This window comes from Somniosus microcephalus, chromosome 3 (assembly GCF_052327205.1).
Source record: "Somniosus microcephalus isolate GS21.2 chromosome 3, FLI_Smic_1.0, whole genome shotgun sequence".
Taxonomy (NCBI): domain Eukaryota; kingdom Metazoa; phylum Chordata; class Chondrichthyes; order Squaliformes; family Somniosidae; genus Somniosus; species Somniosus microcephalus.
In genome coordinates, this window is record NC_140989.1 from 347153585 (window position 1) to 347297763 (window position 144179).

Sequence of the window (144179 nt, forward strand, 5' to 3'; positions counted from 1 at the left end):
CCCGGCTGCGGCTGAGTTCTCCGCGATTTATTTATTTTTATCTCTTCCCGCGCCTTACGATCCGGTCGCAGCGCTTCGTGGCCTCAGTCACTGTCTCTGGGCCCGACTTCTGTCCGGCTCCTTTCCCCCTCGACCGTGGTCGAGTGCACCGCCCTTATCCTCCGTTTATTTGTTTCTATTTTCCCTTTACTCACAGTCACCGTGGCCGACTTGCTTCTCGTGTTGATCGGCTCACTCACCACTGTGGCAGAAGGGACAATCCGTGCCTGTTGCTGATGGAAGACTTCGTGTTTGAAATCTTCCTCCTTTCTTGGTCTGTTGACTTGAGTTTTCACTCAGCAAAACGACGAGGGCGGGTGCCTCTTCTCGACGCTCGTTTACTTCTTCAGAAGTATTGTTGCCGTAGGGTAAGATCGAACTCGTCGCCACTGTAAAGTCTGTGGGTTGTATAGCGAAGTAATACACAGACTACAAGAGTAACTTAAACAGGACTTTACTATTCGAAGGTCGGGGCGAATCTGCCCAATAAATCCTGACACAGCACTTATATACTGGTGTGGTCACCGTCGGTATTACAGTATACAGCAGCCAAGATAAAGTAGTGCCACACCTAAAATAGTTCTCTTAAAGGTGAACGGTTACATACGATAGTTCTCTTAAAGGTAGAACAGTTACATACACTACAGAGGGGTCAAGGGTTGTTTTTTTTGACGAGAGGGGTGATGACGGCAGATTTAAAGGAGAGGAGGCCAGTACCTGAGGCAAGAGAACTGTTAACAATATCAGCTAACATGGGGGCCAGGAAGGGAAATTGAGTGGTCAACGGTTTAGTGGGAATAGGATCGAGGGAGCAGGATGTGGGTCTCATGGACAAGATGAGCTCAGAGAGGTCACGAGGGGAGGTCGGAGAGAAACTGTAGAAAGATGCGAGTTCAGGGCTAAGGTAGGGGGTAACCTTAGAGGAAATTTGGCACGGTGGGCTAGGGGAAGGAAGGGAAGTGGCAGAGGCAGCTGATCGGATGGTCTGAATCTTAGAGACAAAGAAGTCCATGAGCTCCTCGCACTTGTTGGAGGTGAAGGTGGAGGAAACCAGGTAGAAGGGCTTAAGAAGATGCAGTAGAGAAAAGAAGCTGGTGTGGCGGTACCACCGGTTGTACCTTACATAAAGACACATAATTCCCTTTAACTTACCTTACTGTATGTTTAACTTACCTTTTGGGGCCGTTGCCCTTTTAACTTACCTGTTGGGGCCATTGCCCCTTTAAGACGCGTCCTAGCGTGCTGACGTCATGTCACGTACGACGTGATGTGCGTGCGGCAGCCGCTGGCCCGACTCGGCCTTCTAGGACGGCCGCCGGCACAGCCCGGCGTAGCATCTTCGGCCTCAACGGCCAGCCGATGGGAGCGACGCGATCTTCCGCTCCCGCGGCAAGCACCGGCACAGCCCGGCCTCGCGACCTCGGCCTCAACGGCCAGCGACATAACGACGCGGTCACGTGACTGCCCCAGGCGCGGGCAAACGTGACGACGCACATCACGTGATGCCCTAAGCGCAGGAAACGCGAACAACGTGATGACGTCACAACACAAACGCGATGACGTCATCACGCTCCCCACAGGACTGCGAACTCAGTCCTCGTGGAGTCCCCGCTGGGGCAAGACCTATACCATGGTGCTCCTACAGTCAGCCATCATACCTGCTATCTTACCTGATGTAATTAGTCTGTTCCTGTAAATAAACAACTTGTTAATAGTTCGTCGAAGTCAAACTCTCTTATTTAGTGGCGATCTACACTGGGGTTTATCTTTGCATTTCAGAATGATCCTGGAATAGTGAGCAGTTTTGGCAGACGAGAGCAGGACCCAATAGTGCTTTATGTGGTCCAGCCAGATTTGACGTGAATGGCTAACCCAGTTGTCTGGCATATCTGTTCAAATCTGCATCCCTTAGACTTAAAGGAGCATAAATGAGGGCCGTACCAGGGGAAACAGCCAGGGTGAGAGAGAGTAATGGTTTTAATAAGGACTAGGGCATCAAAGGTGTTGGTGAGGGTGTGGTTGAGCAGATCGGTAGCTGCAGAAATGTCATGGGGAATGGAGGGCCAAAGTTAGGATTTTGTAAGTGCAGTTGTAAGTGAGTTGGAAGAGAGTTTTTTCCAGGGGCGGACACAGAAGGAAGTAGGGTTGGGAGCGGGAGGGAGATGTGGATGGAGAGCAGTACAATGAAGTGGTCAGAGACGGCCATATCTGTGATTGACACGATGGGAGTAGCAAGGTCAAGGGGGTGGCCGTGAATATGGGTTGGGGAGTTTAGATGGAGGGAGAGATTAAGGGAGGATAGGCGGGCAGTGAACTCAGAGGAGAGAGAGCATGATGAATTGAGATGGAGGTTGAAATCACCGAGGATGAGAAGTTGCTCGGTGCAGAGGCTGAGGGAGGAGAGCAGTGAAGATATCTCAGTGAGAACATTTTTATGGTACTTGGGTGGGCGGTGGAGAACGATGATTTTAAATGAGACGTGAGAGGGGTGGAATAAGGTGAGATGCTCAAAGGAGGAGAAAGTGCCAGAGGAGTAGGGGCTCAGAGCAAGGTGTGATTTGGTGATGAGAGCCACACCGCCACCACAACGGTCTGAGCGGGGCAAGTGGTGGAAGATATAGCCAGGCGGGGAGGCTTCATTTAGGGGGAAGTTGTCATCACCCCTCAGCCAGGTTTCTATCAAGGCCATGGTGTCGATGTAATCATCCACGGTAAGCTCACAGATGGCCAGGGCCTTGTTCACAGTGAACGTACATTCTGGAAGGAGATGCGGAGAGGGCAGTGATAGCTGTTCCGCTGCCAGATTCCAGAGGGTCAGTACTGGGAGGGGTGAGTTGTATGGGGAGAAAATTGGCACGATTAGACCCCAGTGGGCGCGCAGGGTGGGAAGGTCGGCGAGAGAGTAGGATGGGACAGTTGGGGTTGCTGCTCGTGAGGAAGCAGCGATGAGTGCCTCGATGGACCCTTTGGAGGATACCAAGAGAGTCACAGAGGGAAGCTGTAGGCTTATTTAAGAGGCAGTCAGGTCTGGGATGGCGGCAGGAGAAATAGGAAGGTCAAAGAGTAATGAAGGGTTGGGGTAGGGATTTGGGAGGGCAGAGTACCCGAGAGGAGAAATGAAAGGAGGCATGACAACAGGAGTGAGAGGTCAAGGAGGGGTAGAGAGAAAAAAAGGGGGAGAAAAAAGTGGAAATAGAAGTGATCGGCTTGGGCATATCAGACTATCAGGCATGAAAGATGGTGCGTCGGTCACACCACCCACTTGACTTCCTGCCTTTGGACAGAAGATTGTGTGGGCTGCGTAACAAGTGCATTAGCCCCACATCTTATATTCTGGTACGTGCGCTGCACTGCATTGGGAGTGCAAAAGAAGAAATTTTCTCCTTACATAGCTGGGGTTGTCTAAATGCAACGCGTGAGCCCTGTAAATCTGGTCCATCAAGCCCAGGAAACTTAAGTGTATTGGCGTCTAGATTTCTTACTCACTAGTTTGCCCTATTTGAATTCAGTGGGCCGTAACGTCTAGTAAAGGCTGTTCTTAGTGCCGTTGCTTCATTAATGGATAAATCTGAAATCATAACACCAAGACTGGATAGTCTCTAGTCTCTGCAGCTTGAGAAATATACAAATTAATATGAAGATTGTTTTAAACTGTAGTTTTGGCCCTTGAGGTTCCATTGTGTACACCAAGTGACCCATAAAGAGAAATAGCTTTGATACTCTTGCTATACATATAGGGTAGCCTGCAACTTACTGTGCTTTGCAGCTTTATAGAGAACTAGCTGGAGTGCCCGGCGGTGCCGAGGGATTTTTGAGGGCATGTTGTTGTTGGAAGAGAGAGAGAGAGTGACTGGGGGGGAAGAGAGAGAGCGACTGGGGGGGAAGAGAGAGAGCGACTGGGGGGGAAGAGAGAGAGCGACGGGGGGGGAAGAGAGAGAGCGACGGGGGGGGAAGAGAGAGAGCGACGGGGGGGAAGAGAGAGAGCAACGGGGGGAAGAGAGAGAGCAACGGGGGGGAAGAGAGAGACGGGGGGGAAGAGAGAGATGGGGGAAGAGAGAGACGGGGGAGAAGAGAGAGAGAGGGAAGGAGAGAGGGAAGGAAAGAGAGAGAGAGGGAAGGAAAGAGAGAGAGAGGGAAGGAGAGAGAGGGAAGGAGAGAGAGTGAAGGAGAGAGAGAGGGAAGGAGAGAGGGAAGGAAAGAGAGAGAGAGGGAAGGAAGAGAGAGAGAAGGGAAGGAGAGAGAGGGAAGGAGAGAGAGTGAAGGAGAGAGAGAGTGAAGGAGAGAGAGAGTGAAGGAGAGCGAGAGGGAAGGAGAGAGAGAGAGGGAAGGAGAGAGCGAGGGAAGGAGAGAGAGAGGGAAGGAGAGAGAGACGGAAAGCAAAGGAGGGAGAGAGGGACTGAGAGAGATAGAGGGAGACAGAGGGAGGGAGAGAGAGAGACAGAGAGGGAAGGAGAGAAAGGGGAAAGGGGTGGGGGAGCAAAGGGAGGGGGAGCAAGGGGTGGGGAGAAACGGGTGGGGGAGAAACGGGTGGGTGGGGTGGGTGGGGGAGAAGGGTGGGGTGGGTGGGGGAGAAAGGGGTGGGTGGGGTGGGATGGGAGGGTGTGGTGGGAGAAAGGGGTGGGTGGGTGGGGGAGAAAGGGGTGGGTGGGGGGAAGGGGGAGGGAAGGGGGTGTGGGGGGGTGGGAAGGGGGTGTGGGGGGGTTGGGGTGTGGGGGGGAAGGGGGGGTGGGAGTGTGTGGCGGGGATGGGGGTGTGGGGGGATGGGGGTGTGGGAGGGGAAGGGTGGAAAGGGAGGGGGGAGAGGGAGGGGAGGGGGGAAAGGGAGGGGGGAGGGGGGGTTGGGGGTGTGGGGGAAGGAGGGTGGAAAGGGAGGGGGGAGAGGGAGGGGAGGGGGGGAAAGGGAGGGGGGAAGGGGGGGTTGGGGGTGTGGGGGAAGGAGGGGGGAAAGGGAGGCGGGTGAGCCAGCAGACCCTCTCCCAGTGTTGGTCCCTGTCTGGGCCGGAAGCCTGGGACTGGAGTTGTGCTGCTGGCCGTTGGAGAAGCCTAGGCCTCGGGCCCCTGCACTGACATGGCCCAGCCTACCTTTTAATACCTTGAAACATGAAACTTAAAGTACTTATAAAACATTTTTGGTAAATCTTTCTATAACATACACTTTACAACCTCACCAATCTTTTTATTAAAAAAGGGGTCCTCACCTGTCAGTGTGTTGTATCACAAACAATGGCCGCCGCTTGCTTTTCAGTTGGAAAGATTAGGCCCCGCCCACACAGTCGATTGTCTGTCTCGGTCACCAGGACCCGATTGGGAGCACTGAAGCCCCAACCACTCTATGTTCCTGTACTAAGATGGCCGCGCATGCACTCTGTTACACACTGAATCAAAATGGCGTCGCACTGAAACTTTTTGCCCTCCTTGACAAAGATGGCTGCCGTTAACCTGGGGCTGTCAGCAGAAGAAATTTCCTCAGCTGCAAACACAGGATCTTCAGATTATTATTCGGGGCTTGCGGCCTACCCCAGTTACTTATGAAGCCTCCCCACCTACTGACCCCGGGAATGGAGCTGAGGCAGCACACCCTCTCCCCTCTGCCAGTGTTTGCCTCTGTCTAGGCCAGGAGCCTGGGACTGGAGTTGCGCTGCTGGCAGTTGGAGAAGCCTAGGCCCCGGGCCTGGAAAAACAGTGAAAGGTAGGAAAATTATAGAGGTTAGAGAAAAGATTTACAAATTAATTAACTTTTTTTAAAAACAATTTGTGTTTTAAAAGCAACTTTTTCTTTGCTGGAAATGTAGATTTGAAAAGAAACACGCAGAAAGTGGGGAAAAAGAAATGAACAGTTTGGAATCAAGATGGCGGCCACTCACCTCGGTTCAGAACGATAAGGCCCGCCCACACACGCACCGATTGGTTGACCGTCATGTCACCGAAGCGTAGGATTGGTCAATCGTCCTGTCGCTCGACTCTAGGAGGGCCCGCCCGCACGCGCGATGAACCCGCCCTCACCACGCAGCGATTGGTCGACCGTCGGGTCGCTCGACCATACAATTGGTCGACCTTAATGTCACTCTATATGCTAATGAGCGGATAATGAGCAGAATTTTGAACGTTTTTTGGATACCGCGGGCGCAATTTTTGTCTCGCCAAAATGTAAATACGCTTATGACCGTTCCGGAATCGTAAGCTTTCTTTTGATGTAACGCACCTGTAGGTACGCTCTATAACTTTAGAGTGTATAGCCGGACAGACACACCGAAGGACAGACAGACAGACAGACAGACAGAACGATCCTTTTATCTCTATATAGATTTGTTGACAGTGTTAAATAACAGTAATCTTGTGAATATATATATATATCAAGCTAATAACATTGACCTAAAGACCAGTATGCATAAACATATACACACACATATTGCTTATTCTTTAGGTTAATGTTGTTAGCTTAATAACAAACAGTAAGATCAAAGCCATTTGGATGAGGTACTGGAAACAACCGCTGCCTGCATTTATTTTATGTTCAGTGACTCACAGATGCATAAATCCAACTACAACACAAAAGTTTTAATGAATACTGACAATTCTTTTACTCGCTTCTAGTTGGGTACGAGCTTCTCCATCTCAGGTATTTTTATTTGTTCTTGGAATCTGGACAATGCTATTTATTGCCCTACCTTAGTTGCCCTGAGGGAATTAAGAGTGGTTGGAGTCACATGTTGGCCAGACCAAGGTTGCAGGTTCCCTTCCCTGAAGGACATTGGTGAAATGGTTGGGATTTTACAGCAATCCAGCAGCTTTCATGGCCATGTTTTTGTGCTAGCCCACAGATTACTAGATTTACTGAATTCAGTTTCAGAAATTTGAACTAATAACCATTACCATCGCCGAATCCCCCACCATCAACATCCTGGGGGTCACCATTGACCAGAAACTTAACTAGACCAGCCACATAAATACTGTGGCAACAAGAGCAGGTCAGAGGCTGGGTATTCTGTGGCGAGTGTCTCACCTCCTGACTCCCCAAAGCCTTTCCACCATCTACAAGACACAAGTAAGGAGTGTGATGGAATACTCTCCACTTGCCTGGATGAGTGCAGCTCCAACAACACTCAAGAAGCTCGACACCATCCAGGACAAAGCAGCCCGCTTGATTGGTACCCCATCCATCACCTTAAACATTCACTCCCTCCACCACCGGAGTACCGTGGCTGCAGTATGTACCATCTACAAGATGCACTGCAGCATCTCGCCAAGGCTTCTTCGGCAGCACCTCCTAAACCTGCGACCTCTTCCACCTAGAAGGACAAGGGCAGCAGTCGCATGGGAACACCACCACCTTCAAGTTCCCCTCCAAGTCACACACCATCCTGACTTGGAAATGTATCGCCGTTCCTTCATCGTCGCTGGGTCAAAATCCTGGAACTCCCTCCCTAACAGCACTGTGGGAGTACCTTCACCACACGGACTGCAGCGGTTCAAGAAGGCGGCTCACCACCACCTGCTCAAGGGCAATTAGGGAGGGACAATAAATGCTGGCCTTGCCAGCGACGTCCACATCCCAGGAACGAATAACAAAACCCCGCCTACTTATGGTGGGCCCTTCGTGTGCCTTCGAAAAGTGTATGTTTAAAATGGCAACGAAACGCAGCTTTAAGTATGCGACCGCTATTTTATCCACCTGCCCGTTCCCGTCAGAAGGGCCGGTTTACATAGAATTACATAGAATTTGCACTGAAACAGGCCATTCGGCCCAACTGGTCTGTGGCATTGTTATGCTCCACATGAGTCTCCTCCCACCCCTCTTCATCTCACCCTATCTGCATATCCTTCTATTGGATTAAAATTGGGCCTCTAGTTTGCCAAAGTGAAGTTGTCGGCAAGATTCAGCAATTTGCAACTACCAACGGGGAACAGCGCTCACAATTTTCCAAGATGCTTTCCCTGTAAGCACGTTCCCCGCTGGGTAGAAATTGCGGAGCTGCCGGCCACAATCCTCCAATCCTCCTTAGATACAGGTGTGGTGCCAAAGGACTGGAGGATTGCAAATCTTACACCCTTGATCAAAAAAGGGCAGAAGCATAAACTTGGCAATTACAGACCAGTCAGTTTGACGTCGGTGGTGGGGAAGCATTTGAAGCAATAATCCTGGAGAAAATTAACAGCCACTTGGACAAGCGTGGACTAATAAAAGTACTATATATTAGGCTTGTTAGCAAAATTGAAGCCCATGGGATAAAAGGGGCAGGTGCAGCATGGACACAAAATTGGCGAAGGGATAGAAAAGTGTGTTGTGGTGAATGGCTGTTTTTCGGACTGGAGGGAGGTATACAGTGGAGTTCCCCAAGGTTCAGTACTAGGACCACTGATGTTTTGATATACATTAATGACTTGGACTTGGAGGGTCAAGGCACAATTTCGAAATTTGCAGATGACACGAAACTTGGAGGAAACACTGAGGAAGATAATAATAGACTTCAAGAGGACATAGACAGGCTGGTGGAATGGGCGGAAACATGGCAGATGAAATTCAACGCAGAAAAGTGCGAGGTGATACATTTTGGTCGGAAGAATGAGGAGAGACAATACAAGCTAAATGGTACAATTTTAAAGGGGGTGCAAGAACAGAGAGACTGGGGGTGCTTGTACACAAATCTTTGAAGGTGGCAGGACAGGTTAACAAAGCAGTTAATAAAGCATTTGATGCTGAACCCTTATAAAACAGTAGTTTGGCCCCAGCTGGAGTATTGTGTCCAATTCTGGGCACCACACTTTAGGAAGGACGTCAAGGCTTTGGCGAGGGTACAGAAGAGACTTACTAGAATGGTTCCAGGGATGAGGGATTACAGTTACGTGGATAGACTGGAGAAGCTGGGGTTGTTCTCCTTAGAGCAGAGAAGGCTAAGAGGAGATTTGATAGAAGTGTTTAAAATCATGAGGGGTTTACATGAAGAGAAACTGTTTCTAACGGCTGAAGGATCGATAACCAGAGGGCACAGATTTAAGGTGATTGGCAAAAGAACCAGAGCCGACATGAGGAAAAAGCTTTTTATGCAACGAGTGGTTAGGATTTGGAATGCACTGCCTGATAATGTGGTGGATACAGATTCAGTAGTAGCCTTCAAAGGGGAATTGCATAAATACTTGAAGGAGAAAAAATTGCAGGGATATGGAGAAAGAGCGGGGGAGGGGGACTAACTGGATTGCTCTTCGAAAGAGCTGGCGCAGACTCGATGGGCCGAATGGCCTCCTTCTGTGCTGTACTATTCTATGATTCTAAGTACAGACTCACAGACTCTTGCTGGGACAATGACAGTATTTGGTATCTCATCTATGGATGGCATCGTAGCTGGGCCCATTCTAACCTAACATGCACATGTGCACATTGTTAAGCAGGGATAGCAATCAGGGATGGGAGTCCCATTTGATTTTGTTCCTGCTCCCTAGCCCAGGTCACCGAGCCCAATCGCAATGCCCTCTTGCTGTTTCAGCTGAGATCAGGTAATTCAGCACAGGCCGGTGATCAAACCTGGTCCTTTATGATCTGTGGCTCCTTAGTGCTTTACCAGCCACTCACTTTATTCTCTTGTTACAGGAAATGGTGTGGTCAACCTATCATTGTGGGATTAACGTCTCTACACATATTCTGGTACAATCTAACTCTTGGTCAAACTGTTGCTCCTGGAGACTCTTTGATGAGTAAGAATTCAATCAGAGAAAGAACCAGTTGCTGAAATTCTGTGGGTGGAGAGGCACATTCTCGCATAAGTGTCAGGACCTGCCTACTGTTGACATCTAGCACAGCCCTTGCCAGAGTTCAAAGTATCAAGGGGAGGTCACCTAATTTCAATGCCCCTGCGCCATCCAGGATACATGTTGGGTTCCTGTCTTTCCCCAGAGGGCCAAGAATTGTGACTAAAATTGGCTTGGGGAGGGGCCTGGTCTCATGTACTGCCACCAATGAAACACCTCTGAGAGTCGTGACTCGGGAACTCTAGGTGTTGGGGGTCCTCACCTCTGGACCCACCACCTCAAACACCACTGGCCTTTTAAGGGACGGTTGGATGTTCCACCTTACAAGGACAACAGAAACCCTGACGTAAGGATGTGAACCTGCGTATCCAAATCCTGGCCTCGCTTCCGGCCCTTCTGGCAACACCCGCTGGTGTTACAGCGGGAGTGCTGCAGAAAGGCTGCGGACTTTTGCTTCCCCCTCTTTATATGCCTGAATATTCATTAAAAGCAGAGGTTTTGGAGCCACGGTTATTAACAATGATATGCTAAATGTTAAAGTTATTTGGACAAGTACATTTAATTAGTGTTAGTAGGAACTCCCACCATGGTGATGAGTAATTGATGAATCAATTTGCCTGGGGTGATATTGTCATCTCGATAAGTTCCGGTTAGATTTCATATTGCAGAAGTTTGAATAGTGAAAGGCAGAAGTTTGAAAAAGAACAAAGTATGTAACTAAGAATGTAGATTGTTTTCAAGTACAGTTCACAGAGAGTCATATGGCTGTTAAGGAAGTACAGTATAACATGTAACTATGTAGCTGGTGTTCACTTGACATTGGAATAACACTTCTGGTAAATTAGGAAGGAAGACTACATATGGTTTGCTGAAGAATGGTTTGGTGAGAAGGTGAGAATGTGGAACTCGCTACCACAGGGAGTGGTTGAAGGGAATAGTATAGATGTATTTAAGGGGCGGTTAGATAAGCATATGAGGGAGAAGGGAATAGAGGGTTATGGTGATAGAGTTAGATGAGGAAAGACAGGAGGAGGCTCGAGTGGAGCATATCCGCCGGCATGGACTGGTTGGGCCGAATGGCCTGTTTCTGTGCTGTATATCCTATGTAATCCCATGTAAAGATATACCCCAGAGACTGGAACCAGCAGAGAAAGACAGAACTGTTTTAGCTCAGCAGTTAAACCTTAGCAAAGAAGTTTTTTTTAATTATTCGTTTATGGGATCAGGGCGTCGCTGGCAATGCCAGCACTTATTGCCCATCCCTAGTTGCCCTTGAGAAGGTGGTGGTGAGCCGCCTTCTTGAACCGCTGCAGTCCGTGTGGTGATGGTACTCCCACAGTGCTGTTAGGGAGGGAGTTCCAGGATTTTGACCCAGCGACGATGAAGGATCGGCAATATACTTCTAAGTCAGGATGGTGTGTGACTTGGAGGAGAACTTGAAGGTGGTGGTGTTCCCATGCGCCTGCTGCCCTTGTCCTTCTAAGTGGAAGAGGTCGCGGGTTTGGGAGGTGCTGCCGAAAAAGCCTTGGCGAGTTGCTGCAGTGCATCTTGTAGATGGTACACACTGCAGCCACGGTACGCCGGTGGTGGAGGGAGCGAATGTTTAAGGTGGTGGATGGGGTGCCAATCAAGCGGGCTGCTTTGTCTTGGATGGTGTCAAGCTTCTTGAGTGTTGTTGGAACTGCACTCATCCAGGCATCACACTCCTTCGATGGTGGAAAGGCTTTGGGGAGTCAGGAGGTGAGACACTCGCCGCAGAATACCTAGCCTCTGACCTGCTCTTGTTGCCACAGTATTTATGTGGCTGGTCCAGTTAAGTTTCTGGTTAATGGTGACCCCCAGGATGTTGATAGTGGGGGATTCGGTGATGGTAATACCATTGAATGTCAAGTTATATGTTACATTAATACTGTCCAAGATGTAAGCTTAAAGAGGAAGAACACAAATGCTACCTTCTACCTCACTATATAAACCACAATAGGTTAACTTTGCCAAGCATATACTGTAATATTCAAAACAGAATATTAGAGCCCTGATTTTAACCAGGAGCGGGAATCGGGTGGGCGGCAAGGTGAGTGCCAAACCAGGCTGTCTTCGGCAGCATGGGGCCAAGGCTACTTTAAACCAGGCCTCAAATGCCTGTCGCTGGTCAACTGCCTGCTTGAAAAGAGAATACCTTCTCCTCAGGCTCCTAATCTTCGTCTTGCTTGTCTCCTAGCTGTAGGTAGCTGGCTCGTTCCTCCAATGTTATGCCTCTTTAGATAGCCACGTTGTGCAGCATGAAGCACACAATGATGATCCTGGAGACCTTCCAAGGGTTGTATTGTAGGACACAATCAGATCTGTCGAGGCATCTGAAGTGCTGTTTCAAGATGCCTATCATACGTTCAGTGATGATAGTGCTGGCTGCATGAGACTATTTGTTTCTGATGATCTCAGATGTGTCATGAACTAGAACTCAAGAGAATAGCTTTGGTCTCCTCAGAGCCAACTTTTCACACTTCTTTGTGGCTCAAATAATCCTGGCACCATGAACTGCCTTAAAGTTAAGGCATCATGGCTTGGATTTAGAGACATATTCGCAGATGATGCGAAACTAGAAGGGACAGTTGATTTTGAGGAGGTAGCTTGGGTATTTGGGAACTACAGAGTGGGCTGGACAAAATATGTGAGTGGGCAGAACAATGGTGAATGAAATTTAATATGCATAAGTGCAGTGCTGCACATAGGAGAAAAAATGGGCAATATAAGTAGTCCATGAATGGTGTTGAAATAGCTAAGGATGAAGGTCAAAGAAAGCTCGGACATTAGTAGACTCAATGCTCAACATGTCCAATCACTGTGGACCAACAATCAAAATATGTAAATAGAATGTTGAATTATATAGCCAAACCAGTGGATTACAATTCAGAGGAAGTCATGTGTAAATTGTATAGTGCTCTGGTTAGACAATGGCCCAGAAATTCAGGTCGGAGGCTTCCCGCGGGTGCAAGCCTCCGACCTGCACTTACCTACCGCGCCGGCCATTGAGCTGTGGGCACCCATGGAATTGCGATCCTGGGCCTCCTCCAACTGCCGGCGCGCAGTGCTTGCGTATCCCAGGGGTGCAGTTAGTTCGATGCATCCCCTGGGATCACGTGGGCCATGGAGAGCCAATGGTAGCAGGGAATGCTTCATTCATAAGTTTGACAGGAAGATCTGTCAAACCTATAAATACTATAAGCCCCAAAACATCACTAAAACCTCAAATAATTTTATTTTTAATCACATTTTTAAAATAAACTATAAATTACATGAAATAACTATTTTAAACAATAATTTACATTTTTGAAAAAAATAATTACATTTTCTAACGGGGCTAAAAATAAACTTACCTTTCTTTAAAGTATTTAAAAATAATAAACCTGTGGAAAAAATGTTTTAATTTTAATTAATTCACCACTTACCTTGTTAAAAGCAGGCCTTGCGACTGCTTTTTACATGTCTAACTTCTGGAGACTTACCTTCCCGGGAAAACCTGGAAAAAAAACGTAAGTTCAATGCGCTCGCGCAGCCTCTCCCGCACACGCGTTCCACCTCTTAACCCCTTCTTTCAGGGGAACGGGAGTGCTGGTTTCCCGCGCATGCGCAGTGCATGCACGAAACCGGCACTTTCGTTGGGCCTACGCATGAGTACCCCGTGCGTGCTCACGCGTTGGGACTCGAATTTCTGGGCCTATATCTTCAGTAATGCGTCGAGTTTTTTCATACTTCACACTACTATCTCCTGCTGAAACAGACTGTTTGCAGCCTCAGTGTCCTTTCCAACCCTGCACCAAGCTTCAAACCCCATATCCTCTCAGTCGCAAAGAACTCCTAATGTGTTACTGAGACATTAACATTTCCACAGTGACATGTCTGATATGTCCAGCACACAATAGTGGGTTTACTGAAAAGTTTTCTATTTAATGCTTAAACATAATAGACTGAAAAGAAGGGCACAACATGGAAAGAATTGTTACTGAATAACAGGGCAAACTGGAACGGGCCTCCTCCTCTTCATCTGACCTTGCAATGCACAGTGCAGTGTCATGCAGATCAATGCAGTGTTCGGACCAGGTTTAAACTATTCACTGAATTGAATGCCTCGATTTAAAATCCTCATCCTCACGTTTAAATCCCTCCATACCCTCACCCCTCCCTATCTCTGTAGCCTCCTCCAGTCCTGCAAACTGCCCCAATTGTTAGTTCTCCCGGCTCTGGCCACTTGTGCATTTCTCCCTCCGATTTGCCCCAACATTGACTGCTGTCCCTTCAGCTGCCCAGATCCCATTCTCTGGAATTTCCACCCTCTCCTCTTTTAATACCCTCCTTAAAACCCATCTGCTTGTCCAGGCTTTTGGCCGCCCCTCCTAATCTCGCTTTCTTTGGCCGCGTGCCCATGTCTTCACTTCAAGCCTCTACAAATCACCTCGGGACATTGTGTTGTCTGCCTTAAAAGTGCTAAATCAATGCAAGTTGTTGCTGTAGTTTGAATCATGCCCAACATCCCCTGCCCCCTGCAGAATGAAGCCCCCATGAGCTATTTCATGTGACAATTTGTTAGAGGAAAACTAGATCAGTAGCAGCACTAAAATGTCTTTTTTTTTGCTTCTATTTTTTTTACCCTGCTTTCATACTTTGAGGGATAGTTGGAAGAAGAGCTGAATCAAACAGCTGGCAAGCTGGAGATTAGCATATTCAAATAAAACAGCAATTAGCTAAACATTGACCAATAGGATTGCAGTTGTGGTTTCCACTCCCTTTTGATAAAAAAGCGGTGAGTGAAGGCAGATCAGGAGTGTTGGAGTCCCGAATTCAGCATCTGCACTTGATATTACTTCTGGAACCGGATCTTGACCTTGGTAAGTACTTCACTTTCATCGTTAGTAATTTTTTTTGTTACTTATGCTGCATCGCTTTGTGTTTTTTTTCCCCCTTTGGAACGGATAGTTTCACTCAATTTCCTGACAGCTCTTACTTTCCCAAGTGAAAGCTGTTAAATTTAAAAAATACACTGGTTTCTGCAATGGTCGGGAAAGGGTCTGCATCTACATCTGATAAATTAACGACTTCATTTGGGGGAAAGGAGTCATCACCGCTCCCGATTGTTGTGGAGAACATTGCAAACTTCAGACTGCCTTTAACAGCAGTTTGCCCAGATTGTCAGCCGCATCGATTGGAAAATGGCCCCCGTGCTCGCATTTGTGAAATGTCTGAGCGTGAAATGTCTGATGCTCCGCTCCCGTTGTATTTGGAGGGATGGTGAAAGATGTGATTGACTGCATGCAACACAACAGGGAACGAACTTCAGTCATCTCCATTTTGTGTGTGTGTGCTTTAAGAGATCTGGGAAACTTTCTGGAATTGTTCTGGAAGGGGCGCTGATCGCTTGCAAAGTTGTGCTTGCAAGTTCACTGCTTAGTGAAAGCGGATTACGAATAGGAAAGGCGATGGATAGACTGTAACAGACTGTAATCGGTGCAGACACTAACTCGGTGCAGACTGTAATCGGTGCAGACACTAACTCGGTGCAGACTGTAACAGACTGTAATCGGTGCAGACACCAACACGGTGCAGACTGTAACAGACTGTAATCGGTGCAGACACTAACTCGGTGCAGACTAATCGGTGCAGACTGTAATCGGTGCAGACACTAACTCGGTGCAGACTGTAACAGACTGTAATCGGTGCAGACACCAACACGGTGCAGACTGTAACAGACTAATCGGTGCAGACACTAACTCGGTGCAGACTGTAACAGACTGTAATCGGTGTAGACTAACAGACTGTAATCGGTGCAGACACCAACACAGTGCAGACTGTAACAGACTGTATTCGGTGCACACTAACTCGGTGCAGACTGTAATCGGTGCAGACACTAACTCGGTGCAGACTAATCGGTGCAGACACTAACTCGGTGCACACTAACTCGGTGCAGACTGTAATCGGTGCAGACACTAACTCGGTGCAGACTAATCGGTGCAGACACTAACTCGGTGCACACTAACTCGGTGCAGACACCAACACGGCGTAGACTGGGTTCGCTTAATTCACATAAAGTGCGATCGCTGTGTGCCCTGTTCATGTCTAAAGCTGCAGGATGCGGCGGAGAGTTTTTGGGGCTTTTTATTTGCCATGTCAGTGTTGACTGCAAGCTAAAATGGAAAAAAAAATCGCAATTTTTTTCCCCCCTTCACGGAACTAAAAATGTCACAAGAGACTTAAGTGGGTGAGGCTGAGCGGTTAGAGAAAGATTCGATGGGTTAGTTGGAAATTGCGATGAGCTCGGCCAAATGTGCTGAGAGTATTTGGACTAAATCTTAGGATGTTTGACATGAGCAGGATGCGGTGGAGTGGATCCCTTCCGGCTGCAAACCTCCTCCCCTCACTCTGTCAATTCGGGCGCTGCAATTCTCCCATCTTGCGGTAACAGTGCTGGTGCTAAGTGCCATCTCCAGATGCTCTTTGTCCTTTTGTATATATTATAGGCAAGGCCATTGGTTTTTCATTTAAGTCACAGGTTTTCCGTTTTCAAGGAAACATGGAAAGTATTGTGGATTGCAATCAGTAAAAATCTCATGTAATAAAAACACAATTTGACTTATTTCCTCACTAGAACCTAGTAACTCTGCCCACTAGGTAAAGTATATGAAAATTGTTACAGGAGTGTACTCTAAGTATACCAGCCTAAAGCTAGGGTAGATTGCAGTTTCTCCAGGATACGACTGTGCAAACTACATCCCTATCAAAATCTTACTAGTTTATCAATTAATTTGATGAAAGATTTCCAGCTGACTAAATAAACTTATTGTGATGAAATATGTCATTCATCAGACTCTGTATTTAACTACATATATTGTATTGCCTGCTCCTGTGTTTTTACCTTGTATTGTATATAGTGCACTGCCCCCTTTCTCCCCATTGGGTGTGTCGGCTCCGCCCATACCTGGCCCTACTTAAGACAAGCCCAGGCTTGTCTTGCAGCAGAACAGCAGAATGCTAGGTGAAGACACAGGCATCTTTCTTTGCTAATAAAAGCCTAGTTTTATCCAGTTAACTTTGAGCCTTGAAGTTATTGAGGCGCATCACTTATGGTGGCTTTTTATTCGACCTAAAGTGTATGAACTTTAGGTACTTCTTACGAAGCTTCTGTAGAAATGATCCAATATACGAGTTACCTGTTCAGCAACTACAAGAAAGCAATTTGCTCTTTTTAAAAAAATGGGTCTTAACTGAGGGAAACACTGTTTGCACGCTGAAAACAGCAATTGCGCTCAATGGAAATGAGAGTTTGACGTGTTAGCCTGTATGATGATATAAGTTTCTGGGTAGGCGGAGGTGAGCATGCAGTCTTGGGTTAAGTCATGCTCCCTCAAGATTCTGCCAGGTGAATTGCTGTGTCATACTGGTGGGTCTACTAAGTATCCTAGGTCCTGAGCAATGTTCCCTCTTTATTTTTTTTCCGTGCACGGTCCCTTTAACTGGCTACGCGGCCCATTCAGATTTTCCCGCCTGCGCCTTTTCTTCCATATAAAAGCCAGTGAGCGGCCTGCGCGGGACCTCCAGGCCGCTGCACGCAGCTTAGCAAGAACGTTGGTCCTGAGTCATCAGTTGTACTACTCAATTTATTTTCTTCTGCACACATATACGTTCTAGCGCAAAACAGATTTTTTCCCCCCAGAGGTTTCTGTAAAATGCTGGTAAGCTGATCGAGGTGGTGGGGGGACGGGTGGTAAATGTTCCTGAGGTTTTGTATTTGACGTATTTCCAAAGTCAACTTAAAAACAGATTTAAAAATAATTTTAGGAAAAAAATGCATAAGAAGTCTTAGAAATTGCCATTGATTATTTTCTTAAACATGCCAAAGTGCTATCGAGGTTTATTTTTTTTTTTTTAATCCTGTATTTATCAGTAGACAGGGCTCCTGAAACTCCCATCACCATAAGAATTAAGCACAAGCTTGGGTCTTCAGAGCGTTAGCTTTCAAGCAGTTTTCTGAGGGCATTCAGAACCCCACCTTTTATGTGGTTGCCTGCCTTGTAAAGGATGAGCTTTGCAGTGATGTGATGGGCATTAGCCTTTCCCGTATCCTTGCAGGAAAACCATTTGCTTGATCATCTTTGCATCAAATTGGTGCCATTGTGGTACCGCGTTAAAATATTTATTGGACTGTCTGTGCTCGGTCCCATGCTTTCAAGCATTAGAGAACTGAATGAAGTCATTCAACTTGAATTGAAACTTCGGCAGAGGGATGTTGGGTGGGGCAGTTATTTAGGGAATAAATGTAGGTGGTGTACTCCAACTCCTTAAATGATATCACGGGTATAGCTGTTGTTTATCAGATCAGTGTGTAGGTACTCGTATTGTAATACTGTTTTGGAACAACAACAACAACCTATATTTATATAGCACCTTTAACGTAATAAAATGTCCCAAGGCGCTTTACAGGAGTGCTATCAAAAAAAAATTGACACCGAGCCATATAAGGAGATGCTGGGCAGGTGAGCAAAAGCTTGGTTGAAGAGGTAGGTTTTAAGGAGTGACTTAAAGGAGGAAAGAGAAGTGGAGAGGCGGAGAGATTTAGGGAGGGAATTCCAGAGCTTAAGATCTAGGTAGCTGAAGGCACAGCCGCCAATGGTGGAGCATTTAAAATCGGGGATATTCAAAAGGCCAGAAGAGGCGGAGCGCAAAGGTCTAGGGAGATTATAGGGCTGGAGGAGATTACAGAGATAAGGAGGAATCACTAGATACGTGTACTCATTTTAAAATCTAAATACAGGAAACTCTTTGGTATCCGGCACCGACGGGACCGGGATGGTGCTGGCTGATTAAAAATTCCGGATGACGGAGCGGGTTATCTACCGAGGCTATTTTTAACAAACAAAAATTTTTAAATCAAGAAATGTGCAGTATACAGTAATTGGGTTACTCACCTACAGCGCGGGAGAGTCAGACTCCTGCTATTGAGGTGTTCCGACCTCCGACAGCGCCAAGAAGCCGAGTAGTGGCAGTTTGGAGAACTACCCCCACTGACTAACTCGGCCACCGCGGGAGACTCGGACTCGGCAACATTTCCGGTTATTGAGGTGTTTTCGGAGTATGAATTTTGCCGGTTAATAGAGAATTCCGGATATTTAGGTACCGTTTAAACGAGAGTTTCCTGTATTGATTTTTTCTGGAAAAGGTTCTAATTTCTCTTGAACTTTTCAGATTTAGTGCCAAGGTCCCCATCTGTTCTTGGTTAGTTTCTTCCTGTGGGCAAGTTGCAGAAAATGCTGGCTTTTAGTGAGTGCCTGAACTGCACCAGATTGTCCCTCCACCGTAACATGGAGAGCATGGACAGCTACTGCGCTACACCGATGATTCGGTCAGCTGCAAATCTGTCTTGTACCTTGTTAAATTACTGACTTCCCTTTGAAACTGCCACTGTCCGCAGACTGAAAATTTCTGCATCTCAGCATTCCATTTGTTGGTTCTGCTTATCGCTTCTGTCGATCTCCAGTTTATGCAGTGTCCAATTTTTCTCCACAGACAATGGCTTTTCACAAGGCATTTGAAAATGTCGGCAAAAAGCCAGGTCTGACCGTGTGGAGGATCGAGAAAATGAACCCCGTGCCAGTTCCTGAAAAGCTGTATGGGAATTTTTACGTTGGTGACGCCTACCTTGTACTAAACACAGCTCCAGATTTTTCATACAACGCCCACATGTGGCTAGGTATGTCTACATTCATATTTTTATGTGGATTTTCAGACTGCTGTTAATGCAGTACACAATAAAACTTTATTTTTTACTATTTTAGGTTGATCTTTGATAACTATTTTCTTCCAGGAAGCCAGTGCAGCCAAGATGAAGCTGGATCTGCTGCCATTTTTTCCGTTCAGTTGGATGATAGTCTCAATGGCAAACCAGTGCAGCACAGGGAAACACAAGGCAACGAGTCAAACAAGTTCCTGGGCTACTTTAAGAATGGACTTGTGTACAAGGTAATGTAGACGATAAACCGCATCTTTCAAGGAGCTTGGAAGCATTTACAAAATATCAAGTCTCCGAGGTGTCAAATGCTTGTGCGTTCTTGTTACACTTAAGTGTGAACTGCCACTTTTGTCACCAAATGCTGGAGGCACCATTTGTCTGTTTATTGACTAACTGGTGTGTAAAATAAAATGTCTATTTATTTATAAAAGGGGTTGCAGTGATCCTTCCCATGCTCAACAACGACTATAGTAGCTTAATAACAACAGAAAACGCTGGAAAAACTCAGCAGGCCAGGCAGCATCCGTGGAGAGAGAAACAGAGTTAACGTTTCAGGTCAATGACCTTTCGTCTGACTATAGTAGCTTCTTCAGTGTGGATTCTTTATTTCTGGTACATACAAATTCATTCAGTCAGTCTCTAACTTTGGCCTGTTTGTCCTGTTTATGTGCTGGAAGCATTTGAATTTCAGCAGCAGCAGCAGCTTGGAGCTCTGCCTAACTGGCTTTGCACTAAGCAAGAGTTGTTAAAGCGGCTGACTGATGGACTAGGAAGGAGTTCTATTTAAATAAAGCATTTCCCCCTGGAGCAAATTGTTTAATGCCACCCAGGTGTATCGAGTGAAAGGTCACCTTTCTCAGATGGATATTTAAATACACGTGGCTTTGAATTCTCCCCACTTTCATCAAGTAAATTGCGGTATGAGGGAAAAACAATTGAGAAGTGTCCTAATAGAGGTATAAAAGTTAATGAGCAGTATGGAACAGGAAGATCTGGAAAATTGCATCTAACTGAACAGTGAGAGTAGGATAAGAGGACAATGTTCAAACTAGTAATGGGCACATTTAGGACTGATTTTGAAACTTCTGGGTAGAGTAATGGAGGTGAAAACTCGAATCATTTAAACGATTGGATGCTGTGATCGAAGGACTGTAAGGCCTTTCTGGCTGGATGAGATAAGGTGAGCTGAATGGCCTTCCGCTTCCCTATTTATCGTATAAGTTTGTGAATATGCTTCCTTCCACCGCTGGGAGTGGGCTATAATCCCTGAATAGTACCTCACCTGGCCCTTGCCCACACCCATTGATGTAGTCAGCCCTACCGATTTTCTTTATCATTCTCCTTTGTCCTGAGATGAGGTGAAAGTGGTACTGCCATGATTAAACATGTCATCTGTAAGCAAATGGCCACCAAAGAAAACGTTTCAAGGAACAAGACTCTTGATTTCCTATGCACATGGGACAAGCCATGTTCTCAACCTGCAACGTCGTCTCCATAGCTGATACTCTGAGAGGATTGGAAGATCCTCTCCATTTCGTGGCCTAATTAAGAATTGAGGGAGAAAAGGTGAGTTTGGTGTTAGTCAAGGAACCTGAGGGCCATACTGACACCTGAAATCCTAAAGTAACTTTCATGCTGTTAATGTCAGCATGCATTGTGTCATCATGTTTCATTTGTATCCGGCCTTAGTGTTTTAACTATAGTGCTTATGAACAGAAGCTTTAATGGAAGAAATATTGATTTTTTTTTCAGTGGACTCTCTGAATGTTTAAATAATTTACTACAATTTAAGCTTAATGGATTCCGAGAATGGAAGCTTTTGTGAAACCCAAGTCATTTCCTAATGAAGCCTGAGAGATGCATGGTATAATCGGCTTTCCTTTCAGTTGCTCACAGAAAGTGGAAAATCCACATCCAAACTAATACTGTGTTTTTTAAAAAGAAATTGTATTGGTGAAAAATAAATCTGATAAAGGTTCTCTTGTGTGAAAATTATTGCACGCTAGCAGCCTGACCCGAAACTATTGAAACGGGAACTCGCTGGAGTGTAAGGAGGCAGGATACTCTAGCCGTTTCTTTTTCAATATAGGGTAAGTTCTATAAATTAGTGCTCCCAGTGCAGAGCTTTTCCCAACGGGAATGTTCAGTTGGAATGCTGAGTGAGGAGATTCACGGAACACGCAGTTAGATTGGGCAGGCCATGGACTGGGGGAGCTAACCGTGCCTGATATTCTAACTAGTATCACCCTTGCGCGTAGCTACATGGTGGGAGCTATTATTTGTAAAACCTAACCCGTAAGTATTTTTTTTTTTGCTGAATTTTGTTTTTATACAGTGAGGAAAGACCATGCCGGGGATTTAAGCATTTTTCCTCTTTGTACCAAGCGTTGATATCAAGCATTCCTGGGCCTGAAAAGCATGGGTTACATAGAGGATAAAGCTCCCTTTATTGGTCCAGTGTGATATCGCTGTATTCACACCAGCCATCCTTGTGGCATATCTGTGTGAGATTGCCAGTTTGCTCCACATTATAGCCAGTTTTATTTTGCTGTAAATTCATAACTCCTTGGAATTGGAACCAGACTGCTTTCACTCGGGATCCTTAAAGTCATCAATCAGGATTAGAATGTAATCCAGACCCCAGGTTATATCTTGTAATGCACAGAAGAACATAGGACTAGTTCTGGTGCGTTATTTGATGTTTACTTCTGTCATTTTCTTTTATTCATTCACGGAATGTGGGCATCGCTGGTAAGGCCAGCATTTATTGCCCATCCCTAATTGCCCTTGAGTAATTTCTGTAATTTAACCTCGGTTAAATGTTTGAAACCCACAACAATAGGAGTACAAAGGCCTGTAGGATTTGATGAGATATTTTGGTCTTTTCTTTTAAACAACTCACTTTATTGTTGTCTTAATAATTGACATAAATCGTGCCATTTATGTAGAAAGGACTTATGAAATATACTGGGCGGCCTGCTGGTGGTGCTGTCCAGGGAGAGTATAAATACTCGGGCACGGGCCCAGCTTGCTCAGGGACATTTTGTAAACAGGAACTAGTGAAGGATAACTAGACTTCCATGTTGTGAAACAGTCGATTAAAGCCTTGTTTAATACTGGTCAAAGTGCCTAGTAGTTTTCTTACGTCAATAATCTTCTGCAACATTTTCCTTTTTGTGTCTCCTTGGCAGGACGGAGGTGTCGCGTCCGGCTTCGCGCATGTAGTCACCAATGATATCGATGTAAAGAGGCTGTTGCACGTTAAAGGCAGGCGGAATGTGAGAGCCAGTGAAGTGCCTTTCGCGTGGTCCAGCTTTAACAACGGAGACTGCTTCCTTATTGATGCAGGAGCTGTGAGTACAACATGCTAAAGTTTCAAAGGAATGGCAGCAAGCTCAGTTAGACTTTGATCCCTATTCCTTTCCGTACTCCTCTCGCCATGGTTACCTGTGGTTATCATGCTATCCTCCCTGGTTATGAGGGCAAGGACGATCCAGTTCACTGACCCCCACTGAGCCACCGTAAGTCAATCTGCCGCGTGGCTGTCTTGGGTACTTTCTCTCCTCTTAATTATGTTTACCTGTAGTTTTCCTCTCCTAAAGGTCCTGACTCAAATTTGACACCGTTCCACAGGTGCCAGCTAGCATTTGGTAGCTTACCCAAGTGGCTTTTCTGCAATAACAACAGAAAATGCTGGAAAATCTCAGCAGGCCAGGCAACATCTGTGGAGAGAGAAATAGAGTCAACATTTCAGGTCGAAACCCTTTGTCAAGACTCTAGTTATTCAGAGTGTGAATGAAATAAGTCACGGATAGGAATGCTTCGGTGAAAAATCAAACTTGTATTTATTTGGTCTAACATACACTGGCTAAAACATGCACTACTGAACAAAATCACTGTCTCTGTGGAGAATAAAATCCAGATTACAATCAACATACATACAGTACAAAACTGGGGCCTATAACAAGCAGTAATTCCCTTGTTGCTATGGTGGACTATAATTCCACCCCTATCAACGAATTACCCAGTTGCATAAACCCCTTTCACTTGGCTGAACCAAACGAAGCTCCCACCCTTGGAATAGCCCAAAAACTTCACTTCTGAGAGACTGTGCTTACCCCGGTTTCGATCGCTCTGCTCGTCGGCTTTCTCTGGTACTTCTTGTCTTGTTGGAGCAGGAGCGAGAGTCTCTTCTGCATGTGGGAGCCCAGAAGGGAAATGTTGGCAGAAAATTCGGTCATGGGGAAGCCATCACAGTTGAGCATAATTCTGTCCTCCCCACATGTGCATTTTCAAGTAGGGGTTACTGGAGAGTGATCAAGAGTGGAAACCCTTGCTGATTTTCCCCCCATGCAGCCCAAGGATACAGAGGCCCATTGTGGCATCCCATTGCCTTGGCTGAATTCAGCAAACCGAGCATAAACTGGGGGGTCGGGAGGGGAGGGGGTTTAAGTTGTTTTTTCTTTCATACAAAGGACTTGAGCAAGGTTGGAGGACCTCGCCTTCTAAGAAAGAGCTAGCACAGAAATGATGGGCTGAGTGGCCTCCTGTGTTCTATGATTCTATGAAAATACCAAGTTCTTCGCTCTGAGAATCTGATGCTGCGGGTGTTATGTCACATTTGTAGGAAACCCCTTCTTGCTAATATTATTCATTGCTTTATCTTGCTGCAGTTGGCGAGTGAGCAGCCCTACATCCCAGCATCAGTGGTAGCTGCTGGCTGGGTATTCAGGAGTGATGTGCAGAAACAGTGAGGGAGGGGAATGGAAAATAGAGCCAGGTACATGGAGCTGGGAATCTCTCTGAAAGCCTTGGGTCACATGAGGATCTCCTGTGAGTCACGAGTCTGAAAAAAACAACAGCTGGAAACCTTCAAATGGTAGCCTCCCTGAACTACTAGAAGTTACTGCTCTCAACCGTGCATTTAACAGGGGCACGCAGAACATTATAAACTGTTCTATTGACTAATCAGCTTGCAGTACATGTATATCTGCATGTTTGAAGTAAGTATAGAGAAGAATGTCCATTTAGCTCATCAAGTTGTTTCCTCCACGGACCATATACAATCTACCCTATCATTGACTGTACTTAACTTTTTGTAAACTCCTGAAGGAATGTTCTGGACAAATATTCTTTTGATCTTCAATAATCAAGCAAAATTCCAGATAATTTATGCTTCCACACTTATCCAATCCTCATCCTGGTGTGCACAACTGAATGCAGGAACTACCAAGACAACATCTCCCACCCGTCTCTCACCTCCCCCACCCGTCTCCCACCTCCCCCACCCGTCTCTCACCTCCCCCACCCATCACCCGCCTCCCCCACCCGTCTACCACCTTCCCCACCCGTCTACCACCTTCCCCACCTGTCTCCTCACCCGTCTCCCACCTCCCCCACCCGTCTCCAACCTCCCCCACCCATCTCCCACCTCCGCCACCCGTCTCCCACCCCCGCCACCCGTCTCCCACCTCCCCATCCCGTCTCCCACCTCTACCACCCGTCTCCCACCTCCACCACCCGTCTCCCACCTTCCCCACCCGTCTCCCGCCTCCCCCATCCGTCTCCCACCTCCACCACCCGTCTCCCACCTTCCCCACCTGTCTCCCGCCTCCCCCACCCGTCTCCCGCCTCCCCCACCCGTCTACCACCTCCCCCACCCATCTACCACCTCCCCCACCCGTCTCTCACCTCCCCCACCCGTCTCTCACCTCCCCCACCCGTCTCCCACCTCCACCACCCGTCTCTCACCTCCAGCACCCGTCTCCCACCTTCCGCACCTATTTCCCACCCTCCCCATCCGTCTCCCACCTCCCCATCCGTCTCCCACCTCCCCACCCGTCTCCCACCTCCCCCACTCATCTCCCACCCTCCCCACTCGTCTCCCACCTCTCCACCCATCTCCCACCTCCCCCACCCGTCTCCCACTTCCCCTACCTGTCTCCCAGCTCCAGCAGCGTAGACAACACTGTGTGCCCTGAAATATTTGATCAACTCAGTCTAAAACAGCAAGAATGGGGGAAGAGGGGGAGAGTGAGAAAGGAAATGGACAGAGAATGAGGAGAGATGAAAGGAACAGACTGAGGGGGAGCAATGTTGCATTACAGTACATTTTAAGGTTTAAGCTACTGATTACAGTAATAGTACTGTAGCTATTCACGGATGCCCCGTTATACGTAAACTGGCAAGTAATGTACTTAATTAGCATAATGTTTGGTCTCAGTTTCAAATACAGTCTTACAGAATATGAAGTCACAGTTAAACTTTGCAATTGTAGACCATCTATCAGTGGAATGGATCAAAGAGCAACGTTCATGAGCGGATTAAGTGCTGTCAGCTTGCTGCAAGTATCCGTGATGGAGAGAGGATGGGACGTGCCAAAATACAGGTGGTGGACGAAGGAAGCGAGCCCGCAGAGGTTATTAAAGTGAGTATGTGGAGAACACGCGGGTGTTTATTGTAAAGTTTAAATAATGCTGGAGGGATTCCACAAGATTAAATGTTTCCTTCTTTTCTTTAAAAAAAATGGCAGTTACTGGGTTCCAAACCAACCATCCCGCCAGCAACCGTCGAAGATTCTACAGCCGATTCAGTCAGCAAGAAAAAAGCCAAACTCTTCATGGTAACCATTTTTTTGTTAAAGAGTCTTTGATAATGTGTAATTTCATTCCTGACTCTCAGTGCTGCAGTCTTCCCTGCAATCAACTGCAATGCTTGTGTGTCTACCGTGGTTCAGTGGGTAGCACCCTCGCCTCTGAATCAGGTGGTTGTGGGTTCAAGTCCCACTCCAGAGACTTGAGCACAGAAATCTAGGTTGACACTGCAGCGCAGTATTGAGTGAGTGTTACACTGTCGGAGGCGCCGTTCCTCGGGTGAGATGTTAAATCAAGGCGTGGACGTAAAAGCTACAGGAAACTTTTTTTAAATCCGGGACCGGCATGCTGCCGGTTGATCAAAAAATCCGGATTACAGAGAGGTATACTTACTAAGGTACGAGAGCCCCGTACACGGCCACAGATCCAGGCGTCCCTGTTGCATGGCAACAGGTGCAGGAACCCCGGTTACACGGCCACAGATCCAGGCGTCCCTGTTGCATGGCAACAGGTGCTGGAACCCAGGTTACACACCCACAGATCCAGGCGTCCCTGTTGCATGGCAACAGGTGCAGGAACCCCGGTTACACAGCCACAGATCCAGGCGTCCCTGTTGCATGGCAACAGGTGCAGGAACCCCGGTTACACGGCCACAGATCCAGGCGTCCCTGTTGCATGGCAACAGGTGCTGGAACCCAGGTTACACACCCACAGATCCAGGCGTCCCTGTTGCATGGCAACAGGTGCAGGAACCCCGGTTACACAGCCACAGATCCAGGCGTCCCTGTTGCATGGCAACAGGTGCAGGAACCCCGGTTACACGGCCACAGATCCAGGCGTCCCTGTTGCATGGCAACAGGTGCAGGAACCCAGGTTACACCGCCACAGATCCAGGAACCCCAGTTATACGGCTACTAATATGAAGTAAAACTTACCTGAACCTACTCCTGAATTTTGCCGGTTAAGAGAGATTTCCGGTTATTTAGGTGCTGGTAAAAAGAGAGTTTCCTGTATTTCGAAGAAGAGCAGGGGAGTTATCCCCGGTGTCCTGGCCAATATTTATCCCTCAACCAACATCACTAAAACCGATTATCTGGTCGTTATCACATTGCTGTTAGTGCAAATTGGCTGCTGCGTTTCCCACATTACAACAGTGACTCCACTTCAAAAGAGTACTTCATTGGCTGTAAAGCGCTGTGGGCCGTGCGGTGGTCATGAAAGGCGCTATATAAATGCAAGACCTTTTTTTTCACAAAATACCACACAAATAGCAACAAACCTGGATAGTAAACCACTGTAATTTCCCTTAGATTTCTGATGCCAGTGGAGAATTAGCTTTAACAGAGGTGGCTGCTGAGAACCCATTTACCATGGCGACACTTTCAACCAAGGAATGTTATATTCTTGACAATGGGCCATGTGGCCATATATTTATGTGGAAAGGTAAGAACGTCTGTGCACTTCTGTAACACAGTGTGAACTTTACCAGATTTACTATTCATTTTTGTTTAAAGTCCATTTATTTCGATGTTTATAATGATTATTCTTTATTTAAAAACTACTGTGGTTTAATGATTCTCTTCGTACGATTTTCAACATTTCTAAAATGAAGCTTCAAATACTTGTACTCTTATTTTCACAATTTTTTTGGGGGGGGGGCGGGTGGGGGGGCGTCGGGTCAGAACTTCCGAACTAAATCTGACCATTTTGGGGCAGTTTCAGTGTGACAGGAATGGGAAACGTAGCGAGCGGGAGGGAAGCTGCTCAGCTGGCTCCCTTGCTTCCGCCGCTACTTGTGGGATGTTCCACCAAAGGTGAGATGGGACGTTCAGTACGCCCACTCCTACTAGGGCAGGCTTGTGCAAATGGCAGGAATGCATCATCTGATGTACTTCCCATCGTTACTGCATTAGCAACGCTGGTGCCGGACACGCCGTCACGCTCCTGGCAGCCAGCGTTGCTAAGATCAGCGGAGTTGGGAGGGGCCTCAGCCAGTGCAGTGAATCACCGAGCATACCTGATTTCACCTGGGACAGCAGTCGGAATGCTGCAATTGGCGTCGGCCGCAGTGGGGAAAATAAGTTGGAATTTTTATTCATGAACGCTGTTTACTGGAAAGTGCGCACGTGTAAATGTCTGAGGACAGGATTGGCTTTGGCTCTGCTGCTCTAGCTTGTTCAAATAGATGCTCACTAGTGAGGCACTTTGGCTGCCTTATGTACATAGTGAAAGTGTTCTCTATTAAAGCCTGTCTTAACACTGTTGCTCATTGTCCAGTCCATGGGACAGACAGACTCTTGGTCATGCTTGTCTTGTATCACTGCTTCCTGCTGCCTCTTCTCCAGCCTGATAATTAGCAAGGTCCCTTAGTCGGGTGAAGTTGGATAAGAAGCAGCAGACAACAATAATTGTGGGCACCTTTTGCGAGATTGTCCCGTAGTAATCCTCTGATCAGTCCGAGCACCTGACCTTTTGCTTCAGGATGCCGATTTCTGCTTCAACAAGGCCCTGCTCGCACGATAGCAAAATACTGCAGATGTTGGAAATCCGAAATAACAACAGAAAATGCTGGAAAAACTCAGCAAGTCAGGCAACATCCCTGCTCGCACTTCAATGTACTACTCTTCACTGGGTTTCTCAATGGGGTAAGCAGCCATTCAGTGTGACTCTTGGGACTATTACAGACAAAGCTTGTAATCTCCTCTTTAATGCTGTAGACCTCACAAAAAGCAGCTTTTATTCCCCACATAATTTGTTTATGTGTACTGCATTCAGAAAGGCTCAAATCTAGTGAAAGCTCGTTGTGTAGAAGTCTTTCTACAGATAAAGTGAATGTGAAAAGCCTTTTGTTTGCTTAGATGATAAGATACAGGACTTTTTGTTCCCCTCTGAAGTGCAAGTGGAAATGGATACTACAGGTGAGTCTCTTGAGGATTAGGGGCAGGTTTGTGCTGTGGGCTGCTGCCACTCAGAACTTGATGGAAAATTGTGGGCAATGCACCTGTGATTTTCTGATATTTGTGGGCAGGGTCTCAGCCCCAGCTCTTTCCCACCATGTAGTCTCTTGTAGTTGTACAACCAAATATAACCAACAGCAATTGTATGCTCTGTGGTGAGGTTTATAGTATTAAAAGGCTTACAACTTCCGTACTCTGTAAATGCTTGCATGTTGGGTCCATATTGACGTCTTTCCTACATTGATCTAGTTTCATTTCCCCCTGAGATTGGCTAGCTGCGACATCTGTATTTTTTTGTTTTGTTTTTACTGCGAATCCTCCACAATCATAGTTTGTTCCTGCTTCATTTTAGGCATAGGATTACATAGGATATAGGTCACAGAAACAGGCCATTCAGCCCAACCAGTCCATGCCGGCATTCATACACCACTCGAGCCTCCTCCCGTCTTTCCTCATCTAACTCCATCAGCATAACCCTCTATTCCCTTCACCCTCATATGCTTGTCTAGCCTCCCCTTAAATGCATCTATACTATTGGCTTCAACCACTCCCTGTGGTAGCGAGTTCCACATTCTCACCACTCTTTGGGTAAAGAAGATTCTTCTGAATTCAATATTGGATTTCTTGGTGACTATCTTATATTGATGGCCTCTAGTTATGCTCTTCCCTACAAGTGGAAACATTCTCTCTGTATCCACTCTATCAAAACATTTCATAATTTTAAAGACCTCTATTAGGTCATCCCTCAGCCTTTTTTTCAAGAGAAAAGAGACCCAGCCTGTTCATCCTTTCCGGATAGGTATACTCTCGCATTTCTAATATCATCCTTGTAAATCTTCTCTGCCACCCTCTCCAGTGCCTCCAAATCCCTTTTATAATATGGTGACCACAACTGCACGCAGTACTCTTAAGTGTGGTCTAACCAAGGTTCGATACAGGTTTAGCATAACTTCCCTACTTTTCAATTCTATCCCTCTAGAAATAAATCCTAGTGCTTGGTTTGCTTTTTTTATGGCCTTGCTAACCTGTGACGCAACTTTTAGTGATTTGTGTATTTGTACTCCGAGATCCCTTTGTTCCTCTACCCCATCCTCCAAGTGATAAGTGACCTCACTGTTCTTCCTGCCAAAATGTAATACCTCACATTTATCTGTGTTGAACTTCATTTGCCAATTATTTGCCCATTCTGCAAGTTTATTAATGTCCTGTAATTTGCTGTAGTCCGCCTCAGTATGGACTATCCCGCCCCCCCCCAGCCAATTTGGTACCATCCGCAAATTTAGAAATTGTGTTTTTGATTCCAACGTCTAAATCGTTACTGTAAATTGTGAACAGCAGTGGTCCCAGCACTGATCCTTGTGGAACACCACTACCCACCTTCTGCCACTGTGAATAGCTACCCTTTACTCCTACTCTCTGCTTTCTGTCCTGAAGCCAGCCAGCAATCCATTCTGCTACTTGTCCCCTGACTCCGCATTCTCTGACCTTATTCATTAGTCTATTATGGGGTACCTTATCCTTATCTTCTCCTTTTTTCCCCACTGTATCCTGTGCATGTACTTGCACATTTACACGACAGGACGGGTTCTCTGTAGGGCCCGAGAAACCAGCCGAGCGATCGTGTGGCAAGCACAGCGCTCGTCAGTTTTTAGCGACATTAATTTCAAAGCTTTACTCGGGGGGCCAGCCCTGATGACATGTTCATGACAAGCTCTCAACCCATAACTGCATGCAGTTCTTTAAATGACACTGTCGTGCCCTTTCTCCACACCTGCCCTAAATTTTCAAAGCCCTTTGCCCTTGGATTTCTATTGTTGGGACTCATAGCCTTATTTCGCCAGAGCTATGGAATTGAGCTGTGATCTCTGACGGGGCCAGGCTCCTCATATTCCAGTGCGCATACACCCTGCGTCATCACACCTATGCTGCCACATTGGGGTCTTGGGAATTTTAGGGACTTTGTCTGGAAGATTTAACACCATTGTTGTAAACAAAGAAACCGAACCCTTTTTATGATTTCCTTTACTGATCCTTGTCTTGATTATGTTGAAATGCTCTCATTTTCAGTGTTTCAGAAGCATTTGTAGTCATTTTTTAAAGAATTTTCAACATTAACATCTCAGCACACAATGCAATGATGATTTGAATAGTTGGACCTGCTGCCTTCAGCTTGCCAGTGTTACAGCTCGTCTGTTTTATCACATGCCAATAATGTAATATTACAGAGGCTAAGCTGCAACAGTTACAAGACTGTTTTACAATACACAGTTTATGATTTACGGAAGAGCTGTTGGCACTTTACAGATTCCCATTTTAAACATGAAGGAGGCTTTATCTTGAATAATTCTTAAATCAGATCTCCGTGCCTATGGAACAGGTAAATTGTCTCTGGACATCCATTTGAATTTTCAATAAAGTGCGTGCAGTCTACTTTAGAAGTGGCTCGCCACAAGTTTTAAATGACGTCTAATTATAAGATCTAACAGGACACAGCAACAGGAAATACTACCTCCATTAATTTCCACAGGGATTCTCCTGATTTCCTGCCATAACATGGCAGTAATCCTAGTGGAACGGCATAATGGGCTGTGTACAAAACTCTCTCCGGTGTTTCTGCCGACTTTCCGCTCCAGTTACGGCGGGAGATCCGGAAACGCTGCGGAGATTCGACCTCTCTGTCTTTAGATGATTGCGAGTGTATAGGTGATAAGAGGCCTGTAGTAGTTGATTAGCTTCGAGTTAGGATTAAATACCCCACGGCTCAGATATAAACAACTATTCTTTCTTCAGGAAAGTCTTCCAGCAAGACTGAACGGAAGGTTGGATTCGATACGTGCGAGTTCTTTATAAACTCAAAGGGATATTCAAAAAATACTCAGGTAAACAACAACGACTCAACAGCCACTGTCTCGGCTCACCATGGTCACTTGGATGGGGTACCGGAGGGTGGCTGGGACCCCAGCATGTGTCAATCAAACCAGGAGACCATTTACGATTTACAGAAGTCTGTTGACCTCTTGCAGATTCTCAATTTAAACCTAAAAGGAGAGTCCTAACCTTGAATAATTCTTGATCAGATTTCTGCGCCTACAAGTCAGACAACTGGCCATCAGCGACCATTTTAATCTATAATGGAGTACACGGAGTCCATTTTAGGGGTGGGTCACCACTCCTTTTAAATGGCATAATTATAGGATGTCTTAACAGTCTTAACAGGATGCAGCAGCAGGAAATAGTACTTCCTCGGGGGTTGTCCCGCTCACCCGCCATAACTTCAGAGTAGTGCCACGGACTTTACAGGGAAAATAATGTAAATGCCATTTTCCTGAGATTTCCACGGCACTTCCACCGAAGGCATGGTGGCTGATCAGGAGAACCCCTAAGGAAATTCAGCCCCTAAGTCTTTTGATGATTCAGGGTAGACAGGCAACAGGAGGCCTGTACTAGTTCAGTAGCTTCTAGTTAAGATAAAATACCTGTATGCAAGGTTCAAATTTAAGAGGGGATTTGACCTCTCACTTTGCATGCTAATACGTCCTCATCCATATATTCATCACTGTTTAGTTTCAAAATCAGGTAATTGTTTTGTCTCACCTCCTGACTCCCCAAAGCCTTTCCACCATCTACAAGGCACAAGTAAGGAGTGTGATGGAATAATCTTCACTTGTTTGGATGAGTGCAGCTCCAACAACACTCAAGAAACTCGACACCATCCAAAACAAAGCAGCCCGCTTGATTTGCACCCCATCCACCACCATAAACATTCACTCCCTCCACCACCGGCGTACCGTGGCTGCAGTGTGTACCATCTACAAGATGCACTGCAGCAACTCGCCAAGGCTTCTTCAGCAGCACCTCCCAAACCCGCGACCTCTTCCACCTAGAAGGACAAGGGCAGCAGGCGCATGGGAACACCATCACCTCCAAGTTCCCCTCCAAGTCACACACCAACCTGACTTAGAAGTATATCGCCGATCCATCATCGTCGCTGGATCAAATTCCTGGAACTCCCTCCCTAACAGCACTGTGGGAGTACCTTCACCACAACGACTGCAGCACTTCAAGAAGGCGGCTCCCCACCACCTAAGGGCAATTAGGGATGGGCAATAAATGCTGGCCTTGCCAGCGACGCCCACATCCCATTAAAAAAAAAGAATTAAAAAAATCTACTGTCTGCAGCAAATCATGCAGTCTCGATTCTTTTCTGTTAAATTTATTGAAGGAAGTAGTGTATAAGTACATGTTTCTATATTGTTTTCCATTTCCTCTTTTTTGAATTCCACTAAGAAGACAATTCCTCTTTCATTGGAGAGCGCATTACAGTCTGGACTGCAGATAGCTGTGGTCATTGGTTTTCTGTAATTATCTAATGGCATATGGGACAAGACCAATTCAGGCCAATCATCTCAGCCCCAGGACATCGCTGCAGGAGTTCTCAGGGCAGTGTCCTAGGCCCAACCATCTTCAGCTGCTTCATCAATGACCTTCCCTCCATCATAGGGTCAGAAGCGGGGATGTTTGCTGATGACTGCACAGTGTTCAGTGCCATTTGTAACTCCTCAGATAATGAAGCAGTCTATGCCCGCATGCAGTAAGACCTGGACGACATTCAGACTTGGGGTGTTAAGGGGCAAGTAACATTCGCGCCACACAAGTGCCAGGCAGTAACCATCTCCAACAAGAGAGAGTCTAACCACCTCCACTTGACATTCAACGGCATTACCATCGCCGAATCTCCCACCATCAACATCCTGAGGGTCACCATTGACCAGAAACTTAACTGGACCAGTCACATAAATACAGTGGCTACAAGAGCAGGTCAGAGGCTGGGTGTTCTGCGTCGAGTGTCTCATCTCCTGACTTCTGACAAGGCACAAGAAGCTCGACACCATCCAGGACAAAGCAGCCCGCTTGATTGGCCCCATCCACCACCTTAAACATTGACTCCCTCCACCACCGGCATACTGTGGCTGCAGTGTGTACCATCTACAAGATGCACTGCAGCAACTCGCCAAGGCTTCTTCGGCAGCACCTCCCAAACCCGCAACCTCTACCACCTAGAAGGACAAGGGCAGCAGGTGCATGAGAACACCACCACCTCCAAGTTCCCCTCCAGGTCACACACCATCCTGACTTGGAAGTATATCGCCGTTCCTTCATAGTCGTTGGGTCAAAATCCTCGAACTCCCTCCCTCAACACTGTGAGTGTACCTTCACCACACAGACTGCAGCAGTTCAAGAAGGTGGCTCACCACCACCTTTTCAAGGGCAATTAGGGATGGGCAATAAATGCTGGCCTTGCCAGAGATGCCCACATCCCAGGAACAAATAACAAAAAATTCAGTCAGGATGCACAATATTAGACCGCTACACAAACCTTTGATAGTTTCCTTCATTACTGCTGATTCAGTTTTAACATTCAGCTACTGGGCAGGCATGCAAACAAAGGGCGAGAAATTGGGGCGCATTGCGCCTGTTTTTCAGGTGCTAAGCAGCCTACTAAGTCTTCAAAATGGCCGGAAGTGCGCTGCCGGCCATATTTTGTAAGGGCAAACAAGAGTCGTCCTGTAGCCGTGCTTGAAGCAGGCATTAGACCCTTTGCATATGCCTGTGTTGAGGCCATGCTCTCAAATGATTGGTTTGCCCTGAGGCAGCCAGCGCCACCGAGACACTAGCAGCGGCCCGATTTTCCACTAGTCTTCGCGCATCGGCTCCATTATAACAAGGCCCGAGGCCCGATATCTGGGCGCCTCGGACTTCACCATTGTGGCACAGGGTATGTATCCCATGAGTCAAATGCCACCAATACAACCCAGATCTCAGCGCAGTCCTTGTATGATAACATGCAAGCACTCCTCTCCCCAGGATGGCAGGGTCCAAATGATATGATGCACAATTTGGCAGGGCATGGGGAGAAGAGACCCTGAATTTACAGACGCATTTTACTTGTGTTAATAGCAGTTACACATTTACTAACTACTTTTTCTCATTTATCATGTTTTTGTGTTGCACTGTATTAAAAAACAGAAGCCTGAATCTTGCCTTATTTTGTAGATACAAATACTTCCAGAAAATGGTGAGACACCACTGTTCACTCAATTCTTTTCGGACTGGAAGACCAAGGACCAAAGTGAAGGACATGGAAAAGTGTTCAGTGTCGGCACTGTGGCCAAAATCAAATCCGTTCCCTTTGATGTCACAAAGCTTTACAACTCATCCGACATGGCCGCACAATACAACATGGTGGATGATGGGTCGGGCGAAGTCCAGGTAACAAGTCAACAACAATCACCATAGATTTTTTACTTTGCCAAAGCACAGGGACCTGGAGTCAATAATGGGCATGAAAATGTATTCAATGTTTCTCTGCAGATTTGGCGAGTCGAAGAGTTCAAGAAAGAGCCCGTTGCCCCTTCATCGTACGGTCAGTTTTATGGTGGAGACTGTTACATTATTCTGTACTCCTACAAATCGGGCAACAGGCAGAAGCACCTTATTTACACTTGGTAAGCCTCCTCACATACTCATGAAATATAAAAATTGGACGGACTAAGAAAGCTAACTTGCACAGCCACTGGGAGGACGAATAAGAAAGCATGGATTTTTTATGTTTGTTTACTTTTTAAGGCAAGGCAACAAAGCGACAAAAGATGAGCTGGGAGCATCAGCTGGCCTCACGATTAGCCTGGATGATGAGATGCAAGGTTTGCCTGTCCAGGTATGTATTAACCGTCACTAGATTAATCATTCATTTACTGCACTATTTATGTTCACACACTCACACGATCAGACTTTCCATCTAAAGTTCAATGCATTCCTTTCTTGGCAATTTAAAGGGAAAGTGCAAGTTCCAAACAGTTTACATTTTCCACTCGGTGCATGCATGCCTCCAGTATTTAACGTCATTACCTGTTGATGTTTTGCCCTTTTACACAATAAAGGTAAATGGACATTGTGTCTTCTCCTCGTACTGAGAGCTGCCATTGGTAGGACAAATTATTTTGTTGTGGTGCGACAGACCGCAACAAATCCTGGGATTTCCACCTTGCGCTCCAACTTCCCTGGTTTGTTTCCCCCTCTTCGGCACTTTAATTTTATTCAGGAGAATGTTTCAAAGGATTGGTGATCTACCTCTTTCTGCCCACTTAACATGAAGGAAGTTTCCAGTTGCTCCCAGACTCAGGGTTAAACTTGTGACTGTCCAGGTGCGGTGCGGCCAGGTGATGCATGTATCAATTGAGCAAATCTTGGAACCCCAGTCATTTTATAGGCAAGTGCAGAAGCAATCTTGCGTGCCAAAGTCAATAACATTACTATTTATTCTTAACATTCCCAATAAATTAAATAGCAGGATTCACATTATTATTAGAATGGTGTTTGAACCCTACAAGTTAGTTCATTGATAAAATAATATACAGTGGTGTTGACTTACTATTTTCCCACCCACCCTATTGTTCAGACTCTGTGTATTTCCTAAGGTTTCTTTTCACTCCATGTCTGTGGTGCTCTTTCTGGCTTTCCTTTCCCTTGCGCCCTGAGTCTCTCCTACCCCATGTGTTTCCAGTGCAGTCTCTCACGCCAGGCTTTTTCCGAAATAGTCTGGCACAAGAGGCTGCATTGGAGTCTGTTTCTGTTCTCTCTCATGCTGCGATAGCGAGACCAATAACAGGAAGACATGCACGTCACTCACATTAGCGAAATGAGGGGTTTCTGCTAAAGAGGCTCTCAGCCTCCCGGGAGATAGAATGGACGTCAGTGAGTCACCTGATGTGGGCATCACAGTGCCACCTACAGGCACAGTACTGACAGAATATTGTGGCTGCTCATCGGGTCTGAAATATTATAGATACCTTGGGCTCCTGTACTTTGCCCCTAGGCAGAGGGCGTAGCCTATTCAACACTCGCTATCACCAGAAACTGCAGCAGCTGCTTCAGAGATGGTGGAGCTGTGATGTTCTATTCCACAACTGGGATACAGTGGGCTCTTCCTCAGACAGTGGTTTGTATGTTTAGCTCTTTATCTTCAATACAATCGGATGCATGTAGTGCGCATCATCTGGTTTTATTCTCTACTAGCAGTCAAACATAACACTAACATAACAATATCGAGTTCAACAATTTCAGATCATAACCTCGGCCCCTATTATATTTTTATATATTTTTTATCCACACTTTTGGTTTGTGCCTTTTCCTTTTTTCCTCTCTGTCCCACATGGCAACTGTCTCTCACTCTGCCAGCGCATTTCACACTTCATCTAGAGCCATTGTTTGTTTCTTTACCTGTCCTATTACCATCTCGTCTCACCTTGAATATCTCTTAATGTCTCTTCTTTCATCCCCTCCCCCATTTCCCAGCCCCCAAACTGCCTTTTAATCTGTTTCATTTCCTGCCTTTTTTTCTCAGTTCTGTAGAAGGGTTTCGACCCAAAACGCTGACTCTGTTTCTCTCTCCACGGATGTTGCCTGGCCTGCTGAGTTTTTCCAGCGTTTTCTGTTGTTAAGTCAAACATAACACTTTGGTTTCTGTGTGTATTAGTTAGAAGCAGATCCCTTATAAAGGCAATCTTGTAGCAAACAATAACTTTATTGTTATAATCAAAATAACATATCAAATATGCCTGTCAGCATTGCGCAATTATATCTTGGCATTTCGCCACTTCACCTTTTTAAGCGGCTTTTACATCCTTCATCAAACAGCTTAATCTTTGTCATTTTCAGCAATCTCTTTCCTCAGCTGTTTCATTCCTGCCCTTTAACTGACATTTTAATATTAATAAACCACCATGATCCCAGCACAGGTAGCTAGTTAACCTGCAATGACTTCTAACTACGTGGCATGATTGATGGGCTCCTTTACAATGACCGGCTTATGGTGACACTAGGGCTGGAATTTTAATTTGGAGGTGGGTAGGGAGTGGGGGGAGTAGAAAGTGGTCAGGAAACCCGGGAGAACGGGTTTCCCGCAGGCCCTGCCGAATTTAATGGCAGGGCCTGATTAGCATTTTCAATCTCTGTGCCCTGCCCGCAGCCAACCAGATGGAGAGGCTGGCTGACTGTCGGGCGGGTAGGCCTGCGGCACCAGATCGCAGAGAGGAGGAAGGAGGGATGGGGTGGAAGGCTGGAGCGGGATTGGGGGCCCGAGGGAGGAGGTCAGAAGGCGATCGGGAGCCGGAGACGAGAGGTCAGAAGGCCAGAGGGGGTATCGGGGGCTGAGGATCGAAGGCCGGAGGGGAGATCAGAGGCCTCGTGGTGGGGGGGGGGGGGGCGTCGGAGGCCTCGGGGGGGGAGATCGGAAGAGCGAGGGTGGTGTCCGATCATGGGGTGATGGCGAGGCAGGAACACTTGATCCAGCAGGTAAGTGGAAAGGCACTTTCCTCCTGGATCTAGCAGTTCTCGTCTTCCTTTAGCTGGCGGGTTCCCCGAGGCCTGGGATACCCGACCAGCCAGAGTTAAATTTAAAATGGTGGATCGCCATGAGGCATGGAGCCTCATTATAATATTTAAAGTGTCCACCTGCCTCCTGCGAGCGGGTTAGTTGCCCCCCCGCCCGCCTCTGTTAAAACCAGTTGGGGTTGGGATTCAGATTTTTAACCCTTCAGCATCCCACCCGCCCTCAACCCACCCGTTTTGGGGTTAAAATTCCCCCCATGATATTTAAAAGCAAGTGTTTTTAGGAATTCATCCCTGTTTATTGTGGGCTGTGTCTTGACTTGTCCAATTGGGAAGAATGTGCTCGAGAATATAATGGAGAGACTGGAGTAAGGAATGTCATCACTGTCTCTCCTTTCTCTATCTTCTAATACTACTGTGTTCAGTGTTCCCCTGAAATGTCATCTCTTGTTCCTTCTAAAGTCCAAAATCAACATCATGCACACATCCTCCTCCCATATGTTCCCACTGTACTGAAATGAAGACCGGGAATTCCCTCAGATCTGCTCCTGCTCCACCGCACTTCCGATGAAGTTACTGCAATGGAGTGGGATCAGCTCCGAAGACATTCCCAGCCTAAGGCTCATTGCGCAACCTCGTTCTCTAACTCGTTTTTCTCAGGACCACGAGACTGTGGAACTCCTTTGCTTCCCTCCGTCTTTCCGACGTCTTATAATCTTCACCCAAGCTTGGCACCATTACTTCCTCATCAACCTCATCTTCTCTTTTTTTTTTTACCTTTTTGGTCACTGTGGTTCTGAATTAAAAAGATTTTTTTTTAAACATTGGAAATGGGTTACTGTTTGCTTTCTAGGTACGGGTGACACAGGGTCAGGAGCCTCCTCACCTGCTGAGCCTGTTCAAAGATAAGCCACTCATTGTGCACCTCGGCGGGACCTCCAGGAAGGGTGGCCAGACCGCTGCTGCAGCGCTTCGACTTTTCCATATTAGGATAAGCTCAACAGGAGCTACTAGAGCTGTTGAGGTAAGTAAATCCAAAATGTCGCCATTCGGGTTCCGATGATTTGCTGATATTCTCACTCGATATTTACTCCACCAAAGGAAATGCCTAATTAATGTTCACTTTGATTAAAGGGAGTGTGAAAGATTAGCTGTATCTAGCAATAATCCCAAAGGACCTCTTCTATTACAGTTACATTTTAAGTGACTTTTTTCCTCAGGCTAAAAGTATGTACAGGAAACTTTGTTATATCCGGCACCGACGGGACCGAGCTGTTGCCGATCTATCAAAACTGCCGGACATACCAGCGTTAATGTTGAAGCATACGGAGGTTTTCATCTCCGTATCTGACAACAAACACTGTTGCTTAGCAACAGCTTCTAAACAGTCGGCCCGTACCTTAGAAGCGTCTCTGTAGCTTAGCAACAGCTTCAGAGAGACTTTGCACAGCCTGACTGTTGAAAAAAAAGCCACGAGAAGAAAAAAAACCTAACAAAACGGCTCCTGATTTCTGCCGGTAGATCGAGGTTTCCGGACATACAACCTCCGGATAAACCAAAGTTTCCTGTAAGCTGATGTGAAAATGGAAGGAGGCTGAGGAAGCAGACTCCTGGTTTTAATTAAAATAAAAGTAGTGATCGTTTTATATCATTTGCATTTGATGAGTCATTAGCATTAATTTCAGTCTCATTTAATATGTCGGGGCCTATGTATATTTAGGATGTAATACATAATAGGATATCTAAATAGGAGCTGAATCAACAATTCAAAGCCAGGCAGTCCGGCTCTTGTTTACCACTTTAAAGATAAAGATGAAATGTAGAATCATAGAATGATACAGCACAGAAGGAGACCATTCGGCCCATCGTGCCTATGCCATCTCTTTGAAAGAGCTGTCCAATTTTCCATCAGTCCCACTCCCCTTCCCTTTCCCCGTAGCCCTGCAAAGTTTTCCCCGTTAAGTATTTATCCAATTCCCTTTAGAAAGTTACTATTGAATTTGCTTCCACCATCCTTTCAGGTAGTGCATTGCAGATCATAACAACTCGCTGCATTCAAGAAAGAAATTCTCCTCATCTCGCCTCTGGTTCTGTTGCCAGTTTCCCAAAATCTGTGTCCTCTGGTTACCGACCCCTCTGCCACTTGAAACGGTTTCTCCTTATTTACTCTATCAAGACCCTTCATGATTTTGAACACCTCTATCAAATCTCCCCTTAACCTTCTCTGCTCTAAGGAGAACAACTCCAGCTCCCTAGTCACTCCATGAAACTGAAGTCCCTCATCCCTGGTACCATTCTAGTAAATCTCCTCTGCATCCTCTCTAAGGCCTTGACATTGTAAGGATTGGCTTTCCTTCTGCCCATTTCTACCTTCCGTCATGACGTCACATTCGGGGGCGGGAGTAGCGGGATGCCGAGCTTCCCATGAAATCCCACCCGTTCTGCCTACCGTACAAACACTAGCAGGAGTGTTTGCCCCACGGGGCTATAAGTTGAGGCCCACAATGCCATTTCCAATCGACAAGTGGGATTGATTGCTGTTTGTAAACGGGCAGATTAGCCAGGAAGCAAAATTTCTGGCAGGTTTACAACTTTGGTCAGAACCCGGTCTGGTCTCGCCTTCAACAGAGCGGCATGGTTCCCACTCCGAAATCATGCTGTGTCCGGGGGGGCGAGGCTGTTAGTGGTGCAGGCGCCCGTCCCAGTATTCAAATGGCCCTCTCGCTGGGACTTGAGGCAGGGTCAAGGTGAGGGCAAATAGACGACCGCAACTCGCACCCTGCCGCACTTGCAGTAGCACAGTACCGGGACCACAATTTCCGCCCCTTTCAATTGGGTGGTATCAATTCTATGTTTGTTAGAACTTCGATTAATTTTTTTTTTTTTTAATTGTTTAAATCATTACGACTTCTTAGTTTGCGAAGGCATTATAAGGGCCAGCGGTTGGTCACGGTGTGTTTTTGTGCTTTGCAGGTGAATTGTAATGCAGGGTCGCTAAACAGCAATGACGCATTTGTGCTGAAAACACCAGAGGAGACCTACATCTGGAAAGGTGTGGGTGCGAGTGCCGCTGAGCTGAAGACTGCCAAGTACGTGGTCAGTGTTCTTGGGGGAAGTGCAACAGAGGTCCAAGAAGGAAAAGAAACAGGTAGAGCTTTCAATTCTTCTTTTAAATCCAATGGGGAATTCAGGAGAAACTGCTTTACGCAGAGAGTGGTTAAAATGTGGAACTCGCTACCACAGGGAGTAGTTCAGGCGAATAGTATAGATGCATTTAAAGGGGAAGCTAGATAAGCACATGAGGGAGAAAGGAATATGTAGATAGGGTTAGATGAAGTAGGATGGGAGGAGGCTCATGTGGAGCATAAACACCAGTAGAGACCAGTTGGGCCGAATGGCTTGTTTCACAGAATTATACAGCGCAGAAGGAGGCCCATTCGGCCCATCGTGCCTGTGCCGGCTCTTTAGCAGAGCTAGCCAATTAATCCCACTCCCCTGCTCTTTCCCCATAGCCCTGTAAATTTTTCCCTTCAAGTAATGCACAAATTTCCGTGCTGTAAATTCTATGTAATGTAAAGTAAAGTAACGGGATATGGGAACAGGGCGGGGCCACATGGGATTAGGACTACTGCCCGTGTGGAGGACAAACACCAACACGGACCGGTTGGGCCAAACAGCCCATGTTGTAATTGTCTGCAACTCAGCTACTATAGCCACCATTCAAATCTGAAATTTCATTGGTGCGACACGGGCGTCTCTGAACTACCAAGCCACGACCTATCTTGTCCATAACACTAATTCGCTGTAAATAATTACACGCATCAGATAATGGCACTCACCTGCAATTTCTGGCAGTGGTTCCTGCGATCTCCCGCCGTGTCTTTGGCGGAGACTCCGAAGAAACGGTGTGAGCAGCAGCCGACGCCGCCGTTTCCCTGGGATCTCCGGCAAAGTTACGGTGGGAGGTTGGGTGAACCGCCACAGAAATTCCACCCCGCTGCTGCAATTCAGTCTCTGCTTTCTCCCAAATACAGAGAAATTCTGGAAGGCTCTTGGCGGTAAGAAGGAATACCAGTCCTCCAAAGGCCTCAAAAATGAAGTTGCCGCCCACCCGATTCGCTTGTTTGGCTGCTCAAACAAAACAGGAACATTTGTCGTGAGTTGAGGCATTTTAAATCATGGAACATTTAAATCATTTCATGTAGAGATTGATTCCATTTTTAAAGCATTTCTGCTTTGGTTTCATATGATTTCTAAATGAAATTAAAATATTTATTTTTCCACATAGATTGAGGAAGTTTCAGGTGAATTCACACAGAGTGATTTGGCAGTTGATGATGTGATGCTGTTAGATACCTGGGATCAAGTAAGTTGTGGCTCATTTACCTTATTATGTATCTACATGGAGCTTTCCCAATGGCCTTGGTGTAGCACTAAGCAATGCAGACGAGAAAGTTTTTTTTTATTCATTCACGGGATGTGGGCATCGCTGGTAAGACCAGCATTTATTGCCCATCCCTAATTGCCCTTGAGAAGGTGGTGGTGAGCCGCCATTTCTGAGGGCAGTTAAGTGTCAACCACATTGCGGTGGGTCCGGTCACAAATAGGCCAGACCAGGTTAGGACGGCAGATTTCCTTCCATAGAGGACATTAGTGAACCAGATGGGGTTTTTTACAACAATTTCATGGTCACCATTACTGATACTGGCTTTTTTTTTAATTCCAGATTTATTTAATTAACTACATTTGAACTCCCCAGCTGCTGTGGTGGTCAAATTGGTCAAGCTCCGACATATAAGTTACTTTGGGGCCCTGCGGCTAGCTTGAATTGTGATCATTAGGCCCAAGGATAAATTCAGGACAGTCACACACACACACAGAATCACACAGAATCCCCACAGTGCAGATAGAGGCCATTTCGGCCCATCGAGCCTGCACCGACACATATCCCACCCTATCCCTGTAACCCTGTAACCCCACGTATTTAATCCCCTAACACTAAGGGTCAATTTATCATAGCCAAATCAACCTAACCCGCACATCTTTGGACTGTGGGAGGAAACCGGAGCACCCGGAGGAAACCCACGCAGACACAGGGAGAATGTGCAAACTCCACACAGACAGTCGCCCGAGGCCAGATTTGAACCCGGGTCCCTGGCGCTGTGAGGCAACAGTGCTAACCACTATGCACCTCTACGTTCTGGCAGGTCACCGGAATCGCTCTCGGTTTGGGGCACTAATGAATTTAGGCTTCAGTGAAGGGGGAGTTTTAAGGGGGGGGGGCGTGGGGGGGGGAAATGCTGTAACTGGCTGTGCAGATAATGAAGTAGAGTTGTACCCACTATACAGTCAAGAAGTTTAATGTGTTTTTTTTCCACTTTACAATTTTGTAGATCTTTCTTTGGCTTGGCAAGGATGCAAATGAAGTGGAGAAGTCGGAGTCAGTGAAATGCTGTGAGTAGCTGGAGCAGGTGTTAACTTGTAGGAGGAGCAAAAATCAGCAATATATATATATTGCACAAGAACTTGGTATAAAAATATCCATTTATATAATTATTGGCATTTTTGTTAAACTGCTTCTTTCCTCCCTCCCCATTTAAAAAAATATTTTCTTTCCCTTGTAAGGGTTTCTATACCAGCATTACACTGGTCAGCAGGATAGGTAGTGGCCTGCTCCCAGGCCTCGCCCATGCGAACATTGGTTGTTAAGTAGTAGATATGTTAGTTATACCAATACGCCCTCTGATTTGATTTTCTTTCCATTTTTGGGGTGGCTAGGTAAAAGAGAGTTTTGGATCTGTTGGGCGTCTCTCTACCTGACATCAGGAACCCACTCATACATTGAACCCAAATCCACATTGGCCAGCTGACTAACTGTACAGGCTATAATTGTGGGGCGTTAAATAGTTTGGGGATAATTATTGACCATTCACAGTCATAGAGTCATAGAGTTATACAGCACAGAAAGAGGCCCTTCGGCCCATCGTGTCTGCGCCGTCCATCAATCCCTGTCCAGTCTAATCCCATTTTCCAGCATTTGGTCCATAGCCTTGTATGCAGTGGCATTTCAAGTGCTCATCCAAATGCTTCTTGAATGTTGTGAGGGTTCCTGCCTCTACCACCCTTTCAGGCAGTGAGTTCCAGATTCCAACCACCCCCTGGGTGAAAAAGTTCCTCCTCAAATCCCCTCTAAATCTCCTGCCCCTTACCCTGAATCTATGCCCCCTTGTTATTGACCCCCCTACTAAGGGGAAAAGTTCCTCTTTATCTACCCTATCTATGCCCCTCATCATTTTGTACACCTCAATCAGGTCCCCCCTCAGCCTTCTTTGCTCCAAGGAAAACAACCCCAGCCTGTTTAGTCTTCATAGCTGAGGCGCTCCATCCCAGGTAACATCCTGGTGAATCTTCTCTGCACCCTCTCCAAAGCAATCACATCCTTCCTATAGTGAGGCGACCAGAACTGCACACAGTACTCCAGCTGTGGCCTCACCAGCGTTTTGTACAGCTCCATCATAACCTCCCTGCTCTTATATTCTATGCCTCGGCTAATGAAGGCAAGTATCCCATATGCCTTTTTAACCACCTTATCTACCTGTTCCGCTGCCTTCAGGGATCTATGTACATGTACACCAAGGTCCCTCTGACCCTCTGTACTTCCTAGGGTCCTACCACTCATTGTGTATTCCCTTGCCTTATTTGTCCGTCCAAAATGCATCACCTCGCACTTTTCAGGGTTAAATTCCATTTGCCACTTTTCCGCCCATCTGACCAACCCGTTTATATCGTCCTGTAGCCTGAGGCTTTCCTCCTCACAATTTACCACCCCACCAATTTTCGTGTCATCCGCGAACTTACTGATCATACCTTTTACATTCTCATCCAAATCATTTATGTAGATCACAAACAGCAAGGGACCCAGCACCGATCCCTGAGGTACCCCACTGGACACAGGCTTCCAGTCACAAAAGCAACCTTCGACCATCACCCTCTGCCTCCTGCCACTCAGCCAGTTTAGGATCCAACGCGCCAAGGCACCCTGGATCCCATGGGCTCTTACCTTCTTGACCAGTCTCCTATGCGGGACTTTGTCAAAAGCTTTGCTGAAGTCCATGTAAACCACATCCACAGCATTTCCCTCATCCACACACCTAGTCACCCCCTCGAAAAATTCAATCAGATTTGTCAGACATGATTTACCCTTGACAAAGCCATGCTGACTATCCCCGATTAATCCTTGCCTCTCCAAGTGGAGACTAATTTTGTCCCTCAGAATTTTTTCCAATAATTTCCCTACCACAGATGTTAGGCTCACTGGCCTGTAATTCCCTGGTTTATCCCTGCTACCCTTCTTGTATAATGGTACTACGTTAGCTGTTCTCCAGTCCTCTGGTCTCCAGTCCACAGTATGATCTTTGGGGCTAAACTTGCACTGGGATGGATCTGATGGGCAGTAATACAAATTGTTTTAATCTTGGCTTACTGGTCAGGTCACACTTTGAGTATTTTGTGTGGTTTTTAGGCATCCTATCTTCAAAAGAACTTTGATTAATTAAAGAAGATTAAGACAAAAGTGACAGGGATGGTTCCAGGACTTGGAACTTGAATTAGGGAGAAACTCACTCATGCAGTTTTTATTTACAGTGGAGCAAAGAAGATTAATAGGAAACAAAGTCATGCCTTAAAATGCTGAGAGGAATGGATAATGTTGATACAAATAAGTTCTTTTGCTTAGACCCCGAATGAAGGATATTAGCATAAATGAACAAACCTCAGGCAAGACTAAAGATTTTTTTTTGTCATGGAATAGTCCTTGTGTGCAGGAGTCTCCTACATAAAGCAGTTAGAGTGGCGTTGGTTAGCGCCTTTAAAAAGAGGACTATCTTTTCAGAAACTAGGTCGATGGTTACAAGGTCAAGCACAGATGGTGGTGATCTGTTGCTGTGTTGAATGTGATGGCTCCTGTTGGAACCCTTGCAAAACCAGCTATATGTTTGAGCACCAAAACCATTTTTCTCTTGCTGACTGATTTTGGCAGCAACAACATTCAACCGAAAAGATAGTTTTAAAAAAATAATCTGAAAATGAAGAAATCCTGTTCCCCGATCAGTTTTACAGCATTTCCGACAGACACCAAACCTCAGTTCAATTTGGTAATTTAAAAAAAAGTTTTATTCCTTGGCTAGAAAATCATTCAAAACAGATGTAAAACTGAAGGCAAATAAACTGAATTAAGGTCACCGCTTTTATAAAATCTGCCAACTAATATATTCCTTTGCTTTCTTCCAGCAAAAAAATACTTGGAAGCTGACCCATCTGGAAGAGACACGGGGACTCCCGTTGTCATTGTGAAACAAGGAAATGAACCGCCAACATTCACAGGGTGGTTCTTAGCTTGGGATCCCACCATGTGGGATGTGAGCCCTCTGCAAAAAGCTCTCGCCGCTCTCCAGGTGCAGTGACGAGAAGGGATTACACTGGGTCATCTTTCTTTTTTTTTGCATGCCCTAGCTGTAAAGCATCAAAGAGTCGGGTTTTATAGTGCCAGTAGAAATACAGCAACATTTTCCACAGTTTAAAGAATTCTGAGTGAATTAATATTTGTACGCTCAACGCTGCTTTGACACGTCATAAATTATATTGGGAATAAGCGCAGTGATGGGTTTCAAAGTTGCCTCCGCCGCTGGTTCACACTCTCCGTAAACTAGGAAATGTGAACCAGACATCTGTTGGAAAAACTAGTACTGACCTGTGATCTTCCCCTCCAACTCGGTGCCATAGTTCTGGCTTTGTGTTTGACGGGATGGAGTCTGTTTAGGTTGAGCCAGCCAGAAAACCTGGACTGTACAAGGTCATTCATTGTAGATGAACTGTCAAACATAATAACATTATTTGAACAGTTTTGATCACCACTTTTTGATTGTAGTAATAATGGGACTGAATCAAGTGGAAAATGGAAGACATTGTCAGAAGGGAAACTGTGCGATGCTCCCGTAGTCAGTTGCTTGGAAGAGGCTTGTGCAACAACTAATATGTAAACGTTTACGACTTAGAAAAAGAAGAGACGGACTTGTCATGCTCACTTACCACTTAAGATCAATAGTAACCCTGGAAGTGACTCAAATATCGGCGAGTACAGGAAACTCTTTTTTATCCGGCACCAATGGGACCGGCGTGGTGCCGGTTTATCAAAAAGTCCGGATTACAGAGAGGTATAGTTAAAAGGTACGAGAGCTCCGTACACAGCAACAAATCCAGGCTTCCCTGTTGCTTAGCAACAAGTGCAGGAACCCAGGCCACAGACCAAGTGTCCTTGTTGCTTAGCAACAAGTGCAGGAACCCCGATTACACAGCCACAGATCTAGGAACGGCCACTAATATGAAGTAAAACTTACCTGAACCTACTCCTGAATTTTGCCGGTTAACAGAGATTTCTGGCTATTTAGGTGCCGGTAAATTGAGAGTTTCCTGTATTTAGGTGCCGGTTTGAGGATGGCTGGTAGCATGTTAAATATCGAAGTTGGGAGGGGGGCGGAACATGAGGAAACATGCCACACCAAAAATAGTTTCATTTGCAAAAATGAATATCACTTTGCACTGTATCACAAAACTTTAAGGAGTATTCTGAACCTTGGCGGCCTTAAATGTGTTTAAATTGAATTTCTGCCACTTGCTCTGAAGCTGTGCGTGAGCATGCGTGCCGATATTGGATTGTCTGAGCACCAAGGCTGGGCTGCTGACCTTCACTTCGGTGAGTTCCTGTGACTGGCTCTTCAGGTTTTGCTGCATCTCCAGTTTTTGCGGACGGCAAGGGTATTTTAGCAAGGCTTCTGCTAAATTGCTTGGCTCAACCCAAAAACGAATCTTACTTTAAGTGTACCCAGATTCATGGTTTATTCCTATGTTGGTGTCTTAATAAAGTCTTTCCAAATCTATTTCAAGTGTTTTCTCATACTTTTAATGGGCACTTTTCTACACTGTGCTTTCATTCCGTTTTACGGCATTACAATATCGTATTTTAGTAATTGACACTTTAATATTTACGTTTACGTTTTTGCATCATATTCTGGGTGAATGCAGTGTCCGTTTCTTTTTAAGAGCCTCTACAATCTTGCAGGAGTTAACTGCAGACACAGCACCACAGTTTCCAGAGTTGTCCCCAGCTTACATTGCAGTGGTGTTTAATTGGGAGCTGGAAAAGCCAGACATCACCATACTGGCGATGATGTCTGGTTCACGTGGATGTGGAGGAGCCCGCATGATGTGCTGTGCTATAGTTTTATTTATATTTAACTTTTTTCTTTTCCCCATTTTAGAAGTTCTTTTTCTCAACTCTTTAGATCTGACAGGTACCTTCCTACAGCTAAGCAAGCAGATAGCCAGACTTCTAACTAAGGCCGAGATTTTCCAAGGGGTCAGCGGGCGCGATCGGTGGCGGTTCGGGTGGGAAAGTGTTTTTTTCCCCCCCAGCGGGCTCCCCCGCTGTGAACCCGCCACCACGTGCCTTTCCCCGATGTAGGGTCTGTCAGCGCTGAGCAGACCCGACACGCAGCGACGGGTTCACAGCGGGGGACCCAGTTCAGGTAATTAGTGGCTTGTTTAGAGCCACTTAGGAATGAATTGCAGCTCACCTTCTGCATTTGACAGCTTGCCCACGGGGTCCACGCTGGTCGTGGACCACGTCTGTCAAGCTGAGGCGGGAGTTCAGTGGCCATTGAATCAGTTGTTGCGTTGACAGCTTCAAATGTACAGTAAAAGCTACCACCTTACAGAGATATCTTTCTTCAGCCACAAGCTCTTCCTCACTTCATTTTCACCATGCTGTAAGTCTTTACACAAGTCTCCATCCAGTCTGACCTCATTACCTCTCCCACCATTGACAGATCACTTCTGTCATCTCTACTTCCACCTGCCATCTATTCCATCAGCATGGGTGCCCTTTATACTCTCTCACCTTGGTCCTCAGAATCCCACCACGATCAGCCCCAACACCAGCAGCATCAGACACACCAGCAACACCAAAAATGACACCACCAACCTTCTCCGCAATCACCTGATACAGCACAGGACACAGGGCATCAGCACCCGGCCACATTGCTGCCCAGGTGGCCAGGGATGGCCTCACCATGGCTAAATTTATTTCACTTGACGCTGTACACCCTGGCTACCACATGATGTGCCAGGTTGGCACCACCCCACACCAACACCATAAAGCATCCCTACAATGCCCAAGCCATTCCTTTCATATGCATCACCATTACGGGGGGTACCGTTATGTCTCACCATTCACTGCAACTCACTAAGCCACTTTCAAAGGTGCACACAAATCTGTCCAAGAACGCAAAGTGTTGAAAATAAAGATTTCAATGTTTGACACCACATTAACAGAAACTTTACATGAACATTGGATAAAACACCCAAGTGCCTATCCTTGTGTGTTGTTAGTTGGTATGATTGCACTAGGATGAGGGTGAGTGTGAGGGATAGCTAGTGAGATGGGGATGTAATAAAATAGATAGGGATGGGTGGAGGGATGTGCAGGAGTAAGGTAGGGAATGCAGAGTGATGGGGATGTGATGAGAGGTACAGCAGGATGCAGTTGAGTATGGCTTTGTACTAATGTTTCATGATCTACTGGGATCATTGAAAGGTTTGCGGCACTGCACCCAGGTCCTCCTGACCACATCCCTGCTTGTGCCCTCTGCAATGTGCAACCAGGCTGTGTTGATCTCCTGGGGAGGTCTCTTCCGCCCATGGGAAGGGAAGAGGACCTCCCTGCGTACTGTGACTCCCTCCATAAGCATATGGAGGGATTTATGGGAGAGGCTGGATGCAGCCCTGTGCCTTTGTGCAGTGCTTCTCAGTGTTTGCAGCACCTCAATGCTGCAGAACACTGACAGCACAAATGTCAAATTAAAGTTGGCCATGGTCCCTTTAAGGAAACCGGCTGATGATGCGTCATCAAATGATGTCACCAGACCAGCTTCCTCTAATTGGCCGGGAAACGCATTGGGCGGGCTTAACCAGCCCTGTCAAGGGAAAGTTATTCTACACAGCAGGATGGAGCCAACAGCAGGGTCGAGACCCGCCACCGACATCGCCCGCCACGGTTAGTTAAAATCCCGGCCATAGTCTCTGCCTGTGCTGCCTTTTGAGTTGGGTGTTAGAAGATGTGTAACTCATCCATAGACGTCTGCTTCTCTCCCTGTAGAGATGTGTCTAGCCTCCACTTGACACAGACCACATGGCTGACGGGGGATTTTCTGTATGAAGAATTGCAAACGTAGTCGAAGCCTAGCACTCTTGTGGTGCCGCACACAGCTGTACCCATGCACTGTGCCACTGTACCAGTATTTTTCACCTTGTTGGCAGGTGCTATTGGGTGATTTGGTACAGTGTGCCATTTCTTCTGTTTTTATTGACGCTGTGGAGGAGAGCAGGATAAAAATACAAGTTTTGCTACCTCACTTAGAATCTAAAAGCAGTACGAAGCCTGGTGATTGAGAGGAGTTTTCATACAACACTTTAGTCCCAGACGACCAGTGTGAACTGCATCCCACTATTCTACTTCTGTAGGTTTATTCAGACTGCCTCAACAGTAGTTAACGGATCATGTCCTGAAATGAATACTGCTTAGGCTGAACATTTCAACATGTTACAAAATTGATAGCATTCATATGGGACCACCCAGTAAACTTACGTTTGTAGAGATAGATCAGTCATATAATCATAGAAACTTCCAGCACAGAATGAGGGCCTTCAACATGTCGTGTCTGTGCTGGATCTTTGAAAGAGCGATAGTGCTCAGTCCCACACCCCGACTTTTTGTCCGTAACCCTGTAAGTTCCTCATCCTCAAGTACTTGTCCAACTCCCTTTTAAAATGATTTATGGAACCAGCTTCCACCACCTTTTCAGGTCGAGCGTTCCACATCCCGACAGCTCTCTGAGTGAAAATGTTTTATCCTCATCTCCCCTCTAGATATTTTGCCAATGATTTTAAATCTATGACCTCTGATTATTGACCCACTCGCCAGAGGGAATCGTTTTCCTCTCTTTACTCTATCAAAATCTCTCATCATCTTGAAAAACTCTATTAGGTCACCTCTTAACCTTCTCTGTTCCATGGAGAACGGTCCTAACTTTTCCAATCTCTCCTCATAACTGAAGTCCCTCATTCCTGGTAAAACTCCTCCGTACCCTTTCTACACCTTTCCTGAAGTGTGATGCCCAGAATTGTCCACAATACTCCACCTGAGGGGCCTAGCCAGTGATTTATAAAGTTCTCTTCAAAAACCAGGAAGTAATTGAGAGGTCCAAGAAATGGACTCATTATTCCTGTTCATATACCTTTATTAGCCACACCCAAGAAATTAGCATATGGAAATAAATAAATGGTGAATTATCACTTACTTGGCTATAATCAGTAATAGAAGGAGATTCATACAGGCATTTTGATGGTGCCCCGACACACTGAACCTCAAGCTGGTTTGTGCGTTTGTATTTTGGGCCATTGGAGGGACGTTTAGTGGAATTTTAAGTCTTCCCACAGTGAGGGAGGGAAGCAATTCCAGGTTGTTCTCCTACACTTCCAGCAGCCAATTAATAAAGCACTATTTGGCAAAAAAAACTAGAAGCAGCTGAGCTGCCTATCCTAAAGCATCAGTTAGTGCACGGTGTTGGGCAGAAGGGAAAGAGGCTAATGTAATGTAAACAGGGATTTCAAAAAAAAAATCAAAATAAATAGAAAAGAAAAGCTAGATACCTAACTGAGCAACCGTGTGAGCAACTAAATGAACATAGCCTGAGCGTTACAGGTCAGGGTGACAGGGGCATCTGGGAGTCACCTGACCACCCACAGATATCACAAATTACTCGGAAGTGTAAGACAAACCCTGCCCACCATTAACCGTTGTGTTCGTGGCAAGACGCTACACTTAGTTGGACCCGAAAATCGAAGAGAAACTCGCTTCATTTAGCCAAAACAAATAGCTCAATTGGTGTTGAGTGAAACTAAGTAGTTAGTCAAAGGAAGCTAAATATCAGGTAAATATTAATTTCTCAACTCAAATGATTAACACATTCATCAACACCACATCAGAGAATCAACTAAAAGTTCCAGCCAATTAGCCGCTGGATGACTGAACTGGAGGTAAGAGTGACTCGAGATCTCAGGGGATTCTTTTCCTCCGCAATGATCATTTACCAACAATGGGCACCACGTTAGGCACCGGAAAATACGGGCCATTAACTGTTTAAATACAAGTTCATTCTTTTCTGAAAAGCAAAGACGTGTAGACCAAAGAATACATAAAGAATCTTGTGAGAAACTGTGGGCTAAGTCGGGACAGCAAACACTGAATCACCAGGAAATCGTTAGCAAAATACAGTTCCATTTTGCTGACTAGTAGGTACTGGTGCGTGGTCGTATTCCAAGAACAATCACAATTTTTAAAAAGCAGAACAAAACCTTGCCATTCTAGGAACAAACTCAAATTGGTAACAGAAAAAAAGAACTAAATGTTTTCTCAAAGTTAATCAGAAAATGCCTGAACTACTTCTAGATATTTGCAGTGGTGAACTCTGCAGCTTTTAAATTCTGGAGCAGACGTCCTTCAGGTCCTTGTCCTCTGCCGCCTGGCCCGGAGTACAGGCTTATTAATAATACATTCAGTCTCACTAATCTACATTGTGAGGTATTGGAGACAGTGAAGATGGAGTTGCCAGGGACCATCAAGTATAGAGAACTATAACTGAAACTTAACCCGTAAACAACGTAATTTTAAAGGATCTTCTCCCAGATGGTTATTGAAGCATTTTAAAATCTAGCATATGCGGAGTATGTTTGATACAAAGAGTTATATAATGAACCGTTCACTCCATTTTCCTTCCTCCATTCGTCAGAATCATTGAATGTTGATTCAACGTTACTGTCCCATTACCTTATGAAAGTAAGCACAATGAAATATTACCTCAGTGTTGACACTTGATTTTATGTTTGGTTAGTTTATAACAGCTGTGTTGAAACTAATAAATCCATATCTTTGAACAAACATAGCAACCATGCATGTCGGATAATCTGTTTTATTAAAAATGTTTCATTATATCTGAATGAAAGTAAAAGAGCAGAGGCCTTGTATTTGAATGAACCAGAACTAACAGAACATACACAGATCCAAAGCTGTTAACATTGGACTGTTTCTAGGCGTGAGACGCTACAGATGCATTTGCACCGACCAGATTTAGGAACAGCTTCTTTCCCAGGGCTGTCATCCTACTGAACTCCACAAATAAACTCTAAAGCCTGCACATCTGCCAATGCACTTTATTATGGTTATGTTTATGTTAATGTATTACAAGCCAAATGTATGTTGAATGTTTAAATGTCTTAATCTAAATTTACACTCTCGGGAGCCGCAAGCCTACATTTCGTTGTACTGCACTTGTGCACTAACAATGACAATAAAAGTTGACTTGATTTGATTTGATTTTGTTAGTGAGATTTACACTCAAAGCCACATGCTGCAGCAAAGGCATTGTGGGCTGTTGTTCAGTTGTACTATTTTTTCTGGCTAATCAGATTTTTGGGGCTGTGCCAGCTTTTTCGAAGCTGTCGGCTTTTCAGAGTTTTTGCAGTTTGGCAGGTATGAGAAAAGGGCAAATCGTTAGAATAAATCATAGAATCATTCAGCACAGAAGGACGCCATTCGGCCCATCTTGCCTGTGCCGGCTCTTTGAAAGAGATGTCAGATTAGTCCCATTACCCCCACCCACCCCCCCCCACCCTCGCCCTGCAATTTTTTTTCCTTTTCATACATCCAATTCCCTTTTGAAAGTTACTAGTGAATCTGCTTCCACCACCCTTTCAGGCAGATCGCAACAACTCTCTGCATTAAAAAAAATCTCATCTCCACCCCCACCCGCCTGCCCCCCTCCCCCGCCGGGTTATTTTGCCAATTGTCTTAAATCTGTTTCCTCTGGTTACTGATCCTCCAGCCAGTGGAAACAGCTTCTGTCAGCCTGGGCCATTCTCCCACAGCTCCTAGTGTGGGCGTAGATCTGGCAGCGGTTTTCTGACTTTGAGCCAGAAAATGGTGCATTACTCCAAGTCATTGGCTAAATAATTCATATGTATGATTGTAACTTATAGAAATCATAGAAACTTATAGCACAGGAGGAGGCCATTCGGCCCATCGTGCCCATACTGGCTCTTTGAAAGAGTAGTCGTGCTTAGTCCCACAGCCCCGCTTTTTGTCCGTAACCCTGTAAGTTCCTCATCCTCAAGTACCTGTCCAACTCCCTTTTAAAATTATTTATGGAATCAGCTTCCACCACCTTTTCAGGTAGAGCGTTCCAGATCCTGACAGCTCTCTGAGTGAAAAACCTTCTCCTCATCTCCCCTCTAGATCTTTTGCCGAAGATTTAAACCTACGGTCTCTGATTATTGACCCACTCACCAGAGGCAATAGTTTTTTTCTCTATCTACTCTATCAAAACCTCTCATCATCTGGAAAATGTCTATTAGGTCACCTCTTAACCTTCTCTCTTCCAAGGAGAACAGTCCTAACTTTTCCAACCTCTCCTCATAACTGAAGTCTCTCATCCCTGGTAACATCCTGGTAAACCTGCTCTGTACCTTTTCTAAGGCATCACATCTTTCCTGAATTGTCCACAATATTCCAGCTGAGGCCTAACCAGTGATTTATAAAGTTCTAGCATAATCTCTTTGCTTTCATATTCTATTCCTCTATTTATAAATCCAAGTAACCCATATGCTTTTTTAATCACTTTATCATCATGCCCTGCCATCTTTAAGGATTTGTGTATATGGACACCAAGGTCTCTCTGCTCATCGACACTTTTCAAAATGGTGCCATTTATAGTATTCTGTCTTTCCATATTAGTCCTCCCAGGCGGTTAAGAAGGCAAATGGTATGTTGGCTTTCGTAGCGAGAGGGTTCGAGTACAAGAACAAGGATGTCTTGCTGCAGTTGTACAGGGCCTTGGTGAGACCATACCTTGAGTATTGTGTGCAGTTTTGGTTGCCTTATCTGAGGAAGGATGTTCTTGCCATGGGGGGAGTGCAGCAAAGATTCACCAGACTGATACCTGGGATGGCAGGAATGACGTATGAGGAGAGATTGGGTCGATTGGGCTTGTACTCGCTGAAGTTTAGAAGAATGAGAGGGGATCTCATTGAAACTTACAAAATTCTGACAGGACTAGACAGACTGGATGCAGGAAGTATGTTCCCGATGGCCGGGGAGTCCAGAACCAGGGGTCACAGTCTAAGGATAAGGGGCAAGCCATTTAGGACAGAGATAAGGAGGAATTTCTTCACCCAGAGAGTAGTGAACCTGTGGAATTCTCTGCCACAGAAGGCAGTTGAGGCCAATTCATTAAATATATTCAAGAAGGAGTTGGATATATTTCTTAAGGCTAAGGGGATCAAGGGATATGGGGAGAAGGCAGGGACAGGGTACTGAATTTGGATGATCAGCCATGATCTCATTGAATGGTGGAGCAGGCTTGAGGGGCCGAATGGCCTACTCCTGCTCCTATCTTTCTATGTTTCTATGTTTCAGAGCGCATCCCTTCACACCTCTCCGGATTGAACGCCACAAACACTTCATTTATTTTGTTTTACTAGAAAGTTACCTGTAAACTAATATGTATGTAAATTAAAAGTGTGGATGAGGACCCAGAAGTGAGAGTCAGTTGGAAACCCTGTTTTACTAAAATTTAAAACCAGTATAAAGGACGGGGAGGAGGGGAGCCGGGCACGGCGGCCAGAGGTCGGATCGTGAGCGGGAGAAGCAGGCCACCACACGTGGAGCTGGCAACAGTGAGGAGGAGGCCGCGGTGACGAGGAGGACAGAGCGGCTGAGGGACATCTTGCTCCCACTGCCACTGGATGCCATTGTATTGACTCTGAACATGGTGCTGTATGAATAGCTGACGTGTCCCTACGGGGAGTAAGCATTCCATTGTAATTGTACTTGTTCTGGTTACATATGGCAAATAAAATTGAATTGAATTAATATCAGCAGGTTCATATACACGATTAGGAACATAAGAGCGTGGTAACAGGATTAGGTCATTCAACCCAATGAACCTGCTTTCCTATTCTTCTACTTTGTTCCTATGTTGAGGATTTTCCAGAGATTTAAGGGACAATTTTAACCCTACCCCGCCTGACGGAACCCGGGCGGGATGACAGCTAAAATCATCCGGGTGACTTACGCGCCAACGTTCCGCATGGATCTCGTAGCCTGCTCTTGATGGCAAGGACGCCAGCCTGAAGTCGGCGAGGTCCTTCTTGAAATATGCAGATTGAGTTCTGATGACGTCATCGAGCCCCACTGCAATTTTAACTGAGGCCTGAGCGGCGAGGCCAGTGTGGCTTTCCCACCAGGTGAAGACAGAGGGGAGAATATCTGGGCCCAGAAGAGGCCAAAACGGGAATGTTTGTTTACTTTCCTTGTGGGGCCGAGAGGAGCAGGAGCGCTCCTCCAGGCCACACAAGAAAGTTTGGGCCACCCCTGGACTCCCATTCCCTCCTGCGAGACCCTCTCTACTAGTTCAGTAGCTTCTAGTTAAGATAAAATACCCCTATGCAAGGTTCAAATTTAAGAGGGGATTTGACCTCTCACTTTGCATGCTAATACGTCCTCATCCATATATTCATCACTGTTTAGTTTCAAAATCAGGTAATTGTTTTGTCTCACCTCCTGACTCCCCAAACCCTTTCCACCATCTACAAGGCACAAGTCAGGAGTGTGATGGAATGCTCTCCACTTGCCTGGATGAGTGCAGCTCCAACAACACTCAAGAAGCTCGACACCATCCAAGATTGGCATCCCATCCACCACCTTTAACATTCACTCCCTCCACCACCAGCGTACCGTGGCTGCAGTGTGTACAATCTACAAGATGCACTGCAGCAACTTGCCAAGGCTTCTTTGGCAGCGCCTCCCAAACCCACGACCTCTTCCACCTAGAAGGAGCAGCAGGCGCTTGGGAACACCACCACCTCCAAGTTCCCCTCCAAGTCACACACCATCCTGACTTAGAAGTATATCGCCGATCCTTCATCGTCGCTGGGTCAAAATCCAGGAACTCCCTCCCTAACAGCACTGTGGGTGTACCTTCACCACACGGACTGCAGCGGTTCAAGAAGGCAGCTCACCAACATCTTCTCAAGGGCAATTAGGGATGGGCAATAAATGCTGGCCTTGCCAGCGACGCCCACATCCCATAAACAAATGTTTTTAAACTCCCCACCCTGCCCCCACCTCCAAATTTGTGCTTCAGGTTAAAATCGGGGCTTGTCTTTCTGCTGCCTACGTGCTCTACTTACTCTAGTGACACATGTTGACTTTTCACTCTTGCTGAAGTTCAGGCAAAATGCCTTAGGGTTGGGGGAAGTCTAGGGTGTGGTGTATGTGCCTTTAAGAGCCCCTGTGTACTGTAATGCCGGTAGTGGCCACTCGAGCTATATAAGCCTGTATAGTGTCTTGTATCTTTTAGTTCACCTCCAGACTTTGTTCAGTAAACACCTGTTAAACCAACTCCTGCATTCCGTGTCTCCATTAACACACGGATACAACAGTGGTGACGAATTGGAAACGGACTTACCTGCAATTCAGCAGCACCTCAAGGAGATCGATTCCTCAGACGAAGGTCGAAGAAGAAAAAAAAAGAAAAAACTGTGGTTTCACCAGCTAGCCGGGCTGGTGGCAGGTACTGCAATAATCCTTCCTGTGCGGCGGGCTGGGGCTCGATCGGCTGGCTCTGCAGCGGGGCCGAGCAGCGAAGGCGGAGGCAAACAGAGACGGAGGGTGGAGCACTCGGGAGACGGCCAGCGCTGCAAAGCAGGTCGGCGTTCGGACCAAGCAGAGGGAGGGAAAAGTCCCAGAGAGTCCGGCGGGAATGAGTCTCCAACTATTAAAAATATCTGTATAAATAAAAACCGCGGAGAACAGCGTTGTCAGCAGCAGCAGCGGCGGGAAAGCACGGGAGGCGCCATTTTTTCTCGGCAGGGAAGAAAGGAAAGCGCAGAGGCGCCATTTTTTTTTCAGGATGCCTATAACTGGCAATATTACTGCTTTCGATAGTGATGTAGAGGATTGGACCACATATGTGGAAAGAGTGGAGGTATATTGCACAGCGAATGAAATAGAGGATGATAAAAAGGCATCGGTACTTCTAAATCTAATGGGCGCAAGGACATACGGGCTGTTACGAAACTTAATCACTCCAGCCAAACCGATGGACAAGAATTTTAAGGAGATTGTTGATATCCTACAGGAGCACTTAAACCCAACACCGCTGCTGATAGCGGAACGATTCAAATTCTTCAGGAGGAATTAGCACAAGAATGAAAGTAACGCTGATTACCTCACCGAATTAAGGAAGCTGTCAAAGCACTGCCAATTCGGGGCAGGACTGGCAGATTCTCTTCAAGACAAATTCGTCTGTGGTCTCCTAAGTGAAGGAACACAGAAAAGATTACTTTCTGAGAAAGATTTAACACTGGACAAGGCTTTCAGTGTGGCTGTATCATATGAAGCAGCAGCAAAAGGAGCTGCAGAGATACAGCAAAAGCCACAGGACTTCGGCACCCATGAAATGACACAGGGTTCCGAGAGATGTTATCGCTGCGGCAGATCCACCCATGACCAGAGAGACTGCTGGTTCAAGGACAAAGCATGCAGGCAATGCGGAAAGATGGGACACATTGCACGTGTTTGCCGATCTGGAAACAAAAAATCCACTGACAGAAAAAAAATCAATAAGGAAAAGTACAGAAAGGTACAAATGATGACGGACAGTAGCTCCGAAGACCAGAAGAGCGATAGCGACTCCGGAAACAAGAGACTAAGCTGTCTCAAATTACATAATGTAATTGCCAAAGAAGATTACCAGACCATTTGGGTTACCCTCACGATAGCGGGGTCCCCAGTTAAAATGGAGCTAGATACAGGATCAGCTCTGACCGTCATAAGTTGACGGGATTATGAGCGGCTATTTCCGCATATACCTTTGAAAGACACATCCATTATCTTGAAAACATATACGGGGCAGAAAGTATACCCCAAAGGGAAAATAAGGGTGCCTGTTGTATACAACGGCAAGGAAATACAGAAGTTGTATTTATACGTTCTGCAAGATGGTGGTCCACCGCTGTTGGGACGTGAATGGATCAGGAAGATACGTTTAGACTGGCACTCCATTCAGACACTGACGGTGACCAGTAAGAAAAAAAATGAAGATGACGTCATACCTGAACGATTAAAAGACATCTTGGCCAACGCCAAAGAAGTGTTTCAACAGGAACTAGGAACCTTGAAAGGCATCACCGCCTCAATAAAAGTGGAAGATGCGGCAATTCCCAAGTTTTTTAAGGCAAGGCCAGTGCCATACGCAATTCGTCCAGCAGTCGAGGCAGAGCTGGAGAATTTGGAAAAGGCAGGCGTGTTATCCAAGATAGATTGGAGCGAGTGGGCAACACCCATCGTCCCGGTCATGAAGAAAACGTTGAATAATGATAAATCTGAAGAACAGAGAAAAATTTGCATCTGTGGGGACTTCAAGGTGACTGTAAACCCGGTCCTTCACACGGTACAGTATCCTCTTCCGAGGATAGAAGATGTTTTCGCCTCACTATCCGGAGGGAAACGTTTCACCAAAATTGACTTGGCACAGGCATATCTACAGATGGAGGTTGAGGAGGCCTCTAAAAAGTATCTCACGATAAACTCACACAAAGGCCTGTACCAGTACAATCGACTGGTTTTCGGAGTAGCATCAGCTCCAGCTATCTGGCAAAGAGCTATGGAACAAGTCCTGCAAGGGATTCCGGGGACTCCATGCTACCTAGACGACATCCTTGTAACAGGAGAAAACGACAACGAGCACCTTGCCAATTTGGAGCAGGTGCTCACTAGGCTGAGAGAACGGGGCCTACGAGCAAATCGCCCCAAGTGCGAATTTTTCCAGAAACAAATATCATATTGTGGCCACATAATTAACGAAGAAGGGTTGCATAAGTCACCTGAAAAAATTGAAGCGGTCATAAAAGCCCCAGCACCTGAAAATGTCTCACAATTAAGGTCGTTCCTGGGATTGATAAACTACTATCATAAATTTTTACCGAACTTATCAACTGTTCTGCACCCTCTTAACGAACTGCTACAAACGGGTGTGAGGATGCCAGTCGGTTCTTTCTGTAACCTCTAGATGGCACCTTCACTTGTTTCTAGCCCTTTGTTAATTGTTCCTAGTCTTTGTTAATTGTTCCTAGTCTCCTGTGTTAATTCTTAATGGCCTGTTAGCTGTTCATGGGTTTCACCTGGTTTTCTTGGTATATAAGTTCTATGGTTGTTTCACTCCTGGCTCAGTCCTAGCCGGGTAACCGGGGGGACTAGCCCTTGCTCTGTGGCTCCTGGCTTTAACTAGTTGGTTGCCATAGTTCTCTCGAGCTTTGTATTTAAGATGTATTCTCGAGCTTTGTATTTAAGATGTATTCTCGAGTTCTGTATTTAAGATGTAACTAACTTTGTGTCCTTGGTTTCTTAGTCTTGATAAGGTGCTGGGCTGGACTAGCGTGTTGCCATGTTGGAGCTTGTCCTGAGCTTTGTATTGATAAGCAGATTACCCCTGTGGTAGCTTGTCTCGAGTCTCGTCTCGGCAAGCCGGTTGCCCTTGTGGTAGCTTGTCTCAAGCTTAGTGCGGACAAGTGGCTTTCCTCATGGAAGCTGTCCTGAGTTCCTATCTTGACCGTTTTGTAACTTGTCTCTAGTTCTTATGTATGCTTGTTGTGTTTCTGTCTCGAGTTCTCTTGTCTCTAGTTCTTATGTATATTGCTGTGTTCCTTGTGCGAATCTAGTTATGTGTGGCTTACCCCTGTGGTAGCTTGTCTCGAGTCTTGTCTCGGCAAGCCGGTTGCCCTTGTGGTAGCTTGTCTCAAGCTTAGTGTCGTTTTGTAACTTGTCTCTAGTTCTTATGTATATTGCTGTGTTCCTTGTGTTAATCTAGTTATGTGTGAATCTAGTAAAGTTCAAACAAAGTACTGTATATTTGCCTCGCGCCTCGTTTCTGCACTTGGGTCCAGAACCTACATTACCCGGAGAGCACGGTCCCGTGTGAACACGGCCCCGTGGCTCCCCAACCCCGTCACAACGGGAGTAATTTGGAAATGGAGCGAAGACTGTAAACGTGCCTTCCATAAATGCAAAGGCTTGATCACGTCCAAGGAAGTTTTGGCTCATTACAACCCATCACTGCCAATCAGACTGGCGTGCGATGCATCCCCTTACGGCGTAGGAGCGGTATTATCGCATAGATTCCCTGATGGCTCGGAGCGGCCGATAGCTTTTGCGTCACGCTCATTGAACTCAGCTGAGCGTAACTATGCCCAGATCGACAGGGAAGCACTCAGCCTGGTATGGGGAGTGAAGAAATTCAACCATTACCTACACGGACAAAAATTTACCTTGTTGACTGACCATCAACCCCTCGTCTCCATATTCAACCCTAAAAAGGGCGTTCCCATTATGACAGCGCAAAGGCTACAGAGGTGGTCCCTTTTCCTAGGGGCACACCAATATGACATAGAATACAAAGGATCAAAACAGCATGGAAATGCTGACGGTTTATCGCGTCTACCGTTGCCAACGGTAGAAGAGGCACCTACAGTGGACCCAGTGGAGATGTTCCACTCAACCATAGTGGAATGTCTACCAGTAACAAATTCTACCATTGAAAAGGAAACGAGAAATGACCCGACTCTCTCACGAGTCTACGATGTAACGGTGAAGAGATGGCCAGCACATGACGAACCACTGTTGCCAGCATTCTCGCAAAGAAGAGAACAGCTGTCAGTGTGCCGAGGAACCTTGATGTGTGGATCCAGAGTGGTGATTCCACCCAAACTCCAGGATAAAGTGCTAAAGGAGCTTCACGAGGGGCATCTGGGTGGAGTGAAAATGAAGAACCTAGCCAGAGCGTTTGTGTGGTGGCCAGGTATCGATGGAGACATCGAAGAAATGACCAAGGGCTGTTTAGGATGCCAGAAGGCCCAAAACGCCCCACCACAAGCCCCTCTACATCCATGGGAGTGGCCCTCATCTCCATGGCAAAGGGTATACATCGACTTTGCTGGTCCATTTATGGACTCAATGTTCTTAATCGCGGTTGATGCACACTCCAAGTGGCCAGAGGTAATAAAGATGTCCTCCACCACCACGGAAAAAACCATCACAGTATTAAGGACCATAGTTGCCAGGAATGGGCTGCCTGAACAGATCTGTTCTGATAATGGACCGCAATTTGTGTCCGAAGAATTCAGGAAGTTCTTAAAAAAACAATGGGGTTAAGCACTACACGTCCGCCCCATACCATCCCGCCACCAATGGATTGGCTGAAAGGTTTGTCCAGACCTTCAAGAAGGCCATAAAGGCCATGGGTAATGAAGACATAAATCTACAGCATAAGGTAGATAACTTCTTGTTTGCCTACAGGAATGCAACACATGTGGTTAGAAACCAAACTCCCGCCATGATGTTTTTCAATAGAAGACTAAGATGCCGGCTGGATTTGATCAAGCCAAACATCAGAAGGGACGTAAAGAACCGGCAATTTCAAGGCATGAATGAAAGGCCAACTAGAACCTTCCAGATAGGTCAACAAGTTTTGGCCCGGGACTACCATACCGAGAAATGGCAGCCTGGAACTATTTGCACACGACTAGGACCGCTGATGTATACCGTGGACGTTGGAGAAAGCATAATAAGGCGCCATGCTGACCAGATCATAGAGTCATCCGAAAAGGGGCAACCTACACCACAACTCTATACGCCTAATGATGAAGCAGATATACCCATAGTATCTACCTCCGATCCGGTGATACTGGAACCAGATGAACCTGACACTGGCATTCAAGCCGAATCGACCTTGGCAAAAGAACCTACTACACCACCGAAAACTACTACACCACCAAGGCGTTATCTGGACCGAGTCAGGAAGCCTCCAGAGAGACTGACTTATAATTGATTAACTGCAGCAAATGTGTAGATTATTGTTCTTGTAAACATGTTAATTAATGATTACTTAAAATGTTATGTACTGGTTGTCTAAAAGGGGAGGAATTGTGGTGTATGTGCCTTTAAGAGCCCCTGTGTACTGTAATGCCGGTAGTGGGCACTCGGGCTATATAAGCCTGTATAGTGTCTTGTATCTTTTAGTTCACCTCCAGACTTTGTTCAGTAAACACCTGTTAAACCAACTCCTGCATTCCGTGTCTCCATTAACACACGGATACGACACAGGGGAGACTGCGACTTTCCTTGTAGAGCCTGGAGGAGCATTTGTGCTGCACCTAGCCCCACAATCATAGAATTATACAGGACAGGAGGAGGCCACTTGGCCCATCGTGCCTCTCCTGGCTCTTTGAAGGAGCTATCCAGTTAGCCCCACTCCCCTGCTCTTTCCCCATAGACCTGCAAATTTTTCCTTTTCACAAAGGAAAGTTTTGCACTTACCTCGGAGGGCCTCTCCTGTGTGCAGACCAGCTATAGGCCTGCTTCAGCCTAGCGGGAGAGCCGTGCCAGCTTCCTTGCTCAGGCCTCAGTTAAAATGCAATCAAGGTCCTTTTGACCTAACAGGAGCCCAATTTGCCTCAACTCATGAGGCCCCCGCCTGCAGAGCTCCTCAGGTTACAATGGCGCGAAAGGCTCGAGTTTCGAGTTGGTAAGTAATTTGTTTGATTTTAACTGCCCAGCTGCTCAGTTAAACTCCGCCCCTATTCACCAGTAGTAATGAATTGTTATCAAATGTAAATGATTGCCAAATGCTCGGCGATGAGATGGTGACCGATGTCAAATTGTAGGCGGGAATATCAAAAGCCTGGTGCTGCAGTGATTGGGAGGGTGCTGTTTGATTGAAGCCTGGGATGTAGTCTGATTACATTGAGTTCACTTATTCAATATGTTAAGTTCGCTTATTAACTACATTCACCTGGAATTTCCACAGGGGTCCTCCCGATCGCCCAGCATAATTTGGGTGGTAGATCGGCGGAAACCCCAGGGAAACGGTGTAAACAACCACTTGTCTAGGAATTCAAGTTTAGTTTAGAGTCTCCTGTACCTAGTGGGACATGAGGCAACCCATCTCTTCCACTGCTGTCTGTCCAGAGCAAGATGTTTGAATCCATCGTATGTTGTCTCCATACGACCATGTGGGAGCTGTCTTTCATTCTGCCAGCGCATTTCACACTTCATCTAGAGCCATCTTTTGTCTCTTTACCTGTCCTATTACTATCTCATCTCATCTTGAATATCTCTTAATGTCTCTTCACCTCCCAGACTTTCCCTTTTGTTCTTTCATCCCCTCCCCCATTTCCCAGCCCCCAAACTGGCCTTTTAATCTGTTTCATTTCCTGCCTTTTTTTTTCTCAGTTCTGAAGGGTTTCGACCTGAAACGTTAACTCTATTTCTCTCTCCACGGATGTTGCCTGGCTTGCTGAGTTTTTCCAGCGTTTCCTGTTGTTATTTCGGATTTCCAGCATCCGCAGTATTTTGCTATCGTATGTTGTCTCCATACTGGCAGCATCCTTTTTGATCGTCCTACAATAGGTCGGTCTTCATCCTCCACACCTTCTCTTCCCTCCATCCTCAGTTTCTATCCACAGGCAGTGCGCCTACTGAACTGCTAATCGCACTGCCCCATATATTATAGTTATATGTTTATGTAAATATATATATTATATTCATATTACCATATATTTATCATATTACATTACTATTATTTCCAGTGGTAATTGAAGCTTTTTTGTACTATTCATCATATCCTGCAACTTGGACTGTTATTGCTATACTTTTTGCTTATTTGCTTATTGTTTTTATTTATACTTGTTTTTATTTTTTTGCTTTTGTATTATATGCTTGTATTGTGGGAGTGAGTGGGGAGTAAGCATTCCATTGTACTAGTTACATATGGCAATAAAATGATCTTGAATCTTGAATCTTGAATCTCCATGTGGAATCCAGTCTAGGACATACTCTGTGCTTCTGCCACAGGGTAGCCTGATGACATGACTCAACCAGCATAACCATCTGTGCCTGATTATTGCATCCATAGTCAGTTGACCCGTGCGGTGCAACACTTCCTCATTGGTTACACAATCTTTCCAATGAACTTGCAAGATTCTTCCTTACCAAAGCTGGTGGTATGTGTCCAGCTTCCTGTTGAGCACTTCCACCATTTCCAAGGTGTACAGTAGTGTTGGGAGGACAATAGGGTTGTGCAATCTCATTGTAGTGCGTAGATGAATCTTCCTACTCTTCCAGACATTTGACAAACGAGAAAATGATCCACTGGCTTTGCCGATTCTTGCCTTCACTTCTCTGGTGAGCCGACCATTCACAGGCATTATACTTTTTTAAATTAATTCACGGGATGTGGGTGTCGCTGGCAAGTGGGGCATTTATTGCCCATCCCTATACAACTGAGAGGCTTGCTAGGCCATTTCAGACGGCAGTTAAGAGTCAACCACATTGCTGTGGGTCTGGAGTCACAGATAGGCCAGACCAGGTAAGGACAGCAGATTTCCTTCCCTAAAGGACATCAGTGAACAAGATGGGTTTTTACGATAATCCGGTAGTTTCATGGTCACCATTACTGATACTAGCTTTTCATTCCAGATTTATTTAATTTGCTGAATTTAAATTCCCTAGCTGCCATGATTGGTTTTGAACTCATGACTTCAGGGCCGCGATTTTGCCGGCGCTCAGCGGACCCGATTGGTGGCGGGTCAGCTGTGAAATTTAAAATGATTGACAGTGGGTCGGGAACCCGCTGTCAAAACACGCAAACCTGCATTTCCTGATGTCGGGTCTGTCGGTGCTTGTTTACAGCCACTTAACAATGCTTTTTTTCCCAGCTTTTTGAATTTGTTAGGTCGTCCACCAGTTTCCCGCTGTGCCTAGACCTCATCTGTGAAGTTGAGGCGGGAGGTCACTGGCCATTGAATCAGCTGTTGAGTTGACAACTTCAAATATCAAGTCAAAGCTACCAGCTGATTGAGAAATGTCCCCTTAACTACTAACTTCCCTAAACTGCATTTCCACTACAAATTCAGAATGCTGCAAGTCTTTACACAAGTTGCCATCCAGTGTGACCTCATTACCACTCCCACCATTGACAGATTGCTTCTGTCATCTCTACTTCACCTGCCATCTATTCCATCAACATATGTGCCCTTTATACTGTCTCACCTTGGTCCTCAGAGTCCCACCACGATCAGCACCAACACCAGTATCACCAGGCACACCAGATGCACCAACAACCACACCAACCTTCTCCGCAATCACCTGATGCTGCACAGGACAGAGGGCATCAGCACCTGAACACATTGCTGCCTGGGACGCCAGGGATCGCCTCACCATGGCCACATTTATTTCACTTGATGCTGTACACCCTGGCTGCCACATGGTGCGCCAGGTTGGCACCACCCCACGCCAACAACATAAAGCATCCCTACAATGCCAAAGCCATTGATTTCAAACTCATCAGCATTGCGGGGGTACCATTATGTCTCACCATTCACTGCAACTCACTAAGCCATTTCCAAAGGTGCACACAAATCTGTCCAAGAACGCAAAGTGTTGAAAATAAAGATTTCAATGTTTGACGCCACATTAACAGAAACTTCACATGAACATTGGCTAAAACACACAAGCGCCTACCCTTGTGTGTTGTTAGTTGCTATGATTGGACTAGGATGAGGGTGAGTGTGAGGGGTGGCTAGTGAGGTGGGGAAGTGATAATGTACATAGAGGGGAATGGGTGGAGGTGCAAGGTAAGTTGGTGTGAGTAAGGATGTGCAGGAGTAGGGTAGGGAAGGCAGAGTGATGGGGATGTGATGAGTGGCACAGCAGGATGAGATTGAGTCTGGCTTTGCAGTAATGTTTCGTGATCTACTGAGATCATTGAAAGGTTTGTTCCATTGCAGCCTGGACCTCCTGACGACATTGCTGCTTGTGTCCTCCTCTGCAATGTGCAACCAGGCTGCGTTGGTCTCCTGGGGAGGTCTCTTCTGCCCATTGGAAAGAAAGAGAACCTCCCTGCATCTGTGACTCCCTCCATAAGCATATGAAGGGAGTCATGGGAGAGCAAGGGTGCAGCTGTGCACCTCTGTGCAGTGCTCGTCAGTGTTTGCAGCACCTCACTGCTGTAGAACACTAATAGCACAAATGTCAAAGTGAATTTGCACATGGTCCCTTTAAGGAAACCGGCTGATGACGCGTCATCAAATTACATCATCAGACCCGCTTCCTTCAATTGGGCGGGAAACTCTCTGGGCGGGCTTAAGCAGTCCAATCAGGGGAAAGTAATGTCGGAGGCTAGGATGGAGCCAGCAGCGAGGCCGCAACCCGTCACCGACGTCGCCCACCCCGGATCTGCCGAGGTAGGGAAAATCGCGGCCCAGATCATTAATCCAGGCCTCTGGATTACTAGTCCAGTAACATAACCACTATGCTACCGTACCCGTCCAAACAGATAAAGTCATGAACCCTTTTGCACTCTTCTCCATCGGTCACGCACCCTCCAGTGTAGACAGCATTATCTCCTACCTCCATGGTCTTGATATTCTGTGTACTGATACAAAGTCCCATTTTGATAGCTTCTGCTTTTAGATTCCCAAAGAATCTTTTCATTCTAGCCAAGTTGGTATTGAGTCTGCTGCCACGCCCTGGATACTGCAGCCCTCCAGCTAGGCCTAAACACTGCTGCTGGAGAGAAATAGCGCCAGGAAGGATGCAGAGGGCCCGTGAGCGAGCGCAGCGCTTCTCTGCCCATGATTTAAAGGTGCTGGTTAGGGCTTTGGAGAAGAGAAGCCATATCTTGTTCCCGGACAGTGGCAAGAAGCCTCCCAAGAGGGTGTACAGGAGAGCCTGGAGGGAAATCGCCCAGAGGGTCACAGCCAACAGCGATGTCCCCAGGACTGGTGTCCAATGCCGGAAAAAGTTTAACGACCTCACTCGGATTGTCAGGGTGAGTACCCTTTCCAGTGTCCTCCTCATCCTTGCATGTGCACCTCACATTATGGGCAAAGGGACCTCAAAGGCCTAATGGCCAGCCCTCATCCAGCAGCTATGGCACTGGCATGAACATCAATTGCACTTTCTGCACTTTACACACTGGCCAAGCTATTCGACCATGGGAGGCAGTGCACACAACAACAGGGCACCACACTGGCCAAGCTATTCGACCATGGGAGGCAGTGCACACAACAACAGGGCACCACACTGTACTTAGAGGCCGTCCTTTCTCTTGCAGGCCAAGCTGGCCCAGAATCTGAAGAGCCGGACTGTCACCGGGGGAGGCCGTGCCCAGTTCCAGCAGCTCAGTGACCTGGAGGAGCGCGTGGGTCGAGTCATGGGTGCCCGGGTGATTGGCCCCGTTGCAATTGGAGATGCCGACCCTGTGCTGGGCCCCAATGGTAAGGACATGACCGTTTGGACCTCTCTCGTTCCCCTTGCGCTTCAGATCTACATCCTTTGCCACTGTCCGACCAATGCGCAGAATGCCACCACTCATGCCTCCCTCGCTGACGCCCTGTCCTCACTCTAAAGCTACTCTTGTGCCTTCCTGCTTTCAGCTGGTGAGGAGGAGGTCCCTGAAGCTGCGAGTGTCAGTCCCTCGGAAGAGGAGGACGAGTAGGAGCAAGAGGAAGGCGGCACATCGGGGGAACCCTCATCCGCGCCAGGGGATGGCAATGGAGGGGACATGTCTTCCCTGGAGGAGAGCCAGGGGGAAGTGTTGCAGGGGGGTGTAGCTCCTGTGCCCAGTGGCGTCCAGCCACGCGGGAAGGGTCGGGCAGCTCGGCTGCCTTCTCCCCAGAGGGGGGAAGTGTTGCAGGGGAGTGTAGCTCCTGGGCCCAGTGGCGTGCAGCCATGCGGGAAGGGTCGGGCAGCTCGGCGGCCTTCTCCCCAGAGGGAGAGTCCGGCCTCCAGTCCGGAGACAGTCCTCGCCCAGGAGGTGCGCCTCCTTGATCAAATGTCCGCGGACTCGGATCGTCGGCACACCGAGTTCATGGGGGTTGTGGCACGGTTGCCTGAGGCCATTGAGTCCCTGGCTCATAGTGTGTCCGATTTCGGGGCCTCACAGGCCAGGGGTTTCGAACAACTCGCGGCAGCACAGGCCAGGGGTCTCGAACAATTCGGGGCATCACAGGACGCGAGTTGGGCACAATTCGGGGCATCACAGGACGCGAGTTGGGCCGAATTCGGGGCATCACAGGACGCGAGTCGGGCCGAATTCAGGGCAGCACAGGACGCGAGTCGGGACGACTTCAGGGCAGCACAGGCAGCGAGTGGACAGTTGATCAGTGGTGCCGTGCAGTCACTGGCTGGTCTGATGCGGGCACAGACCAAGGCACTGCTGCCACACTCGCTGTGTCACGCATGCATCGCCAGGGCACCCGCCGCGCTGCTGCAGCACAGCGGTCTGGCCTTCACCAGATTGCTGCGCTTGCTGCAGTGCCAGCCCGGCCGAGTGCCAGTGTCTCTGGCGACCAGCGAGTGCCTGGCATCAGCCAGCTTGCCCCCATTGCTGCAGCTGCCACTGCCACTCCCCCAGCAAAGCTGCGACGAGCTGCTGGAGAGACTGATGCTGCCCAGCCACAGCTGCAGCAGTCAGCAGCCGGCCCCTCGAGGGCCAGAGCTCGTCTAGGCCGACCCCCAAGGGCATCTGCCGTCACGCAATGTGCCCCTCAGGAGCCTTCCCCCAGCCTTGCAACACCCACAGGGCCCAGGTTGAGGTGGAGCAGCAGGTTGGCCAGGGGCCGGAAAAGGCTGGACAAGGACTCGCCCTCTCGGCACACAAAGTAGAATGTGTTGGCAAATGTTTTTTTATATGGGGGTGCTTGTGCTGTCTATGGGGGGGGGTTCTTTTGGTAAGGCCGAGGATGAAGGCCATTTGGATGGACAAGTTTTGTTATTCCTCCCCAGGTTGTGGGAGTGAGATATGTTTTTGACTGTTTTTTGGGGGTGTTGTCTGTTTTTGGGTTTCATGTGGGAAGGGCCCTGAGTTTGTTCAATAAAGCTTTTTCTTTATTCAGCTTGTCCATGTGTGATGTTTCAAGTGGTTGTTGCGTTAACCGGCTGAGGGCTTGCGGAGCGGCTGCATTCATGTGCCTTCATTGCCACAAGCCATTCCCTGACAGGGGGCCTAGAAGTGTCGTTCAATAAGCCGCCGACGGACAGCCCTTGGACCTTGTGGCTCCCTCCTGGGCTGGTACTCCTCCTCCTCCTCCTCCTCATGGTCCTCCTGCTTGTCCTCCTGAGGTGGTGGTCCAACGTGAGGTGGCAGTGCCTGAGTCCTGCGGATAGCCAGGTTGTGCAGCATGCAGCAAACGACGACGAACTGGGAGACTCTATCCGGCGAATACTGCAGAGATCCGCCGGAGCGATCCAGGCAGCGGAACCGTTGCTTGAGGACGCCAATCGTTTGCTCTATGATGTTCCTTGTGGCTTGATGGCTTTCGTTGTATGCCTCCTCAGCAGGGGTCCTGGGCGCGCGGAGCGGGGTCATGAGCCATGTACACAAAGGATAGCCTTTGTCCCCGATAAGCCATCCTCTTGGGGGAGGCTGTGCCTGGAACATGTCAGCCACAGTAGTCTGGCGCAGGATAAATGCATCGTGGCTGCTGCCTGGAAAGTGGGCATTGACAGCTAGGATGCGCTGCCTGTGGTCACACACCAGCTGTACATTGAGGGAATGGTAGCCCTTCCGGTTGCGGTAATCCTCGGCATTGTCGATAGGTGCCCGCAAAGCCACATGCGTGCAGTCAATGGCGCCCTGCACCATGGGGAAGTCGGCGATCCTTGCAAATCCGACTGCACACTGCTCCTGCCTCTCTAGGGTCATGGGGAAGGAGATGAATTGGTGTCTCCTTGTGAAAAGGGCATCGGTGACCTGCCGGATGCAGCGATGCACGGCGAACTGGGAGATGTTAGCTATGTCCCCAGCAGCTTGGAAGGAGCCGCTTGCATAAAAGTTCAGAGCCACCGTGACCTTCACTTCCACCGACAGAGACGTCCTGCACATCAGCTGTGGACGCAGATCTCTGTGAAGCAGCTGGCAGATCTCTGCAACCACCTCCCTTCTGAAGCGCAGCCTCTTAACACACTGCGCGGCAGTCATGGTGAGATAGGACACCTGCTGGCGGTATTCCCTGAGTGGGTAAGGCCTACGTTGCCGACGCCTGATGGCCCCTCTGCGTCTAGGCATGGCTGCCCCTCTCACACAGCGTCTGCGAGCCCTTCGCACATAATGCTGGAACTGAGGGTTGGAACCCCATGCAGCCCCCATAATATACTTGCAAACAGTGAAATCACAATGAGTCAAATTTCCAAGCTCTGGCCAGAAGCCAAAAATACCTCTCCTATGTTGGCCTAAATCAGTAAGGTCTCTTCCTTGGTCTCTGTCCAGAAATCCGTTGCACTAAAGTCATTGCAGCAAAATGGCTGGCCTTTATAGTTCAGTCTAAGTGCCCTTTAATTAGCGCTCCCCGAGGCCCGCAGGGCCTTTGCTGCGTTCCACTTCACAGTTCTTAACAGCGCCACGCCCACATTGGGCGGGCGCCACTGAAGTTCCGGTTTGGGGCGCACAAACGGCGTTGCACGACGAAATGACGTCATAAGTTGCGCGCGCAGCTGAGCACGCGCAAACACTTTGCGCCGGCGCTAAATGTCTACTGAAGTTGGGCGTAGGCGCAGATCGTTCTGCGCCCGGCCGCTAAGTGCCTAGCGCTCGAGATCTACTCCTCTTATGGCGCTAACGGCTGGCGAACGCAACTGAATTTCTAGGCCTGGGACTGGAACATGAACAGGAAGGTAGTGACAAGGAGAGAAACAAAATGATTTAGAAACATTAACCTGAACAGGGATAGAGAGAAGGAAGGAAAGAGATTGGAATGCAGGAATGCAAATAGGGGTGGGGTCGTGGGGGCAGCATTGGGCAGAGTGTAATAGAGATAAGGATAGTGGGAAGGATAGAGAAGGATGGTGAGGAATAGAAATAAGAATAGAGAGAGGGACAGGAAAAAGGACAGAATGGAATATGAGCAGGGAAGCAGGATAGCAGCAGAGGGTGGTAAGGGTGTGAAGGAATGAGCTGTACCTATTCAGAAAAATACACCATCCTATGAACAGAATTCTGACTTTATTAAAACATGACATACTGGGCTTGAAAATCTAAAAGCCTCAACGGTGAAAAGTTGTAAACACCATACAGGCTTTTGAGATAAGAATCAGTTGTTGACACTGAAACAATAGCCCTATTGAAGCAGCAGGTTGGAGCTTCCAGAAAGTCTGAGCTTTGGAAAGAACACAATAAGATATACCCAGTTAAATTGTTTTAAACCAACACTTTGTAAACAGGCACATGAAAGAGCACAATGGTACAATGTTAAGGTGTCATAAACCAACACTTCGGGAACCAGAAACACAGAACATTAAAGAAACATATGCCTTCACAAATATGACATCAAATGAAACAATGAGACACAAAGTCTGTAATACAACCAACTAAGGTAGCTAGGAAGACAATCATGTACTCGGTTGAAGTGTTTTTAATTTACATGTTGTAAAAGATACAAACAGAAGGCTTTGTAAATATGACATCAATAGATGCACCAAGCAATCACGTGGTTTTTGTGTTGAACTTGGAACACTTAGGAGACACGAAGTCTGCTTACAACCAGCTAAGGTGACTTAAGAATTGAATAGAAGGTCTTCGTAAAAATGGCATCAAATAGAACCACTGCTGTCATATTGTCTTTGTGATAAGTTTTGAACACCTACACAGCAGACAGAATTCTGCAAGCTAACAGCTGAATTGACAGTAAGAATAGAAAGAAGTCAACAGAAAAATGACTAGAAATAATTAGCTTACATCAGCAGAAAACTTCAAAGGATATACCACTGAAAAAAGGGTATAAAATATAAAACATTCAAATAGGAAGACAGAAGTTGCTGGAAGGGGCAAAGCGATTCTCGGCTTCAGAACCACTCTGTAAGCCTACAACTCTTTGAGTCTCGGGTAATCAAAGGTATTTGATTTTTGTGTATATCCTGGATTAAGAATAAGTAGAAATGTAAAAATGTAACGAAGTTAAGATTTGAGAATAAGGATCTCTGATGATAAGAATTGTAAGCTATTTGTTTTTGGAACTGTTAAAGTTGTGATTGACTCACCAGCTGTTAACTGCATGTCGGTTCTTTAATAAATCTATATATTTTTAGAATTGTCTCACATAGTACTTCTGTATCAAACTCGCGAACTCAATCTCTGTACACTCGTTGGTGAGGAGATGCAGAATTATGGGGGAGTTTTCCGGACCCTCATAATACCCGGAAGGTTACAGTATAGTTAAACTTATTAAAAGTGCTATCTGGAGGATGGTAACATCTTCAGGTCGTTCCTTTCCTTTAGGGAGAGATAGTCTGGACCTTTAGACCCAATTAAGCATCTATAGGATTCGGCTATCTCTAACTTTAGTTGAAGGTGAACGTCTGGGGAATACGCCTGATCCGGGGTAGCCCGAAAAGGGCTAGGACTAGTAATTATCCCTTCAAGAAAGAACATGAACAAGAATAGGAGGGAGAGGAAAGAAAAGGACAGGAATATAGGGGAGACAAAGAGGAACAGAGATAAAGTGAAAACGAAGGATGAATAGGGAAAGGTACAGAGATCGAGAGAGGGACAGAGTGTGATATGAATGAAGGTGAACAGGGATTGAGTGAGGAAGGAGGAAGAGGCATTTCATTGCAACATGGAAGCTCTGAAGCATCTGAGTAACACCTTGTTAATGACTTTCTCTGTTGTATTTGCAAATCTAGATTTATACTCATTAAGTTAAAGTACAACATTAATTAATAACAATATGAGAGAGTGCTGTCATGGAAGCCGATTTACATTATATATGGTAATGTGTAAGAGAATAATCCAAAAAGGATACTGAAATGGTTCTGATAATTGTAAATGTGCAAATCTCTAATCATGACCAGTTTACATAGTTTACATTCAGGTCAATAAATCTGAGACTGTCAATTCAATTTGCAAACGTGGTCAGGGGGGAATGATAACAGGAAATTGGTCATATTTCTGAGACATAGGCAGCCTTTACAAGAAGCCATATTGTTCAATCTTTCAATGTTAAAAAATACCAAATGTGCTAGAAATGTTCAGGTGATTGACCTTCTTAGACCTTTGTTGAATGAGGAAGATGTGATCAATGAATCTGCTCTTTGTATTTCTGAGCATATTGTTTCTTTGCGATTTCATTTGTAGTCTATGCCACCACGCGGAATCTGGATAAGAGAAGAGATCTCGTGGATACTGCTGACAATGCACTGAGCAAAACACTGGAGATTGCAGCGAAGCTTCAATCCGGGACTGTGTCAACAGTATCCCCAACAGGAAAATCGATATACTCGGTAAGAAAATTCAGCATAAAAAACAATTTTGATGGGGTGTGATAGGGTAGACTTAAAGAAGATGTTTCCACTTGCGGGGAGTCCAAAACTAGGGCTCATAAATATAAGATAGTCACTAGTAAATCCAATGAAGAATTCAGGAGAAACTTCTTTACTCAGAGAGTGGTTCGAATGTGGAATTTGCTACCACATGGAGTGGTTGAGGCGAATAGCATAGATGCACTTAAGGGGAAGCCAAATAAGTATATGAGGGAGAAAGGGTTATGCTGATAGGGTTAGATGAGTAGGGTGGGAGGAGGCTCGTGTGGAGCACAAACACTGGCATAGACCTGTTGGGCCGAATGGCCTGTTTCTGTGCTGAAAATTCTATGTATTTTATTCAAGTTACTGGACAGACATAGAGAATGAGAGACAAAAACAGAAAATGCTGGAAATACTCAGCCGGTCAGGCAGCATCTGTGGAGAGAGAAACAGAGTTAACGTTTCAGGTCGATGACCCTTTCATAGAGAATGAGAGATAGAGAGACTGGCAGATGAAAGAAAAACAAGACAACAACTTGCCTTTAACATAGTAAATGCATTAGATACTTCACAGAGGAAATGGATGAAGCAATAGTCGGAAAGCAATTAGTGGAGGTGATTGAAGGCATGGCTGAAGATACGGCTTTTGGAGTTGGAGAAGAAGTAGCAATGTGCAGAGGTTTAGGGAGAGAGTTCCAGAGTATAATGCTGAGATGGCTGAAGGCTCTGCACTGTTGGTGGAATGGAGAACAGAATGAACACTTAAAAGGTAGAGTTAGAAAAGCAGAGGGTGCAAGGTGGTAGATAGGACTGGGGATGGATGCAGAGATAGGGTGGGGCAAGACCATGGAGAGATTAAAATGAGAACGAAGATTTTGAATTCAGTGCAGGTTGGTAGAAATAGACAGTCATAATAGAAGACAATAGCAAAATACTGCGGATGCTGGAAATCTGAAATAACAACAGAAAATGCTGGAAACACTCAGCAGGTCAGGCAGCATCAAGGAGAGAGAAACACAGTCAACATTTTGGGTCGAGGACCCTTCGTCCGAACTGGAAAAGGTTAGAGAAGAGAGATTTTTAAACAGGGGCAGGGAGGAGGGGAGGAAAGAACAAAGGGAAGGTCTGTGACAAAATAACAACAGAGAATGCTGGAAAAACTCAGCAGGTCAGGCAACATCCGTGGAGAGAAATTTGAGTTGACGTTTCGGTTTGAAACCCTTCTTCAAAACTGGAAAGAAAATAAAAAGATCGAAGGCAAACCTGCGATCGAACAAAAGAAGAAAAGGAGACAATAAAAGGTATGTGAAGCCAGATGAGATGGTAATGGGCCCGTGGAGACAAAAGGCAGCTGAGATTAGGTGTGAAGTGTACTGGCGGGATAAGGACAGCTGTCAGGTGAGAGGGAGAAACAAAAGGAAAGGGGGGGGGGTGGGGAAAAGGGGGACCCAAAACAAAGGGGTGGAAAAAATTAAAAGGAAAAAAGTAATAGAAGCCGAGGTTATGATCTGAAATTATTGAACTCGATATTGAGTCCGGAAGGCTGCAAAGTGCCTAATCGGAAGATGATTTGCTGTTCCTCGAGTTTACGTTGAGCTTCCGTGGAACAATACAAGAGGCCAAGGACGGTGAGGTCCGAGTGGGAATGGAGCGGTGAATTAAAATGACAGGTGACCAGAAGCTCAGGGTCACCCTTACGGACTGAACGGAGGTGTTCCGCAAAGCGGTCACCCATCTGCGTTTGGTCTCCCCAGTGTAGAGGAGACCGCATCGTGAGCAGCGAATACAGTATACTAGATTGCAAGAAGTACACGTGAATCGCTGTTTCACCCGGAAGGGGTGTTTGGGGCCCTGGACAGTGGGAAGGGGGGAGGTATAGGGGCAGGTGTTACATCTCCTGCGCTTGCACGGGAAGGTGCCAGGCGAAGGGGAAGGGCTGTTGGGGGTGATAGAGGAGTGGACTAGGGTGTCTCGGAGGGAGCGGTCCCTACGGAATGCTGAAAGGGGAGGGGAGGGGAAGGGTGGAAGGCAGGAGAGATTGACTGACAAAAGGGATGATGGTGCAAGGCAAAAAGAGAGGTAATGGGACAAGTTAAAAAACAAAAGATGTCTCTAGATGAGGTGTGAATGGCGATGGCAGAATCATCAACAGCTACCATGTGAAAAGACAAGGGGGAAAAAAAAAATATAAGGGTCGAGGTTATAGTCTGAAATTGTTGAACTCGGTGTTAAGTCCAGAAGGCTGTAAAGTGCCTAATCAAGCTTGTGTTGAGCTTCATTGGAACAGTGTAAGAGGCTGAGGATGGAGAGATCAGAGTGGGAGTGGAGCGGAGAATTAAAGTGACAGGCAACCGGAAGCTCAGGGTCATGCTGGTGGACTGAACGGAGGTGTTCCGCAAAGCAGTCACCCAGCAGTCATAATAGAATACAAGGTTTGAAGCTTGGCTTAGGATCCAATAGGACACCAAGGCTATGCACTGTTGCGTACAACCTGTGCAAACAGACAAGATGGGGGATGGAATTATGGGGTTAGATTGTGAAATTTCTGGTGGGAGCCCCTCGAGCCTGTTCTGCCATCATTCAATTAGATCATGGCTGATCTGTGCCTTAACTCCACTTACCTGCCTTGGTTCCATATCTTTTAATAAAAATCTATCAATCTCAGTTTTGACATTTTCAATTGACCCGCAGCCTCAACAGCTTTTTGGGGGAGAGAGTTCCAGATTTCCACTACACTTTGTGTGAAGTACTTCATGACATCACCCCTGAACAGCCGAGCTCTAATTTTAAGGCCATGCCCCCTTGTTCTGGAGTCCTCCCACCAGAGGAAATCGTTTCTCTCTGTCTACCCCATCAACTCCTTTAATCATCTTAAACACCTCAATTAGATCATCGCTTAATCATCTATACGCATGTCTTGCTGCAGTTGTACAGGGCCTTGGTGAGACCGCACCTTGAGTATTGTGTGCAGTTTTGGTCGCCTTATCTGAGGAAGGATATTCTTGCCATGGAGGGAGTGCAACGAAGATTCAGCACACTGATACCTGGGATGGCAGGAATGACGTATGAGGAGAGATTGGGTCGATTGGGCTTATACTCGCTAGAGTTTAGAAGAATGAGAGGGGATCTCATTGAAACTTATAAAATTCTAACAGGACTAGACAGACTAGATGCAGGAAGGCTGTTCCCGATGGTGGGGGAGTCCAGAACCAGGGGTCACAGTCTAAGGATAAGGGGTAAGCCATTTAGGACAGAGATGAGGAGGAATTTCTTCACCCAGAGAGTGGTGAACCTGTGGAATTCTCTACCACAGAAGGTAGTTGAGGCCAATTCATTAAATATATTCAAGAAGGAGTTAGATATATTTCTTAAGGCTAAAGGATCAAGGGATATGGGGAGAAAGCAGGGACAGGGTACTGAATTTGGATGATCAGCCATGATCTCATTAAATGGCGGAACAGGCTTGAGGGGCCGAATGGCCTACTCCTGCTCCTATCTTCTATGTTTCTATGTTTCAAGGGAATACAAGCCTATACTACCTGTCCACATAATTTAACCCTTTTAGCCCCGTTATCATTCTGGATCAGTTTCAGTAGATATGATGCAACCAAAGTGCAATAAGATTCAACTGCTCTAATTATATGACACTACAGGTGTCAATTCAGCACAAAAATTCACAAATTGGCTTTAGAACTGATATCTTAATCGCAAATTCACGCAGTGGACAAAATACTGGATAGTAATTTCAATAGTAAAGTTCCTTTCAATAAATTGGCAAATTTATAAATATGTGGAAATTCTGGGATTATTTAAGAAAAACATGAGGGTATTACCAATGAAAAGGAAAGTCTGGAGTAAACAAAACCATAGTTTGCAGCTGGATGGTAAAGCTACGTGGGTTTTAACCATTGGCCCAGTAATAAAACAGTTTTGATACATTTATTATGGGCAGTTTAGATCACAAGGTGCAGACAGTCACTTTCAGGACCAAAAAATAATGGCAACTGAACATTTTAAAGAGAAAGCGTCTATGAAATAATTCCAGCTAATCCTAACTCTAAAACAAAACTGCAACTCCCGCCAGCCTGCTGCTAACTTAAAACTAGTCTACTATTTTTACTAATCTTAATCCTAACCCTAAAATAAATCTGCTATTCCTGTTAATCCTAATCACTAGTCCTTGCCGTTCAGACTGAAGTCCCCTCAAGGCCCAATTGAGCTGAAGAACAATTCCTTTTCTGAATCTTCGGCTCCCACTGCAGCCACTCTGCCACTGGAGAAGGTAATTGATCCCCATTGGGATCGATAACTTTATTCTAGTAAAGGGAATCAAGCTAGCTCTCAACTCTACCCCAACATACCCCCTCGACATAGGAACCCACGTTCCCCTCACTGGAATTCAAGGGTGCAGTTTAAAGAGGGCGGAATTCCAGCAGAACTGAATTCTAGCCAAAATTGCAGACCCCTGGGCAGAAATCAGACATGCCAAACCAGGAATTTATGAGGCCGTAGAGAGCTTCCTCGGTGGCCAAGTGGGTAAATGCGCCATCAGGTGTAGTAATAAACCATGGAGTCCAGAAGGTCGCTGTTTTGATCATTTACTTGTGCTGAGTTCGCTGATGTCAACTGGGACCGCTCCAATTCCCTAGGCTAGGGAGGAGGAATAAACCATTCAGAGTTCCTATTCCTATCCAGTCCTGCTGTAAGTGAATGTGTAGACGTTGGGTGAGGACATGATTGGGCTTGGTTTTACAGCCTGTTGCCACTCATTATTTAGACTCGCACATGAAAAATGGTCACTTAGGTGAGGTGCGGGAGGGCTCCCTGCACCAGTGAGCATCTTTAAGAGAGAAAGAAAGAAAGTCTTGCATTTATATAGCAACTTTCACAACCTCAGCACGTACCAAAGTGCTTTACAGTCGATTGAAGTACTTTTGAAGTGGAGTTACTGTTGTAATGTAGGAAATGCGGCAGCCAATTTGCACACAGCAAGGACCCACAAACAGCCATGTGATAATGACCAGATAATCTGTTTTTTTAGTGATGTTGGTTGAGGGATAAACATTTGGCCAGGACACCAGGGAGGACTCCCCTGCTCTTCGGATAGTGCCATGGGATCTTTTACGTCCACCTGAGAGGGCAGATGGGGCCTCGGTTTAACGTCTCTTCCGAAAGACGGCACCTCCGACAGTGCAGCACTCCTGCAATACTGTACTGGGAGTGTCAGCCTAGATTTTGTGCTCAAGTCTCTGGAGTTTGGCTTGAACCTGTTGCGTCCGTGTATAATAAGACACAGACTGCGGAGAACGGTACAACAGGTGTTTACTCAACGTGGCTCACACTGCAACTGATCTGTACAGATTACTACTCAGTGCTATATACAGGTGTGGTCACTGCCGGTACTGCAGTATACATGAGCTGTAAAACATAGTTCCCCCCTTAAAGGTATATACATTACAATTCCTCCCCTTTTAGATTAACAGTACCATAACACTCATTTAACAATTAAATATCAACCTAATTACAATTAACACTTTTAACATGCAACATTAGCTGAAAATAGTCTATTTATATATTCAGTCTTTGGGGAGGCTTCCTGATCCTTTCTGGATAGCGCCTTTCCCGAGTGTCTTGCTCTTGGTGCGGAGGCGATTCTGGCCCCCTGTCGTCGGTTGGTTCATCGGCTTCCGATGCTACTGTTTCTGGGGTAGATGCGACCTGTACGTCGGGTTCATCACCAGGTACGTATGGGCGAGGCATGGGGTTGACTTGTTCCTGTGACACTAGGATCTGGTCAGCATGGCGTCTCACGATGCTCTCCCCAACGTCCACTGTGTACATTAGTGGGCCCTGCCGTGTGCATATCGTTCCTGGCTGCCATTTTTCTGTTCGGTAGTCGCGGGCCAAGACTGGTTGCCCTACATTGAAGCTCCTTGTTGGCTTCTCATGGATGTGCTGGAATTGCTTACTCTCAATATCTCTTCGTACGTTTGGTCTGAGCAAATCCAGGCGAGATCTTAACCTTCGGTTAAAGAACATCATGGCTGGGGCCTGGTTGGTGACTGCATGTGTCGCATTCCAGTAGGCGAACAGGAAATTGTCCACCTTGTGCTGCAGCGGAATGTTGTCATTGTACATAGCCTTTATTGCCTTCTTAAAGGTTTGTACGAACCTCTCAGCCAATCCATTTGTGGCTGGATGATACGGGGCGGATGTGTAATGCCTTACCCCATTCTTTTTCAAGAACCTCCGGAACTCTTCGGACACAAACTGTGGTCTGTTGTCGGAGCAAATCTGTTCTGGCAAGCCATTCCTTGCAAAAATGGTCCGTAGGACTGCAATAGTTTTCTCTGTGGTGGTGGAGGGCATTTTGATGACCTCAGGCCATTTCGAGTGCGCACCCACGGCTATTAAAAACATTGAGTCCATGAATGGACCAGCAAAATCAATATGCACCCGTTGCCATGGAGATGAGGGCCACTCCCATGGGTGTAGAGGGGCCTGTGGTGGTGCATTTTGGACTTTCTGGCATCCTGAGCAGCTCTTTGTCAGGTCCTCGATTTGTTTATCGATTCCCGGCCACCACACATAAGCCCTGGCTAGGCTTTTCATTTTTACCCCTCCTAGATGACCCTCATGAAGCTCATTGAGCACTCTATCCCTTAACTTGAGTGGAATTACCACTCAGGATCCACACATCAAGGTCCCCCGGCACACTGACAGCTGTTCTCTCCTTGTTGAGAATGCTGGCAACAGTGAGTCGCCATGTGCTGGCCATCCCTTCACCGTCAAATCATATACCCGAGACAGTGTCAGGTCATTTCGGGTTTCCTTTTCGATACAAGCGTTAGTTACCGGTAGGTATTCAACTATAGTCAAATGGAATATTTCAACAGGATCCACTGCTGGTGCTTCCTCCGCAGTAGGCAGTGGCAGGCGTGATAGCCCATCAGCATTTCCATGCTGTTTCGTGCCCTTATATTCAATCTCATAGTGGTGCGCCCCTAGAAAAAGTGACTATCTTTGTAGTCGTTGCGCAGTCATCACCGGAACGCCCTTCTTCGGATTAAAAATGGAGACAAGAGGCTGGTGATCAGTCAGCAAGGTGAATTTCTGCCCGTGCAGATAGTGATTGAACTTTTTCACTCCCCACACTAGGCTGAGGGCCTCCCTGTCAATCTGGGCGTAGTTACGCTCGGCTGAGGTTAGTGATCGTGACGCAAAGGCTATTGGCCTCTCTGAGCCGTCCGAGAATTTGTGCGACAGCACCGCTCCAATGCCGTAGGGTGACGCATCGCATGCCAACCGAATTGGTAATGCTGGGTTGTAATGGGCCAATACCTCTTTCGATGTGATTAGTGTTTTGCTCTCCTGGAAAGCTCGTCTACATTCGTCACTCCACTTCCATGGCACCCCAGTTTGCAGTAGGGTGTTCAGTGGGCGTAGTATTGTAGACAAATTTGGCAAGAACTTATGGTAGTAGTTTACCAGCCCGAGGAACGACCTCAGTTGTGAAACATTTTCCGGTGCTGGAGCCTTGACTACTGCCTCAATCTTCTCTGGGGACTTATGTAACCCCTCTTTATCGATAACGTGGCCACAATACGAGATCTGTTTTCTAAAAAACTCGCATTTGGGGCGGTTAGCTCGGAGCCCATATTCCTGCAATCTAGTGAGCACCTGCTCCAGGTTGGCAAGGTGATCACTGTCATTTTCGCCCGTGACCAGGATGTCGTCCAAATAACACTGGGTCCCTGGGATCCCTTGCAGGACTTGTTCCATTGCCCTCTGCCAAATAGCCAGAGCTGATGCTACCCCGAATACCAGCCAGTTGTATTGGTAGAGACCTTTATGGGTGTTGATTGTGAGGTATTTTTTTGATGCTTCTTCTCCCTCCATTTGCAGATACGCCTGGGCCAGATCAATCTTAGTGAAGCATTTCCCTCCAGATAGCGAGGCGAAAATATCTTCAATCCGCGGAAGTGGATATTGTACGGTGTGAAGGACCGGGTTTACTGTTACCTTAAAGTCCCCACAGATGCGAACCTTCCTTGGTTCCCCAGGCGTGCTGCTCAACGACTTTTTCATCACAGGGACGATGGGTGTAGCCCACTCGCTCCAGTCTACCTTGGACAGTACACCTGAACGTTCCAGACTCTCCAGCTCTGCTTCGACGGCTGGGCGGATCGCATAAGGTACCGGTCTGGCCTTAAAAAATTTTGGGCTTGTGTTTTCTTCAATTTTAATCGTCGCTGTCATGCCTTTTAGTGTTCCGAGTCCTTGCTGGAACACTTCTTTCGCGTCAGTTAGGATCTTTGACAGTCGCCCAGGTGTGACGTCGTCATCCTTTTTGTCAGCCACAGTCAGTGCCTGTATGGAATGTCAATCCAGTTGTATTTTCCGGATCCATTCACGTCCCAGTAATGGTGGTCCTCCATCTTGCAATACATACAGGTCTAGTTTTGGTGTTTCCTTACCGTTATATATAACGGCCACCCTTATTTTTCCTTTGGGGTAGACTTTTTGCCCCGTGTACGTCTTCAAAATAATTTTTGTGTCTCTCAAGGGTATGTGTGAGAATAGCCGCTCGTAGTCCCGTCGGTTTATGACTGTTAGGGCTGATCCTGTGTCTAATTCCATCTTTACCTGGACTCCTGCTAACTTGAGAGTGACCCAAATGGTTCGGTGATCCTCCGTTGTGATCACATTATGTAGTTTCAGACAACTCAGTTCCCTGCTTTCGGAGTCGTTATCACTCTTTTGTTCGTCTGAACTATTCTCCGTCATCTTATGTACCTTCTTGTACTTTCCTTTGGCAGGTTTCTTATTGCTGGTTTTCTTTCCCGACCTGCAGACTCGTGCTATATGTCCTACTTTTCCACACTGTCTGCACACTTTGTCTTTGAACCAGCAATCATTCTGGTCATGTGTTGTTCTGCCGCAGCGATAGCACTTCTCTGTTCCATATGACATTTCGTTTGTGCCATATTCTTGCGGTCTCTGTTGTATCTCTGCAGCGCCCCGTGCTGCTGCTTCATATGATACCGCAATGCTGAAAGCCTTTTACATAAGAACATAAGAACATAAGAAATAGGAGCAGGAGTAGGCCAATTGGCCCCTCGAGCCTGCTCCGCCATTCAATAAGATCATGGCTGATCTGATCCTAACCGCCAATCCACTATGACAGGACTATCTCCTGAATCTAACAGAATTAGACACACGAAACAGGAGCAGGATCAGGCTACACGGCCCCTGGGCCCGCTCCGCTACCCACAGGGCCATGACCGATCCGAACCTAGACTCATGTCCAAATTCCTGCCCGCTCCCCGTAACCCTTAATTCCCTTTTCTTCTAGGAAACTGTTTATTTCTGTTTTAAATTTATGTAATGATGTGGCTTCGACAGCTTTTTGGGGCAGCATATTCCATGGACCTACCACCCTCTGAGTGAAGTAGTTCCTCCTCATCTCAGTTTTGAAAGAGCAGCCCCTTATTCTCAGACTATGCCCCCTAGTTGTAGTTTCACCCATCATCTGGAACATCCTCCCCGCTTCCACCCGATCCAACCCCTTCACAATCTTATATGTTTCAATAAGATCGCCTCTCATTCTTCTGAACTCCAATGAGTAGAGTCCCAATCTACTCAACCTCTCCTCATATGTCCATCCCCTCATCCCCGGGATCAACTGAGTGAACCTTCTTTGTACTGATTCGAGAGCAAGTATGTCCTTTCTTAAGTATGGACACCAAAACTGTATGCAGTATTCCAGGTGCGGTCTCACCAATACCTTGTACAGCTGAAGCAATACCTCCCTATTTTTATATTCTATCCCCCTAGCAATGAAAGCCAACATTCCATTGGCCTTCTTAATCACTTGCTGCACCTGCATACTAACCTTTTGAGTTTCGTGCACCAGGACCCCCAGATCCCTTTGTACTTCAGTACTTTCCAGTTTCTTGCCATTAAGATAATAACTTGCTCTACGATTTTTCCTGCCAAAGTGCATAACCTCACACTTTCCAGTATTGTATTCCATCTGCCAAATCTCTGCCCACTTACTTAGCCTGTCTATGTCCCCTTGCAGGTTTTTTTATGTCCTCCTCACTCACTACTTTCCCTCCCATCTTAGTATCATCTGCAAACTTTGATGTGTTACACTCGGTCCCCTCCTCCAAATCGTTAATATAGATTGTAAAGAGTTGGGGACCCAGCACTGACCCCTGCGGAACACCACTGGTTACTGATTGCCAGTCTGAGAATGAACCATTTATCCCAACTCTCTGCCTTCTGTTAGATAGCCAATCCTCTATCCATGCCAGAATATTACCCCCAATCCCGTGATTTTTTATCTTAAGCAATAATCTTTTGTGTGGCACCTTGTCAAATGCCTTTTGGAAGTCTAAATACACTACGTCCACTGGTTCACCTTTATCCACCCTATATGTTACTTCCTCAAAGAACTCCAGCAAATTTGTCAAACATGACTTCCCCTTCATAAAACCATGCTGACTTTGTCTTATTAAATTATGATTATCCAAATGTCCTGTTACTGTCTCCTTAATAATGGACTCCAAAATTTTACCTACCACAGATGTTAGGCTAACCGGTCTATAGTTTCCAGCCTTCTGTCTACTGCCCTTTTTAAATAAGGGTGTTACATTAGCAGTTTTCCAGTCTGCCGGGACCTTTGCTGAGTCCAGGGAGTTTTGGAAGATTATTACCAATGCATCCACAATCCCTACCGCCACTTCCCTCAAGACCCTAGGATGTAAGCCATCAGGTCCAGGTGATTTATCCGCCTTGAGTCCCATTATTTTACCGAGTACCACTTCCTTAGTGATTTTGATCATGTTTATCTCCTCCCCCCCCATAGCCCCCTGCTTGTCCAGTGTTGGGATATTCTTAGTGTCCTCTACTGTAAAGACTGATACAAAATATTCATTCAGTGTTTTTGCCATCTCCATATTTCCCACCATTAATTTCCCGGACCTTTCCAGCGTAAGGTCCTTTTCAGATAAAAGCCGTTTCTGGGTTCCTTCACTTTGAAGCCCACACACAAACTTGTCCCTTAAGGTATCTGCCAGTCCCGCTCCAAACTGGCAGTGTTTCGATAGTTTGCGCAGTTCTGTTAAATAATCAGCATTGCTTTCATCCTTATGCTGGTTCCGTTTGTGAAACTTGAATCTTTCTGCTATCAGCAGCGGTGTGGGGTTTAAATGTTCCTTTAGTATCGTTACTATGTCTTCAAAACTCTTTTCCATTGGCTTCGTTGGGGTTACTAGATTTCGTAATAAACCATACATCTTTGCACCCATTAAATTTAACAATACCGACGCTTTCTTGTCATCTAACACCTCATTTGCCTTGCAGTACACCTCTATTCGTTCGACATATGTAGTCCAATCTTCGACTTCATTGTCAAATGCGGTGATACTGCCACTCTTCGGCATTTTGGGTGTGGTTTAAAATGGCGTCTCCCAATGGCTTAAAATGGCGTCTCCCTCGCTTTCCTTCCTCCCCCGCTGCTGCCAACGCCACTCCCGGCGGTTCTCGTGGCAATGGCGGCGCCCTGTAGGTTTTGCGCGCTTCTCCTGCGCTGCTGCCAACGCCACTCTCGGTGGTCCTCGTGGCAATGGCGGCACCTCACGGGTTTCTGCGCTTCTCTCTCTCCCTCTCTCCGACGCTGCTCAGCCCCTGAACACCGGCTGCGCCCTGTGCGCTCTGCCCTCTCTCTCCCTCCCCCGTCGACGCTGCTCAGCTCTTTGCTGTGCCGCTCGGTCGGACTCTAGCCCGCCGCTGTCCGGGAAGGGTCTGCGCACTACCTGTTGCCAGCCCGTTTCGCTGGACCACCTCGACTGGAAAGCCAAGCCTGGCTCTCGACAGCCTCCCCCGCAATTCTCGAGTCTCTGCTGGATGACTGGGCGGTTGCCCGTGGTCGACGCCCGAGTCTCTGGCCTTGACCTCCAATCCACTGATCTCCAGGAACGAATCCCCGGGAGGTGATGCAGAGTTGCAGGTAGGTTCGAACCTGCCTCGTCGCCAATGTTGCGTCCGTGTATAATAAGACACAGACTGCGGAGAACAGTACAACAGGTGTTTACTCAACGTGGCTCACACTGCAACTGATCTGTACAGATTACTACTCAGTGCTATATACAGGTGTGGTCACTGCCGGTACTGCAGTATACATGAGCTGTAAAACATAGTTCCCCCCTTAAAGGTATATACATTACAGAACCCACAACCTTCTGACTCACAGAACATAAGAACATAAGAATTAGGAGCGGGAGTAGGCCATACGGACCCTCGAACCTGCTCCACCATTCAATAGGATCATGGTTGATCTTCGACCTCAATTCCACTTTCCCGCCCGAGTCCCACATCCCTTGATTCCCCTAGAAACCAAAAATCTATCTATCTCAGCCGTGAATATACTCAATGACTCAGCATCCACAGCCCTTTGGGGTAGAGAATTCCAAAGATTCACAACCCTCTGAGTGAAGAAATTTCTCCTCATCTCAGTCTTAAAAGGCCGACCCCTTATCCTGAGACCATGCCCCCTACTTCTAGACTCTCCAGCCTGGGGAATCAATCTCTCAGCATCTATCCTGTCAATCTCCCTCTGAATCTTATATGTTTCAATGAGATCACCTCCCATTCTTCTAAACTCCAGAGAGTATAGGCCCAATCTACTCAATCTCTCCTCATAGGACAATCCTCTCATCCCAGGAATCAATCTAGTGAACCTTTGTTGCACCGCCTCTAAGGTAAGTATATCCTTCCTTAAATAAGGAGACCAAAACTGTGCACAGTCCTCCAGGTGTGGTCTCACCAAAGCCCTGTATAATTGTAGTAAGACTTCCTTACTCTTGTACTCCAACCCCCTTGCAATAATGGCCAACATGCCACCTGCCTTCCTAATTGCTTGCTGTACCTGCATACTAACTTTCTGTGTTTCCTGTATGAGGACACCTAAATCTCTCTGAACACCAACATTTAATAGCTTCGCACCATTTAAAAAGATTCTGTTTTCCTATTCTTCCTACCAAAGTGAATAACTTCCCATTTCCCCACATTATACTCCATCTGCCACCTTATTGCCCACTCACTTAACCCGTCTATACCCCTTTGAGGCAAATGTGCTACCACCTGAGCCACAGCTGACAAGGAAGCAAAGGGGAGAAAGTTTCCTGTAAAATATACAGATATATGCAAGTAAATGCTACTATTTAATGGTTTTATGAAAAATGAGCAATCTAAAAGTAAATCTGTGACTTTAATTAATGACTTAGTAAAGTAGATAGTTGTTTTGGCGAAGGGATAGGAAGACTGACAGCACACTGCCCCTCAAGAATTAATTTGCTCACCCTATAGGGTTACTGTAAAAATGAAAGGGTTTACAAGTCAGCAAAGAAAGATTAGAGAGTTAGTTTGTCGAAGAACATCTCCTAGTGCTGGTTTTGCAAGGAGATTTGGGCTTTGTAAATATATTAATGTATAGATAGTCTACACAACTTTATAAACTTATGAGTTTTGCAAAGTTAAAAATGAAAAATGATGAGAAGCTGTGTACTTGTGCAAATTTGTGTGCATTATCTGTTCCAGTTAGCAATGCTGGAATGGGGATGATTGGACCCATTGAATGCCAAACCTTGGAGGAGATGAAGACTGTCATGGATCCCAACTTCTTTGGACTTGTTAGACTCCTTAAAGAAGTCCTTCCAGATATGAAGAGGAGGAAAAAGGGCCATATTGTGGTGATTAGTAGTGTGATGGGCATTCAGGGTATGATTTACACTAAGAATCTTCTTATTATATGGTCATTTAGAAGCTCAGATGATTAACATTCTTGTAATGTTCACGTTTGATTTGATATAATCTGTGAATCAATTTCTCTTTTTTGCATCATCAGATGCTATTTTTCACAGGAAATTCCAATTGTTTGGTTATTCCTTTCATTTTCGGGTATATTATTCAATGACATCTACGCTGCATCGACATTTGCGGTGGAAGGATTTTGTGAAAGTTTAGCTATTCAGGCAATAAAATTCAAATTGAAATACTGTAGGTAACAATTTTGCTCACTTTGGAAAGAGACATCTATTGAGTTGATTCTTGTACAGTTCTTGTTACATTTTTGTTTATCTAAAACTGATTTAAATGATCCACGTTGGAATGTATCCAAGTTATTGCATTATATCAGGTAGTGAATATATTCATAGAGTCATAGAGTGACTCTGACTCTATGAATATATACACTATGATGATATATAATACTCAGTGATTAATATGGTAAAAACTTGTACTTTAGAGTGTCTATCATGAACATTACTTTAATGGTGTTCAGGAAAGATAGGGAAGGAAAAAAGGGAGGTGGGGTGGCAGTGCTGATTAAGGAAGACATTGTAGTGTTGGAAAGGTAGGATGTTCTTGAGGGGACAAGGACAGAATCCATTTGGTTCGAGTTGAGGAGCAAAAAAGGTATGATCACGCTATTGGGGGTATTCTATAGGCCTCCAAATAGTGAGAGGGAGGTGGAGGAGCAAATCTGCATGGAAATCGCAGAGATATGCAAGAGCTATAGAGTTGTGATATTGGGGGACTTTAATTACCCAAATATCGATTGGGATAATGCTAGGGTAAAGGGAAAGGAGGGGGAGGAATTTCTGAAATGTGTTCAGGAGAATTTCCTTGACTAATATGTTTTTGGCCCAACTAGGAAGGAGGCATTGCTGGATCTGGTGCTGGGAAATGAGGTGGGCCAGGTCGACCAAGTGTCTGTGGGAGAACACTTGGATACGAGTGATCATTGTATCATAAGATTTAGATTAGCAATGGAGAGGAGCAAGGGACAATCTAGAGTGGACTTCTAAACTGGAATAGGGCTAAATTTAATGGGATGCAAAAGGATCTAGCCAGGGTAAAATGGAACCAAAGACTGACAGGAAAAACTGTAATGGAACAATGGGTGATCTTTAAGGAGGAGATGTCCTAAGTACAGGCTAGGTACATTCCAACAAGAGGGAAGGGTAAGGGAACCAAAGCAAGGGCTCCTTAGATGACGAGGAAGATAGAGAAGATGATGAAACAAAAAAAGAGGGTGTATGATGCATGTCAGGTGAATTCTTCAAGGGAGAACCAGACCAAATACAATAAGTTGGGAGGGGAAGTGAAGATGAAAATAAGATTGGCAAAGAGAGAATATGAGAGTAGAATGGCGGTTAACATAAAAAAGAACCCAAAAATCTTCTACCGGCATGTAAACAATAAGCAGGTAGTAAGAGGCAGGGTGGGGCCTATTAGGGACAAAGAAGGTGATATATGCTTAGAGGCGCAGGGCAAGGCTAGAATTGCTCAATGAGTACTTTGTATCGGTGTTTACTAAGGAGGTGGATGCTGACAAAATATTGGAAGAAGTGGAAAAGGTAGAAGCAATGGAAGGGGTGAAAATTGATAGACAGGATGTACTAGAAAGGCTGGGTATGCTTAGAGTAGATAAGTTGTCTGGTCCAGATGGCTTGCATCCCAGGTTGCTAAGGGAATTGGGGGAGGAGATAGCGGAAGGGCTTGCCATAATTTTCCAATCTTCCCTAGATGCGGGGGAGCTGCCTGAGGATTGGAAAGTGGCAAATGTGACACCATTGTTCAAGAAAGGGTATAAGGACAATCCTAGTAACTACAGGCCGGTCAGTTTAACATCAGTGGTGGGTAAAGTTTTAGAAACAATAATCAAGGAAAGAATTAATGGGCACTTGGAGAGGTTTAAGCTAATTAAGGAGAGCCAACACGGATTTGTAAAAGGTAGATCATGTTTGACTAATCTAATTGAATTTTTTGATGAAGTAACACAGAGGATTGATGAAGGGAATGCAATGGATGTTGTCTACATGGATTATTGAAAGGCGTTTGACAAAGTACCACATAGAAGGCTGGTTAACAAAATTGAGGCTCATGGAATAGGTGGGTCAGTGGCAGCTTGGATAAGGAATTGGCTTAAGGATAGAAAACAGTGAGTTGTGATAAATGGCTGTTTTTCAGACTGGAGGATGGTAGACAGTGGTGTTCCCCAAGGGTCAGTGCTGGGGCCACTGCTTTTTTGATATGTATAAATAACCTGGATATTGGAATACAGAGTAGAATTTCTAAATATGCCAATGACACCAAACTTGGCAAGCAGTGAGGATGATACCAATCGACTGCAACAGGACATAGAAAGGCTAGCAGAATGGGCAGACTAGTGGCAGATGGAATTTAATACAGAGAAGTGTGAGATGATGCATTTTGGCAGATGGAACAGGGAGAGGCAATATGGCACAGTTTTAAAGAGTGTGCAGGGACAGAGGGACCTGGGAGTTAACGTGCATAGGTCCCTGAAGGTGGCAGGACATATTGAGAGAGTGGTTAGCAAAGCATATGGGATCTTGGGCTTCATAAATAGAGGTATTGAGTACAAAAGTAGAAAGTTATGCTGAACCTTTATAAAGTACTGGTTAGGCCACAACTGGAGTATTGCGTCCAGTTCTGGTCACCATACATTAGGAAGGATGTGAAGGCCCTTGAGAGGGTGCAGAGGAGATTTACCAAAATGGTTTTGGGGATGGGGGATCTTAGCTACAAGGACAGGTTGGAGAAGCTGGATTTGTTTTCATTAGCAAAGGAGGTTGAGGGGTGATTTGACAGAGGTGTACAAGATTATGATGGGTTTGGATAGGCTAGACGGGGAAAGGCTGTTCCCACTAGTTGATGGTACAAGGAGTAGGGGACACAGATTTAAGGTTTTGGGCAAGAGATACGAGGAAAACCTTTTTTATGCAGCGAGTGGGGAGGACCTGGAATTCGCTGCCGAGGGAAGTGGTGGAAGCGGAGACACTCAATATTTTCAAGGGGAGACTGGATAGGCACATGGGGGAAATAAACTTGCAGGGCTACGGGGATAGAGCGGGGGAATGGGGCTGACTGGATTGCTCTACAGAGAGCTGGCATGGACTCAATGGGCTGAATGGCCTCCTTCTGTGTCGTATGACTCTATGACTCTCACAATGATTATTGTGCAATCCATCCATTTTATCTGTCAATTGTATAAACATATCAACCTTGAAAATCCGCAACCCCACTTTGCCAGCGCAAGTGCAGTTGCGAGGGACTGCCTAAGAAGAAAAAAAAGCTGCCTAAGAGGGAGAGTGGAGTGGGCATCACTGACATCAGCTCCTGACCCCACTGGAACACCCCTATCTTTGATGGGCACACACGCCAATGTAGGCACATCTTGGGTGCTTGCTAGAGGAGGGGGGCGGGAGTTGGGGAACGGGCTTGTTGTGCCGAATGGCTATTTGTGAGGGCCACTGACAGAACGCCTCCAAGAGAGCACATGCTGCAGATGATCAGCCTCCTCTATGGGATGTCCCATCTGGAACACTGCCTGATAGCCTTTCAGGGCCATCTAGGTAAGGGCACTGGCCTGAAGACCCTGGTGGGCCCACTTCTGCCCCTACTGTGACTTGTACACTGACTTCTTCCCCAAGTCCAAATTGCTGGGCAGAAATTTGGAGGTTGGAGCTAAGGGAGTTTTTTTTTATTCGTATGTGGGATGTGGGCGTCGCTGGCAAGGCCAGCATTTATTGCCCATCCTTAATTGCCCTTGAGCAGGTGGTTTGGAGCCGCCTTCTTGAACTGCTGCAGTCTGTGTGGTGAAGGTACTCCCACAGTGCTGTTAGGGAGGGAGTTCCAGGATTTTGACCCAGCGACGATGAAGGATCGGCAATATACTTCTAAGTCAGGATGGTGTGTGACTTGGAGGGGAACTTGGAGGTGGTGGTGTTCCCATGCGCCTGCTGCCCTTGTCCTTCTAGGTGGAAGAGTTCGCGGGTTTGGGAGGTGCTGCCGAAGAAGCCTTGGCGAGTTGCTGCAGTGCATCTTGTAGATGGTACACACTGCAGCCACGGTACGCTGGTGGTGGAGGGAGTGAATGTTTAAGGTGGTGGATGGGGTGCCAATCAAATGGGTTGCTTTGTCCTGGATAGAGTCGAGCTTCTTGATTGTTGTTGGAGCTGCACTCATCCAGGCAAGTGGAGAGTATTCCATCACACTCCTGAATTGTGCCTTATAGATAGTGGAAAGGCTTTGGGGAGTCAGGAGGTGAGACACTCGCCGCAGAATACCTAGCCTCTGACCTGCTCTTGTTGCCATAGTATTTATGTGGCTGGTCCAGTTAAGTTTCTGGTCAATGGTGACCCCCAAGATGTTGATGGCGGGGGATTCGGTGATGGTAATACCGTTGAATGTCAAGGGGAGATAGTCATTGCCTGGCACTTCTGTGGCGTGAATGTTACCTGCTACTTATCAGCCCAAGCCTGAACATCATCCAGCTCTTGTTGCATGCGAGCATGGACTGCTTCATTATCTGAGGAGTTGTGAATGGCACTGAACACTGTGCAGTCATCAGTGAACATCCCCATTTATGACCTTATGTTGGAGGGAAGGTCATTGATGAAGCAGCTGAAGATGGTTGGGCCTAGGACACTGCCCTGAGGAACTCCTGCAGCGATGTCCTGGGCTGTGATGATTGACTTTCAACCACCACAACCATCTTCCTCTGTGCTAGGTATGACTCCAGCCAGTGGAGCATTTTCTCCCCGATTCCCAATGACTTCAGTTTTACTAGGGCTCCTTCATGCTACACTCGGTGCCTTGATGCCAAGGGCAGTCACTCTCACATCACCTCTGGAATTCAGCTCCTTTGTCCATGTTTGGACCAAAGCTGTAATGAGGTCTTGGCGGAACCCAAGCTGGGCATCTGTGAGCAAGTTATTGGTGAGTGGGGGAAATCCTACTGCTGGTCCCGCCTCCTCCAATTTCAGGGACCATGTGTGGGGCAGATGAAAGTTCCACCTGCCCCTAACCCCATCGCAAACTTCGAGCACACCCTCTTCTGGGTGGAGACCAGCCATTTCCAGGTCCTACCTGATTCTCTGCCCCCACGGGCAGCTAGCCCCTGATGCTAAACTAACAACCCTGAGGAAATTCAAGGCCATCATGTCTAAAGAAATGTTTTATCCTTTCTAGCCAATTTTCCCCCTTATCTGACCGTGTTGACTCCTGGCTGAGGTACGGTTCCACAGATGTCCAGGAACCTGCCCAAGTGGCCACCGTTCATGTGTGAGTTTTGACTGTAAGCAGACGATTTGATTGAATGACCAACCTCCGCACCTTTACAAACAACTGCTTGCTTTTGTCCCCAGAGAATTTGTCTCCTGCACAATGTATCAGTTCTCAGGCGGGTGATCGCATAGGAACAGGAGTAGGCCATTCAGCCCCTCGAGCCTGTTCCGCCATTCAATGAGATCATGGCTGATCTGTATCTTAACTCCATTCAGCAGCCTTGCTTCTGTAACCCTCAATACCTTTACATAACAAAAGAATATCAATCTCGACAACAACAACTTGCATTTATATAGTACCTTTAACATAGGAAAATGTCCCAAGGCTCTTCGCAGGAGTGATTATCAAATAAAATGTGACACCGAGCCACATAAGGAGATATTCGATGAGAAAAAGGTTGGTCAAAGAGGTAGGATTTAAGGAGCATCTTAAAGGAGGAAAGAGAGGTAGAGAGGTGGAGAGGTTTAGGGAGGGAATTCAAGAGCTTAGGGTCAAGGCAGCTGAAGGCACGGCCACCAATGGTAGAGCGGTTAAAATCAGGGATGCGCAAGAGGCCAGAATTGGAGGAGCACAGAGATCTCGGAGGGTTGTAGGGCTGCAGGAGGATCTGGAGATGGGGAGTGGTGAGCAATGTACCCCCTCATTTTTTTTGGGTGCGTAGCAGTTTCACGCATGCGTGAAATTTAACGTTGGAAAAGCCAGTCCCGGGCTGCGCGGCTGTTCAGCTTAGAGGGAACGTTGGTGGTGAGTCCATGGAGGGATATGAAAACAAGGATGAGAATTTTAAAATTAAGGCGTTGCTGGACCGGGAGCCAATCTAGGTCAGCGAGCACAGGGGTGATGGGTGAACAGGACTTAGTGCGAGTTAGGATACGGGCAGCAGAGTTTTGGATGAGCCCAGGTTTATGGGGGGTGGAAGATGGGAGGTCGGCCAGGAGAGCATTGGAATAGTCAAGTCTGGAGGTAACAAAGGAATGGGTGAGGGTTTCAGCAGCAGAGGAGCTGAGGCAGGGCAGAGTCAGGCAACGTTACAGAGGTGGAAATAGGCGGTCTTGGTGACTGTTACGTCCATGTAATAATAAGAAAAGGACTGCAGAGAACGGTACAACAGGTGTTTACTCAATGTGGTTCAAACTGCAACTGAAACAACAGTTTACTACTCAGCGTTATATACAGGTGTGGTCACTGCCGGTACTACAGTATACATGAGCTGCAGAAAGTAGTTCCCCCCTTAAAGGTACATACATTACAATTCCTCCCCTTTTAGATTAACAGTACCATAACACTCATTTAACAATTAAATATCAAACTAATTACAATTAACACTTTTAACATGCAACATTAGCTGAAAATAGTCTATTTATAAATTCAGTCTTTGGGGAGGCTTCCTGATCCTTCCTGGATAGCGCCTTTCCCGAGTGTCTTGCTCTTGGTGCGGAGGTGATTCTGGCCCCCTGTCGTCGGTTGGTTCATCAGCTTCCGATGCTACTGTTTCTGGGGTAGATGCTACCTGTACGTCAGGTTCATCACCAGGTACATATGGGCGAGGCATGGGGTTGACTCGTTCCTGTGACACTAGGATCTGGTCAGCATGGCGTCTCACGACGCTCTCCCCAACGTCCACTGTGTACATTAGTGGCCCCTGCCGTGTGCATATCGTTCCTGGTTGCCATTTCTCTGTTCGGTAGTCGCGGGCCAAGACTGGTTGCCCTACATTGAAGCTCCTTGTCGGCTTCTCATTGATCTGCTGGAATTGCTTACTCTCAACATCTCTTCGTACATTTGGTCTGAGCAAATCCAGACGAGATCTCAACCTTCGGTTAAAGAACATCATGGCTGGGGCCTGGTTGGTGACTGCATGTGTCGCATTTCTGTAGGCTAACAGGAAATTGTCCACCTTATGCTGCAGTGGAATGTCGTCATCGCACATGGCCTTTACTGCTTTTTTAAAGGTTTGTACGAACCTCTCAGCCAATCCATTTGTGGCTGGATGATACGGGGCGGATGTGTAATGCCTTACCCCATTCCTTTTCATAAATCTTCGAAACTCTTCGGACACAAACTGTGGTGTATGTGCCTTTAAGAGCAATTATGGTGTATGTGCCTTTAAGAGCCCCAGGTGTGCGTAATGCTGGTAATTGCCACTTGGGCTATATAAGCCTGTGTATTGTGTATATCCTTTAAAACCCCCCCCCAGACTTGCTTAGTAAATACCTATGAACCAACTCCTGTCTTCAGTGTCTTTATCTACACACGGACACTACAGTGGCGACGAAGTGGAAACGGACTTACCTGCAATTCGGCAGCACCTCAAGGACATCGATTCCTCCAGCGTCCAGAAGACTCAAGGAAGTAAGCGAAACTGTGGTTTCACCATCTGGCCAAGCTGGTGACAGGTACTGCGCTAATCCTTCCTGGGCGTCAGGCTGGAGCTCCAGCGGCGGGCTCTACAGCTGAGACAGGCAGCGAAATCGGAGGCAAGCAATAACGGACTGGGAGGGTGCACTCGAGAGACGGCCGGCGCGGCAAGCAGGTCAGCGTTTAGACCTCCGTCGGGAACGAGTCTCCAACAGTGAATAAACGGAAACCACAGTAAAACAGCGTTGTTATCGGTAGCAGCGGCGGGAAAGCGCGGGAAGCGCCATATCGTTGCTACAGAGAGAAAAAAAAAAAGCGCGGGAAGCACCATATCTTTTCTGAAATGCCTAAATCTGGTAATATTGAGGCTTTTGATGGCGAAATAGAAGATTGGACCACATACGTGGAAAGAGTAGAGGTTTATTGCACTGCAAATGGAATAACAGATGAAAAAAAAGCTTCAGTACTTCTGAACTTAATGGGCGCGAAGACATACGGGCTGTTACGAAATTTAATCACTCCAGCCAAACCAAAGGACAAGACTTTTAAAGAAATTGTTGATACCCTGCAGGAGCATTTAAACCCAACACCGCTGCTGATAGCGGAACGATTCAAGTTCTTCAAGAGAAATCAACACAAGAATGAAAGTAACGCTGATTACCTAAACGAATTAAGAAAGCTATCAAAGTACTGCCAATTCGGAGCAGGGCTATCGGATTATCTTCGAGACAAATTTGTTTGCGGTCTCTTAAGTGAAGGAACACAAAAAAGACTGCTTTCTGAAAAAGATTTAACATTGGACAAAGCTTTCAGTATGGCTGTATCATACGAAGCAGCAGCAAAAGGAGCTGCAGAGATACAACAAGAAACACAGGACTTCGGCACCCATAAAATGACACAGGAGTTTGGAAGATGTTATCGCTGGGGCAGATCCACCCTTAACCAGAGGGACTGCTGGTTCAAGGGCAAAGCATGCAGGCAATGTGGTAAGATTGGACACATTGCACGGGTATGCCAATCTGGACAAAATAAATCCACTGACAGAAAACAAAAAATCAATAAAGAAAAGTACAGGAAGGTACAAATGATGACGGACAATAGCTCCGAAGACCAGAATAGTGATAGCGACTCCGGAAACAAGAGACCAAGCTGTCTCAAATTACATAATGTACTTGCCAAAGAGGATTACCAAACCATTTGGGTTACCCTCACAATAGCAGGGTCCCCAGTTAAAATGGAGCTAGATACAGGATCAGCTCTAACCGTAATAAATCGACGAGATTATGAGAGGCTATTTTCGCATATACCTCTAAAAGACACATCCATTATCTTAAAAACATATACCCCAAAGGAAAAATAAGGGTGCCTGTGGTATACAACGGCAAAGAAATACAAAAGTTGTATTTATACATTCTACAAGATGGTGGTCCACCGTTGTTGGGACGTGAATGGATAAGGAAGATACGTTTAGACTGGCACTCCATTCAGGCACTGACGGTGACCAGTAAGGAAAAAAAAACAATGATGACATCATACCTGAACGATTAAAAGACATCTTGGCCAACGCCAAAGAAGTGTTTCAAGAGAAACTAGGAACCTTGAAAGGCATCACCGCCTCAATAAAAGTGGAAGATACAGCAATTCCAAAATTTTTTAAGGCAAGACCCGTGCCATACGCAATACGTCCGGCAGTCGAGGCAGAGCTGAAGAATTTGGAAAAGGCAGGCGTATTATCCAAAATAGATTGGAGCGAATGGGCAACACCCATCGTTCCAGTCATGAAAAAAACATTGAAAAATAACTCTGAGGAACAGAAAAAAATTCGCATCTGTGGGGACTTTAAGGTGACTGTAAACCCGGTCCTTCACACGGTACAGTATCCTCTTCCGAGGATAGAAGATATTTTCGCCTCACTATCCGGAGGGAAACGTTTCACAAAAATTGACTTGGCACAGGCATATCTACAGATGGAGGTTGAGGAGACCTCTAAAAAGTATCTCACAATAAACGCACACAAAGGCCTGTACCAGTACAATCGACTGGTTTTTGGAATAGCATCAGCTCCAGCTATCTGGCAAAGAGCTATGGAGCAAGTCCTGCAAGGGATTCCGGGGACTCAATGCTACCTAGACGACATCCTTATAACAGGAGAAAACGACAACGAGCACCTTGCCAATTTGGAGCAGGTGCTCACTAGGCTGAAAGAACGGGGCCTACGAGCAAATCGCCCCAAGTGCGAATTTTTCCAAAATCAGATATCATATTGTGGCCACATAATTAATAAGGAAGGGTTGCATAAGCCACCTGAAAAAATTGAAGCAGTTATAAAAGCCCCAGCACCTGAAAATGTTTCACAATTAAGGTCATTCCTGGGATTAATAAATTACTATCATAAATTTTTACCGAACTTATCAACTATTCTACACCCTCTTAATGATCTTCTACAGACAGGAGTGATTTGGAAATGGAACGAAGACTGTAAACGTGCCTTCCATAAATGTAAAGACTTAATCACATCCGAGAAAATTTTGGCTCATTACAACCCATCACTACCAATCAGACTGGCGTGCGATGCATCCCCTTATGGCATAGGAGCGGTATTGTCCCATAGATTCCCTGATGGCTCGGAACGGCCGATAGCTTTTGTGTCACGCTCATTGAACTCAGCTGAGCGTAACTATGCCCAGATAGACAGGGAAGCACTCAGCCTGGTATGGGGAGTGAAGAAATTCAACCATTACCTACACGGACAAAAATTTACCTTGCTGACTGACCATCAACCCCTCATCTCCATATTCAACCCTAAAAAAGGTGTCCCCATTATGACGGCACAAAGACTACAGAGGTGGTCCCTTTTTCTAGGGGCACACCAATACAACATTGAATACAAAGGGTCAAAACAGCATGGGAATGCTGACGGTTTATCACGCCTACCGTTGCCAACGATAGAAGAGGCACCTACAGTAGACCCAGTAGAGATATTCCACTCTACCATAGTGGAATGTCTACCAGTGACAAATTCTGCCATTGAAAGGGAGACAAGAAATGACCCTACTCTCTCACGGGTCTACGATTTAACAGTGAAGGGATGGCCAGCACATGGCGAACCACTGTTGCCAGCATTCTCGCAAAGAAGAGAACAGCTGTCAGTGTGCCGAGGAACCTTGATGTGTGGATCCAGAGTGGTGATTCCACCCAAACTCCAGGATAAAGTGCTAAAGGAGCTTCACGAGGGGCATCTGGGTGGAGTGAAAATGAAGAACCTAGCTAGGGCGTTTGTATGGTGGCCAGGTATCGATGGAGACATCGAAGACATGACCAAGAGCTGCCTAGGATGCCAGAAGGTCCAAAATGCTCCGCCACAGGCCCCTCTACATCCATGGGAGTGGCCCTCATCTCCCTGGCAAAGGGTGCACATCGACTTTGCTGGTCCATTTATGGACTCGATGTTCTTAATCGCAGTTGATGCACACTCCAAGTGGCCGGAGGTAATAAAGATGTCCTCCACCACCACGGAAAAAACCATCACAGTATTAAGGACCATATTTGCCAGGAATGGGCTGCTGGAGCAGATATGTTCTGATAATGGACCGCAATTTGTGTCCGAAGAATTCAGAAAGTTCTTAAAGAACAATGGGGTAAAGCACTACACGTCCGCCCCATACCATCCCGCCACCAATGGATTGGCTGAAAGGTTTGTCCAGACCTTCAAGAAGGCCATCAAGGCCATGGGTAATGAAGACATAAAACTTCAGCACAAGGTGGATAACTTCTTATTTGCATATAGGAATGCAACGCATATGGTTACTAACCCAACTCCCGCCATGATGTTCTACAATAGAAACCTAAGATGCCGGCTGGACTTGGTCAAGCCCAACATCCGAAGGGACGTGGAGAACCGGCAGTTTCAGGGCATGAATGAAAGGCCAACTAGGGCCTTCCAGATAGGCCAACCGGTTTTGGCCCGGGACTACCGTACCGAGAAATGGCAGCCTGGAACTATCTGCACACGATTAGGACCACTGATGTATACCGTGGACATCGGAGACAGCATAATAAGGCGTCATGCTGACCAAATCATCAAGTCATCTGAAAAGGGACAACCTACACCACCACTCTATACATCTAACGATGAAGTAGAGATACCCATATCTACCTCTGATCCGGTGATACTGGAGCCCGATGAACCCGACACTGGCCTTCAAGCCGAATCAGCCTTGCCAGAAGAACCTACTACACCACCAGAAACTACTACACCCCCGAGGCGTTATCCGGACCGAGTCAGGAAGCCTCCTGAGAGACTAACTTATAATTAATTAATACAGCAATGTATATTATTTTGCATATAACATGTAATTAATAATTACTTAAAATATGATGTACTAGTTAGCTAGAAGGGGAGGAATTGTGGTGTATGTGCCTTTTAAGAGCCCCAGGTGTGTGTAATGCTGGTAATTGCCACTTGGGCTATATAAGCCTGTGTATTGTGTATATCCTTTAGGAACCCCCCCCCCCCCCAGACTTGCTTAGTAAATACCTATGAACCAACTCCTGTCTTCAGTGTCTTTATCTACACACGGACACTACACAAACTGTGGTCCGTTATCAGAGCAAATCTGCTCTGGCAAGCCGTTCCTGGCAAAAATGGTCCGTAGGACTGCAATAGTTTTCTCCGTGGTGGTGGAGGACATTTTGATGACCTCAGGCCATTTCGAGTGCGCATCCACGGCTATTAAAAACATTGAGTCCATGAATGGACCAGCAAAATCAATATGCACCCGTTGCCATGGAGATGAGGGCCACTCCCATGGGTGTAGGGGGGCATGTGGTGGTGCATTTTGGACCTTCTGGCATCCTGAACAGCTCTTTGTCAGGTCCTCGATTTGCTGATCGATCCCCGGCCACCACACATAAGCCCTAGCAAGGCTTTTCATTTTCACCCCTCCCAGATGACCTTCGTGAAGCTCATTGAGCACTCTCTCCCTTAACTTGGGTGGAATTACCACTCGGGATCCACACATCAAGGTCCCCTGGCATACTGACAGCTGTTCTCTTCTGGATGAGAATGCTGGCAATAGTGAGTCGCCATGTGTTGGCCATCCCTTCACTTTGAAGCCCACACACAAACTTGTCCCTTAAAGTATCTGCTAGTCCCGTTCCAAACTGGCAGTGTTTCGATAGCTTGCGCAGTTCCGTTAAATACTCAGCATTACTTTCATCTTTATGCTGGTTCCTTTTGTGAAACTTAAATCTTTCTGCTATCAGCAGCGGTGTGGGGTTTAAGTGGTCCTGTAGGATTGACACTATGTTTTCAAAATCCTTTTCTACTGGCTTCTCTGGGGTTACTAGGTTTCGTAGTAAGCCATATGATTTTACACCCATTGAATTCAACAATACCAGTGCTTTCTTGTCATCTGGCACTTCATTCGCCTTGCAGTATACTTCTATGTGTTCGACATATGTCGTCCAATCTTCGACTTCATTGTCGAACGCTGTGATACTGCCACTCTTCGGCATTTTTGGGTGTGGTTAGACTGGCTTAAAATGGCATCTCCCGCGCTTTCCTTTCTTCCCCGCTGCAGCTTAAAATGGCATCTCCCGCGCTGCTGCCAACGCCGCTCTCGGCGGTCCTCGTGGTAAATGACGATGCCCTGTGGGTTTCGTGCGCTGCTCCTGCGCTGCTGCCAACACCGCTCTCTGCGGTCCTCGTGGCAATGGCAGCGCCTCGCGTTTTCCTACGCACCTCTCTCCCCCGTTGACACTGCTCGGCCCTTGACCACCGGCTGCGCTCTGCTCTCTCTCGCCTCTCTCCCCCATTGACGCCGCTCGGTCCTGAACACCGGCTGCGTCCTGTGCGCTCTGCCCTCTCTCTCTCCCCCGTCGACGCTGCTCGGCCTTTTTCTGTGCCGCTCGGTCGGGCTCTAGCCCGTCGCTGTCCGGGAAGGGTCTGCGCAGTACCTGTTGCCAGCCCGTTTCGCTGGACCACCGTGACTGGAAAGCCAAGCCTGGCTTTTGACAGCCTCCCCTGCGATGCTCAAATCTCCGCTGGATGACTGGGCGGTTGCCCGTGGTCGACGCCCGTGCTTCTGGACTCGACCTTCTTCCACTGTTCTCCAGGAGCGAATCCCTGGGAGGTGATGCAGAGTTGCAGTTAGGTTCGAACTTGCTCGTCGCCACTGTTACGTCCATGTAATAATAAGAAAAGGACTGCAGAGAACGGTACAACAGGTGTTTACTCAACGTGGTTCAAACTGCAACTGAAACAACAGATTACTACTCAGCGTTATATACAGGTGTGGTCACTGCCGGTACTACAGTATGCATGAGCTGTCGAAAGTAGTTCCCCCCTTAAAGGTACATACATTATAGTGATGACTGAATATGTGGTCGGAAGCTCGTCTCAGTGTCAAAATACGACACTGTGGCGGAGCCACCAGGGAGACTCTGATCTAATGTACATAATTATCTTTAACAAATTATTAGCTACAGAATGAATCTGTATCTGTGTTCATATCATTGCATGTACATAGCGCGGTCCCTTTAAGAATGAGACCAAACGCGATGACGTCATCATGTTGATCACGTGATCCTCCAGCAGCGGGAAAACGTGATGACGTGATGACGTCAGGCTGGGGAGCCGCCCTAGCCAGTCCTCGTGGAGCCAGCAAAGAGTACAGACCTGTAATGTAGTTCTCCTGTGTTTTCGTTTTAAACTCTGTTGATTAGTATTAAACATCGTTTGTTTGATAGACTGACTCGACCTCAGTCCTTTAGTTAGGAATGTAGCCATTCCTACAGTGGTGACCCCGAATTTTCGTGAACAATTTTCGCAGAAGAAGCGAAGCGCGACGAAACATGGAAGCGAACTCCGTGGCTTTGAAGCTCCCACAGTTTTGGGAACAACAGGCGGCCTCCTGGTTCGTCCAAGCAGAAGCACAATTCGATCTCCGAAACATCGTTGCGGATCAGACCCGTTACCTTTACGTGGTCTCCGCACTCGACAGCTCCACGGCCTCACGGATCATCAGCCTGCTCGAAAACCCCCCGGTTGACAGCAAGTATAATACTCTTAAAGCGCAGTTAATACAGGTCTTCGGGCTCACGAAGGCGGAGCGTGCCCGCCGGCTACTCGCTTTGTCCGGGCTTGGCGATTCCAAGCCATCTGAGTTAATGAGCCAGATGCTCACGCTCCTTGGTTCAGAACCACAATGTTTCCTCTTTCGGGAGTTATTCCTGAGTCAACTACCCGAGCAGGTTCAGGCTGCCCTCGCCAGATCGGAAGCCACAGATTGCGCAGCACTTGCTGCAGAAGCAGATACGATTTATGCGGTCACGCAGCAATCTGCGCCGCCACGAGGCACCCCTCCCCCGCAAACGCCACCCCGACACCTCCATCCCCCAGCTTGTGCTTTTACCACGCCCGTTTCGGCGCGAAAGCCAGAGGCTGCCGCCCTCCCTGCAGTTTCGCGCCTAAAAAAAACCCGACATCAACACCAACAGCAACTCCAGAAAAGGAGGACCGAATCTGAGGGACGTTCCACGGCCGCGATGGCGATTGGAAATTCCGGGAAGCTCCTCTACATTACAGATTCCCTCTCAGGCCGGCGCTTTTTATGCGACACCGGGGCGCAGTGTAGCATCCTTCCTGCCTCAGCACTCGATATTCAGTCTGGGAGGCACGGCCTCTCCCTCGAGACAGCTAATGGCGGGGCCATTTGTACCTTTGGCAAACGGCGGGTCCAGGTGTGCTTCGGCGGGCAACGGTTTCAGTGGGAATTTATTACAGCCAAGGTTTCGCAAGCCATCCTCGGCGCGGATTTCTTATGCGCCAACAGCTTCTTGGTGGATGTAAGAAATCGTCGATTGGTCAACGCGGCCACCTTCCACTCCATCCCTTGCTTCCGCAGTTCCGCAACGTCACACACTGTCTCCTGCGCGTTGTCCTCGCCGGACGAGTTCACTCGCCTATTAGGTGAATTCCCGGAGCTGACCAAGCACACTTTCTCCTCCTCAGCCACTAAGCATGGTGTCGAACACTACATTACTACGACTGGCTCTCCGGTTTACGCGCGAGCTCGGTGCCTGGAACCCGGCAAGCTCGCAGCTGCGAAGGCAAAGTTTGCCACGATGGAACAGCTGGGGATTATTCGCCGGTCGAATAGTCCCTGGTCCTCGCCTCTCCACATCGTCCCGAAGCCCGGCAGTGGATGGCGGCCATGCGGGGACTACCGACACCTTAATGACGCCACTACTCCCGATCGGTACCCGATCCTGCATATACAGGATTTCTCCGCCCATTTAGCGGGAAACTCAATCTTCTCCAAGGTCGACCTCATCCGTGGCTACCACCAAGTTCCCGTACACCCGCAGGACGTCCAGAAAACGGCTGTCATCACTCCCTTTGGACTGTTCGAGTTTCTACGGATGCCATTTGGGCTCAAGAACGCCGCACAGGCTTTTCAACGACTAATGGACTCGGTCCTGTGGGATCTTCCCTTTTTATTTGTCTACCTTGACGACATCCTGATAGCCAGCTCTACCAAAGAGGAACACGTCTGCCATCTCCGCACCCTCTTTCGGCGCCTCAGCCAACATGGCCTCATAATCAACCCGGCCAAGTGTCAGTTCGGCCTACAACAGATTGACTTCTTGGGCCACCGCATTACTTCGGAGGGCGCAATTCCGCTGCAGTCAAAGGTCGAAGCAATTACGGCATTCCCAAGGCCGCAGTCCACCAAGGCTCTTCAAGAATTCCTGGGCATGGTGAATTTCTACCACCGCTTTGTGCCCAAGGCAGCACGACTCATTTGGCCCCTCTACGAGGCCCTCAAAGGCAAGGCCGGAAAGGATACAATAGCCTGGACGGTCGAAATGGACAACGCTTTCAACAACACAAAAACCACTCTAGCCAATGCAACTATGTTGGCGCACCCTCTGCCAGGTGCCACCATCGCCCTTACCACCGACGCTTCCGACTATGCCACAGGCGCTGTGCAGGAACAGTGGGTCAACGGGACGTGGCAACCACTGACATTTTTCAGCCGCCAACTCCAGCGCAACGAACGCAAATACAGCACTTTCGACCAGGAGTTGCTGGCGCTGTTCCTGGCTATCCGCCATTTCCGTTTTTTGTTAGAAGGACGTCCCTTCACTGCGTTTGTAGATCACAAACCACTGACCTTCGCCATGGCCAAGACCGCCGAACCGTGGTCGGCTCGACAGCAGCGACAGCTAACTTTCATTTCAGAATTCACGACAGACGTCCAACACGTAGCTGGCAAGGACAACTTGGTAGCTGATTGCCTTTCTCGCGCGACCGTACGGGCGGTCCAGCTGGGCATCGATTATGCCCTCATGGCTACCGATCAGGCATCCGACCCTGAAACACAGGCGTATCGCACCGACACTTCTAGCCTCCAACCGACCGATGTGCAATTCCACGCTGCAGGCACCTCGTTACTCTGCGATGTCTCCATGGGAGATCCCCGCCCAATCATTCCAGTCGCCTGGCGCCGCAAAGTTTTCGACGCCATACATGGGCTTTCGCATCCTGGCGTGAAGGCATCTCAAAAATTAATGTTGGCTAAGTTCGTCCGGAGAGGAATGTGTAAGGATATCCGCGACTGGGCTAACACCTGCATCGTCTGTCAAACGTCTAAGGTGCAACGTCACGTTAAGGCCCCATTGGCCACGTTCGCAGTACCAGAACGTCGATTCGACCATGTCAACGTGGACCTCGTCGGGCCGCTTCCACCGTCGCAGGGGTTCACACACATCATCACCATGGTCGATCGTACTACTAGATGGCCAGAGGCAGTTCCTCTGGTGTCTACTACGTCCGCTGATGTCGCAGAGCATTCCTCTCCTCGTGGGTCGCACGTTTCGGCGTTCCGGCGGACATTTCTTCAGACCGCGGTCCACAGTTCTCTTCCGAGCTCTGGAACGCTGTGGCCCAGGGTCTCGGCACCAAGCTTCACCGCACCACAGCCTATCACCCGCAGGCAAACGGTTTGTGCGAACGTTTCCACAGATTGTTAGAAGCATCGCTGAGGGCCAGCCTCCAAGGCGCCGGATGGGTGGATAAGCTTCCGTGGGTCATGTTGGGTCTCCGCACGGCACCCAAAGAGGACCTGCAATCGTTCGCCGTGGAGCTCGTGTACGGCCAGCCACTCCGCATACCGGGAGATTTCCTGCCGCTTCCAACTGAACCGTGGTCCGCAGCCGAACAACTCAGCAGCTGCCGGGAAACAGCCAGGGCTTTTGCGCCTATCCCAACTTCCCATCACGGACTTCCATCTTCACACATACCAGCGGAGCTAAAGAATGCTGAATTTGTATTCATTCGTCATGATGCCCATTGGGATCCGCTCAAGGCCCCTTACACAGGCCCTTTTCGCGTACTGGAGACAGGCGACAAGAGTTTCTCTGTAGACATCAGTGGTAAACCCGACCACATATCCATTGGCCATCTCAAACCGGCACACCTGGACATCGATCGGCCAGTGGAGACAGCACAGCCACCACGATGTGGTCGACCTCCCGCTATATCCATGCCAGACCGAAGGCTTCCATCCGCCAGCCCGCCCGCTGTTCAACAACATCCACTCCAAGAATACAGGAGTCGCACTGACAGGCTTGTCAGACCTCCTAGTCGATTGACTTTTACTGTTAAAGACAATTCTAGGGGGACGCATGTGGCGGAGCCACCAGGGGGACTCTGATCTAATGTACATAATTATCTTTAACAAATTATTAGCTACAGAATGAATCTGTATCTGTGTTCATATCATTGCATGTACATAGCGCGGTCCCTTTAAGAATGAGACCAAACGCGATGACGTCATCACGTTGATCACGTGATCCTCCAGCGGCGGGAAAACGTGATGACGCCATGACGTCAGGCTGGGGAGCCACCCTAGCCAGTCCTCGTGGAGCCAGCAAAGAGTGCAGACCTGTAATGTAGTTCTCCTGTGTTTTCGTTTTAAACTCTGTTGATTAGTATTAAACATCGTTTGTTTGATAGACTGACTCGACCTCAGTCCTTTAGTTAGGAATGTAGCCATTCCTACAACACCAAGATTGTGAACAGTCTGGTTCATCCGCAGGGAGAGGTATGGAGTCGGTGTCTAGGGAACGGAGTTTGTGGCAAGGACCGAAGACAGTCTTCTCTGTCCATGGTGCTTTTGAGCTGGATGTGAGCAGGTGGAAGAAAGTTGCCTGGGATGACTCCTGCCCCTGGGCGGTGAGCACCCGGCCTCTGCTACGCACTGTTCCCTGATGACATCTTCAAGCTCAGAGATTTGGAACATGCAGAATCGTGAGAGCAGGCTTTCGTTCCCCTGTGCCACAGTACGTAACGTTACGCCATATTAGCACCAGTGCGCATTGCTGTTTACCAGTGCAAGTTAAATACTTTCTGATAACGTATTCTCAGTTTAGTGCCCAGGAACTATTAGGGGGAGAAATTCGGTATCGCCCCGTTTGGGGCACTATTATCGGCCGGGCGCAATCTTTAGCACCCGGCGCAAATTACCGCCTCCGACTGCAAACTTGGCCTCTATCGCCCCGGAGGTGATTTGAGCGCTAAATCAGGCGCTACACACCTGTCTTAAGGCGCTAACGCCGAGGAGCGAAGCGCTACCTCAGAGCGCTGCCAAAACTCAGGTGATGTCAGTTAGCAATGGAACAGAGATAGACTGGCGCCGGCCAGTTCTTAAAGGGGAGGGTCGATGTTGCTGTCCAGCCACACCCTGCTCATTGGAGCCTTGAATCTCGGCTTGGAGGGACCTGTAAATCAATTGTGCTGGAACCACCAATGGATAGGCCCAGGGAATGAGCTCAGCGCTTCAGCGACCGGGTCTTGGTGGCTCTGGTTGGCGCTGTGGCGCGGCAACGGGCAGTGCTCTACCCACAGAGTGGCAGGAGGCCTTTGCCCCGCGAATACAGAACAGTCTGGAGGGAGGTGGCTCAGCACATCTCCTCGAGGAGCCTGGTGCCGAAGACCCACACCCAATGTCGGAAGAAGTTCATCGACCTCGCTCAGGTGGTCAGGGTGAGTGGTCGCTTTTCAATCCCTCTACATCCCTCCATCTCAACTTCACTCTGTGCCCAGAGAGTTTAAAAATCCCAAATTCCCAACACTCATCCAATACCTATGGCCATCTCATAAAACACACACGCACATTCCACACCTTGCATATATTAAGGGCTATTCAACTATGGGAGGCACATCAGGCAAGCACATGGCTGCACATTCACTCAGACACCGTCCTTTTTCTTGCAGGCTAAGCTTTCTCATAACAGGCAGCAGCAGCAATGTACGGGAGGAGGATCGGCTGACCTACACACCCTCACCGATTTGGAGGTGCGCGTGCACAGGATCGTTGACAGCCAGATCATAGGTGCCGTGTCCCTTGGGGACAGCAATGGTAAGTTCATCAGCTTTCTCTCCTCTCTCATTCCACTTGCCCCTCACAGCACCAGCCTTTTACACTTTCAATCCAACTTACTAAATGTCTGCAGTCCTTGCTCCCTTACTGCCCCCCTGTCCTGACGCTAAAGCCACTCTTGTACCTCCCTGCTTTCAGATAGTGAACCACCAGCTGACCAGCCTGTCCCTCAACCTACCAGTGGGAGTGACGCCCCAGGCGATGAGGAAGAGGAAGCCGGAGCCTCAACGCCTGCGTCTCCCGAGGGAGCCCATTCCGACACTGGGACCACGCCTTCCCTGGAGGGGAGCAGTGGGGTAGGGTCTGATGAGGGAGAAGCTCCGGGACCCAGTGGACTGCAGCAACGCCATGGGGGTAGGGAAACTCGGGGGCCACCTCCCTGGAGGGCGAGTAGGCAAGCGAGTCCTGCTGCACAGGACTCAGAGGAGGACCGCGTCATCGCGGCCATGAATAGCCAGGCCTTGAACATGCACACTGAGCTCATGGGTGCAATGGCAAGTGTGCCCAAAAGCATGGATGGACTGGCTAGGAGCATGGAGCAGTCCGCTGCAGCATAGGCCGACGCAACGCAACGGCTTAGTGCTGCAATTCAGTCATTGGCTGGTGCCATCCAGTCTCAGACTGCTCTCATGCAGTCTCAGATTGAGCCAACGCAAGCACTGACTGCTGCCATCATCGCTGGGTCAGCCACATTGCCCCAGGGCTCCCACGGTGCCGCAGCAGGCCAGCAATCTGTGCTCGAACAGATTGCTCCGGATGCTGAGGTACTGCCCTGTGGGAGTGCCAGTGTGTCGGTCGAGCAGGAAGGTGCTGTCCTCTCTCAGGATGATAGCATTCCTGCTCCCACCACTGGCACTTCCCCATTGCACTTGCCACCGCCTGCAACACAGCCAGCCCAGACTGCTGCCGCCTATGCAGAGTTGGTGCAGTCTGCATCCGGGGCCTCCAGGCCCAGAGCTGGTCGAGGGCGTCCTTCAAGGGCATCTGTAGTCTCTGGATCTGACATTCAGCAGCCTTCCGCCAGCTTTGCTGCAGCCACTGGGGCCCCATTACGGAGGAGAATAGGGTGGGAAGGGGGGAAGTGCGAAGGGCAAACTGTAGGAGGCCTAAATAAATGGTGGGAATGTTTGTAGTAAAGGTCGAGGTTCGTGTGATTACATTTGTTTACTGTTTTGCCGTTTATCTCCCTCTTGTGAGAACCAGTTCTGTTAGTTCATGATTTGTTGTGTTTGTTTCTAACTGTTTCTCCTGAATAAATGACACACACAGAGTTTGTTAAAGAAAAAAGTTGTTGAATTCAAAATTTACATTTTTGGCCTTTGCAATCATTCCAGCTTTGGCTGGCAATAGCGGGTGCAGGTTGCTTGACATGATGTTCTCCATGCCAGAAGCCATCTTCTGAGTAGGGGCCTAGAAGCGGCTTGTTATCAGCCGTTCACGGACGGCCCTTGCAGTGGCAACATTGTGGGCTTCCCTCCCACGTTGGTGCTACTGCTGATCCTCCTCCTCTTCTTCTTCTTCCTCCTCCTCCTCCTCCTCAGGTGGTGCACCAATCCCTGGTGGCATTGGCTGGGTCCTCAGGATTGCCAGGTTGTGAAGAATACAGCACACAACTATGAACAGGGAGACTCGCTCAGGAGAGTACTGCAGGGCTCCTCCTGAGTGGTCCAGACAGCGGAACCGTTGCTTCAACACACTGATCGTCTGTTCAATTATGTTCCTGGTGGCGATATGGCTCTCAATATACCGCAGCTCGGCAGGGGTGTTGGGGTTACAGAGTGGTGTCATCAGCCATGTGCAGAGTGGGTAACCCTTGTCCCCGAGGAGCCATCCACTTGGGTGATGCGGTGCCTGGAAAAGGTCTGGCTTTCCAGTCTGGCGCAGGATGAAAGCATCGTGGCTGCTGCCAGGATAGCGGGCATTGACGGCGACTATGAGCTGTCTGTGGTCACAGACCAACTGCACATTTAAGGAGTGGTAGCCCTTGCGGTTTCGGAATACCTCTGCATTTTCATGCGGTGCCTGCAATGCCACATGCGTGCAGTCAATGGCGCCCTGCACCATGGGGAAACCCGCTATCCTAGCAAAGCCACATGTGCGTTCATGCTGTTTGGCCCGGGTCATGGGGAAAGAGATGTACTGGCGTCTCCTTTTATACAGGGCATTTGTCACCTCGGGGATACAACAATGGACAGCGAACTGGGAGATACTGGCGATGTCCCCAGTAGAAGTTTGAAAGGAGCCACTGGCATAAAAATTCAGAGCCACTGTCACCTTCACTGCCACCGACAGAGAGGTCCTGGTCCTCAGTTGAGGCTGCAGATCTGGTTGCAGCAGGTGGCAGAGCTCAGTGACCACCTCCTTGCTGAAGCGCAGCCTGCGCAAACACTGCTCCTCAGACAAATGAAGGTATGAGAATGGCTCCCTGAATACCCTCGGAGGGTAAGGTCTCCTGTGCAGAGGCCTGTTAGCCCTCCTCCCTCTGGCCATGTTTGCCACTCTATCTCTGCGTCTCTGCTGCCTCCGATTCTGCAGGTGCAAGACGACGCCCCGATTCAGTGCAGCCCCCAGAGTCTCTTCTAAATCGCTGCAATGAAGGTCAAATCAAAATGAACCTGCAAAGTGCTGCTTAGGACCCAAAACTCCTTCACACAGCATTAAATCTGTCCAGAAGTCTCTCTCCCTCTCAGAATGCATGGTGCAAAAATGTCGCCGACAAAAAAAGGCAGGAAACGGCCGCCTTTAAATAGCGCTCCCCCAGCCCCATCCCGACTGCAAAACGTTCCCCTCTACCTATTGCTTAGTGGCAGGTGGAAAGGCAGGGGGCGCGACTCAATATCAGGTCCTGGGCCCTGCCGGGGCATTGCACGCTCGACTGACGTCACGATCTGCAGGCGCAGGAGATCGTGGCGGTAGTGTTTACCGCCGCCGCAAAATGTCTGGTCAATTTCTCAAGCGCCCCTTGGAGACGCTAACGGGAGGCGCTAAGCAACCAAATTTTTCCCCCTTCGTTTTTAAAACTGTTATAGTTTACCATCAATCCCAGGTAATTGGACTTTAATATTGTTGCTTATCCACAGCACTCACAACACAGTGGGGCTTTGGATTGTCAGCAGTTACAGAAGGACATACTAATTTATTTTTAAAACTTTCATTTATTTAGTGCCTTATCACATTCTCAAAACATCCCAAATTGCTTTGCAAACAGTGGGATGAATTTTCAACTTGCCACCCAAGTGCAAAACTGGCATTACAGATTGGCTGCCCATTAGATTAAAAAAAACACTCCATTTTAATTTAAATTGATTTCAAATTGAAAGTCGTGCAGATTCTACAATGGGCCGCAGTTCCGGAATGCCAAAATTTACGTCCCTGGAGCAAGCTGAAAATCGATGTCAATAGGTTGTTTTTGAAATGCAGTCATTGTTGTTATGTAGACAAATGAGGCATCCAGTTTGCACACAGCAACATTCTGCAAACAGGAAATTCAGGATAATCTGGTTTTGGTGGTTCTCGTTGAAGGAGCAATGTTGGCTAGCACAACTCCCTTGCTTTTCTTTGTCTTATGCCCATTTGGGCAGCCAGATGGGGGCCTTGGTCTAACATCTCATTTGATAGACGGCATCTCTGACAATGCCGCACTACCTCAGTACTGCACTGAAATGTCAGCCTAGATTATGTGCTCTAGTCCATGGTGGGGCTTGAGCCCACAACCTTCTTACTGAGAGGGGAGAGTGATACCAACTGACTTTAAACAGGCATTATCGGGCTAAACAGATTGAAATTATTCTGCCATATTTTTCCTGTTGAGGGTGTGGCGGTAAAACCATTTGCAGCACCACACAGTGTTTTACAGGAAACTCATTTTTGCACCATTTTCAAAACAAGTGCCTTTTTAACCTTAAAAATGTTATGTTACTGTTCCACTTAGAACATAACAGATTATCAAGAACTTTATTTAGAATTTGATTTCAAAGAGCACGCTGATTGAGCTAGAATGCTAAAAGGTAACAAAGGTAAAATGATTAAAGGAAAAAAATGAAGGCACCATCTGGCAGCCCAAAAATTAATTACATAACCAATAAGAAGGCATTCGTCAATAACCTCTCCTTTTTATCTGACAGCCTTACTCTGATTGAACCTGGCCCAGTGGTCACTGAATTTGAAAAGAAGGTTTATGAAGAAGGAGTGAAAATAGATTTGTCTGCAACAGACCAGGAAATGAGCAATATGTTCACAAACATTTACCTGCGCAACTATAAGGAAATATTCTCAAGCCTGGGACAAAGTGCAGATGAAGTGGCTGAAGTACTATCATTAAACAAACACCTTAGTGAGGCTTACACTGCAGATCAATAAAAAGTGAAATCATAAAGATGGAACTGTGCCTGGAAGGAATGGGTTCATTGTTTTCGTATCTTATTTTAAACTGAAGCTTAACTCTTGTGTCCTTGATTTTGACAAAACGTTAGCGTGTGTCATTTTTTAAATGTATTCATTCACGGGCCAAGGCCAGCATTTATTGCCCATCCCTAGTTGCCCTTGAGAAGGTGGAGGTGAGCTGCCTTCTTGAACCGTTGCAGTTCGTGTGGTGAAGGTACTCCCACAGTGCTGTTAGGGAGGGAGTTCCAGGATTTTGACCCAGCGACGATGAAGAAACGGCGATATACGTCCAAGTCAGCATGGTGTGTGACTTGGAGGGAAACTTGGAGATGGGGGCCTAGAAATTGAGTTTGCGCTGCGCCAAGGCTTTAGCACCGGAAGTTAGCGCCGGCGCTAAGTCCCTTTGCGCGCGCCAAAAATTCAGTAGCGCCGCGCCCAAACGGCTGCCGGCGCTACTGAAGGGTTTTAGCGCCTCAAAACTGGCGCCACGCGCCGCATTGCGGCGCTATTCCAGCGCTGCGGCGCCCGCTGCGGTGCGGCAGGCTCAGGAAGTGCAGGCCTCCTCCTTCCGTTCAGGAGGAGCTGCCTGCACCCGGCCGCGGCCCGCGATAATCTTTTTAAAAATGAGCCCGGCACCTCGGACAAGTGCTGGGCTTGCTTCTGTTCCGGGGGGGGGGGGGGAAGTCCGGGGAGGGAGCTGCGGCCAGGCGGCCGGCGGGAAAGCGGCCGGCCGCCGCGGGGCCTTTAATGCGCCGGCGCAAAGTTCTGTAAGGCACCTCTGCCAGAACGTTGCTTGCGGCTGCCACGGGCGAGGCGGCCGCAACTCAATTTCCGAGTTCGGGCGGGTTACCATGGCAACCGGGACGCTGCGCACACCGATGACGTCATCGGTGCCGGCGCAGCGCTACCGGCCTAACGCCGATTTAGGGCCCCTGTCAATTTCTAAACTGGCCATAACTTCGGCGCTAGGCCCTCTAGCGCCTCAAAAGCGGCGCTAAGGCCAGTGAATTTCTAGGCCGGGGTGTTCCCAGTAATAATCGAAAGCAATAGTAGTTTAACCCCAAGCATTCCTGCAAGGTTTCGGAACACTAATTGAATTATTTGGCCTTGATTTTAACTGCCCCCCCCCCCCCCTCACCTTGCCTGGCGGAAAGCAGGCAGGGGGCAGTTAAAATTGAGCGAGGGATTTACCCAATCCATATCCGCCCTGATCTTAAGTTTCCTTATTGGCCTGGAAGAGCAGGATTTCACCACCGGGGCCCACAAGTAAATCTCGAGCCTCCCCTGCTCTTGGGCCCCCCCTGCGCCCGCACTTCCCCCCCCCCCCACCGGGATTTCCACCACCTCTCCACTTACCTTAGTGTCGGAGACCACAGTTCCCTCTGGTCCCCGATGGCTGCCTCCCACCGGCACGATTTTAACAGATGGGCAGCTCCTTCTCGCCCACCGTTAAAATCAGCCGAGCCTGCCTGCTGCCACTCCTGGAGGGGCACATGACTCGCTTTGGTGCATTCCCGCCCGGGAGTAAAAATCGAGGCCACTACAGGGAGGCTGGAAGAGCACAGGTGGAGCGCAATAGCGTGGGGGAAAACCCTAGTTAAAGTTCATTCTTACAATTTCTAACTAATTTTGTGACTGTAGTTTTCTCTTTTCTCTTTTCTTTTATTGAACAGCACACAATGAAGATCATTCTCTAAGACAACCCGCCATTCTGTCATCGGACAAATACCCTTTATACCCCCATGACAACTCTGAAGTATGCAGATCCAAATGGAGATCTTCCCATTGACACCTTCTACAAAGTGGACTTCCATCATGACAAAGTCTTCCATGCTAGCCTCAATTTTATTAAATTGCTGAGGTAGAGAAGCACAAAGAGTTTTAATCTAGGAAAACCAGGCAGTAAGGACTAGTCTTATTTACCCTAACTATGGAATAGCGAGTAGTCTAGGCTGACCATACGTCCCTGTATTCCGGGGACAGTCCCCGGATTAGGCACCGTGTCCCGGGCAAACAAAGAACCCGGAAGAGACCCCGGTTCAGAATACTTGTCCCTGCATAGAGTCTTTGTTTTTTAAACGCGAATGTACAGAAACAGAGATTCTCAGCCCGTTCCCGCCCGGTTTGAGCTCAGGAATGGATTCCAGGAGCCGGTTGAACAGTGGCGACAATGACAGCCCCGCCTTCCCACAATGCAGCGCGGCGGAGAAAAGGCCCCATCGATAGCTCGGGATGCACTGCACTGTGGGGGATTGAGTCACCTGACCCCGTGTTTCGGCCAATAGTGACTGGCCGGAAGGCGGAACCTTTAAAATGTGCGAGAGAAGCTGAGGGCGCAGTGAGAGCTGGTGGGCGAGTGGATTTACTCTACCTCAGATTAATATGGTGCATCATGTTTTTTTACTAGGCAATCTCTAAATTCTCCCACCGGGAAGAGGTTTCTGAAACCTTCTGAGACAGGGTGCTTCACACCTTATATGGAAAATCTCAGTCTCTTTGGAACAGATTTAAAATTGAGAAATTAAATTTAGGGTATTCGGGTATGAATATAGATGGTGCATATGCAAGATTCGAGATTCGGTGTAAAGTGAAAATGGTGGTGTCTCTACGCATATTCCACTAGCAGAAGCAATAAAGTCCTCATGCTGGTTTTCTTGAAATGCGTCCTGGCTACTTGAATGTTCTCCCACCCTGTGTGTCCACGATTCAGTTTAGAAAATATGGTCACCCTATAGTAGTCACCTGTTGTTAAAAATTAAAGATGTTACTGTTATTTCTTAGCTGAGTTTTATATGATAAATTTCTTGAATATTATAATATAATATAATTTCTCATCGGAAGTGTGCGAAAGCATCTCGGACCCCATTTTTGATCCTTATGTGGCCGCATTGCACCTGATAAATGGGCACTACACAGCCCAATATAATCCCCAAAGGAGTGCTTGCTCAACAATCCATCATCTTATATATGACGTCTTCTGTTGGTTTGTGCACTTCTTAAGACCCTCTCCCGATGCACAGCATTAATTATTTTTTGTGTCTATGTCTGTATATCCTTGTTTAGTTATACAATTAAACCATTGTTTGGTGTAGAAGATCAGCCATGATCCTATTGAATGGCAGAGCAGGCTCGATGGGCCATATGGCCTACTCCTGCTCCTATTTCTTATGTTCTTATGTTCCTTATTGTTAAGACATAAGGAGAGGGGCTTAAGGATTGCGTAAACCAACAAAAGCTATCATATAGAAAATGATGGAGTTTTGGAGGTAGCAATACTTTGTGTATGGTTACTCATTGGTCGATCTGTGCGAAGTTAGCTGATCGCAACCATGGCAGCACAGTGGTGTTACAATTGACCTTAGTGACAGAGACCACCTCTGCAGAGAACACCCGTCAATTGTGGCCATCTAATGTCAGTGCCAGTAACAAATCAATTGTTCAGACGGAGCCTATAAAGAGAATTCCCTGTTTATGAAGATTGCCCGGCTGTATTGTCATTTCATTAAATGATGACTTGTGGATTTTCATTCTTAGACATTGTAAATGTGTGACATCATATTTGTGGAGTTTCCCTGCTGTCTGCCACAGGGAAAGTCATTGTAAGAATCCTCCTCAATCGCCTTCTCCCAGTGGCCGAAGAGCTCCTCCCAGAGTCGCAATGCGGATTCCGCCTACTAAGGGGCACAATGGACATGATCTTCACTGCATGTCAATTACAAGAGAAATGCAGGGAACAGCACCAACCGCTGTACATGGCCTTCTTTGATCTCACAAAGGCCTTCGACACTGTCAACCGTGTGGGATTATGGAGTGTCCTCCTCAAATTCGGCTGCCCTCAAAAGTTTGTCACTATCCTCCGCCTGCTTCACGACGACATGCAAGCCGTGATCCTGACCAACGGTTCCACCACAGACCCAATTCACGTACAAACCGGGGTCAAGCAAGGCTGTGTCATCGCACCAACGCTCTTCTCGATCTTTCTTGCTGCAATGCTCCATCTCACGCTCAGTAAGCTCCCCACTGGAGTGGAGCTAATTTATAGAACAAACGGGAAACTGTTCAACCTCCGTCGCCTCCAGTCCAGATCCAAGGTCGTCCCATCCTCTGTCGTCGAATTACAGTATGCAGACGACGCTTGCGTCTGCGCTCATTCGGAGGTCGAACTCCAAACCATCATCAACACCTTCACCGAAGCGTACGAGAGCATGGGCCTTACACTAAACATCCATAAGACAAAGGTCCTCTACCAACCTGCCCCCGTCACACAGTACTGCCCCCTGATTATCAAAATCCACGACGAGGCCCTGGACAATGTGGACCACTTTCCATACCTAGGGAGCCTACTGTCAACAAGGGCAGATGTTGACAACGAAGTCCAACACCGCCTTCAGTGTGCCAGTGCAGCCTTCGGTCACCTGAGGAAGAGAGTGTTTGAAGACCAGGACCTCAAACCCGGCACCAAGCTCATGGTCTACAGAGCAGCAGTGATACCCGTCCTGCTGTATGCCTCAGAGACATGGACCATGCACAAAGCACTGGAGAGGTACCACCAACGCTGCCTCCGCAAGATCCTGCAAATCCATTGGCAGGATAGGCACACCAACGTCAGTGTTCTTGCTCAGGTCAACATCCCCAGCATCGAAGCTTTGACCACGCTCAATCAGCTCCGATGGACAGGTCACATTGTCCGCATGCCCGATACGAGACTCCCAAAACAAGCGCTCTACTCAGATCTCCGGCACGGCAAGAGAGTCCCAGGTGGGCAGAGGAAACGCTTCAAGGACACCCTAAAGCCTCCTTGAAAAAGTGTAACATCCGCACCAACACCTGGGAATCCCTGGCCCAAGACCACACAAAGTGGAGGAGAAGCATCCAGGAAGGCGCCGAACACCTCGAGTCTCTTCGCCGGGAGCAAGCAGAAGCCAAGCGCAGGCAGCGCAAGAAGTGCACATCAACCCAAGCACCCCACCCACCCGCCCCTTCAACCACCATCTACCCCACCTGTGACAGAGTCTGTAGGTCCCGCATTGGACTAATCAGTCACCTGCGAACTCATTTTTAATGTGGAAGCAAATCATCCTCGGTTCCCGAGGGACTGCCTAAGAAGAAGAAGAAGAAGGAGGTGACACAATATTTGTTGAATAAATCAAAGTTCCAAAACAAAACATATTTCACACAGCCTTTGATGAAAGCAGTGTTCATTCTGGCCTACTTAACTTACACAAAGACATGATTGAGGACTGAGGAGTCCAGGCCTGGATACCATTATTCTGACCGAGTAGAACTGTAGCCGTATTTCTTTGTCATCTATTTGGGTTGAAATGAATGGTACAAACTCCAATGACCATGTTACTGCTTTAGAGAAAGTTTATTCTGTCAATGTGGGCTCTTTATGGCTCATTCATGTACAACACTCATAGAATGTTGCTATGACTGAGAGTTTCAAAACATAAAGCAAGATGAACTATTTTAACGCCAAAATTGTATTACTCTACTGTCAAATTAGTAAATTAAAAAAATAATTTAAGAAGCTCCTTATTTTTCTTTTTTTAATTCAATCAGATTAACAACCAATGCTCCACATCTCTAATGCTGTCATTTTAGCATGTACTGTAGACGCAAGAATCCTGATTTTAACACCTCCCTCCCCCTTTCTGGTGAGAATAGGGCTTCTGGGACAGGCAGCTTTCCTGTGCCTGAAAGTAAAATTAATATTTCTCTGGAAACATCATAATACTTTCAGCAAGGAACTAAACGAGTGCCTCAATCTCCCAATATTATTGGGCCGTATTTTCCGATCGGAGGCTTCCTGCGTGCGGAGGCCTCCGATCTGGAAAAAATCTATGGACTTACCTGAGGGCTCCCGAGATCCGGACACTTCCGCTCCTGGACCTCTCCACCTCGAAATGCGCAGAGGCCCACGTATCCCAGAGGCGCAGGCGGTTCGCAAGCGTCCCTGGGATCACGTGGGCCATGGGGAGCCAATCAAAGAAGGGAATCTCCCGTCATACACTTGACAGATAGACCTGTTAAATATATGAATGGAGATCACCCCAAAAACGCTGTAAAACATTTTTTTAAAAATTTAATCACATTTTTTAAATTAGTTGAAATTACAATAAATTAAATATTTTAAACAAAAATTTAATTTAAAAAAATTAAAGTTTTTTACGAGGCTAAAAATAAACTTAACTTTTTAAAAAGTTTTTTTAAATGATAAATGAGTGAGAAAATATATTTTTAAAAACTTTTTCTAATCGTATACTGGCCTGCTTTTACCAGGCATAGGAATTCTAAGGGTTTTCTGCGGGCGGAGGGTCTCCAGAGAGCGGAACTATCCGCCCGCAGAGGCCCTTCTCCAGGGCAGGCGTCCGATCTGTCAAGAGCATTCTTGACAGATTGGAAATGCCGGTTTTCAGCGCATGAGCTTGGCATGCCTGAAACCGGCATTTCCGATGTCCCTACAGGTGTGTAGCCCGTACAGCCCGTACACACCCGTAAGCATTGGAAAATACGGCCCATTGTTTTAATTTCTCACTCCCATTCATTTTTTCCTTTGTTGAATGCTCCTGACTCACGAGGGCTGATCACTCCTTATTACATCAACCTAGAATGACAGTGAATCTTGGCCAGCTTTTCAATTTTGTGGGCGGTCACAGCCACAAGCCCGATCTTATCCTCATCCGACATCCAGACATGCATATTTCCATGAGAAGTTACGGGATAAGGATCAGGATCCGGAATCATAGCTGATTTTGCCCTCTCTAACCTAGGGGAACTGAGGAGAATTTTAACCCCCAAAAATGAGTAGGTTTGGGTCGAGTGGGATATAAAGATTTTTAAAAACCCGAACCCGAGCCCAAACCCCACCCGCCTCAAACCCGCCCACTTCCCGTTTTAAAGGAGATGGGAGGGGGCAAGGGGTGGACAACTAACCCGCTCCCGGAGGCGAGTTTGTCATTTAAATATTTTAATGAGGCTGCGTGCCTCAGATTTTATCTCCATTTAAAATTGAACCCTGGCTGGCTGAGTTTCCCGGGCCTCGGGAAACCCGGCAGCTAAAGGGAGCGAGTACCGCTGCGTGGGAGAGGTAAGTGCCTTTCTAGCACTGCTTTAGGCCAGAACAAGCAGGTGTGCTTCCCCCCGGCCCAACAAGCAAACCTACTTCCCTCCCCCTGATTGGACACCCCCGTGGTTGAACATCCCCACCCCCCCATGATCAGACCTCCCACCCCAACGTGATCACTGACACCCCCCCCATCTCTGCCCCTGATCTGTCTCCGATTCCCTGCAATCACCCCCCGACCCTACAAGCCACTCTGTACCCGCCCACCCCACTCACGATCTCTACCCCGAGCAGCAGGAAACTTATCTGCTCCTCAGCTGAGGACTGTTCTGCAGTGTTCCCTCCCAGACAGGGAGCCAAGCCTGTCAAAACCGGAAGTGGGCGGGCTGGAGGCGGGATCAGGTCGGGAATCCCATTTTTAACACATTGGCCCAGAAATTCGGGTCTCCACGGGTGAGTACGCACAGGGTACTCACCCGTAGGCCCAATGGAAGTGCCGGTTTCATGCATGCACTGCGCATGCGCGGGAAACCGGTACTTCCGTTCCCCTGAAAGAAGGTAAGGTAAGTCTCCAGAAGTTACACATATAAAAAGCAGTTGCAAGGCCTGCTTTCTACAAGGTAAGTGGTGAATTAATTAAAATTAAATCATTTTTTCCACAGGTTTATTATTTTTAAATACTTTAAAGAAAGGTAAATTTATTTTTAGCCCCGTTAGAAAATAAAATTATTTTTTTCAAAAATTTAAATTATTGTTTAAAATAGCTATTTCATGTAATTTATAGTTTATTAAAAAAAATTTTTTTTTAAATTTATTCAAAGATTTAGTGATGTTTTAGGGCCCGTAGTATTTATAAGTTTGACAGCCCTTCCTGTCAAACTTATGAATGAAGCATTCCCTGCTACCATTGGCTCTCCATGGCCCACGTGATCCCAGGGGATGCATCGAACTAACTGCGCCCCTGGGATACGCAAGCACTGCGCACCGGCAGTTGGAGGAGGCCCAGGATCGGAATTCCACGCGGGCCCACAGCTCAACGGCCGGCGCGCAAGGTAAGTGCAGGTCGGAGCCTTGCACCCGCGGGAAGCCCCCGACCCAAATTTCTGGGCCTTTAACTGTTCCCAAGCTCCAAACCCACCCTTTTTTTTTGAAGGGGAAAATTCCGGCCTAAGTGTTGTTAGATCAAATGGTTTCAAATTCCAACATGCTCTCCCTCTCTCCCAACCCCCCACACCTTGGCTACACCTGGATCAGCTGATATTTAGACGATTGTGGTGACAGTGAGTCCGGGGAGGGAAAGGAAGAAAGAGGTCGCTCTCAGGCCTGGGGTGAGAGGCCGCTCCCGGGCCTGGGGTGAGAGGCCGCTCCCGGGCCTGGGGTGCGAGGCCGCTCCCGGGCCTGGGGTGAGAGGCCACTCCCGGGCCTGGGGTGAGAGGCCGCTCCCGGGCCTGGGGTGAGAGGCCGCTCCCGGGCCTAGTTTATAGCCGGGGAATGGAAGCCTGTGACGCCAGGTGAGGCGGTTAGGAATCCGGGGAGGGAACAGAACTAAAACGAAATGTTAAGTGTGATGCAACGGGCTGGCCAAGAGACCGCGGGCTACCCGGCGCAGGAAATACAGCCAGGCAGTGATAGTTGGTCCTTATCTTCCTGGCATTGTTTGGTGAAGTCCTGCCAGGTTCAACTGCACCTGAAGGGTTTTTCACGGAGCAAATGCAACTTGCGCAAGACGCTCAGATTCTGTTCATTTGCGAGTGCTTAGAAAGATACTGGTTAAATAAACTTAATTTTTTTAATTTGGCGCACTGTCTTGGCTCCATTGTTTCACAAATACACCACTCGCGCTCCCGCTTCCTTTCACCGGATAATCCCACCTCCACCAGCACTTTATTTGTCTAATTTATTTATGACTAGCTGGGGGGGGCCCGGCGGTGCCAGGGCAGTTTAGAGGGCCGCGCGGTTGACGGCCGGCCGCTGCCGCTCCCCCGCTCTGTGTCTCGGGCTGAGCGGCTGTCAGGCCCGGCCCGAGTGACGCTGTGTTGGAGCTGGAGTTCCCGGGATACGGTGAGTGAGCGGGGAAGCGAGAATATACACAATCACACACGCACCGATTGGTCAACCGTCAGGTCACTGAACTGTAGGATTGGTCAATCGTCACGTCACTCAACTCTAGGATGGCCCGCCCGCACACGCAATGAACCCGCCTCCGTGACGCAGCGATTGGTCAACCGTCAGGTCGCTCGACTGTACGATTGGTCAACCTTCACGTCACTCAATGCGAATGAGCGGATAATGAGCGGAATTTTGAACGTTTTTTGGATACCGTCAGCACAATTTTTGTCTGACCGAAAAGTAAATATGCTTATGACCATTCTGGAATTGTAAGCTTTCTTTTGATATAACACATGTGTAGGTACGCTCTATAACTTTTGAGTGTATAGAGTACATACAGACAGACAGACAGACAGACGGAAGGACTGACAGAAGAGCTATTTTTATATATATAAGATGTAGAGGCAGCTCAGTTTCCCCTTGCTTTGACTGGTCAGTTCCGCCATCAATCATCAGTCACCCTGGTTTGACGACATGGTGGGCGGAGCCGCCAGCACGTGACGACCAAGGTTGTTGAAACATCAGCCGCACCTGCGGTAACGGGGGACTAGTTTCCAGAACTGGGGACTCTTCTGGGGACATTGTTTTCCCGGGGACACAGTCCCTAATTCGAGGACTGTCCCTGGAAAATATGAAAGTATGGTCAGTCTACCAAGGTGCATATCCCTCCTTGTTCTCCTCAACTACTTAGCAACAGGTGATCACACCTTATTTGCCTCTTTGCCATTGTCCAGCTCCATTGGACTGCCCTTTCACCTCCTACCTATCTGAAAGCAGCCAGCCCATCTCCAGCAATGGCTGCTTTTCCTGGTCCTGCACCTTCAACTCCAGGGTCTCTCAAGGAGCTGGACTTGGCACCTCTCTTCTTCATCAACACCCTGCCCCTAATAATCTATGCTCAATTACAACTAGGGCAAGATTGATCTAGATCCTAACAATACTTTTTAGTCTGTATTAGATGGCTGCAATCTGGTAATTGGTTGTCATAGAAACTGTCACATGCCTGAGCCGGAACAATGATTACATAATGATATCATCCTTAAGGAAACGTGATGAGAGCACTCCGATGAAGAGGAAGTGTTACATTTCTGTAAATGAGGTCTCTCCCCTCAATTTTAACCTGGAGTAAGATTCAGGCGGGTGGGTGGGGGGGGGGGGGGGGGGGTGAGCGCCAAACACCCCCCCAAATCTCCGCAGCGTGAGGCCCATGCTATTTTAACTCCCAGGCCTCATCTGCACGCTGCCAATCAGCTGTCAGCCCGCAGTGAGCTGGAGTGTGATTCCAGACAGCAAGAGGTTGCTGGCCAGCACCAAAGGAAGGCTCCCTGATATTCATCTGTAGACATTCCTCCATATTTACACCAACAACACCCAAATCTATCTCCATCACTGTTCTGGACCCCACAACCAACTCCATGTTCTCAGACTGCCTGTTCTGGCATCAAGTCATAGATGAGCCCTAAGTGAACATCAGGAAGGCTGAGCCATCGTTTTCAGTTCCCACCATTATCTCCATTTCCTTGCCGCTGATTCCTTCCCTCTCTTCATCTTTTGTCACTGACTCAGGCTGAACCAAACCTGTCTGTCAGAAACCAGGCGGGCGGACGGGAAGTTAAAATTGGCTGGGTGACATACCCGCTGGCGTCCCGCATGGAATCCATCTTCAACTTTAACCCGCTCTTCTGAACAGGCATCGAGGAACACACCTGAAACAGACGGGGTCCTTCGTTAAATATGCAGATTGCGGTCCGATGATGTCATTGGGCCCCAACTGCATTTTTAACTCTGGCCTGAGCGGGAAGCTGGTGTGGTGAAGACAGCGGGAAGAGGATCTGGGGTCAGAAGAGGCCATTCAAGGCAAGTTTTATTACTTTCCTTGTGAGGCCAGAAGGAACAGGAAAACTTCTCTCCCGCGAGACCCTCCCGAAACTTCCTCCCTACGACTTTCCTTTTGACCAGCGAGCCTCCCTTTGGTGCCGGCTGGCGCCATCTTGCCGCCAATGTTCCCTCTCTTTTTTTGGGGGGGGTGCCCCACCCCTTTAACGGGCTGCACGGCCCATTCAAATTTCCACGCAGGCGCGGTTTTTCCATTGTGAAGCCGGCAAGCGGCCTGTGCGGGACCTCCAGAGCGTTGCGCGGCCTGCGCGGGACCTCCAGAGCGCTGCGTGACCTGCGTAGGATCTCCAGAGCGCTGCGCGGCCTGCGCAGGACCTCCAGAGCGCTGCGCGGCCTGCGTGGGATCTCCAGAGCGCTGTGCGGCCTGCGCAGGACCTCCAGAGCTCTGCGTGGCCTGCGTGGGATCTCCAGAGCACTGCGCGGCCTGCGCAGGACCTCCAGAGCACTGCGTGACCTGCATGAGACCTCCAGAGCGCTGCGCAGCCTGTGCGGGATCTCCAGAGCACTGCGCAGGACCTCCAGAGTGCTGCGCGGCCTGCGTGGGATCTCCAGAGCGCTGCGCGGCCTGCGCAGGACCTCCAGAGCTCTGCGTGGCCTGCGTGGGATCTCCAGAGCACTGCGCGGCCTGCGCAGGACCTCCAGAGCACTGCGTGACCTGCATGAGACCTCCAGAGCGCTGCGCAGCCTGTGCGGGATCTCCAGAGCACTGCGCAGGACCTCCAGAGTGCTGCGCGGCCTGCGTGGGATCTCCAGAGCGCTGCGCGGCCTGCGCAGGACCTCCAGAGCTCTGCGTGGCCTGCGTGGGATCTCCAGAGCACTGCGCGGCCTGCGCAGGACCTCCAGAGCACTGCGTGACCTGCATGAGACCTCCAGAGCGCTGCGCAGCCTGTGCGGGATCTCCAGAGCACTGCGCGGGACCTCCAGAGTGCTGCGCGGCCTGTGCGGGACCTCCAGAGCACTGCGCGGCCTGCGCAGGACCTCCAGAGCACTGCACGGCTTGCGCGGGACCTCCAGAGCGCTGCGCGGCCTGCGTGGGATCTCCAGAGCGCTGCACGACCTGCGTGGGACCTCCAGAGCGCTGCACAGCCTGCGCAGGACCTCCAGAGCATCACAGCCTGTGCGGGACCTCCAGGGTGTGGCGTGGTCTGCGCGGGACCTCCAGGGCGCTGCGCAGCCTGCGCAGGACCTCCAGAGCATCGCAGCCTGTGCGGGACCTCCAGGGCACGGCACGGCCTGCGCGGGACCTCCAGGGCGCTGCGCAGCCTGCGCGGGACCTCCAGAGCACTGCGCAGCCTGCGCGGGACTTCCAGGGCGCTGCGCAGCCTGCGCGGGACTTCCAGGGCGCTGCGCAGCCTGCGCAGGACCTCCAGGGCGCTGCGCGGCCTGCGCGGGTCCTCCAGGGCGTGGCGCGGCCTGTGCAGGACCTCCAGGGCACTGCGCAGCCTGCGCAGGACCTCCAGAGCATCGCAGCCTGCGTGGGACCTCCAGGGCGCGGCGCGGCCTGCGCGGGACCTCCAAGGCGCTGCGTGGCCTGCGCAGGACCTCCAGAGTGCTGTGCGGCCTACACGGGACCTCCAGAGCACTGCGCGGCCTGCGTGGGATCTCCAGAGCGCTACACGGCCACGCAGTTTAATGGGAAAATTGCTTGCTGTCCTGACTCGCATTCACTGGCCAGCTGCTGCTTCCTGCCCACTGCGGGCTGGCAGCTGACTGGCGGCACGCGGACGAGGCCTCCCTAGATTGGGCGGTGGGGGAGGGGGGTTGACGCTTGCCTCCATCCGCCACTCCCCTCCCCCGCCTGAATCTTGCTGCAGGTTAAAATCAAGGAGAGAGGCCACATTTACAGAAATGTAACACTTCCTCTTCATCGGAGCGCTCTTATCACGTTTCCTTAAGGATGATATCATTATGTAATCATTGTTCCGGCATAGGCATGTGACAGTTTCTATGACAACCAATCACCAGAATGCAGCCATCTAATACAGGCTAAAAGTATTGTTAGGATATAGATTAATCTTGTCCTAGTTGTAATTCAGCATAGATTATTGCATTGGACATGTTATTCAATGGAACAAATCAGGGATATGATTTGCTTTAATCCTTTCAAGACTACAAAAGCAATTTTTTCAGCAGAATATAAAGGATTTTTTTTTTGCCGGTTCAGAGATGGCGGATTCTCTTTTATAATATTCAGTCTCGGAAACCTAACACAGGAATTAAAAGCCTTTTCATTTTTACATTATAAATTGCTCAGTTTCCATTATATAATGGCCAAAGTAGCTTACTGTAAAACAAAATGAAAACATGATAAAGCAGAATTAAAGAGACTTTTTTTTAATCATCTACACTGATCTCAAAAGAAAGCAACAATTAGAAATTCTTTTATTTTGGAGTTGAAAAACTCCAGCAACACTGAAAGGGTTAAACTAAAATATTTGGCTCTTTTGTTTACTCATTTGAATATTTCAATGGATATTCAAAACAAGAAAGCCACCACATTTCTTTAAAAAGAACTAAACAAAAGCTCTGCTCTCCCACTGGTGCTTTGATGAACAGGCTTGAGGCTCGAGTCTTTCGTCCAACCACAACATTGAACATTCATCACAAAGGAATGGCTGCCCTCTTCCTGCCATGCGACCAAGTACATGTGGGTAGCAACTTCAGTCAGTTAGCAAACACAGTACATCAAAGAGCACTTCCATTACAACCGAATGAACAGAAACCAGTAATCAGACGCACAGTTACAGCGAAATTAGACAATTCACAATTCACAATTCAAATCGCTTTATTGGCATGATAAGTTACATCTTATGTTGCCAAAGCATCAAAATACATTTATGGTTTAGCACATAAACGCAGTTCTATTCATACAGTGTATAAACAGGTATATCCCTGAGTGTATAAATATACATTCGCATTGTTTATATATATTCTTTTCTTAGTTTACTGGTTGTCCCTCTGTTCATGGCAAGCTGTAACATAGTGTGCCGCCAGTGTTATACAGCTTCTCTCCTCTCCCAGTAGGAATGGGAGTTTTTGGTTGTCATTCAGATTTCTGAAATCAGGGCATATTTGTGAGAATTTTTGGTAGAAATTCTCCCTGATGCCCTGATATTTTCCACAAGCTGTGAGGAAGTGCATCTCTGTCTCCACCACTCCCTGACTGCAGTGAGAGCATATCCTGTCCTCTCTTGGCAGCCTGGTCTGCCTGTGTCTGCCTTTTTCGATCGCTAGGCTATGTTCGCTAAGTCTGTACCTTGTCAAGGTTATCCAGTAGGTGAGGCATTTAAGACCAGGAGGGTCTCAGGTTTGACCACCAGTTTGTGGCTAGTCGGTCCCAATCAGGCTGACAGTATGTACCGGTGGTACAACTGCCCTCAATGCCCCTATGTTAAGGAGGGGAAGATTGGCAAAGGTCGCTGCTTCTGATCAGCAGCCTTCTTTGATCCCCCTCCTACTGCAAGTACACTTGTGAGGATGTTGGGTGTGAAAAGATTTGGACATGGCTGTGATGCCTCTGCAGTTGAATAGCATGCCAAGACCCAGAAATGAATAAAGGCCATTTAGATGGGATGGGATTTGATTCCCGTGGAACTCAGCAAAACATTAACATTTTCAGGTAGGGGGGTTGGGGGGGGGGCGCAGAAAAATTGACAAGAAAAGGGGATAAAAAGAAATTAAACTTAGTCACAAAACCTTGCTTTGATTTATCCCTGAAATCAAAATGGTAATATTTGTCTCTCCTCGCCCTCTTTCCAATCTCTTCGGCCTCTGTTAGTGCCTTTCTGTAACTGCTGAAGGTCAATAGGAGGTGTTGAGAGCTGCCTGGGCGTTTCTTACTCTGATTAATCCTCCCTCTTTGTGAGTGGAGCAGGTTTCAACCCTAAACCAAACAATCTCTTTATGCCGATCTCAAAGAGAGAAAGAGAAAAGTGCTTTAAGCGGAAGCCAGGCACAATTGCCTTGTTTCACTCTGTGACTATTCTGGTTAGTACCTGACAAAAGCGCGGTGCAGCTGACTTAGGGTATTCAGAAGAAAGAAAGATTTCATAGCAGCTTACAGCACAGGAGGAGGCCATTCGGCCCATCGTGCCTGAACATAGGAGGCCTCACAGCCAAGCCAGACCTTGTCCTCAACTGATACACAGCAGCAGTTTGCAACAAGATTCACTGGATAGCAATCTGGAGCAGGGCCCCTGGCTGATTTTCCCTTTTGCTACCTCAGGGATACTGTGGCCGACTGGAATACCCAGACAGCTGACCCAGTGAGCTCAGCTAACTGAGCATAGACCATAGACTGACTGGGTCTGTATAGTGCAGTGCCAAATTGTGAACTGTGCTTACCCACTGAGCCATTGCATTCGCTGCAATTGTTAGATATTAATGGATCAACTTGATAAAGAAAATATGACATTCACACGACAGCATCTACTGCACAGATGACAATCACATTTGTCAGCAAAGTGCAATAATATCGCTGCATTTATCTCTGGACATGAATTTAATTTTCTTCCTTAATAAATATTGATTTAATGATAATCTTTCAGGGAATGTGTCTTTTCCATTAGCTAAACTAATCTGAGTCAATCAAGACCAATGATGAGTATTGAGAATGAAGCATTAAGTGCAGCTAATTTTACTCTGGAATGCAAACTAGCAAGATTAAAAATATTCACTGGCATTTTACATTTATATGTAGGATTCAATGTAGGATAAATCAAGAAATAATGGGGGCTTGTAAGAAAGGTACTGCAATAATCGTGGGCGATTTTAATCATCATATAGATTGGACAAATCAAATTGGCAAGGGAAGCCTTGAGGACGAGATCATAAAATGTATTCAGGATGGTTTCTTAGAACAATACGTTGAGGAACCAACCAGGGAGCAGGCGATTTTAGATCTGGTAATGTGTAATGAGACAGGATTAATTAATGATCTCATCGTAAAGGAACCCCTAGGAAAGAGTGATCATAGCATGGTAGGATTTCAAATTCAGTTTGAGGGTGAGAAACTTGGGTCTGAAACTAGTGTCCTAAACTTAAATAAAGGCAATTACAAGGGTATGAGGACAGAGTTGGCTAAAGTGGACTGGGAAAATAGATTAAAGGGTAAGACGGTAGATCAGCAGTGGCAGACATTTAAAGAGATATTTCATAAATCTCAGCAAAGGTATATTCCAATGAGAAAGAAAGGCTCTGCAAGAAGGATGCACCATGCATGGCTAACTAAGGAAGTTAAGGATGGTATCAAATTGAAAGAAAAGGCATACAATGTTGTGAAGATTAGTGGTAGACCAGAGGATTGGGAAATTTTTGGAAATCAGCAAAGGATGACTAAAAAATTTATAAAGAGGGAGAAGATAGAGTATGAGAGTAAACTAGCAAATAATATAAAAACAGACAGTAAGAGCTTCTACAGGTATATAAAAAGGAAGAGAGTAGCTAAAGTAAATGTTGGTCCCTTAGAGGATGAGACTGGGGAATTAATAATGGGAAATAGAGAAATGGCAGACTCTAAACAATTATTTTGGATCGGTCTTCATGGTAGAAGACACTAAAAACATCCCTATAATAATAGATAATCAAGGGGCTATAGGGAGGGAGGAACTTAAAACAGTATCACTAGAGAAAAAGTACTAGGCAAACTAATGGGGCTAAAGGCCGACAAGTCCCCTGGACCTGATGGCCTGCATCTTGGGTCTCAAAAGAAGTGGCTGCAAAGATAGTGATGCGTTGGTTGTAATCTTCCAAAATTCCCTGGATTCTGGAGAGGTCTCAGCGGATTGGAAAACCGTAAATGTAATGTCACTATTCAAGAAAGGAGACAGAAAGCAGGAAACTATAGGCCAGTTAGCCTAGCATCTGTCATTGGGAAAATGTTGGAATCCATTATTAAGGAGGTAATAGCAGGACATTTAGAAAATCATAAGACAATCAAGCAGAGTCAACATGGTTTTATGAAAGGGAAATTGTGTTTGACAAATTTGCTAGAGTTCTTTGAGGATGTAACAAACAGGGTGGATAAAGGGGAACCAGTGGATGTGTTGTATTTGGATTTCCAGAAGGCATGCGATAAGGTGCCTCATAAAAGGTTACCGCACCAGATAAGAGCGTACGGGGTTGGGGGTAATATTTTGGCATGGATAGGGGATTGGCTAACTAACAGAAAACAGAGAGTCGGAATAAATGGGTCATTTTCCAGTTGGCAATCAGTAACTAGTGGGGTGCCACAGGGATCAGTGTTGGGGCCTCAACTATTTACAATCTATATTAATGACTTGGATGAAGGGACCGAGTGTACTGTAGCCAAATTTGCTGATGATACAAAGACAGGTGGGTTAGCAAGTTGTGAGGGGGACACAAAGGACTGGATTTTCTGAATGGGAAGCTTTCGGAGGCGGGACTGCTGCTTGCCGGGTCTCAGTCCCGCCTCCATCAGCTTCTGGCCAACCAGCAGGAATTTCCCCTGATTGACCTTGTTAAGCCCGCCCGACGGGCTCAGCAGACCAATTAGGGGGAAGTCAGTGACAGAGCATGTCAACATATGACGTGTCGTCGGTCAAGAACTTTTGAAAGAAGAAATGTCATCATTTGACAGCGCTGTGAAGCTGTCAAATACTGACATTCTGTGTAGTTTGATGAGGCCTTGTGTTCAGGACTCATCAAACCTTTCTACTTTGCAGAAATCAGCAGGCTGTTGGATCGGAGGATGCAACAGCCAGTCTGTGATCTCTACAATGGAGATGCCGGGGACTCTGGCTCCACAGCGGCTGAAGGCTGTAGGTAGAAACAAAGGTAAGTTAACATTTTCTAACACTTTACACTCACCTCACATATTTACCACTCCACACTTGCACCCATCACTCACCTCTACATCGCACTTTCAGACCCCTCCGGCCCCCGCAGACCTTCTACTCACTTCTTACACCCCGGCGGGGTTCCCCCAGGTCGGGAAGCCCGCTCTTCAGGACGAAAAGTGGGGATAATCCTATTTTCTGCCTGTTAACTACCTGTTAACAGGCAGTTAATAGGCTTTAATCCCTTCACACCTCCAAGGAGACGGGACCCGGGGCAGGACGGCTTCCCGCTACCTGGCAAGAGGGCACGGAGGCGGGTTGGAGGCGGGCTTGCCATCTGCCCCCAAATTCTGCAACTTTCCTGGCAGTCCCGCCTCCTCAGGGCTGAGAAAATCCAGCCCAAAAAGTTAGCGTGCAGGTACAGCAAGTAATTAGGAAGGCTAATGGAATGTTGGCCTTTATTGCAAAGGGAATGGAGTATAAAAGTAGGGAAGTTTAGATGCAACTTTACAGGGCGCTGGTGAGACCGCACCTGGAGTACTGCATACAGTTATGGTCTCCATATTTAAGGAAGGATATACTTGCATTGGAGACAGTGTAGAGAAGGTTCACTAGGTTGATTCCTGAGATGAAGGGGTTGACGTATGACGAAAGGTTGAGCAGGCTGGGCCTATACTCATTGGAGTTTAGAAGAATGAGAGGTGATCTTATTGAAACATATAGGATTCTGAGGGGGATTGACAGGGTGGATGCTGAGAGGATGTTTCCCCTCGTTGGGGTATCTAGAACTAGGGGGCATAATTTCAGAATAAGTGGTCGCCCATTTAAGACGGCGATGAGGAGGAATTTCTTCTCTCAGAGGGTCGTGAATCTTTGGAATTCTCTACCCCGGAGCGCTGTGGAGGCGGAGTCATTGAATATATTCAAGGCGGAGATTGACAGACATTTGAACTACAAGGGAGTCAAGGGATACGGGGAGAGAGCGGGAAAGTGATGTTGAGGCTGTAAAGTCTGTGGGTTGTATTGCAAATAATACACAGACTCCAAGATTAACAAATAAAACAGGTCTTTACTATTCAGAGGTTCGGGCGAATCTGCCCTAGTTAACATATCCCAGCCCTTATATACTGGTGTGGTCACTATCGGTATTACAGTATACATGAGCCAACAAATAGTGCCACACCTAAAATAGTGCTCTTAAAGGCGAACGGTTACATTCAATAGTTCCCTTAAAGGTAAACGGGTACATACACTACAATCCTCCCTTTTTAGCTTTTTACTTACAGAATCCCGTTAAATATACAATCTTCAACTTTATATAAACAGTTTGCAGATATACTCTCGATGGAGTCAACGTCATATAACGTCATGTTTAACATAACATAATAACATATATAACTTCATGTCAAAACAGATCACAGATTCAGTCTCTGCGGAAAACAGTTCACAGATTCAGTCTCTGTGGTGTAGTCGGTTCACATTGCTGGAGTGACTCATTCAATAGTCCTTCCATGGATTTAACAGTTTGAACTTCCGAACTGATTTGGCTCCGTTCGGAGGGACCACGTGTGTGATCTGGTAGAGGTGATAATGGTTCAGATGGGTCATCTTCTGTTTCGACTTTTCCTTTTCTGCTTCTTGGAGACTCTCTGGGCTCCACTGTCAGCTGCCAGCTGCATGCGCAGTTCCTCCTTCTCTTCCTCCTTTTTCCGTAGTAGAGCCACCTTCTCCCGATGTTCCGTAGACTTTTGGTGCTCCTCCATGATTTCTGCACTTTGGGAGTCGAAGTTACAAGCTGGGCAGGACAGGACATCGTAATATTCGGTGTAGTCCACCAGGTCATGGTAATATTCGGTGTCGTCCTGAGCTAGGCCAGCGAGAGGGTCGTCTATTTCCTCCATACCCAGCTGGACGTTAGCCAGCTCTTGTTCCAAATCCAGACATCTTTCCTGAAGAGACTTCTTCATGTGTACCTCTTCATCCAGCTTTTTCTGGGCTTTCAGCAAGTCGTTTACTAATGACCTCATTTGTGATTTTAATACTTCAACTTCCTTTGGAGATTGATTGATCGGACTATTCAATCCCTCTACAGGAGCAGCTGTTTCAGCGGTCTGTTGTTCTACATTGACGTGAGTCAGCGTACTTTTGGTATCCAAGGGTTGCTCTGCTGCCATCTTCTCAGTCTGTGTTGCAACCTCAGCTATTTCAATAACTTTTGAGAGCTCCAAACCCCTCTCCTCTTCCACCACTAATGTTTCATCTATGGATGGAATCTTTACCGATGAGGCAGCCTTGGCCTGGAGCTCATCAAACATTTCCTGCAGCCTTTGGACTTCTTGCTCATGTTCAACCTTTAGTTGTTCATATGCTTCTACTGAAACTAGCTTTTCGGGGGTTGCCGAGTTAATCCCCTCCAGAATTGTAGCCTGGGCCTGTCCATACTGTTCTTTCAACTTCTCACACTCTGCTTGTAAGGAGTCGTAGAGAAGGACTGGAATAAAATCCTGGCTTCCTGAAGATTCCTCTGCAATTGTTTTTTTTTAAATTTCCTGTTGGAGTTCAGCCAAGGCTGCTATGCTATCTGCCTCTCGAAGTCTCACTGCCATCAATTCTTCTTTATTCTTGCAGTCTATCTCAGCCATTTCCCGTTTACTCTCATTTAACTGAGTGAGTAGCCCCTTATTCTGGGCTGAGAGATATTGCACCTTCTCATGTAGACCATAGCGCTCCTTCTCTGCTCGACATAGCTGATTTCTGCTGATTTGGTTCTGTGTTTCAAGTTCCAACATCCTTTGCTTAGCTTCTTTCAGTTTCGCCTCAATAATCCCCTCTCGCAACATGTCCACATTATTCACATCAGGTAAAGAAGCGTTTCTCTTTTCCATGTCCAAGATTTGTTTCTGCATCTCCTTAAGAGCACACTGCGATTCAACTTCTCTTAACCTTGCCTGCACTAGCTCCGTCTCCAATTGCAGAACAAAATCCTCAGTGTAGCGTGGTTTGCCCTTCTGCTGTATCTCTAGATCATGCAAATATTCTAACTCCTGAACATCATAAGGGAGATGTGATCGGTAATTGGTCACGATGGCTCTATGGTTGCTCTCTGCTTGAGCCAGTAGGTTCTGTTGTCTTTCCAGACTCTCCCATTCGGTGTCATAGAACTTTTTCATTGTTTTCATCTCTTGTACGAGGCGGTAACTTAATTGTTCTAATTGTTGTCGTACTTTGAAATAACGTTGAGTTCGAGCCCGGTGTTCCTCCGTAATGCATATGTCTGTAACTTGAACAGACTCAGAATTCTCTGTCTTTATGCACGCCATCGATTTTCCAACCTTAGTCCGTGAGTTCATGTTAACCTTGTTTTTCATACGTAAGCTGGACTTATCGTCTTCCGGCTCGGAGTCTGAGCTGCTTGTCTGCACCGAGTCCTCACTCATCATTGCTTGTAGGTAGTGCCATTCCATGTCTATTTTCCTGATCCACTCCCGTCCTAGAAGTGGTGGTCCTCCCTCAGGTAGTACGTACAAATTCATTCTTGGGTGTACTTTACCCCTATCTCTCACCTTGACTCTTATTTTCCCCATGGGGTATACGTTATGCCCCGTGTATGTCTGTAATACGAACTTGGTATTTCTTAAGGGTATGTGAGAGAATAGCCGGTGGTAGTCCTTTTGGTTGATGACTGATACAGCTGATCCCGTGTCCAGCTCCATTCGTACTTGGACTCCAGCTATTTTTAGTGTGACCCAGATCGTCTGTAGATCAGTTACTTTACCCACATTGTGGATTCTCAGACGATCCAGCTCCTGGCTGTTTGGGTCTGAGTCCGAATTTTGTTCGTCTGAACTCTTTTCAGCCACCTGATGTACCTTGTTGTACTTTTCTTGTGGTGGTGGCTTCCTTTGCTTGTTGGTCCTCTTTCCGGACCTGCATACCTTCGCGATGTGACCCAGTTTGCCACATTTCCTGCACTCTTGGTTCTTAAACCAGCACTGATTCTGGTCGTGCGTTGTCTTTCCACAACGGTAGCATTTGGAAGTGCTTGCAGTAATTTGGTCCACCCCGAGTGCCGCCGCCTTTAGCTGCATTTCCGCCGTTCCTTTCGCTGCGGCTTCGTCCGATGAAGCTATGAGGACAGCCCTGTCCAGTGTGAGGTCGTTTTCTTCCAGAAGTCGCTTCTGCGTTCCTTCTTTGGCCAAGCCGCATACGAACTTGTCCCGCAGCGCCTCTGTCAAATTCCCTCCAAACTGGCAGTATTTCGCTAGCTTACGCAGTTCGACTAAGTATTCCGCATTGCTTTCATCTTGCCTCTGGGTTCTGGCGTAAAATTTAAATCGTTCAGCCAGCATCAACGGTGTGGGGTTCAAGTGATCCTTCAACACTGTTACGATCTCTTCGAAGGTCTGGTCCACTGGTTTAACTGGTGCTATTAGATGTTTCAAAAGCCCGTATGTTTTTGCTCCCATCGAATTTAACAAAGTTATTGCCTTGTCGTCATCCTCAATTTCGTTGGCTTTGCAATATATTTCTATGCGTTCCACATACGTGGCCCAGTCCTCTATCTCAACATCAAAATCATTAATATTTCCTCGCTTAGGCATCTTCTTCTCTTCTCGAGAACAACACAAGTATTTCTTTACTTATTATTATTTTTCCTCTCTTCTTGAGAACAACACCAGTATTTCTGTAAATTCTTATTATTTTTCTAAGATGGCGGTTTCCCGCTTCTGTCTTCTTCCCCGGCGGTTTTCCCGTGAAAAATGGCGGCTTTCCCGCGCTTCTCGCTCTCCCCGCCCACTTCAATGGTGGTTTTCCCGCGCTTGGCGGTCTTCACCCGACCCCCGACGCTGTCTTTCAGCCCGAGTGCGGCCCTTATCTCCGCCGCGATCGATGGCCCGCGCTGTTCACCGCGGCTCTCGCGCCTTCAGTGTCTGCTGACTCTGCCCTACCAGCCCGAGTGCGGCCCTTATCAGGGATTGCGATCGATGGCCCGGCTGCGCCCCTCACTTCAAAGCGGCCCGGCCCTTATCAGTGGATGCGATCGATGGCCCGCGCTGCGCCTCTCGCCCGAAGCGGCTCTCGGCCCTTATCGCTGGTGCGATCGCTGGCTCGCGAAGCGCCTCCCGCTCGAAGCGGCTCTTGCTCGCTCCCTCTCGGGCTCTGGCTCACCCGCTCGCGCGGCTCTTGCTCGCTCCCTCTCGGGCTCTCGCTCAGCGGATTCAAACGCCTCTCCCCGACCTCCCGCAGTCCGGCCCTTTCCTCCCCGGCTGCGGCTGATTCTTCGCGGGTTATTTAGTTATTTATTTATTTATCGCCACCGCGCCTTGTGATCCCGGTCGCTGTCCGGCCTTTTTCACCCCCTCGACCGTGGTGGTCACTGCCCTTATCCTCCGGATATTTTCCACACTTTCTCCTGGTTGTGCAATTCAGTCTATGCTCTGTTTTATCTTTAACATCAACATGGATTGATTGTTTTAACTTATGGTCTCCTTTCCAGGGGCAGTTTAGATAAGTTCAACTATATTTCCTTTTAGTACTTATGATCTCTCTGGTGTAGTGCTTTAATGTACTACATTAATGTATTGCACATGTTAGGAAAACAAACTAAATTTTCTCCGTTTTCAACTAAAATAACAGTCTTTTAGTTCTCTTACTCATTCCTCTTCCCTATTCTGACACCGGGGCTCGATTTTGCCGGCACTCAGAGGGCGGGTTTGGAGGCGGGTCAGGTGGTAAAATCAGAAATATCGACGGCGGGTTCCGATCCCGCCGTCAACCTGCCTCCATGCAACTTTCCCAAAGGCGGCCTCACAGACTCCCGATCGGTCCCGCCACCAAGCGGCGGGATAGGCCCTTAAGGCAGTTAATTGCTTGTTAACTGCTTGGATAATGCTATTTTGACAGCGGTTTTAGAATTTACCACTTTTTCTGCGTGTTCCACGTCGTTCCCAAACCACGCCAGCTGATTGTGCCGGGTTCACAAGCGGCTGCCTTCTTCACAGCTGCAGCTCCAGCATAAAAACAGAGCTGTCAACAAGGCTCAGTTACAGATGGCAGAACTTGTTTTTTTCAGGTCTTGGAAAACTTTTTGCAGGTCTACTGATCTTGGAAGTGGTGAAGCTGAGATCCATCTCCACTGTGACCTCCTGGGAAAACCCTCCACCCACACTGACTGAGTACTTCCTCAACTGAAATATCTACCAGCAGCATGGGAACCATTTATTTCCTTTCATCCTGGTCTGGAGGAAGAGCAGCCACGGCAGCAGCAGAACCAGGCACAACAGCAGCAGCAACAATAGGAGTGCCAACCTCCTGCTCAGCCACCTGATGCTGCACAGGGCAGAGGGCGTCAGCGCAGGGCTGCACGCCGCCGCAGGAGATACCCCCAACACAGGGTTTACAGGCCGAGGATGACCTTCCTCAACATGACGGAGCAGCAGTGCCAAAGGAGGCTGAGACTTTCGCGAGAGGTAGTCGCTGACATCTGCGCACTGCTGCACCAACACCTGGAGGCCAGAGGAGCGGGTGGACACCCCTTACCAGTGGCTGTCAATGTCACCACCGCACTCAACTTCTTTGCTTCAGGGTCCTTCCAGGGCTCATCAGCAGACATCAGCGGCATCTCTCAGTCGGCCGCACACACTTGCACCACGCAGGTAACCGATGCCCTCTTTGCAAAGGTGCACAATTACATCAACTTCTCCACGGATGAAGCAAATGTCACCGCGCGTGCAGTTAGCTTTGCAAATATGGCAGGCTTGCCAAGGGTGCAGGGCATCGTAGACTGCACACATGTGACCCGTAGGGCACCCCATCACAACCCAACTGTTTTTGTCAACCGCAAGGGCTTCCACTCCCTTAACGTTCATCCTGCGGCAGTCTAGTGTGCCTCCGCTCTTCAATCCACCACCACAACTTTCCAGATGGCTACGCAGAGACAAGGGCTATCCCCTGAAGACGTGGCTGATGACAACGTTGAGGAGGCCATCGAACGAAGCTGAGGAGCGTTACAATGCCAGCCACATTTCGACCAGATCCATCATCGAGCAAACCATCGGCTTGCTGAAGATGCGATTCAGATGCCTTGACATATCAGGTGGAGCCCTAAAGTACTCAGCAGCCAGGGTCTCCAGAATCATCGTGGTCTGCTGTGCACTGCACAACATCGCACAGCATCGTGGCTTGCAGCTGTCTGAGGAAGAAGTGGCTCAGCGCATAGCCGCCTCGGATGAGGAGGTGGAGGAGGAGGAGGAAGAAGACCTTGCGGAGGCGGATGAGCCAGCTGCAGCAGCATGTGAGCACATTGCTGCCCGGGATGCAAGGGATGCACTAATCTTTGCCAGATTCGCTTAGGTAGTCGAATCAAACACATGTGGCTGGCACCTTCTTATCACACCATAGACAATGGACAAAAACCTGTGGGTTCCTATCACTCTCACCACCATCATTACAAGTCGCCCTGAGCCCTCAATGTGCAACTTCCATTTCCCAGATCACATAGGCTAGAACTTCAACTGTTTGCCATCACTTCTGTTTATTCAATGCACAAAAGGATGACAATGGCAAAAATTAAATACAACAGAACAGAACACTCAAGTGGCTACCCTTGTGATGAATTGTGCTTTATCTTCCTCTTAAGGCGTGCTTCTACGTGGTGCTTCCCCTGTGGCTTCAGCAGATGTGGAGGCACCTTGCTCACTTTCATGCTGCTCTTGCTTCGACACCTTTGATGGGCATCTTCTGGGTTTGCGAGCCTGTGAGGGCTCGGCAACAGTCTGCTCCTCCTACGTCTGTGCAGGGGCTAAAACGCTGATCTCAGTTGGGTGAGCACTCTGGTGGGGCTCTGACCAAGGCTACTCAGTGGCATGGGAGTGTGAGCGCTTGGAGCGGAGCCCCCACTTCCTTGTTGCCTGCCACCAACATCCCTCTCATGGGTCAGCCCCAGGCTTGACAGCACCTTGCTGCACATCAGGGGGGCCATGAGGACCTGTATCTGCACTGGCAGTCCTACTCAAAAGGACCTCCATGAAGCTCTGGTTTCTCTGCTCAATAGCTGCCCATCGCTCCTCCAAGAGATGTCAGTCTATTCTGAACATTCACCATGTTTTCCAGACTCTGGTGACTTATTTCCTCCATGGCCATAGCCATCCTCTCCTCTACCGTAGCCACCCTTTCCAGAGAGGTAGCCATCCTTACCACGGAGGTAGCCATCCTTTCTGTGGTGATGCGTTCATGCACCATTGCCTCCACAAAGGCACTGCTCATGTTAGAGTTGGACTCCTCCATCCCCTCCACACTCACAGTAACCCTGGAGACAAAGCCTGCCAGAGACTCCTGCACCTGTTCCTGGAGTTCCAGCACTGCTCTCTTTCTGGATGGACCCGGAGGCACAGGGTCCACATGCAGCTGAGCTGAGCTGGGAACACCCTGTGGCCTCCAACGAGGACACTCCACTGCTGTCCCTGTCTCCACCATCTGCTGATGCTCACTTGTGGGCTGTGATACACCAGGTGACAACACTACTCTATGTTGCGAAGGTCCCACCGAGGTGTGCATATCTGCGCTGGTGCTGGGTGGGCTTAATTCTGCTGATGCTGCGCCCTCAGAGGTTGCAGCTTCCTCTTAGGAGTCTTCAGGCTCAGGCTCTTCCTCCTGGACAGTGGGGAGGGGGGCTGTCGATGGTCCTGTGGGGGAGTAAAGGCATGAGTTAGACATGTGATATTAAAGTAGCATGCACATGGAATTGTGCAGATGATCATAAGTCAATCTGTATGAGCATCAGATGCCATATCAATCACTCATGCAATGTAAATGAGAGAGATGCAAATCTATTCTGTCACCAGCTTGCTCTGCTGCGCCCGCCTGACCGTCCCCCACGTCCAGATCCTCATCACCTCCAATGATCTCCAGGGCCGCCTCCTCAGCGTTGGTCATATAGAGTTATACAGCACAGAAAGAGGCCCTTCGGCCCATCGCGTCCGCGCCGGCCATCAAGCCCTGTCTAATCTAATCCCATTTTCCAGCATTTGGTCCGTAGCCTTGTATGCTATGGCATTTCAAGTGCTCATCCAAATGCTTCTTGAATGTTGTGAGGGTTCCTGCCTCTACCACCCTTTCAGGCAGTGAGTTCCAGATTCCAACCACCCTCTGGGTGAAAAAGTTCTTCCTCAAATCCCCTCTAAACCTTCTGCCCCTTACATTGAATCTATGCCCCCTTGTTATTGACCCCTCTACTAAGGGAAAAAGTTCCTTTCTATCTACCTTATCTATGCCCCTCATAATTTTGTACACCTCAATCAGATCCCCCCTCAGCCTTCTCTGCTCCAAGGAAAACAACCCCAGCCTGTCCAGTCTTTCTTCATAGCTGAAACGCTCCAGCCCAGGTAACATCCTGGTGAATCTCCTCTGCACCCTCTCCAAAGCAATCACATCCTTTCTATAGTGTGGCGACCAGAACTGCACACAGTATTCCAGCTGTGGCCTAACCAGCGTTTTGTACAGCTCCATCATAACCTCCCTGCTCTTATATTCTATGCCTCGGCTAATGAAGGCAAGTATCCCATATGCCTTTTTAACCGCCTTATCCACCTGTTCTGCTGCCTTCAGGGATCTGTGTACATGCACACCAAGGTCCCTCTTGTAGTGTCCGTGTGTTGATAGAGACACTGAAGACAGGAGTTGGTTCATAGGTGTTTACTAAGCAAAGTCTGGAGGGGTACTAACGGATATAACACAATATACAGGCTTATATAGCCCGAGTGGCCATTACCGGCATTACAGCACATATGGGGCTCTTAAAGGCACATACACTACACCTCTGATCCTCTGTCTTTCCTAGGGTCTTACCATTCATTGTGTATTCCCTTGCCTTGTTAGTCCCTCCAAAATGCATCACCTCACACTTTTCAGGGTTAAATTCCATTTGCCACTGTTCCACCCATCTGACCAACCCATCTATATCGTCCTGCAGACTGAGGCTACCCTCCTTGCTATTTACCACCCCACCAATTTTCGTGTCATCTGCGAACTTACTGATCATACCTTTTACATTAACATCCAAATCATTAATGTAGACCACAAACAGCAAGGGACCCAGCACCGATCCCTGCGGTACCCCACTGGACACAGGCTTCCAGTCACAAAAACAACCTTCGACCATCACCCTCTGCCTTCTGCCACTAAGCCAGTTTTGGATCCAATGTGCCAAGGCACCCTGGATCCCATGGGCTCTTACCTTCTTGACCAGTCTCCTATGCGGGACTTTATCGAAAGCCTTACTGAAATCCATGTATACCACATCCACTGCACTACCCTCATCCACACACCTAGTCACCCCCTCGAAAAATTCAATCAAATTAGTCAGACATGATCTTCCCTTGACAAAGCCATGCTGTCTATCCCTGATTAATCCTTGCCTCTCTAAGTGGAGACTAATTCTCTTCCTCAGAATTTTTTCCAATAATTTCCCTACCACTGATGTTAGGCTCACTGGCCTGTAATTCCTTGGTTTATCCCTACTACCCTTCTTGAATAATGGTACTACGTTAGCTGTTCTCCAGTCCTCTGGCACATCCCCTGTGGCCAGAGAGGTTCTGAAAGTTTGTGTCAGAGCCCCTGCAATCTCCTTCTTTGCCTCACACAGCAGCCTGGGATACATCTCGTCCGGGCCTGGGGATTTATCCACTTTTAAGCCTGCTAAAACCGCTAGTACCTCCTCCCTCTCGATGCTAATATGTTCAAGTATATCACAGTCCCCCTGCCCAATTTCTATGTCTACATTGTCCTTCTCATTAGTGAACACAGATGCAAAAAATTCATTTAAAACCCCACCTACATCTTCCGGCTCCACACACAGATTGCCACTTTGGTCCCTAATGGGCCCATCTCTTTCCCTAGTTATCCTCTTGCCCTTAATATACTTATAAAACACCTTAGGATTTTCCTTTATTTTGCTCGCCAGTGTTATTTCATGGCCCCTCCTCGCTCTCCTAATTTCTTTTTTAAGTATCCCCCTGCACTTTTTATACTCCTCTAGGGCTTCCTCTGTCTTTAGTCCTTTGTATCTGCCAAAAGCCCCCCTTTTTTTCCTAATCCATTCTCGTATATCCCTTGACATCCAAGGTTCCCTGGGCTTGTTGGTCCCACCCTTGACCTTTACGGGAACATGTTGCCATTGTACTCTCTCAATTTCCTTTCTGAAAGACTCCCATTGCTCCGATGTGGATTTTCCTACAAGTAGCTGATCCCAGTCCACTTTGGCCAGATCCTGCCTTATCATATTAAAATCGGCCTTCCCCCAATTTAGAACCTTTATTTCCGGTCCATCTCTGTCCTTTTCCATGACTACCTTAAATCTCACCGAATTATGGTCACTGTCACCAAAGTGCTCACCTACTAACACTTCTACCACTTGCCCAGCTACATTCCCTAGAATTAGCTTCAGTACCGCCCCCTCTCTTGTAGGACTTTCTACATGCTGGCTCAAAAAGCTCTCCTGGATGCACTTTAAGAATTCTGCACCCTCTAAGCCTTTCACACTCTGACTATCCCAGTTAATATTGGGGAAGTTGAAATCCCCCACTATTATTACCCTATTATTTGCACATTTCTCTGAGATTTGCCTACATATCTGTTCCTCTATCTCCCCCTGACTGTTTGGGGGCCTATAGTACACTCCCAGCAAAGTGCTTGCCCCCTTTTTGTTTTTAAGTTCTACCCATATGGCCTCATTAGAGGAACCTGTTACTATATCATCCCTCCTTACAGCAGTAATTGACTCCTTAATTAATATTGCGACACCCCCTCCTCTTTTACCCCCCCCCCCCTCTGTCTCGCCTGAAGATTCTATACCCCGGAATATTGAGCTGCCAGTCTTGCCCCTCACTCAACCATGTCTCCGTGATAGCAACAATATCATACTCCCATGTGTTCATCAACACCTCCAGTTCATCCACCTTATTCGCAAGACTCCTTGCATTAAAATAAATGCCATCCAGCCTTGCCCTACTCCCTTGTGCCATTACATATGGGCAATGGAAGGTGGTCCTCCTCCTGTCTTAACCCTCTCCCTCTTATTGTGGGCTCTCTTTTCCTGCAATGAGAGACACAAGTGGAGTTTGAGTGAGAATGATGGAGTGAGTGTAGAGAATCCATAGCATAGATGCTTAGAAGGAGACAAAGATGGAGTGAGGTGCCAATACCAAGGGCCCTCCCTGTGCGTTGTTAGTTGTTGTCATAGCATCGCAGTGATAGCGAGTGTGAGGGCAGCATAGTCGAATAGTGAAGTGATTGTGTACATAGAGAGAGAGGGATGGTTAAGGGTGCAAGGGATGTAAGGGTAAAGTGGGATGTGCAGGAGTAGGTTGACAATGCAGAGTGCTGGTGATGAGAGGAGATGGGGAGCAGATTGAGGCCAAGTGTGATGTTACACTCACTTTTCCTAAGTGGACCAGGTCATTGAACCTTTTTCTGCACTGCACCCAGGTTCAAGGGCACATGGATCTGGATCTCACCTCCTGAACAATTTGCAGCCAGACGGCTTTGGTTTGCTATGGTGGCTTCTTCCGCCCAGAGGATGGGAAGAGTACCTCTCTGCGCCCTCTGACTCCCTCCACAAGAGCATGGAGGGAGTCATCATCAAATCTGGGAGAGGCCTTGGCCCTTGAGGTAGTCATGGCAGCAATTGTCACAGGCAAATCCAGCAGTAAATAATGAGAGAATGAACCAAGGCTGCATGGGCCCCTTAAATGAAGCTGGCTCACAGAAGTCAGCAGAGGCGAGTTACAGACCCAAAACACTAATTGGCCAGGGGAGTGCACACACAGGGACTCAATTGCCCAATTAGGGCAAAATTGCAAATTTTTCCCGTCTGAAAGTGACAGCAGGATCGGAACCCGCTAACCACGTGACCCGCGCCCAACCCGCCACCAATGGGAAAAT

General features: G+C 47.5%; 1 protein-coding gene and 1 pseudogene across 1 annotated transcript; both read left to right on the forward strand.

Annotated features, from left to right (window-relative positions):
- Nucleotides 1–14553: 14553 nt before the first annotated feature.
- Nucleotides 14554–48433, forward strand: LOC147122319 (scinderin-like). The gene is made up of 17 exons (XM_085983306.1): nt 14554–14666; nt 19336–19519; nt 19634–19788; nt 22750–22911; nt 25836–25985; nt 26091–26180; nt 27462–27594; nt 31899–31987; nt 35163–35378; nt 35481–35614; nt 35736–35826; nt 39352–39522; nt 41472–41646; nt 42533–42654; nt 42787–42864; nt 43892–43952; nt 46788–48433. The coding sequence occupies exons 2-17, from the start codon at nt 19339–19341 to the stop codon at nt 46958–46960; spliced, it is 2181 nt and encodes a 726-aa protein (XP_085839432.1). The 5' UTR covers nt 14554–14666; nt 19336–19338; the 3' UTR covers nt 46961–48433.
- Nucleotides 48192–115285, forward strand: LOC147122320 (retinol dehydrogenase 8-like; annotated as a pseudogene).
- The last annotated feature ends 28894 nt before the right edge of the window (nt 115286–144179 follow it).

Coding starts and splice junctions, on each gene's coding strand:
- LOC147122319 (XM_085983306.1), top strand. CDS start 19,339: ATGGCTTTTCACAAGGCATTTGAAAATGTCGGCAAAAAGCCAGGTCTG. Junction 41,647..42,532: donor CCAAGAAGGAAAAGAAACAG/GTAGAGCTTTCA, acceptor TCCCAAATACAG/AGAAATTCTGGAAGGCTCTT. Junction 42,865..43,891: donor TGTTAGATACCTGGGATCAA/GTAAGTTGTGGC, acceptor ACAATTTTGTAG/ATCTTTCTTTGGCTTGGCAA.